The sequence below is a fragment of the Dipteris shenzhenensis genome, chromosome 22 (assembly GCF_047967505.1).
Source record: "Dipteris shenzhenensis isolate YYH24624 ecotype China chromosome 22, Dip_SZ_1.0, whole genome shotgun sequence".
Lineage (NCBI taxonomy): Eukaryota > Viridiplantae > Streptophyta > Polypodiopsida > Gleicheniales > Dipteridaceae > Dipteris > Dipteris shenzhenensis.
This window is the reverse complement of record NC_141617.1, coordinates 52,784,765-52,928,943: the sequence shown is the minus strand read 5'-3', so window position 1 is coordinate 52,928,943 and position 144,179 is coordinate 52,784,765. Positions and strand designations below refer to the sequence as shown.

At 42.6% G+C, this 144,179-nt stretch overlaps 1 protein-coding gene across 1 annotated transcript; it reads right to left on the bottom strand.

Annotated features, from left to right (window-relative positions):
* Positions 1 to 24,751: 24,751 nt before the first annotated feature.
* LOC147888279 (diacylglycerol kinase 5-like) lies at positions 24,752 to 127,190 on the bottom strand. The gene is made up of 12 exons (XM_087393195.1): positions 126,450 to 127,190; positions 102,033 to 102,155; positions 101,466 to 101,594; positions 101,253 to 101,338; positions 99,613 to 99,727; positions 88,624 to 88,672; positions 67,610 to 67,692; positions 62,077 to 62,144; positions 61,857 to 61,931; positions 61,682 to 61,769; positions 61,003 to 61,119; positions 24,752 to 25,286 (listed from the first exon to the last, which is right to left on the bottom strand). The coding sequence occupies exons 1-12, from the start codon at positions 126,645 to 126,647 to the stop codon at positions 24,972 to 24,974; spliced, it is 1,446 nt and encodes a 481-aa protein (XP_087249321.1). The 5' UTR covers positions 126,648 to 127,190; the 3' UTR covers positions 24,752 to 24,971.
* Positions 127,191 to 144,179: the final 16,989 nt, after the last annotated feature.

Sequence of the window (144,179 nt, the reverse complement as noted above, 5' to 3'; positions counted from 1 at the left end):
GGGATTTAGTGGATATGAAAGTAAGGCAAAACCTTCTAGACACATGGATGATGTATGTATGCATTCTTTATAGTTGTTGCTATGATTTGGTAATGGTTTCTCCATAATGGATTCTCTTTTAGTTGGGATAATATTAAAGGGTTGTCTCACGTTGTCTTTATAATTTACATGTTCCATGTGCAACATGTAATGACAATTTCTCAATGTGGTATAAGCATTTTAAGGGTTAGCAAAAGTAGTAGTGGAGTGACGAGCCTATACCCTACATGGTGGGAAGGTTACAATTTTACCCAATGTTTTGACATACAATACATTTGTTGATGGTCCAATAACCTTAATATATATAAAAATAAGAGGAAATGTATCTCTTGAGGTTTTAATTAAAGGCTTGGGTATTCAACGTATGGGGTTGATGTTTCCAAATCAAATGTGCCATGGCTAAGAAACAAAGAATGAAGGTTTAACAAATTCATGGGGAAGTAAGAAAAGATAGGCCTTGTATGCATATGTTGAGTTTTTAGGAATGAGCTCATGCCTTTGGCTATGAATGAATCCTTATAGACCCAACAAGAAGCATGAGCAAAGAGCCATTGAAGAGAATGTAGGCTAAAGCATTTTGTTTCCTTCTTTCGAATCTTGATTAATCTCTTGAGTTGTCCATTGTCCTCCTTTAAATCATGCTTGTAATTGATATAGTTTTATACATAGAAAGACATTTATGCTAATTAAATGCATGATGATAAGGTGCACTGCAAATTGATAAAACTCGCGAGCTTATTTTTTGGTGTGTCTTCAAGATGCAAAAGCTAAGACAAAATTGTACTTAACAAAACTTTCTCATGATATTACATTTGTGTTGCACATTTGGAGACAATAAGGGTTCATGACTGCAATAATATTAATAATTGGGTTAAAATTTTTGGCTCAAGCAAATATTGCCTTACTCCTTTTCATTCACAAAGAACTACATATTATGATTCAACACACCAAAAAACTAAACAATATATTAAAAAATTATTGACAATGCCCACGAGTAAAATGATTGGTTTAAAATGTTTGGCTCCTAAGCTCATTACATCCTTCTTTTCTTCATAAAAGTCTATATAAACATTAATTAATACATTAAAATTTCCTTAGATATAGACCATCACTCAAATAATTGGGTGAAAATGTAGGATTTTTTGTTTCAAACATCCCTACCCTAGCACCAAACTTGGATTTTAGAATTATATGGATGTCTTACTATTAATTTAGCTTGGATCTTAGGAATATATGGGTGTCCTACTATTCATATATCTTGAATTCATGTAAACCCAAGGTCGAAAAGCTAAGGGAAAAGGCGTACAATGATGAATGAAGTTAATTTTCTCCACATAATCTGGATTGAACTTGATGAAGCCCATAATCTTTTCAAACATTTTAAATCAATTAAAACATTGTATTAAATTTCTTAATGCATCTTGTGAATCCATGAGGAATTATGAATTATTATAGCTATGGCAATTATCTTTACTTGATGTATAGAAAACATACTTGATTGCTTTGGATAATGGCTAGCAATCTCATAATTAAATATGCATTGAATCAAATAGACACATAGATCTACAAGCATGTTTAGTGTTGATTATATTAAACATTTTTATATTAGGGACATACTTGCATGTAGATGCAAATGTATGCACAAACATGCATGTGTGCACAGACACACACGCACACACACATTGTATGCATTTATTAACCTAAGCAACCAATGACAACAAAATAGACAACAAAGACAATGCTTCAAGCAATTACATTGGAAGCAACTAGATCAAGGTAAACAAAAATGAAAAACAAAGCATGCACCAACAAGAAAATCACTCTAGCAACTTTAATAAGCAAGCATACAAAAGAGATGTGCTTTGCACAGCCGACTATAGAAGACATAACAAACGCGACTCTATTGTTTAAAAAATGACAAAAGAGCAAACAAAAGCTTACTTAGATGATTGGTCATGTCAAAGTAACAATGATGGAATATCTTGAAAGGTCACCTTTAAAAGACTGCCATGTGTCATCACATATGGTAGATATAGAGCTACATAGGTATTGACACATGGATAAGGGTGGCCTAGTAGATAAGGATTACTACATGGAAAATAAGGTCAAGAAATTATCACGTGGAACATCTACTACTTTGAAGGTAAGGATAGCTTAGTAGCGACGTGGCAAATTTATTTTTATTTTTTTCGGCTAGAAAAATAGAGTGACTTTATTGCTTTAAAACATTTAGTACATCAAAAGATTTCCCTTGGACTATCAGTTCTAATTACATCAGCACTGACATCATGGAGTAACACAAAATTAACATCTTCAAAAATAACTAAGAGGGGCTTCTCAAAGATGGAAGGAGAAGCTAGAGGTTTCCTCTTTGGAATCTGAAGCAACAGTAGCAATAGTATTTGTAGAGTTACCATGAACAACAACAAGGCCCTAAAAAGGGTCAATAGACATAGATACCAAATCATGCCCTAAAATAGGTAGAGCCACTGCAAGACCCTGGGTCTGATAAGGAAGTTTGGAAGGGAACTGAGTAGAGAAACCAGCACAAGGGAACTGAATGTTGGATCTAGGAGAGGCAGCATGTGGCTGATCTGTTGTGTCCACGGTCAAGGGGGGGGATGTGCTAGAGAGGCTAACCCAATAGGATAGAAGGGAGGGACAACATCGTCAGTAGAGCTTTGCTTGAAGAGCCATCAAGAGGTGGAGAGGTTGATCCTGGAGAAGTGGGTATCTGTAAGGGAGCACCAATTGCTGTAGATTTCCTTTGTAAGAAGGGGGGTAGTTTGGCATGTTCATCTGATATGAAGCAAGAATGTTTATGTCTGGAAATGTCTGAACTTAGTCTCTGGTGTTCAAGATTGTATGCACTAATAAAGAAGTCAAGTCTTCTCTTTTCCTGTCCCACCATGAAGCAAACATAGCATCAGTACAAGCATCTTTATGATTAAATTGAAAGTTATTTCTAGAGACCTAGATGAACTAGAGAGCATGGGCCCTTATTAGAAACCAAGGCTCATGCCTTACTTTGCAAGCATCCCCTAGCAATATGGCTTTCCAGTTTATAGGTTCACCACACTCCATTTGAATGAACTTCCATACTTTTCTGGCATGAGGGCAAGCAATAAATAAATGAAACACATCCTCCACAGAGTTTAGGCATCTCATACATTTGCCATCACCTTTACTAATGCTGAGCCCTCTAGAGTTAGACCACATTGCTTTGTGAAGAATTAACCAAGCAAGCCAAGACATTTTCTTAGGCACATTCCAATTCCATATTCTATGAAATCCGAAATACCATTTAGATCTGTCATCATTCAATTTCCACCTATTGTTAAGGGTTCTAAAAAGATCCTCCATATCTGCAGTGGGAGTTGGAATAGGTAGTGAAGAGGAGCACCCTAACTAGCTGAACTCTTTGTGTATGCATAGTACTAATCCTCCCTTCCAACTCACTTCTTCTTTACATAATTCAAGTTTTTCCATGATCAATCTTTGATGTTGGTTGGTTAGGGAGAACTCCCTTCTGATTTCAAGCCAAGATTTCCACCTGAAAAGCTCTTTATTCCACAGCTGGCCCCAAGATTGGAAACCTTTCTTGAATAAGATAGCTGCTACTAAAAATTGCTCATCCATTAGAGTGTCAGATTTAAATATTGAGGACACCCAAATAGAGTCAATGGCCATAAATGTTCCTTTGCTAGAGAAAAGGAGGTAAGCTTTTATTTCTTCAAAAGCCCCCCAAATAGACTTCCACAAGGGACTCCCCTTGGATTTACAAGGTTCAGGGTTAAAAAGAGTAGAGATAAAAGGATAACTTTTCCAATTTGGGGCCCTACAGGGTCTAATATACCTCATATTTCTCAAAAGCAGCTATGCCCAATCCTCCTCTAGATGAAGTGTTGCTTTGATAATCCAAGTAGCAGAAAGCTTTTTAGCAGCAGAAGAAATATCTATCACCCCTAGTCCCCCTTCTTCCTTGGGCTTGATAAAATATTCCCATCTCACTTTGGAAATTTTGTTGAACCCTCGCCATAGAAATGATCTGCATAGTCTGATGAATCTATCTAGACCTATTTTATAAGGAGACCAACAAGAAAGATAAAAAATAACAATGGGGTAGAGGCAATGGTTAAGAATCAATTTTCTTCCAGCTAGGCTGCCTTGAAAACTTCTTCATTTATCCACCTTCTTCTAAAATCTATCCATTACCTAGTCCCACCTCTGCTTCATTGCAACCTCGAAGCCCATTGGAATCCCAAAAGTCTAAAAATTGTCCCTTTTTGAATTTTAAGGCATCCTACCTATTGGAGAACCCCTTGCTCCTTGCCAATGAGTGTGTCATACCCTATTTTGGAGTCCATACCCATGTCTTGCAGAGATTGAATTATAAAATCCCACTCCAGCCTGTCATAAGCCTTATCAAAATCAACTTTAAGAAAGCAAATATCATGTTTAGTTTCTTTAGAATACTCACATCCTTACCATATATTAATAATGGATTCAAGAAGGTGACATCCCTTGATAAACCCATTTTGCTCTGGGAGAATCCAATCTTTCATTTTGCCTTGAATCCTTAGAGCTAAGACTTTTGTAAAAATTTTGTAGCTATAGTTTAACATTGTTAAAGGCCTCCAATTCTTAATCTCATCTTTGGGGCCCTCTTTAGGGATCAGTTTGATAATGCCACCATTCATGTGAAGAGGAAGAAAACCTTTCACTGAACTTTCTTGCCATAACAATAATAAACATGGGCCAAGTAGTTCCTAGAAAACCTTGTAGGACTCAATAGGTAACCCATCTTCCCCAGGTGTCTTACCATTTGCCATGACTGTCACACCTTCTATCAACTCTTCCAAACTGAAGGGTCTCTCTAAGTAGAGTAGATAAAAAATTTTAATAGCCTTCTCCCTTATAATTTTACAAAGTTGTCTGGCTCTTTGAGTATCATCATTAAGGGAACATGTGCTAGAGAGTAGTTACTAAAAATGATGCTGGATGTATTCAATATTCTCCTCAGTGTTATTTAAGTGGAAGCCATTTGGTCTTTTAAGGAGAGGAATCTCCTCTTGACACCTTTTTCTTCTGATTATTTTGAATGTTTCCTTAGTGGGTCTATCAATCTTGCCAGCCCATCAATCTCTATAATAAACTTTGGAATCATTTAACCTGATCTGTTCTTGTTTTCTGAGAACTTTTTTTGCACTATTCAATTTTGCATGGGCCTCCAAATCTCCAGCTCTGGCTTTTTGCTCTAATGTTTTGATATTATCTTGAATGCAATCCATTCTTTGTGCTCTAATCTGTGCCCTTTTCTTTCTAGTTGTTCTTAGAATGTTTTGAGTATCCTTGATAGCAAGTGCCCATGCATCTGAGGCTAAGGTGTGCTTAGAGAAAGCACTATGCCAAGCCTTGTTTATTAGAGTTTGCACACTCTTTAGGTGGAAGAGTTTAGGGTTAGCTTTAAACCAGGAGGGACTTCCCTCACTAGAGCCAAAATCACATCTAAAAAAGACAGGTTTGTGATCTGACAAGCTTAAAGAGGAGTATGTTTCCACTCTCAAAGATAAATGACTGTTTAATAAACTTTGGGAGACATAGAACATGTCTAACCTAGCCTCCCTTCTATTATCCCCAACTTGACTGTTGCACCATGTAAAATCCCTATTTGTGCTCACATCAATCAGCTGCCAGTGTTCTTTGCACTCTTCTAAGAAAGTAGTTCAGAACCTTTTATGCATGTGCCCTTTTCCATCCATATGTCTGTCTTGCTCTCTGCCATGTTGAAATCTCCCATTAGAATGCAATTGCCATTTGCATACTGTAGAGATTCCTATAAAGCCCTCCTTTCTAAAGCTAAATTAGGAGCATAAAGAGTGATAACTGAGAGATTAATTTCCTTAACACAACATTGCAGCATTAACCATCTATAGTGACTTGTGTGATGCTATGTTTGTAGTGGGATAAAATTCCAATAGGTGTGCCCCCGTTGCCCTCCTCAAGTGAAGTGTAGTACCAAAATCTTCTTCTATCTATCGATTTAAGTCTATCCTCAAGAGTATTTCTACAAGCCTTGGCTTCTTGTTGCAATGCTAAAAAAAGAGGTGATAAAGAGCTAGCTCTCAACCAGAAATCTAGCTCTTCACTTCTGCCAGGGTCAATAAGCCCTCTAACATTGAGAGTCAAGAAGATCAACACTTTATCTAACATTCTTCTTTTGCCCCCTTTTTAGCCCTGGGGTTGGGACTGTTCACTTATACTGTAGTAGCCTTGGATTGTTTTATCTTGTGTTGCACCACTGTGAATGCCTTGCCTTGACTAGTGTCCTCTTGAGATGGTGCCATGACTAGTGTCCTCTTGATATGGTGCCATGATTTGAGTACCCTTCCCTTGATCATCCTCTGACTCTTCCTCACTACCTTCTACCTCTTCCATGGCATCTTCTCTATTGACATCTTCCTCAAAATCTTTGGACGATCCAACCTCTATAACCATGTTATCATCCTAGTTGACATTGTGTCTATTCTCCAGACTCTCTTCTTGATCCTTGAGAGGTTCAAAAAAGTTTTTACTGTTGTTGGTGGCTGTTTAAGATCCTCGTCTTTATCTCACTAACTCTAGTGATATTCTAAGTAGTGGGCTGGCTTTTAATAGGAGGATTCTGAACTTTACGTACCCATTTTCAATAGGAGAAGACTGTTTAGCAGCAGTGGATTTTGGTTCTTTGGCTTTGAATCTCTTTAAAGGGCAGTTTTTAACGACATGAGTGGATAGCCCACATAAAAAATAGGAGAGGAAGATTTTTATAGGTCACGGAATGTTCTGTGAAAACACTACCATTTCTGTTGAGGATAGTGAGAGTCTTAAGCATCTCCTCAGCTATGTCCATCTTAATGCAAATCTGAGGATTGCCTCTAGGATTAATAAAGTTTCTTGCTCTACACCTAGTACTTCTCCCAGACCACAACATAAAAAAGGAAGTTGATTGCATAGATAAAGAGGTAGATCAGGGAGCTCCACCCAAACAAGGATCTTGGTTGACCTAGGGGCATTAGGGGAAAAGTCCTTAGACCACCATTCTAAGTACAAGGGTTGGTTTCTAATAGTCTAAAGGCCATACTGCATTGCTCTAGAAGCCATCTCAAGTTTCTCAAACAGAAAGACAAAAAAGCCTTTCTTTAGGAATCTTACATTCAACACATTTATCCCTTTCCTAATCCAATTTATCCTAATCCAAGACTCAATGAGGGTAAGAACCACTAAGGCATGGGTTCTTAGCCATACTAGAGAGTCATGAAGCAGATTGTCATCTAAGAAAGACATTATAGCTTACCTTCTACATCTGTTTGATCCTCTCCATTAGACTATTGTGCTCCATAAGCATTTGGTTGTGAAGCATGCTTGGATTCTGTGATGCTCGGTGGCGAGAGGTCCTCAGCTTCTTCCTCACAGGTCATGGGAAGCCTCGACTCTCCCAGAGTCTTCCTAGTATCGCGTTTATCTCCTCATTGGTCTTTACTTGAAGGGCCTCCACTGGCTGAGGGCAGACTGTCTCCATTTTTATTTGCTCCATCTCCACTCGTTCTATCTTTATCAATTTGTAAGGTTCCTCCTTCGCCACCTAGATTGTGTGTCTGTTTGGAGGTAGGGCTAGTAGAGGCTCCTACAGCTTGTCCTTCACCGATTCCAATCATGTCTCTACGCTGGGGAGTCTAGGCTTTGTGTAGTTCTTTGGAAACTAGGGACCCATCTAGATTGGGAGTGCTAATAGAAGCATGCGTTCTTGGGGGAAGACTGAAGAAGCCACCCCGTGGTCTCTATTGTCTTATAAATTTTCCGAGCTATTGCTCTTTTGGGAATCTTTTAGCAATGCTTGATCTTCTTCCTCAACCTTCTTTGTACGTATGTCTATTTGATAATGTGACTATATCTTATATTTTTTATGACTTCATAGTGATTCTTTGTCAACATCTGTAAAGATCATGACCTTGCAATTAATGGGATTACACAACTTGTATGCTTTAAACAGTGAGTCATGAAAAACAATGACAAGTCATGAGTTGTCATTTGCAATAGGCTATTATGATTTTTCAATAGTCTTAAATATTGATCAATTTGACAATCTTTTGGAGATATTAATGAGAACTATTTTCATAACTTTTAAAAAATAAGCATAGTTTCAAACTTCTTTTCAAAATTTTACATATTGCTAATTGAAAGATGGAAAAGTTTCTACTTTTCACATCAAATGACAAATTGAAAAGAACAAGATCAATGATACGATCTAATATTCTTTGAAACTACTGGTAATTCATGCATGTCTACTATATTATCTACTTAGAATTACAAAAATGTGCTTTTCTTCTACGAAAACTTCATCCTAATCATTGAAGGTCATCCTTATCATCATTGAATTAGAGAATATATGTGGTGTTAAGATAAGTAGGTATATGTCATCCATAGACGAAGAAGAGGCTTGATGAAAGAAAATATTTGGATAGATATAACAAGAAAATCAATTATCTGAACGATCAAATTTTAGACGATTGTGAATAGTACAATTTAGTAGTTTACTTTATTTTGATCTAAATATGAATCATTAACTTGAAAACAATTGTCCTTTTTAAAAATGATGTAAATCTAGAATTTGGAATCCACTTTGTTGTGATAAAGTTGAATGAATAAAAATTTTCGTCAATGAAACTAAATTTTCATCCAAAAAAAGGAAAGCTTCTAACATGAATGAATGCAAATGTCATTCTAGTAGAAGGAAAAAAATTTCATCACGTACAACTTTCATCGACGAAAAATTTTCGTCAACGGATTTTTTTTCTCGTCAATGGAAATTTCAATCCGTCGATGGGATATTATTTTCACAGATGGAAATTTTTCGTCGATGAAAGCTTTAAGTGACAAAGTTTTTTGAACGATATTTTTGTTCATTCATAAATCAAAATTCATCTTTTTTAATATGAAAATTTGGTTCTATTGACAAAAATTTTCTTTTTCTCAGACAAAAAAATCATTATGTTCTCGCTTGTCAACATAGTGGTTTCTAGAATCCAAAAACTTCATAAATTTTTCAAAAAGACAATTGCTAGCATACTCATGCTTCTAAATCTAGTCTTTTTAAACTTAAAGTTATATTTTGGCAAAGGCTTGAGCTCTCAATCAAACCAATAGATTGAAACACAGTAAATGATAAATTGGACTAATTAAGACCATTTACAATTTGACCATTTGAGTGGTTGGGATTCTATCTAAATCTAGAGACATGCTTGCTTTGAATAAACCTCTTCTATGGTCGTGGACTCCATATATACCTACCCATCTTAATGTCAAAATATATTAAAATTCAACCATTTGATCAATAGTGTATAAAAAAGAAAAGTTGTTTTGTTAGACAATGCACTAAAAGTGTTTCATCAAATTGTATTAGATCTTAAAGTAACATCATTTTACGAATTATCAATTTGTGGATAGCATGCTATGTACAACAAGTATTCTAGAAATGTGTACTTATCCATGAGGGCAATGTTGTTACTTATGTGGAAGTCAATTCATAAAAAATTCTTTCAACCAATGGACTTCAGCGAACATATCATCTAGAGGTGCTTAATAACGAATAAAAGGAAAAAATTTGGAATTCATTGATGTGTGGACATGCTTGATTTATAGGATGTAGAAATCCTTGTATATGTATTTGAGTTAAAAATATATGGGCACTTGCACGAAAAACAATTGGTATTTTAAAACAAAAGCTCTAATGACTCTCACAATTGAATGAATAAGTTTCTTCTTTTTTGTAATTTGTCGTGTTTTCCAAATCAAAGAAGAGAACACTTTTTTCAATTGATAATATTAGACATTTTTGGGTTCTGGAGTAAAATGTAAGTAATATTTTATGCATTCTTTTTTCATAAAAGTACTAGCTTTAAAAATGTTTGACATGAAGTGTATATTTCGTCCCTCTAATTTTGACAAAATGCACATTTTTTGGGCTTTTTTCCAAAAATGGAGTTGACTTGTCTTTGCATGATTTTGTTGTTATTTTTTATGACTTGGTGTTTTTACTGTCATTACTATAGCCAACCATGATGCATTTAAGGGTAACATGACTTAACATCCAACTTTATGTGATGATTGTCATGTATAAGGGCATATGTTATGCATCCACATCTGCATAGATGCCCAATGTATGGCTTGTATGTAGTGAATGCATCATAAGGGCCATACCTTGCATTGGTTTAGTCAGAAGCCAATTAAGTAAGTAGTTGGCAGCTTGGCTTTCTTTTGCCCAATATTGATTTAGAAGACGCTCCTCATGAAACATTATTCCAGTACTGTTTGCCAAATTCTTGTTCTTCCTTTTAGCTACTAATTTTGTTGACGAGTATTTGCACATTTTGGATTCCATTACTCTTGAAAAAGTTCATGAATGGGGAAGACATACATTCACCTCCTATATTCAGTATGAGAACTTTGATCCTTTTGCCCATTTTGTTCTATACCATGACTTTGAGCTCTTGAACATGGAAACAACTTCATTCTCTCTTGAGAAAATAGACCCAACAATATCTATTGTAGTCATCAAAGAAAGTCAAGTCAAACCATTTATGTTGTGGGTGTGTGCATAACTCCAAAGTCATGTATGAAGTAAAAAGTATGTATGCTCTAGAGTTGCTTCTTCCAAAGTTGGGCATACATTGTTTACCAAAGCAATGTGCTTTGCAAACTTTTCCAACGAATTGGTTTCTAAATGCAAAAGAGCATAATTTGATTTCTCAATTGCATCAAACTTCTAAATTTGACATGTCCATATCTTATGTGCCATATTGCAAAAAGTGGTATCAATTATTGTGAGGTTGATGTTCAACATACATGCATGCAAGTCCAACACTGAAGCCAACATTCTAAATATGTGTCCTTCTTCCACTTTTTTACAACTACCTTGATTTCATATGGCTTTGTCTTGTATTGTACTTCATCTCTAACAAAGGCTAGTGGTGATCTGGGATGAAGAAGTGCCGATGATCAACGTCAAAATTTGAAAACATATGGTAAAGAGTGCTCATTGATGGAGGCTTAGGAGTAAACATCATCTCAAAAAAAGCCTAGAAGAGGCTTAAGTTGAGAATTTTGAATCCTTTGTCATTCAATATTTGTATAATACGTTAGAGATAGGTGATGTCAGTAGGCATGCTCAAGGACATCTACATCAAGATCAATGGAGCCTACTTCACCATCATGTTCATAGTGGTTAAAATGGAGAGTGAACAAGGGTACCCCATGCTGTTGGGATGACCATGAGTGCCAAGGTCCTACACAATTGGGGAGGGGAGACCCAGGAAAGATGTGAAAAGAAAGAAATTTCAAGCCCAAATGCCTTGAGATGAAAGAGTCCTATGCCATAGACATTGCCCAAAAGATGTTCTTTCTCAACCTTGTGCCAATTGCAATGACTGACACAATGTGGGTGGCAACAAAAGGTTGGTGGAAGACAAAGAGCTCCACATGGCCTTCCCAAAAGGCTTCACTAAAGATTCAAAATGACAAAGAGAAGTATAATAGGAAACATCAAACCAAATCAACTAAATTAGTGGTAGTGCATGAATTATTGAAGGCCACGTAATCAAAGAAATCAATATGGGTCCACCTAGAGCACTAAAGTTGATCCAAATCAACAAAGAAATCCTTGACAAATTTCTCAAGGAATTTGAAGCAATCTTCATGGTGTACAAGGGAGTGTTTTGGTAGTAGAGATACTTATAACAAATCCTAGCTACGCCAAGTTGGTGAGGTTGCAATCCACCATGACAAGTTTCATCTACTAAGTTGACCAAAACAATTGGCTATTTTTAATTGTTTTTCATACCAAGAAGAATGGCAAGTTGCAAGTTTGTGTCAACTACTGAAAACTCCATGGACACCATCTTCAACAAGGTAGTGGGGCATGAGATTAGTTGTTCATGGGGTAGATACAGTGGGTATAGTTGGATAACACTAGCTAAGGAGAGGATGAAGAAAAGATGATGTTAATTAGCAAGTGGGGCACATATTCAAGTAGAGTGATGCCATTTGGGTTAAAGAATGTGCCGGCCATGTTTCAATGCTTCATGGTGGAAGAGTACATTGAAAAATTTCATTTCAATGTTCTTAGATGATTTCTCAACATACAACAAGAAGCAAACACACTTGGAACAAAAGGTGTTCCAGAAATGCAGGAAGACACAAATTTCCCTCGATCCATACAAGTGTGTTTTGTGTGTTCTCACTGGCATTGCTAGGACACACAAATTTTGGCAACAGAATCATGAACAAAAATAAAAAATCATGCCATTCAAAAATGGAGCCAAACAATATCAAGCAAGTATGCTCACTCGTTAGTTTCCTTAGCTTCTACAAATGCCTTATTGAGAAGTTTGCATGAGTAGCCAAACCACTTTATTAGGTAACAAGATTGAATACAAAGTGTGAATGGAGTGAATCTAGAGCTAAAGCATTCCAGATCTTATGAGCGATGGCCATAAAGGCTCAAATCATAAGAAAGTTTGACTCAAATTTGATCTCCCATGTGCATGAGAATGCATGTGGGATGGTGATTAGGTACATCTTGGCTCACTCCAAAGGGGACTTGAATTTCCCTATTGACTATGCAAGCTAAATGTTCCCATTGGTAGAGATGAACTACTCAAAACCATACAGGGAGTCCTATAGGTGGTGTTTACTATCTAGGAGTTTGGCACTAACGGAGGAACGATGTTACATCCCAAACCAACCCTAGCTTTTTACCCAACTTGGATGACATATCTTACCTAGGCATAATAGATACTAGCAAGGAGAAATAACCCACAATAGGCATAATATCTTGGATGACATATCTTACCTAGGCATAATAGGCATAATAGGTACTAGCAAGGAGAAATAACCCATATGGCTAAGGACATGGTAGCTAGCATCTTAGGAGAGGTCTAGGGTGAGCAATTAAAGCCCTACCTTATATAGCTATAGGGATTGTGGCTACATAAAGGTGGCTTTGCTCTCAATATTCAAGTATCAGTCATTGTAGGGTACTGGACTCCTCAATGACAACCCTTACATTCTAGTAGTGGCATGACACCATCAAGGTGGGTTATGGCAACATGGGAAATCATGGCTTCCTGTTGCCAGTGAAGGCTAGAGAGTAGTATTATAGACCTTCAGCTCATGGGCCATCCTTCATATCCTTGGATCTATGGTGGGAGCTTGGCTAGCTTGGCTATAATTTGTCATCCTTGCATCTTTTAGATGGGTGCTTTCCTAGAGTTGACTACGTGGATGGGGGGCAGAGGGGAGATGCATGTCTTGTGCTCATGAATATTTTATTGAATTACTCATCTTTTGCTCAATTCAATCGAGTGGTAAAGTGTTCACTAAGTCCATAGGAACCCCTCCCAAACCAAAATTAAATTGCCTTAAATTGATAACCCCTGGGTCTTTGCTCCTAAATCAAATTAAGATAACTAGCAAGACTAGTTTGTGGTCAAATAAAACACATCTGACGGACTTCTACCATTGTAATTGCACTCCCACCTCCATTCCTATAAAATTGCACCCACCTCCATTCTTCTTCCCCTTCATTTGGATTCCCTCCTCTTCTCAATTCTCAAGCCAAGACCTTCCTCCCACTGCACTCCCTTTGCATTTAACACCACCTTACTCCTATCCTCATTCGTTGAGCTATACATCAAGCCCTTCTTATAGCACAATGACCTAGCCATCCACCCACTGTCCAATTTCTTCCACAACCATCCTGAAACATTCAAAAAGTTTTTGGAAGGCAATTGAAGGTGTTCCTTCTCTAATTCTGTCAAGATTTCCATCAAGTTTTGTTTTTATTTCCATCACCCCCCTTTTTTCCATCCATTTCCCTCTCCTTCCTCCTCCCCTCTTTCCATTCCACCCCCTTGCTTTTTTGTTACTCTCTCGATCCCATCTTCTTCCCCCACTCATTCTATCACTCCTTCCTCTCTCCACTTCCTCTCTACCCGTTTCCATTCCCCCTCCATTTCCTCCCATCCCCCCCCTCCTCTCTCTCTCTCTCTCTCTCTCTCTCTCTCCCTCCTTGACCCTCTCACCTCTATCACTCCCCCTTCGTGGATGCATCATTTTTATCGGCAAAAACCTATGAGCATGTTTTTCAAGAGATTTCTAAAATGGTATTTCTTTAGGACACAAGGTTTTACACTTTTATTTTCACTAGAACTAGATCCATTTATCATAAAAGTATACAGAATAGTCACTCATTCATTTTACATAACATAAATTTTCTTACTCATAGACATCCTTGGTATCCCTGTTATTACCTAGAAAAAGTGTTGAAAAATAAGAAACATCCCTCATAATCACTCTCAATGTAATAATATTATACATATATAATTACTTATCAAACACATTTATATCAATATGACAAGAGCTTTCTAGTATTTTTATAGCATAAATAACAAGATATTTATGGATATGTTTCTAAAGAAGTTTAAATTCCTATAAATAAGTATTAACTTGGGCTTATATATCACTCTCATAAAATAGGTGTAATATTTAATACTATATATGCAATATTTTACAAAATATAACCCCATATATGTGCTCAAATGTGTTTTTTGGTCAATTTGAGTGGTTGAATGACTATATTCAGACGTTGGATGTGAAAATTATGTCACTTTTAAAAGTGCTGTACACGGTAGTTTTGCCAACAAAACTACCTTGGAAGACCTTCTTCAAAGGGGTTTCGCTTGCGAAACTACCTTGATGGCTTGCTTCAATGAGGTTTCTTTGGAGAAACCCTTTCATGAAGATAGGTTGAGAGAGGGTTTTCAATGTCACCCCCTATTAAGTAAAACTTGTAAGAAGGATCATAAGGGAATTTTCATAGAGAAATCTACTCTACATGTGGGTTTCTTCAAAAGCCATGCCATTATGTTACTCACAATTCCCTAAGATTCATGTAAAGTTTTGTGTATAGAATAGGCATTGCTATAATACTTTGCATATTTCTAAGTGACTATGTTTTCTTCCGATCCATTTTTGCCATATTTTTACATAGTTGGAAGCTTTTTGTTTCCTTCACTTGAATGCTCGAAAAATGGTCGCCCCCCCTTTCTCCCTCTCACTTGCTCGCTCAATGGCGGGTTGCATGATCAATGCGATTGGACGGCCACGATGGCATGCCTAGTGGCTGCCCATAGAGCGACGACACCCATGAAAGCTTGCCCAACCCCTCCAACCATGGTGGTCAACTGCCTTCCTCATGTTCCACATTGTTTTCGTGTATTTGAGTTGCCTAAAATTTATGCTATCACGTCTATATGAGAATCTACAAGAGGGTTGTTTCTTCTCTCCCTTTTTCGTCATGCTTCATAACTCTCCTCCTTCCATATAATCTTCATCACATTGATGTTGTCTCATAGCATTCATAATGCGAATTTCATTGCAATAAGTCATTCCACCTAGCATTGGCCTAAGTATCTAGATTCACTTGTGCTGCCACATTTCATCTTCTTATTTGTCATATCATCCTTATCTCCATTCTCACCATTTCTTAGTGCCGAGGCTTGGTGCCTCATAAATTTTTAGGTATGCTTTCATTTTTGTAATTAGAATCCTCATCTTCTAAGGTTGCTCCCCCTCTTTGTTATTTCTCCCTTAATTGTAGAGGCTCATCTCCATAAGTATATAGCTTCCTACCCCTCGCTACATCGTACTTCAAGGTGGAGGCAATCCATAATTGAGCAAAATTGTGTGCTTCACCACAGTTTCCCATGAGGTCCATCCTCTACCTTCATCATGCCATCTTCCCTAAGCTACCCTGATGCACCAATTTAGATGCATCTTGCTCATTTACCATGCATCAAATCCAATCTTGGAAGATAATTATTACCCAAAGTTTCTTCTATCCGATTCCACATGTGAAGTTTGAGATTTAGTCTTGGGATCTCAAGAGCCAATATCAGTCAAAAAAGGACCCAAGCATATGCAGCTATTGCATTGGACAATAAGTAAAAAGAGTAGGTTGCTAGAGGAAAATTAAAGACCTAGCACATTATAACAATGGTTTATTAATAAGACATTTTATTGTCTAATCTTAAAACATAGTCCCATTTTAACACTAGCTCGGTAAAAAATTTCTTAGGACACTAGCTGGATAAAAATGTCTAGAAATTTGTGTCCTTTGAAATAAGCAATTTCGTAGGTTATATTGTCACATAAAATATGTTTTTTGCATGCATCTCATTTGTATCATAAGTGTGGGATACTTTTAAAAACTCATAAAACTTTATCAAGCACAATTGATGCCTGTATTATGCACAAATTGAATGCCAAATTCAAAATCAAATCTTTGAACCCACTTGTCAATTCCAAATAGGGATAAAAAGTTTGATGTATGATTTGTTTTTTGTTCCCATGATTTCTTAGTCATGTAGATTAAGCATGGTCAAGGGAGTTTTTTGAGTAAATTTTTTCTAAGAGAATGAAAATTATCCACAAATGGTAACTTTTTTGATTCATCAAACACTATTGATTGTGTTGTAACCATGATGTACTATTTTTACCCATGTCAATACTTTTATCGTAATATTAGGATAATGTAGATTGAGCATGGATACTAAAATTATCAAATATTGGTTCTTGTGTTCCCAAATCTTCAAAAGTAAACTTTCTATCATGTTAGATCACCAAATAAGTGTCAAACAATGGCTATTTAGTTTGGCAATGAGTAGAAACAAGACAATAGTTTAAAGCTACACTTAGCACATGAACACAAAGAGAAGTAAGAAAACACATACTAAGCCTTACACCAAATATTATAGTTTATGATAGTTTGGTGAAGAGTAACAAATATTCATAAAGCTAAATTCTAGAAAAGTGCCAAAACAAAAATATTACAAGTACAATACACATAGCATAGTAACTCATGTGGAGAAGGCATTTATATATACACATGGCTTCATTTATATGTGGAGAAGGCACTTATATCTACACATGTCTTCTTTTAATAAATGCATGCACAAATGCATGAAAATAATGCTCTTTCAAATAAGCTTTTTCAAATTACACTCAAGAATACGTGTTTGAGGATATGTGACATTACACTCATGTGAAATTAATAATTCAAAAATCACCATTCACTCATTTGCATCTCTTTATTCACTCTCTATATACAATTATTTCATTTCCCCTCATAAATATTGATGCTCAACTAGAGATATCATTTGGGTGCCTAGATTTTCGGCTACCTTCCCTATGATGAATGCACACAGAATGGAATATGAATTTTGAAAATAGGTTAAGGAGGCACTTTGCAACATGATGGATCTAATATTGCATGATGTTAAGGATTCTCCTCTTTCAAGGTGTATCTGTAGGCTTCCCCCCCCCCCCGTTGTGCATTAACACATTACCAAAGATCTAATGTTGTTAATTTTTGTGGTAGTTCATTCTACTTACCAACCACCACCATATGCCATGCCTTATTCCACCCAATCCCTCTTAGCCCTAATGCCCTACTCCCCACAATATTTCCAGCCATTTTGCAATCTATACTAGAGAATACATAATTTGATGCATGTATCTCAAAGGATATCTTTTGTTTTTAAGGTTTTCCTTGTGTCGTTTCAGGTGATGGGAGGCCACTTGGTCTCTTTGGCGGCTACCCTAGGATCTAGAGCCACCCTCGAAAGGTGAGAGCATTTTTGCAAGGCCTGGCCTAGCAAAAAAACATGTAGAAGATTCTTGTAGGCCAGGCCTTGCAAAAATGCTCTCGTATTTCGGAAGTGGCTCTCGATCTGAGGGTAGCCATGCCAGAGAGATCAACTGGCCTCCCATCACCTTAATACACCAGGTGACCCATACGTTCCAAGCAACGATGTTAGACACTATCTCCCAAACACTATCCTCTGGTGAAGGCAATCGGCATATGGATATCTATTTGAGAGACCTGTTGTCCATGAATCCTATGCATCGATGAGACTAGATCGATCAAGAAGGCATGTCCTCCCTTTGTGAGCCACGTTGCCATCCCCAAAGTGAAGTATCTCTACATTTGCTACGTGTAGGCCAAGATCCTAAGGGATTCCAACCAAATCTTTTGTGCAACTAGGCATCCCCAAAGGTAGTGGGGGATCATCTATAGAACTCCCTCCATGTAATAGATACATCTGCCACCTATCCGCATTCATTCTAGCCAAGGGCCAATGGGAAGACCCCCATGAGCCAGCAACCAAAAGAAATACAAGATCTTGCATTGTCATAGACTAGTCTAGAGTCAAGCCAAAAGTAGGAGATGACCTCTCTAGGGACATCCTGTCGAATCCAATGCTGTTACCTCGAGGGGGTCCAAGCTGTTGCTTCAAGCTACAAGTGACACCACCTGATGCAAGTTCTATATGATAGAAAAGAGACCTTTGCCACCCTATCTGAGTGCCCTACTCGGGCTATCCAAAACCACTCTCTCAGGTCCCTCTCGATGTCAAAGAGAGGTTTACCCTCCTAGAGCCACATGCGCCACATTGCTCCCTCTTAGGTTGATAAGACTATGACGTTGCCTATGCACCAAGTCTTGTCCAAGTGGCCCACTATCCTGAACCTCTGGCGCTCCAACCCCTCAAAGACCACCTCTACCTCATCATTTGATGGTCCCACCAAGAAGACAGGAGGCACCCCTGTCCATGAAAACTACCCCAACAAGGAGTGTGGGGTCGAAGAATTTTGTAATCCCTCCCACCATGAATTAGGGATTGTAGCATCAATCTCTACCCTCCAGATGCCTGTCACCCCATCAACTAAGATAGGGCTTGCATTCTGGCCTTTGCATCCCTGAGGAGCTACCTCTAGGCCCTAAGGATCTGGCTGAGCCACTATCCCACTGTGCCCATCCAATGTGTGTCCTCTAACCTAGCATGCATCCCCCTGAGTCTTGGACCTCTAGGTGCCCAATGAGTGCTTGTCTCTCAAACTCCTCCTTGCAAGATGGGATGGCTTGAATTAGACCCCTCGCTAATCTCTGCCAGACTCTTAAAAGGCACCTCATCAATGGAGAGCCCTTACCTGTCAAGCAAGCCTCATAAAAGATCCACCTATGGGACTATTGCCACTGATCTCATGTGCAAGGAGTGCTCCCAAGAATCCTTTTCTAAAGAAGGAGCTTCCAGAGTTACACTTCTGGGGTGAGGCCATGTACCACCAACTTGCCCAACAGGGCTTTGCTCTGCACCTCTAAATCAATGATGCCCACTCCACCTCATGCTTGTGGCATGATCAATGTCCTCCAAGCTACTTTAGCTCTGGTGTTGCGTATGCCATCTAGACATATCCATAGAAACTTACACAGCAAGCATCTCAATTGCCCCATTTAACCTCGACGAAAACACCAATAGGAGGTCCAAGCCATGGGTGAGGACTTGGTTAACCACCAGCACTCTACCTGCTGCTAGGGGACCTGCTGCCAGGGGGGAGTTTGGCCAGTATAAGAGCTTGTGCCAAAAACTCTCTACAACTGGGACAAACTACTGCTCTACCAAGATATCAATACTAGCTTGGCAATCTGAGTATCTCGCCATCTGTCCTCTCGGGATCCTGAAAAAGCCAAAATCATCCCCCCAGCCTCTGACCTCCTAGGCCTCCCCTATGCTTGTGAATAAACCAACAGATTTGGTCTAGTTGATGTGAGCTTAGGAAGCCTCACAATAGATAAATATGGCCCCTTTGACCCTCTCCAAACTGGATGATGAACCCTCTACAAACAAGTCTGTATCATTCACAAACTTTGAGTCCAATAGCTCCTGCTCCTATCAGATTGGGAACCTCATCCCTGTGAGACCTAACACCTGAGAGCAAAAAAAGTAACCTAGTGCCTCCACTATGATAAGAAAGAGATAGGGGGCAAGAGTGTAGCCTTGCCTCACCGAATGACAAAGAGGAAAGGCCTCTCCTGTGTGTGCCCTATGGAGTTGCCTGCATAAAGGTGACCCCTCTGAACCATCTCTCTGAGAAGACCAACCTCTGCATGGTGCCCTCCAAAAAGGACCACTCCACTCTGTCATACCCCTTCTCAAAATCCAAGAGGAGGATTGCTAGGGGCTACGACTCCTCCCTAGCCTAGTCCATTGCTTCCAAGGCAATGAAGATGTTGTCTAAGATGTTGTGTTCCTAAACAAAACCTATCTGCATGTCGTGGATGATATCCCCGGTAAGTGGTGTCTCAACCATAGGCTCAAGACCTTGGCCAAGATCTTGTAAGCCATGTCAAGTAATGTGATTGGTCTCCACTCGTGAATATTTGATTTATCCCCTCCCTTTAGGACTAGGCAGATCCAACCTCTATTCAAAGATTGTAGAAGTAGATTTCATCATGGATGGTGCTCATGAGGTAAGATTTTATGGTTGTAACAAGTATACTGGCTAAGTTGAGTCCGAGCTATGGGTATGGGTTGTCTTGTCTTTGCAATTGGTGTCCTGAACATCGCCTTCAGGATATCAACGCCGAATATGCGAACCTGATGATAACCGCTCTTAAGGTCTATCTTAGAAAATACTTGACACCGTTTAAGCGCTATAAGAGTCGTGCCGTCTTATCCTTTTCTCAAACAAATAGAATTGGAGCTACAAAAGGTGATGAGGATGACCTGATAAACCTAGCACGTAAAAACTGAGTGAGATGTTGTTCTAACTTTGCCTCCATAGACTTAGATAATCTATAGGGAAACTTACAGGGAGGCATCAAGTCTGGGAATACTTCACTCCTATGGTCCTCGGGTCTGTGAGGCGAAAGTTGTGGTAGTAGATCGTCCCGGAGAATAATATCGTGAAACTCTTGGATTAGATCGGCCATGTCTTGCCCCAAAGGAGGAGGTGGCTGCACTGAATTAAGCTGACAGAGGACATACACCAATGCAAATACTACACCTTTGCAAACAGCAGGAGCTGTTTTGATTTAGGAGATCAGAGGGATGCCAAGAATGCTTCTATCCCTGCAGATAATGACTTGCTCATGCAGTCCTTCGACAATTGTGAAGGAATCCTATCACCAATTGGGCATAGATGAATATTCTCTTAACCCCTGGATCCCTTGTATCATGTTGCATCCTAATAGTGTGTAAACAATGTGGATGTAAGTGTGGGTGGCATAGTTCTTGGTAGTTTGCGGGCTGCAAGTAATAGGGTGATGACAAGTTAGTGAAGGATGGGTGACACAAAGCTATGGATGTTGGCAATGCAAGTTTCATGCAAACCCTTTGGTTTCAAAAATTGGTGGCATGGCAAGGATGCCGTGTGGTGCAATTATGTAATTATATTTGCAAGTCCTTACATTGACACATGGCTTAGGTATTGTTTTTAAAAGAGATCAATTTGTTTAATAAAAAATTGCCTTTATTTTTTTCTTTCTATATACTCAAGATGAATATTTCCCCTCCATTAACTCATCCCCTAAGACCATAGTGCTAATATGTTCTTATTAAAGTAATAAGGTAGTGATAAAGCTTATCTTTTCATTTTTCTAGGTAAAACTTCAAATGCCTACAATTCTCAATGGAAAAGGAAATCAACCATGCTCTAGAAAGAAAGCCTTTGATTTTCCTTCTTTTGTCTGCTTGGGATGTAAAAATTAGGGATAAAGGTTGATTTTCATGCGGAGTCACCTCAAAACTATTCAAAGTGATCATGGGGATATAAGGGCAAATACTTCTTCAAGCTTTTAATTTTTTGAAGCAGACATCAACATTTGATGCTCTTCTTGCTAATATATGTGGCTCAAGGAGTATCAATTAATTTGATATTTTAGAAAGGTCTAGAATGGAATATCCTATCATTTTTAAATATTGATAACTTGAAAATGATTATGTGAAATAACGTGTGTTTTTAAATTATCTAGAAAAGGTTGTTTGATTTGAATGGGTAAAATGAAAACGTGACAAAATTTGGCAGAGTATGCCATTTTTTCTTATGCGTTGGCTACTTGAAAATGATATTGTAATGGATCATAACTTTTGATGGGAAGTATTAGATAATGCCATTTTTTCTTATGGATTGGCTACTTGAAAATGATATTGTATCTTTAAATGTTAGTCCTACATGGATTAAAACCATGGAGTGAAATTTTTAATATGTCAAGGAACTATGATGAGAAAATTAAGGGATTGTTATGAGAAAAATCATTCTTGACTATATTTTACCTTGATAGGTGTCATATGGTGAACATACAAAATGCAAGTCTATGGAAGCTTACTCTTTGCATGGTTCTGATGTTATCGAGAATAAGAGTGCTTGGTGCATGGACACTTTGAGCATTTCCATCTTTATTTTGCCTTGAAAGGTACATTGGTTGAATGCCATTGACATGTGAACATTTTAAAATGGTGTGAGAAAGAGAGCATGATTGGATGTCCCAAATGGTGTTGAAGGTTGTTTATCTCTTGGAAATTGAATCAAATGCATGGACAAGGAAAAGGACCTGTGTGATGGATATATACGATGTTGTAGAGAATGAGATTGGTTGACACATGGATGATTTAGACATTTCCATCTTTATTTTACCTTGAAAGTATATTGGTTGAAAGCCATTGACATGTGAATATTCTAAAATGGTGTGAAATGCTTAAAGGGAGGTCGTGATTGGAAGCGCCTAATGGCGTTGAAGGTTGTTTATCTTTCGAAAATTTGAATCATATACGCATGGACAAGAAGAAGACTTGTGTGATGGATATATAGGATGCCATTTGGGTCTTGTGTGTGAATGAGGTTTAGGATTGTTAGGGAATACACAATAAGATGGCTTTGCATGGATTGCGATCAAGGTGACATTTCAAGTTAAGGTAGTATACTATGATGATAAGGATAGTATTTGAGTTTGGAACTACATCGATATACTTGTACAATGTAGTTCCCTCGATCAATTCATGTGGTTGAATCTCAAGACGATACAGTAGGCAATAATGATAGAGGTCATAATAAAATCAGAAGGGTGATTGAGGTTGATGGAGCGATTGCCTCTTGTTTATGTTTGAATTTAAAAGTATCATGTTAAAAATTTGAATATATCATGCCCTTTGTGTGAGTTCTTTAATCATCTTGCAAATGTTTTTTTTGCCATTAGTGGTTTTGAAAACTGTCAGATGAATAAAACTCATAGTTTACCTTCCATGCAAAGGGTTCAATGGTTTAATGTTCTTTTACCTACATGAGTCTTAACATCAATGGATCATGAATTATGTTTGTTTATAAAAGGGAGAGGCATGTGTTTTCCCACTATACTTTGGCAATTTACAAGACTGCATGCATGCATGTGTGCGCACGTTGCATTTGCACGTGCATGCACAACGTACACATGTGCCTACTGCGCGAGTGCACATACACATTTGTGCATGCATGCGTATATATGCGCGTGTGCATCCAAGTGTAAAACACGTCTAAGAAATGGGTAGCAATGGACATTGGTCTTTAAAAACATATGTTTCTGCATTGGATGATGCAATTGAATAAATAGGCAGGGCAATGATATACATAGAGAGCAAAAAACTTAAAATGTATCATCAAAGTCATTGAGAAGCCGAAAGTTTTTAACCATATGGTCAAGAAAACTAGTGGAAGCAAAGAATTCTCTTAGAAAATGGGGGGTAGAACATTAACAAGAAGCTTATAGGACCATCAATTAAAAAGGAAACTTACAAATTCAAAAATAGAATATCTATATACATAACATGGGTAAACAATTATGTAAAGATTATACAATTAAAAATATAGGGGCATTTTTTACATTGATGCATACCTAAAGTTGAAAGTGTGTTAGAATTGAAAAATAACCTAGGCTTTCCACTGTGAAGCAAGATAGAAATCTAACAATCGTTTCAATATGTGTGAATAATCTTAATCATAGCAAGCAACACCATGGCCATGATTGCTCAAATCAGTGTCAAAAGCTTGATTTCAGAGATCTACGAGAAATATTCAAAATATATTTTCTTTGAGCATAATTGCCAAGTGCTATCACAAATCTTTTAAGAGGTTTGTATATTGACAATGTGGTAAATGACATGATGTTTACATTGGCATGATAATCGACCTACTTGTGTGATTACACATCTATACGGTTGAGGGATTTCTTGTGGAGTTTATCCCCACCTTTGGTGGTGAGGACACAATGACTTCAAGGCATACGCGTGAGGATAGCTTGAAGAACATGATCACACACCATTAATGGAGTAGGTCTACCAATTCCACCACAAGGCACTGATTATGAATGGGTTTGACTGCTAAATATGTCAATGTACTATCCAAAGGCATCAGTTCTGTAGTTTTGAAATGGGAGAATATGATATGTAAAAGGGAAGATTTCTTGAGCGATCAAGCATCAATTATATGAACCTCCAGTCCACATTGGACTCTAAAGTTAGCACAGGAATTAGCAAGGAAGATGGTTTCTGTTCATGAAGATTTCTAAGATGTTCATGAGTTCAATGGGAGGCATAACCAGCATGCACTTGCATAGCACAAACACGTGTAGAGAAGTGAGGTTCTTGGTTACATGGAAGGTACATTATACATGTTAATGTACATGTGCATTTCTAATTGATTACATACAAATTTTATGGACTGTTTCAAGCATGCAAGACATGACTTATGGCGAAAAATTTTACGACTTGATCTGTAATAGACAAAAATGATTGAAACATTCTACAAAACTTAAAATCTATGGCTGCTAAGCCAGCTGCCAGACCTGGATTACTTTTTTCTGTCATTGGCAGACAACAATTCACTCTATCAAAGATGAGATTGACAGACAGGCTAACATTCGATGAAGCTCATTTTTCTTATACAAATTGTTTTATTCACATTTTCAAATGTAATCATACGTAGGGGTATGAAATGTTAAAATGTTTCCCATCTATTACTTATTACATTACTGATTTGATGTCATCAAAATTGTTGTTCTGGTCCAAGCCATTGCCATTTGAACTGGATCCCTCTGTGACCAAATCTATCTTCACAGAATCATAGGGCTTAAGTTTTACTTCCCCATGCTCATTTTCCTGTGTATTTGTGGTTTCTGCAATACAGTTCTCTGTTGCGAGTATCAAAGCTTGACCTTGATGACTAATTTCTATAACAGTGGATGATTCATCAGCTGGTAACGGCTGTACCCAAGGTTCTCCATCCATTCTTAAGTATGTGTGATTCACAGCATCCAGCTCAATTTTAACCTTGTGCGCCTGCATCAGAATAAGCTCAGACAAACATGTTTATGTCTCATATTTGACATTTTTATCTTTTGCAAATGCTCTGCCTTCAGAAGAACTAACAATAAAAAGTCTCATCCCAAACTTCTCCTGCTGCTATATGCATATAGAGCTCTCAACATGCCGAAGAGAAAACGAGCTTTTCAACAGTGGAAGAAGGGATTTCTTAAGTTTAATGACTCGGAAACAAGATTACCATGTCTATAACTGATATATTTGAGCCTGTAAAGGAAAGATAGGACACTATTACACTTGATGACGAGGCGCACAAGCAATTCCACAGTTTATAAAAGGAGCACATACATTTTCTATCTTAAGACCCAGTCTTGGACAAGGTGAAATTTTGTTCCTATAGAGAAGTTATCAATCATTTGCAGCACTTAATGACACACACAAAGAATAGACCACAATAACAAATTTAAAACCTAAAGTTCGATGGATCTATGAGACAGAGGAGCACTTCCTATTACGTACCAAGTCTACTATGAGATTCGAGTACCATACCACTGTCTCTTTCAAGAGATGCCCCTGGAGGCCTGTCTGATTGGGTCGGGAGCACAATAGGGGTGAAGCAAAGATGCCCCCTCTCAGCGGCACTATTTGGGCTCTATATTGATGAGATCACGACTTTCTTTGACAGCCTACGAGGTGAGGGATCGTTGCTTGCTGATTTGATGAACACTATTTGGGCTCTATATTGATGAGATCATGACTTTCTTTGACCGCCTCGGAGGTGAGGGTTCAATGCTAGCTGATTTGATGATACCGATTCTGTTGTATGCCGATGACACAGTCCCTCTATCCCCTTCAGCAACAGGCTTACAGAGACACCTAGAGGCCCTAGAGGAGAGCGAGACCTGACAGTCAATCTTGGCAAAACCAAGGTTATGATTTTCAACACCTCACAGGCGTACTACATCAGCACATCTTCACTTATCAAGGGGAGTCAATGGAAATTGTATGGTCATACACTTATCTAGGGGCAGTCTTTGCAGGGCCATTCTTCACGATGACCCACACAGCCAGGGCACGAGTTACATGAGGACAAGGAGCTCTAACTCCACTAGAGCGGTTTGCTTTTAGGGAAGGGATGGCTATTTGACACACTAGTTGCAGGTGATTATGGGATCCAGGATGATTCGGAGCAAGCCCTTAGTCCCCACCAGATCATTTAGGCAGAGTTCACTATATTGATGCCATCTTCCAGATGGTCACTTATCTTCACAGGGTATCGGCCTTACCTAGAGGGAGAGTACCAAGGTTGGCACTAGAGTGGTATGTACGACTAGGTGAGAGTGGGGTTAGCATGGCTTGGTACACACACATATCCAGATGGTTTCACAGCCAAGGTATTGAGATGGACCGTCTCCCCCCCCCCTTTCAGTAGAGTTTAGATGCCCATGATCCCTTGCTCCCACGGGTTGAGACCAGCCATATTATATGGTTGGACCTACTCCAGCTCTGTCACAGACTTGGGGGGGGACCAGGAATTCCCCACTAAAATCCGATTCTACCATGATCACTTCTTGAGAGTAGCAGAGGACGGAGTGATTATCAGACCCTAGTACCTAGAGGATAGGTGAGTCTCACACGCCTTGAGGATCGCATTAGATAGATGCGGGTCTCATCCCATCAGCTGAGGATCGAGAAAAGGAGAGCCACATCTACACCTAGAGAGCAGTGGATATGCAGACTATGCACGCTGGATTAGGTGGAGACAGAGAAGCATTGCCAATGTTCAAGTTTACTATGAGATACGAGGACGATACCATTGTCTCTTTCAGAAAGGGCATGGTTTTGGGCCTCTCCCCTACCTGATTCACTTCCAGGACTAGGTTTACATTGGCCTCTATCTATGGAAATGTGACGACATAGAGAGACCCTACTGCGTCAGATCAGATAGTAAGAGGAGACAGTACCATGGGAGATAGAGATGGATTGAGTCCAGCAACACATCATAGATTTCAAAGCATTTGAGTCTGCCCTGTCCAAGGGTTGAGTAGAGAAGGAGATAGATGATATGAGGTCTGCATGAGTCTGTCGGATGAGATGATGACGAGGAGAGATGCAGCCAAGGATGCAGGGACCACACATGATGCACAGACAGACCAGGGTACGCACGATGGAGGTTCATCCCATCACAGCTCTACTCGGAGGGATTGCTTGAGGCCCACCGGATACAGAGATCACGGAGACACCACACCCTGCCACATAGGTCCACTTTTATAAGAGCAGCTTTAGATGATGACCTCACGCTTTTACGGCAAGAACATCGCAAAGAAGGGATCGTTCAAGTTATGGCAGCAAGACAAGAAGGGAAATGGGCTGTTTATAGAGATGATAAGGGAGAGGGCAGAAAGGGACGAAAGAAAGATAGGGATGCTGGCAGCACATGACGGTGTTGGACTGATAGGATTGTGCCACAAAGCAAAGTAAAGATAGCTGTGTGGAATTGTAATGATACTCTTTGGTCTGATCTGGTAGGCTTTTCGGAGACATACACTCATAGAGATATCATTTTTTACACAGACACACGAGAGTCTAGAGAGAGGGCTGCCTACAGTACATGGGAGCAGCATATAGGAAGAAAGTGAGGAGAGACACTGGAGTCCGAGGTTCGGGGGAGGGGAGGGGGGTAGCTGTCCTCTTCAAATTACACATGTGGGTCCAGCTACAGCCACAAGAAGCAAGGGCAATTTTCATTGCGGTATACTACTTCCCTCCAGATACATCATCATATGCCCGTGAGGTCAACACAAAAGGGCACAGCCCATATGAGATGATATATAATGACATCACAGAGTTCTCTAGGCAAGGAGAGATCCTCCTATTACGCGACTTCCTATCATGTGACTTCAATGCATGAACAGGGAGGAAACAAGTCAACCTGCTTAAAGTGCCGGAGATTGACCCAAGAGAGCTCGGGATAGTGAGGCATTCAGAGGATGCACAAGTCACAGGATATGGCCGACACCTACTGGAGATGGGAGCAATGCACGACCGTTATATATGATCCGGCCTTCTCAACCATCATCACTTGCTTACCACATGGAGGGGGACGAGCACAATAGACTACCTGATGGGCTCCCCAACCTTTGTGACACATATACATGAGCTCATGGTCCCTCCTTCCCCAATTGGTGCAGACCACTCCTATTTGGCATCCACCCGCCAGTAGAAAGATGAGACCAGATACACTTTGACCATGCCATGGATGCAATGTATATGGGCCAGTTGTCACGTGAGCTACCGACCCATCTAGGAGATGACGCAGACCTTGCACATATTTTAGACACTTTGGTCCCAGTGGTCCACGATGCCACCACCAGGTTTTTTCCCACAACTCGCTCTACAACCCGCTCCCCATCTGGGAAGATGCCCCAGAATCCATGGTTTGATGATGCGTGGTGAGAGATGAGATCTCACCTCATACAAGAGCAAAATTTGGGACACCTGACGAGACCAGAGACACAATTGATCTACCAGCGCTTGACACGACGTAAGAGGCAGGCTTTCCTATCACATAGGATGGATGAGGTGATTCAATCTTTTCAAAGAGGGGATCCCATCTTTTCCTGGGAGCTTCTACATGAGGGAAAATCACCTATTCCCATCACAGATCTATGTATGGCACATTTTATCCCTCTATGACGCCCCATCTCAGACACCACCTAATATGTTTGCCCCTACCCAAACAGACCCACCACATGCGAGTTGTTCACAACATAGAATGTGCGAGCCCAATTACCTCGGCACCACAACCGAAGAGCCCAAGATCGAGGGGTTATGCACTAAGCACTTTGCATATGGATAGGAGGTCCTAGTCCCAATCCTAGCACATAAGTTCAATCACGCTATATACCACAGTTTCCCCCCTGCTTGGAGTACCTCCACCATTGTGCCGATACACAAAGCAAGAGACCCCATGGTACTGGAAAGTACGCACTCTCATGATTTGTCATACACTCGCCAAGATATATGGGTTAGTACTAGAGAGAGAAAGCTCCTGGGCACTGGGACAGGCTGGGTTTCGGAGATAGCATTCCACCCATGATCACATTTTCACCATGCGGATAGTCATTGAGGAGGCGAGGTCAAGATCCCAGAAAGTCTATGCATGTTTTGTAGGCTTTCAGAAGGCTTCAATACAGTGCCATGATTTCGCATGATAGAGCAACTTCAGGAGATGTGGATCCCAGGGGACATGATATGGGAGGTGATGAGCTTGTATGAGTCAGTCAAAGGGTGAGTACGTGCTCCTAGAAGTTCGTCAGACTTGATCAGAGCATGATAGGAGGAAAGTAGGGATGCCCTCTCTTGCCGACATTATTTGGGTTATACATTGATGAGATCACGATCTTCATTGACTGTCTAGGGGGCTAGGGATCATTGTTGGCTGATCTGATGATACAAATATTACTGTATGCAGATGACATAGTCCTCCTATCTTCCTCAGCAGCAAGCCTACAAAGACACCTAGAGGTCCTAGAGGTGTTTTGCAGAGAGAGACACCTGACAGTCAACCTTGGCAAGACCAAGGTTATGATCTTCAACACCTCGCGAGTAGTACTTCACCGACACAACTTCACTTACCTAGGGGAGCCAATGGAGATCGTACAATCGTGCACTTTCCTAGGGGAGATTGTACAGTCGTACACTTACCTAGGGGCAATCTTTGCAAGTCCAATCTTCACAATGACCCACACAGCCAAGGTGCGACTTGCACGAGGGCAGGGTGCTTTGGCTCGGCTAGAGAGACTATGCTTTCAGGTACACTTCTAGGACCCCCTGACGTAGGGATGGCTGTTCAACACATTAGTGAGATCGATGGCCATGTACGCAACACCCTTCTAGGGAGGCAATCTATCAGCAACTAAGTGGCGCCACTTTGAGAGGCTGCAGGTGACTATGGAATCCATGATTATTCGGAGCAAGCCCTCAGTCCCCCACAAGATCATACAAGCAGAGTTCGGCATGACACCACTCTAGGTTGATGCCATCTTCCAGACGGTCAATTACCTCCATAGGGTCTAGGCCTTACCTAGAGGGAGATTATGGAGATTGAAACTAGAGTCGTCTATACGACTAGCTGAGAGTGGGGTTAGCGTGGCGGCTTAGTATGCACGCATATTCTTACCATGACCACCTCCTAAGGGTGTCGGTGGATGGATTGATTATCAAACCCTAGTATTTGGAGGAAAAACAAATCTCGCATGCTTCAAGGATTGTCATCAGACAAATGTGGGTCTCATCCCATCAACTGAGGATTGAGGCAAGGAGACCCACAGGTATACCCTGAGAGCAACGGATCTGCAGATTATCCACTTTCGAGGAGGTGAAGACAGAGGAGCACTTCTTGTGTACTTGCCTTATATACTATGAGATCCAAGGACGATATCACTACTTATTTCAAGAGGGACGCGAGTTTGAGCCTCTCTCTCAACTGCTTCACTTCTCGGACCAGGTTTGTTTTGGTCTCTATCTGATGGAGATACGACGGCATAGAGGGACCTTGTTGCGCAGTATCAGAGACCAGGAGGAGGCAGTACCAAGCTAGATCGAGCCCAAGGACATGTCACTGGTTTTTACACATTTGCATCTGCCCCTGGACATAGCGGAGTGGAGGAGGAGATAGATGATATGAGGGCCGATTGGATCAGTGGAATGAGGCGACGATAATCTCGCTCGCTTTTTTTTGTTCGCTCACTTTTTCTCGCTTGCTTTTTGGTAATCCTCTACTTATTTCAAGAGGGACGCGAGTTTGAGCCTCTCTCTCGACTGCTTCACTTCTCGGACCAGGTTTGTTTTGGTCTCTATCTGATGGAGATACGACGGCATAGAGGGACCTTGTTGCGCAGTATCAGAGACCAGGAGGAGGCAGTACCAAGCTAGATCGAGCCCAAGGACATGTCACTGGTTTTTACACATTTGCATCTGCCCCTGGACATAGCGGAGTGGAGGAGGAGGAGATAGATGATATGAGGGCCGATTGGATCAGTGGAATGAGGCGACGATAATCTCGCTCGCTTTTTTTGGTTCGCTCACTTTTCCTCGCTTGCTTTTTGGTAATCCTCCTGATATTTCTTTTCTTCAAATCGGCCACCAGGTCTTTAGACAATTACATGGCATTCCCATATGTTTCTCTTGTTCTCCTCTCTAGTCCAACCTCTACTTTTCTTGGGCTCTTGATAACTCGCTTTCAAATTGGCCACCATGTCTTAAGATAATTACATGGCATTTCCATGGGTTTCTCTTGTTCTCCTCTCTAGTGCAATATGTACTTAGCTTGATATGAATTTGAGTTCATTATCAAGATTAGCTTCCTTAGGTCAAATAGACCCCCTTCCCTTGTTCAACTTTGCTTTTAAGTACATTGATGACATCTACATTATTAAAAATCCATATCCCATACCTTTTTGACACTTTCCAACCTAGATTCATGACCAATCTCACTAGATTTAACCATTTGGAATTTGTAGTAGTAGTCCAAGAAGGCCTAAAACATCTTTTCCTTGAATCAAGACTCTCCTCACCTATCCTCTCGCTTTGCCGCTGTCACACGTCTTTGTCCGAACCCCGTCATCCTCTATGGTTATAAATACTCTCATATACCGTGGAAATGCTATCCTTAATACCATTGGTTGCTATCCTATCCCCTTCATCAAACCACTTGCTCCTTACTATCTTGCAAATTCCCTTGTTATGCCAAAAGACTTCGGGTTCCATCTTTGAATGAGGATCTAAGTAAGTGTCACAACCGCCTTTACTCCACCACATAGTGCTCCATATGCCTCTCGAAATGACTAGCTCTATGATTCTCTGTCAGGTTCTAGGTGGAGTTCACGTGCCTCCATGTACTTGGACATCATGGGCCTCTGTGTCTTCCATGCTCAAACTCCACGTGGCCTCATGTGGACTTTGTGGTTGCCCAAGTTCAAGTCTTGGACTGGCCTTCACGCTCACCAAAGTCCTCATCAATCGATAGAAAATTTGGACGTGGCACTTATACAACACTTGATGATCAATAGAAAATTATTTATGACACATGGCATTGATAAGATGTGGCAATAACAAGACATTACATATGTTGCTTTATAAATCCTAACTCAACTAAATGTAACCAAATCTCAAATGGGTTGTCACCACTAAGACATAATTTCCTTTACGCATTTTTTGGGTAAAGAATTTTAATTACCCTACTGTTGTGCTGCACTTCCCTCGTTGCTATCACTACACCATCCTAATGTATATGGTTACGATGTGTGTCAGCTTACTCTTGGTCCCATCATGATTGCCAACTATGTTTGATGAAGTAGTTGCTTTTGCTCTCCTAGATGGACCAAGGGCCACTTGAGCAAGGAGCACCTTAGAAGTTGAAGTCTTTGTGTGTAAGAGAAGAAGAAGAAGAAATAAAACAACATGGACAATAGATCACACCAACCCAATGTATAACACAATACAATATACATCAAGAACTTACATTACACCATTGATGGCTTACATATCCCTTGAACATGGCATAGAGAAAGTCATCCCCTCAAGTCATGAGTACACTATGAGTGCCCCTCAACCCCAAGCATTGTCTTCAATTTTCTTTCATACATTATGGGAAATCCATGGATATGACACTTCAAAGTGTGTATCTCAAAGGGCTGAGGACGCTTCTTCTAGAACTTCCAATAGGAGAACCTCTTATAGCAATTGTCGTATTACTACCATGGCCACATCCTTACCTTCCACCTTCACTCTTATTGACACATCCAAGCCAACTCTAGTCCTTGTTGTTCCTTCACTTCTATTATGGACAGCATATGATTGGAGCAATGCTTGGGGGAGTGGATGTGGGTGCCGGTGTGGGAAGGGGGTTTGGTGGTGGTGACGGTTTTTTTTATGTTTTTTTGGGCGGGTGCATGGTTGACTGCGCGCAAGATGAAGAGGGGGCGGCTGCACATGCACGAAAAGGCGAGGGGTATCCGCATACGTGCAAGGTGCAGGGGCTCTGCATGTTCTCCAAGGGGTGCACGGGGGGAGAAGATGAGGTGTTGCCACACATTTGCGCAAAGAGAGGGGAGCAGGACGCACAAAGGGGGGGGCATGCGCCAGTGAGACAGAGGTTGCGAGGTCAAGGCCCAATAGATGTCTTACATAAGTAGCTTGGAGGAATCCTGTGCTCCCACCTCGAAGAGGATGTCGTGCCCCACACATTGTTTCAAGAATCAGCTCAATCCGAGTTCATCTATGAATGTTAATCCTTAACGTCGGTTGTTGGCAGATCAAGGGGTCGAAGGTCTAGGCGTGCTGCAGTCTTGAGGCATCGGGAAAGCAAAGCCAAGGCCAACCTCACTTTCACCTTAGAGGGTGCTTTCATGGAGAGAAGCAATCCTTGTCCACAATGACTCCCCAAGAGGCTTAGACCATACCTTTCACACGCTGTAGTCTCGAGGCATTGGGACAGCAAAGCCAAGGCCTTCACCTTAGAGGGTGCTTTCATGGAGAGAAGCAATCCTTCCACAATGACTTCCCAAGAGGCTTAGACCATGCCTTTCACTTCCAAACTATGGCTAAGTAATCACAATCAGTTCTTGATAAAACAGAAGGACTCCACAACTTTCCTCCTCAATCTAAATAGTGAGCCGTGCACTCAATTCAAATAATACTAACGAAAATGGAGGGAGAAGGAACAAAGGTGCATGGGTAAGAACTTCAAGTATCCCATGGCAAGTAGACAGTGTAGATGTAGGAGAAGAGCGGACTTTATAGAAAGGAAAGGAGACTACTGTAATTACTGCAAATGAGCGCTTCAATTAGTTTGGATCCAAGAGTGGAAGCTAGGGCTACCGGGTCATAGAAGACCATGCAACCTTATTCCTTGATGGCAAATTTCAAGGAAAACTTGGCCCCAATATTACCCGGATGCAACTCTGCTAGTTGTCTCCATAAATCAACATAAATCGAGGAACAAGCAATAGCATTCTTAAAGGGGATGCTAGGAGGTCAACAAAAGACACACATTCAATATGAGAAATTTGATAATAGGCCAATGCTCATATATGCCACCTTTACAAACATTCTTCCCAGATGGTGAAACAAATATTAACATAATGCCCAAAAGACCATGCTTGAACTTGGATTGAATCTACCACATTCAGTGAGCTTTAAAGTCTAAAGAGAGTCTTCCTACATGGTTGGGCAAACATAACATAGTGCAGAAAAGACCATGCTTCAACATGGGTAGTCTATCACTACACTTATGGGCAGGTATGGCTTGTCACTGTAAGGTTATGTAGGGATGGCTTTTCAATGGAAGGTTATGTCCCTCAAAGCTATCAAGAGAATCCAATGCAAGTTGGAGGGATCACGTTCCTCTCCAACTTGGTAGTCATGCACATGCTCATAGAAGACCTCACCTATCCTCCCTTTTGGACCAAGTCTCTGTCAAGATTGTTCATGCTTGATCTAATGATGTTCTCAATGCACCTCTTGGGGTCTATATCCTTGGCACTTGAAATGGTTATGGGAACTCCACCACAAGCAAATAGAAATGATGCAGGAGACCTTTAAAGAGGAAGCTAGTGTAGAGGAGAGATGATGGCACTTGGAGATTCGCCTACTCATGGGAAAAACTACCTTATAGAAAAGACACTCCTTTCCATGTATTCTTTTGGAGTTCCATTGAAAGGACATACTTCTTTGCACAAAAAAGTGAAAACTATGAAGTATGATCAAAATACATACACATGATAAAATCTTCTAAAAGCCTCATATGAAGTCATGCAAAAACAAAATAAGGTTTCCATAACCAATCTGGAGAGTGAAAGTTCCACGAAGATCATGTGGTCATATATGTGATGAATAAACCATGGTCCCATTCTCCCATGAAGAAAGCTCTCTTGGCCACTATCGCACATGAGGAACCCTGAATCATGCCTTAAGTGGCCATGAGGGGTGTAAGAGTGACCGAGAGATAGAAGTCCTAAGTCCCATCTAAGAACCTTGTGCATCTAGATATTCAAATGTGCCATGCCGTAAGATTAGCAATTATCTTCCAAGCCAAATATATAAAAGAAGGCTGAGGTAATGCAAGGAATGAACACTACACCAAGAGAGATAAGATGAGGGACTCCTTTGACAATGAGAATGGCCCTATCCAAATATACATTCTCATAAAAAATACAAGGACCTAACTATGTGATTCAGGCCATAGATCCCTGAGTGATGTAGCAAGTGTCTCTCCTTATTGAAGAGACTGAAGAGACAGAGTAGCTACCTAGGAACAGAATGGAAATATGGAAAGCATAATGAAAGGCAAAATGGAAAGGAAAGAGAGTACAAGTACAAGGCAATAACCAAAATACTCACAATGTATTGATAGCTTGATGTTGACAACTGTGATAGACAATAGACAAGTACAACACTGTATAGTGTGCCACTAGACTCTAGAAAGTCACAATGTCTATGGGATATCTCCCAATATGACACGTGGCATGTCTCGGACTCACTAGACTATAAAACCACACCCAGAACACTCATTTTAGACTCACTTTGGCTTCATATTCCAACACCCCCCCAAGAAGGCAAGGTGAGAGACTACTGGAATGGAACCAAGAACAGAACATGACAATGATGGTCTAAGGTGAGGGACTATTGGAATGGAGCCAAGAACAAAACATGACAATGACGGTCATCAAACTGTGCACCCTATGTAACTGAGAGGCTAATGTCTAAGCGTGCTCAGAGGTTGATCCAAGCACTCTAATGGCTTGAGACTCAACATGCTTGGAGGCTCACGTTATAGCATGGCTACATGACCAACTCATAGGTCTAGGAATACACCAACATCCTGAAACTCAGCCAGGCCTGATAACGAGACCTATCAAAGCCAATACATGGCTCCCACAATGCATCCCCCTCTAAACCAATCAAAGCCAATACATGGCTCCCACAGTACATTCCCCCTTGGCTTGATAATTGGACATGTTAGGAAGCCACACACCAAAGAAATAGGAAAACCAATACATCTTTTTAGGAGGACTATCCAAGGCAGAGGACCTTTAGACTCAATGAAAAACAAACACTGAATACATATCATTTTAAGTTGACTACCTAGGGCAGAGAATCCCAAAATACATCAAGTTGTAGGAATAATAAAAATAGATCTCTTAAGAGTAAGAGATGTCCTCCAAGTAGCTAATGCACATGTGTGCACATCCCTGCGAGACGATGACGATGTCAATGAAGCGCTAGGTAGGAATGCCCCAAAATATGTGTCGGTGAAGTCCATGGGGTAGCTACATGGAGCACTCACATGATGACTCTCAAAATGCCGGAAGGAGAGTCACTAATGTCGAAGTAGAAGCCTCAGGTACCACAACCAATTGGGAAGTCAATCAATGCGAAGTACCTCAGGCACCGATCAAATAAGCAATGTTGAAGAAGTCACTTGTTGATGTAGAGTGGTCTACATCAAGCTCGAGGTAATAAGAAAGATCACTGTAGTGGAGTGTGTCGGAGTAGTATCAAAGAACTCACATCTAGCTTGGGAAGTTTTGACCAATGTTGGAGTAGTCACATGAAGGAGTCACCGCAATGTAATGTCAAGAGCTCACATCAAGGTTGGAGAAGGGGACGTGGGCGTTAGCATTGGCGATGGAGGTGGCAAGCCAGTCGATGAACGGAGCCTTTTGCTTCCTGCGTGGTCGTTGGAGCGAGCCCGGCCGGTTCTGTAATGATGGAAACTTGATGGAGTTTGGTGATCAGGCAGCAGGAGCTGCGTGGGCAGCAGCAGCAGCTAGAGCTAAAGCTGCGTGGGCAGCAAGAGGTGCGTGGGCACAGCAGCAGCAGCTAGGAGCTAATGTGGGCTGTTGCTGGCCAGCGGAGGGGAGCTGAGCAGATCATACGGCAGAGAATGGCGGGCAGATAAGCAGCATGACGGGCAGAATGACGAGCAGAGGAGCAGCAGGATGGCGGGCAGAGAGGCGGGCAGAAGAGCAGCAGGATGGCGGGCAGAGAGACCTGGCTTGAGAGGCGAAAAAATGGAGCTCAGTTGGATGAGCAATGGCGGGCACTGCAGCTCCACGCGGACCTTCCTTGCTGAGGCTTGGGTGGAAGAGGGAGTGCTTCGGGTGATGGTACGATCTTCTATGACATCACTCAGACAGGAGGCATCTTGATGGATGCACGAGGGAAGGACATCATGGCCTTCATGCGCTCTGTAATTGCTAACAATTACAGAGATTGCTTTATCCACTACAAAGACCATCCAAAGAGGTTGGCTGATGAGACCCTCGCTGCTGTTCGCTCTAGGTATCCTAACCCCCCCAATGTTCAGTTCACAGACAAACAAAAATAATACAAACATTGATCCTTTAAAGAAAAATGTCCATTGACCCTTCCGAGGTCATGTTACCTCAACTTGAGCGTAACATTCCTTCCCTCTTCAGGCATCCGCGTCCTCGATGATTAAGTTTGGGAACATTCTCTGTAACTGGTATACGGATTCCCAGGTAGCTTCTGATAGAGGTAAACCATGCCATGCAACCAACACCATGGGTATCTTCCGATTGCGTACTTGCATTGTTCCTCGGTCCAAGATTCTTGTTGGTTTGCGTCCTGCATTATCCTCTATCTCCTGAAACAAAACAACACCCTCGATTAGTGAGTCACATGTATGCAAACATTTCTTTAAACGAGAAACATGAAACACTGGGTGCACCTTACAACCTTGTGGTAATTCTAATTTATAGGCCACCTTGCCTATTCTTTTTAGAATTAACCATGGCCCACAATATCAGGGTGATAAATTAGCACACTCTCCTGTAGTCAAAGACTTTGAGTGCGAAGGAACTCTGAGAAAAACTTTTTCTCCTTCTTTAAATTCTCTAACAGATTTGTTTTCATCCGCATACGCCTTAGCTCTATCCATAGCTTGGCGGATGTTAGCTCTCACAAGTGCTAGCATCTCCCGCATCTGAACCACAAAGTTTGCAGCACTAGGCACTTTCTGAGGTACTCCAACTATAGTTGGATTCGCTGGTCTATAACCATAGTTTAGCTCAAACGGACTGAACCCTGTAGAGGAATGTTCATTGTAGGCAAATTCTAACAGTGGCAACCACTTGTCCCATGTATGTTGCCTTGATGACACATATGCTCTAAGCATATTCTCTAAAATTTGGTTGACTCTTTCCGTTTGACCATGCGTTTCTGGATGATCCCCACTACTCATTCCCAACTTAATCCTTAGTGTCTCAAACACTGCAGCCCAAAAATGACTGGTAAATTTGACATCCCTGTCTGACACTATGGATTTGGTAATCCATGCAAATGAAATATATGTTTAATAAACAAATCCGCCACTTGCGGGGCAGTAACAGACTCTCTAGTTGGAATGAAGTGAGCCATATTGGTAAGACGATAAACTACCACAAGGATAGAATCATATCCACCTTGTGTCGTAAGCAGACCTACAATAAAGTCCATGGAAATGCTCTCCCACCTACCTAGTGGTATTTCCAAAGGTTGTAAAAGTCCGGGTGGCTTCACCCGCTCTGCCTTACTTACCTGACACGAAAAACAACGTGTCACATATTCATGAATATGCTTTTTCATTTTTGGCCAAAAGAAATCTCGCTTCATGAGATCATATGTTTTCTCGACTCCTGGATGTCACGCACATGGGCTATCATGGCATTGTTGAATGACTCTCTACCTGAGATCATTCTAATCAGGTACTACTACCTTGCCATTTCTTTTTAGCATACCATCTCTTATGGTATATCTTGCATAAGTTTGGCCTTTTTGGGATGCCAGGTCACCCTTTTCCCCGGGTTTAAATACATGAGCCTTAGGCCTAAGGCTCTGGACGAACTCATCCACCGTTTCAGTTTTTCTAATCTCGGTCATTAGAGCACTCTCTAATACCGTGAAACTCATATTATGCATAATGCGTGACAACGCATCAACAACTTTATTATCTTTCCCTCTTCAGTACCGCATCGTCAAGTTAAACTCCTGCATGAGTTCTGTCCACCTAGCCTGGCGGCCTCTCAAGTCAGGTTGTTTACAAAAATATTTCAGAGTATCATGATCAACATCAACATAAAACTCTGATCCATACAAATAATGTCTCCATGTTTTCAGAGCATGGACAATAGCATACAACTCTAATTCATGAGTTGGCCAATTTTGTTGAGAGGGGGAAAGTTTCTTGCTTTCAAAGACTACTGGCCTTCCCTCTTGGAGAACTACTCCTACCGCAATGCCACTTGCGTCGATTTCAAGGAAAAATGGTTTCTGGGGATCAACTATTTTTAACACTGGACCTGAGACCACAGCTTGTTTTATGGTGTTAAAACTCTTCTATTGATTCTGTCTCCATATAAAAGGTACTTTATCTGAGGTCAGATCAGTCAATGGCGATACTAGTTCAGAATATCCTTTGATATGCCTTCGATACAATTGGAAATCCCAAGAATGATCGCAAAGCGATCAAAATCTGAGGGATAGGCCAAGTCAGTATCGCAGCCACTTTCTTTGGATCCATTTCCACCCCCTCAGGAGTAATAATGAATCCTCAAAAAACAAGTCTTACCATACACAGTATAGTTTTCTTTTTATTTACATAAAGATTGGCTTTCCTCAAAGTATTGAACACTATTCTTAAGTGTTCGTGATGCTCAGCAATACTTTTACTGAACACAAGAATATCATCAATAAAATGTACTACAAACTTCCCGATATACAGACGTGGTAAATCGTTCATAAGCATGACGAATGTAGCTGGAGTATTGGTAAGTCCAAATGGCATTACCAAAAACTCATTATGTCCAAACCGACTTCTAAAAGCGGTTTTATGCACATCCTCGGCTCTAATACGGATCTGATGGTAGCCACATTTAAGATCTATCTTACTGAAAATTACGGCCCCATTTAACGCATCTAGCAAATCATCAATCCGAGCCATGGGATACTTGTGCTTAATAGTGATATTATTCAATGCTCTGTAATCTATACAGAGGCGAAAAGTGCTTAATAGTGATATTATTCAATGCTCTGTAATCTATACAGAGGCGAAAAGTATCATATTTCTTTTTTTTAAATGTCACTGGCGAAGCAAAAGGTGAGAAACTGGGTTGAATCTGCCCAGCTTGAGGTATTCTTCCAGTTGTCTTCGTATCTCCGCTTCTTCGGTAAAACTTAATCTATAGCGAGGTCTATTTACAGGTTCTGCCCCCGGGATTAGTTCAATCTTATGCTGAACATTCCGCCCTGGAGGTAACCCATAAGGTAACTCATCCCTAAAACAATCAAAGAACTCTTTTGCTATTTGATCAATCAGCTTGGCCATCTCTCCATTTTGGGTAACATCAGTGCTAGCCGAAGAACCATCAATCGGCTCTACCGATGCTGTACAAAGAAACAAAAACTCTTCTTGAGCTTTTCGAACTTCCATTACAGAAACCAACGGTCTTCACCTCGTAAGACATACAACACATCATTCATTTTGAATTGATAAATGTGCTTTTTCCAATCTATGGTTGGATTCTTCCTAGAATGCCAACCCTTATCTAGGGCTATATCTGCGTGAGCAAGCTTTGTCATTTCAAAATTAAGCTTCTTTGTATAGTCTTGAATTCGAAGTTCCAACTGGGTAACCCTTTGGTCCCATACTTCAATTGAACTTCCGTCCGCCATTTTGACTGTATATGCATAGTCAAATGGACTAGTCTTTAATTTCAGCCTTTTTACAAGCTTGGAGTTAATTACATTATGCGTTGACGCTGAGTCAAACAACACAATGACATCATGATTGGCTACTTGCCCTTTCATCTTAATTCACTCCGTATCGTTAAAGGCTGTATACCCCGTTGCTGCGGGCTTCGATAGGACATTCTCACACTGGTTACTAGCTTAGCAACAGACACACATAACAAAACATGTACTGACCTTTGAGAAGATCCCGCTAGCTGAATCTGCATCTATTCTGCTTTGGGACTTTCCTCCATTTCCACGTCGCATTGTGAGATCCGACGATCCTTGTTTCGTGGACAATCTTTCCACTGATGAGGCTGAAGGAATCCAAAACACAAGCCTTCTCTCCTCGCTTTTTCTCTTTGCTTTGGGTTCAAAGAAGACTTCGACCAAGCCCGCATTGCCATTGCTGTTACTTTTCTTTTCACTCCAATGGTGGTACTTGGTTTAGGAGTCTCAACTGGCTTCGTCTACTTGGCTTGACCACTAGGCTGTGAGGCACTCCCTTTGCTAATCCACTTCTTCTTAAACCCAGTTTTCTTCGGGTACTCATACCGAGTCCCAACCTGCACAAACCCACTTGGTCTGTTCCCTTTGGCATCCTCATAGTTCAGGGCTATGGCAATGGCTTCATCTAGCGTGTTCGCATCCTTAGCCCGTGCATACTTAGCCCGAACTTCCATCTTGATCCGATCATTCAGTCCAATCTTTTACCTAGACTGACTGAGGTAGAGGTTCATAAACTTTCATTACACTTTCTCTGAACTTATCAGTGTATTCCGCCACTCATAAATTTCTCTAACAAAGGTTTCAATATTGATCCCAAGCTCGGGATGCTTCATCAGGAGGTAAGAAGTGTTTTCTAAATTCTTTTTTAAATCCCTCCCAAGTAGTGGATGCCACTCCATCTTTTTGCTGTTTTATCCACCACCTATCCGCTGCCTCATTAAACATATGGGTGGCCTCGCAGATCTTCATATCATTCCTCATTTCATAAATGGCGAAGGCCTCGTCCCATTTGTGTAACCAGGTCTCTATGATATCGGAACTACGGTCAAACATCCGACCAGAATACTTTTCTGGCCTATAATTGGCAATATTAGGCACCTTAGCCCTCCTAGGCTCGACCGTATGAACACTAGTTTCAGGCTCCATTAGAGATTTACCTTTCTCCTCACGAGATGGTCTAGTAGACATACTAAAACCATTTTCCTGAGCTCGGATTGCCCTACATTTGCTTGCAATTGTTGAGTTAAAATCTGTTGCAAGGCATCCTCCAATAATACAATTCTACCAGACAGTGTATGGCTTCCTGGGCGCGACACCTGCGGGGTTGGCCGGACTCCCGATTCTACGAGATCCACTCTTGAAGCTTCTTCTTCCACTTCCATTTAAGTCGATTGGGTTTTTTTTTTTAAATAAATAAAAATAGCACTCTATATAAACTGTAAGTACAAAACTGTCACAACTTCCCTATGCTAGAGAATGCCTGCAATCCAGACAACTACAACTTCGCAATTCAAAGAACCACGTCTTCCCTATACTAGGGAGATATCAGCAATCTTTAGTAATGGGAGATAACCAAGCCCACAATAAAATTTCGAAACTCAAACAACTCCAAGGCATAAAGAAATAGAAAGCTCCCTGGTCCAAACTTCAGTGTTCAAGCTCCTGATCGACTCTATTCGACACCACGCCACTTCAATACATCCAAATCCACTCAAAAGCGCCTCTAAACTGATTTTCCGTCAAGTTCCGTCAAGTTCTGTCAATATTCGGACGGAAAAAAACGGGATTCCGCCAGTGATCGATGGAAATTTCTTAATCAAAATTTTTTTAATCCTCTTGGGCAAACTGTATTGCAACCAAGCTCCCCATGCATGTAGCTCCGCTTGATTGCCAGATCCCGATCCCACAACTAGCAAAGCCAGCCACTATCATAACGCAGAAACTTTGCAAAGCACAGCCTTTCGACAGCTTCTTTCACATACGATACAATAGCTCCAGCTTTTGCCGATGTTGAAAGATGACGCCTAGTTGTGCCAAGTCGGTTGACGTGCACTGGTAAAAAGGAATTGTATGGATGAATATTACCTTCACGTCACTTCCTAAAACTCCGGTTCGTCGACCATGATCAGCAACAGACCTTTCTTCATAATATCACCCACGTTCAGACGAAGGCATGAATCCGGATATTAACTACCTGTCGCGTAATGCATCGATGCCCTCTGATACCAACTATTACGATCACTAACATATAACGTGAAAGCTCTTGCTTGCATATTCCACCAAGCCCCAATTCCCTGTACGTGATAGCTCTGTGCACTTTTCCAATAGAATTATGGCAGCAGCAAGAACGCTTCACCACAATCTTGGATTGACGATCACCTTGACAGCTGTAATACCAAATGAAACGACTAAACCATCAATGCCAAACTTTTCCTGCACATCACGAGCGTAGGCACAACTATGTTCCACCCAACCAACCCCTACTGTAGCAAGCTCCTAAAAGATACGTAAGTAGGAAAAAAACCTACATGTTACACATAGAGCCCACATATCCCTAGATGGATCTGGTCCGCCAAATGTCATCATTTGAGGGCATCTCCTAAATGCATTATTTACCCCTCTCTTGGGATATCATTGAAATCATTTGCCCCTTGGCACCTTTAATGCATTTAGATCCCTTAGCCTTAGATTAACCTAGTCTTGTGCCATGTCACCCTCACCAAGGACCTTGACCTTGATTCCTTTTGATCATTTACGTGAAACCCAAACAAATATAATACAAACATTGATCCTTTAAAGGAAAATGTCCACTGACCCTTTCGAGGTCATGTTACCTCAACTTGAGCGTAACACCTGGTCCCAAATAAGGCAAATGGCTTATAAGGGAACACATGTGCCTACCTCCCTGGTCCCCAATAATGCAAATGCCCTATTAGTAAACACTTGCTATGTAGTCTAACTAATCTCCAACCCTCTGCAAACTTGTAGAGAACTCTCTCCTCCTTGGTCCCAAATAATGCAAATGCCTTATAAGGAAACACATGTGCCTGAGAAGACGCTCAGTCACTAAATCTGTATACCCTATAAATCTGATATGCTCCCTAAAGCCAATCAAAGGGTATAGTATATCAATTTGCAAGGTGTCTCTCCAAGTGCCTCCCAAGTACTAAGGGGCTTAGCACATGGGAAGAAATAGGATGGGAATGGAAAAAGGTGGTCCCAAGTAGTCCCATGCATATTTCTATCCTATTCCCATCCCACCATGTGCTAACAAAAAAAGAACTAGGTATGGGTTTAGGAGGAAAAGGACACATGGCATCATTTCATGTGTTTAAGAGGTGGGGACAAGGACACATGTCATCCTTCCATGTTTTTGCATCATTTCATGTGTTTAAGAGGTGATGACAAGGACACATGTCATCCTTCCATGTGTTTAAGAGGTGGGGACAAGGACACATGTCATCCTTCCATGTTTTTGGTGTAAGATGGGAGTAATGATGACAAATATATTCCCATCCTAAACCCATGCTAGCCCCATCCATGTGCTAAGGCCCCAAGTGATCATGGGACATGCAACTCCCTGAAAATTCCACAAGCGCCCACAATTGAGTCACATCCCCTCTTCCATCTAAACCATTGCATGTATCTCGAGTAGCCCAGTGGACATCCTAAGTCGTCAACAAAAAATTAATTCCACATGATGGGTTGTCTGTCTATCTCATCATGAGTCTGAGAAGAAACCTGTGAGAGGGCTGGTCTAATCTACTGCCAAGCTCTAATGATCCCTACCACAAGGGCAGGAGAAGGGGATCCGATGTGGGCACCTATATAAACATCGTGCTTGACATCCAATGAACCCTTTGTGGGGAGTGGTCCCCCTCATGCAAGGGCAAGATGATAGTGCTGAAGACCACTCTATTCCTTGTGTCATGTGCGCCATTAGATCTGGACTAGAGATAACTCCATACCAAATCTCCTAGGCTAGCCAATACAAGAGCACAAAAAGCACCAACAAGATGTAATGTACAATGGAGAAGCTAATTACACTTGATTCCCCACAAGGGATCTCGCAACTATGTCTAGACTAGTGGAGCTCCGATTTCCTCTTAATGTTTGCCAAAACTGGACAGCTACATGGGGGTAACATCCATGCCAGCCTGGCATCCTAGAGCATGTATCGTTGATCAAGTTAGTGCAGTTAAGGAAGAGTGTGTCATATTGGATTGGATGAGAGCTCTAAATTCCTTGCCAATAGCAAACATGGTAGAACTCTCTACCCTTGAAGAGTCTAACGATCATCTTGAAGGCACTTGATGGAGCAAAAGGCACATAATCCATTAACAAGGTACTTTACCATAGGAGGAAGTACCACCAAAATTTGCATATGCCCTGCACCAATACAAGGCATCTTATCAAATGATGCACTTTGGCCTCTACAATGCCCCGACCATGTTCCAAAAGAGGTTTTCTACACTCACCGAGATGAATAAAGGAGAAGAATCAAAGATAGATGAAGATAAGAATGGCTCCCAAGATATCACAAAGACAAAAGACCTCCAAAAAGACACAAAAGGTAGACATGAAGGACGTTGACGATAGAGGCGAAACACTACATATATAAATAGAAGTGGTGGACGGATGTGAATTCCTATAATAAATATATAGGAATGGCTCATGCAAAGGACCTGGACTTAAATTCAATAGCTTGAATGAAACAAATATAGCACATGCTAAAGAAGATGGAGATCCTACAAACACAAGATAAAGTCCCTTATGGAGGCATACTAAAGCTACATTAAAGAAAAAGCCATGACTCATTCAAACCTCCCAAGTACTTCACTTGGAAGGAGAAGAGTAGTTTCCTACATACTTGTAGGAAATTTCCCTTTGGAAACCGCTCCCACCCATGTACGAGAAAGTAGCTCTTCCTAGCCTAACACCCTTGAGGTTGATGAAGCAAAAGATTGGAGATATTTCGATAGTGGAAAAAAAAAACAACCTAAGCATGTGAAAATGGCAAGTTGGTTTTGGAGCAAGAGGACCCGATGGTTGCAATTGCAATAAAAGTCTTTCCATGGTCGTACAAAGATCTAGAAAAAGTTATCATGCCCATCATCAAGCTTATACCTTGACTCGAATCCCATGGTTACACGCCCTTATTTAAACCATGGTAAGGTTGTACAGGTTGACTTTCAGAAAATGGAGCAATTAGGACTGATTTACCTAGTAGATTACTCAGATTGAGTGAGTGGTACTATCATTTTTAAAAAGAGAGATAAACAAGCGTCATCTTTATGCAGACTATGTGAGTTTGAATGCTGCTATCTAATAAGATAAATTGCCTCTTCCTCAAGTTAGGCCAAGACTGCGCCAATTGCCATTTGCATTAACGTGGAAGAGTTGGGTGTGTAGGATTTGTGCTCTTACTAGTCTTCTCTTCATGCCCTATGATGAGAGTTGTTGAACGTCAATTTTGATTCCCTAATGATATATGTTGTACCCAATGTAATCATTTATGAAAGGATTGTCTTGTCTCAAATTTCAACACTAACTTCAAGATCTTCGGCAACCTTTTGCATCTTCAAAAGAGGCCGCCACAAGTGTGGATGATGGTTTGCAAGATGATAACCTATTCTCGGTAACTTCAATCCTAGATGCATGTTTGTCCATTACTTCATTGAGTGGAATGCAAATGGAAGGAAAGAAGCTCAAGTATACTTGCAGGACCCAAGTTTGAGGCTTTTTGGCAAGCTTTACACTTGGTACCTTTTGTTACGTGATTCTACTATCCCTATACTATCATAGGTTGCTATATACATGATGGATGTACACGTTGCAAACATTTCCAGGTAACCTTTCTAGGATACTTCAGCCATACCATGAGGGGGGTTTGTTGCCACATTTTTCCGTGGTATAAGCCTTGTATGCTAGATTTAGCCCTTTTAGGATAGTTAGTTCAGTTTATACTACTACTATCTAGGGTTAGGATACTTAGGATAGTTAGTTGTAGGTAAGGCCCTATAGTATATGGCTAGACTTGTACTTTCAATCCATTCTCATTCTTGGCAGTAGAAGATGTCTGGACGACATCAAGATCTGCAAGTAGCGTACTAAGACAGACACACTCCACAGTAGCTATAAAGGCTGCCCTTTACTCAGCCTCACAACTAGAGGTAACAATTGTAGGCTGCTTCTTGCTGAACCAAGATATGCATGAAGCCCCAAGCATAAAACAATTGCTACTGTGCGACACCCTAGTGTTGTACCAATCACTGTCCACAAAAGCATGCATGGCAAGTGAAGACTTATCATCATAAAGAAGCCCCAAATGCTATGTGCCCTTCAAATAACAGAAGACATGTTTCACTACCTGCCAATGCAATGTACTACTGTTTAACTGGGAAACTACATACTGCAGTAAAGCCGAAAATGACACAAATAAAATCCTCTGAGGAAAAACTGAAGCCAGGCTCCAAAGGTGTCAAAACTGGCTTACAATCATCAAACTGAAAGCAATGCAAGAGTTGTCCAGTATACTTAGACTGGCTCATCATAATGGCCCCCTCAAAACGAGCAAACTGGGTGCCAAGATAATAGTGCAACTGACCCATATCTGTCATGGAAAAAGATGTTGCAAATCAGCCTTAAAGGTTGCAAATTTGCTGAGTAGATGGTCCAGTGATAAGCATGTCATCCACAAAGAATAAGAAGGAGCATATCTGCTCCACACTTCTGGGCATAATATGTTAGAAGGGCTGTTCCGAAAACCAAGGCATATCAAATTCGCATGAAACTTGGCATACCACGCCGGGGGTGCCTGCTTCAATCCATATAAGGCTTTACGCAGCCGGCATCAGATCCCTGAACCTCAAAGACATAAAATTGGCTGACATAGACTTCCTCAAGCAAAGAAGCAGTCTTGATGTTTAATTGATGCACTTCCTCCTGTGAGCTGCAATAGCGATGACACAACGGATGGGAGTGATGTGTGAAGTAGGGGCAAATGTTTCTTCAAAGTCAATCCCCTGCTGCTAAGAATAGCCCTTTTGCATCTAGTACGGGCAGCCTAAGATTCAGCCTGCTTGCTGTCCTTAAGTGTATCCAACAGTTGCTGGGAACTGTTTTGTGCTGTCTGAAGATAGCCGTTTCTAACTGCTCAATAGCATGTCAACTTGTGGAGGCAAATCAAACTGAGCATGTGCATCATGATGAGGCTGAGAACTGCTAGCAGCGGGGGGAAATTAACTCTCTAATGGCTGATATGCGGACGAAAAAAGGGGCAGCAGTGTGTCTAAGACATCTAGGCATTAACAAAAGGCTGTTTTTAACAGTCCAGCCAAGGCAAAGCTGCTTGCTCAGCAACAATAGCATCTCTACTGACAATTCCCTTTCCCATGTGACGCTGGTACAATCTATACTTTGTGAGCTGTAGAGCATGAAAATAAACTGCACTGCCTTATCCTCCAACCTGCGCTGCAGCTTAGATGGTACCATGTGCCAAACAACCAAAGACCCACATATGGCCCATCCATGCATCATAGGGAGTAATAATCTTCAATGCCCTGATTGCTGCTCTATTCAGAACATAGTTTGCACACCGATGGCATCATAGGGAGCAATGGTCTTCCATGCCCTGGTTGCTGCTCTATTGAGCACATAGGTTGCACACATGATGGCATCCAACCAAAATTTGTTGGGCAAAGGCTTACTCTTTAGCATACCCCTGGTCACTTCCATTACAGTCCGGTTTTTCCACTCTGCTACTCCATTTTGATGTGTTGTGTATGGCACTATGCACCAATGTATGAAGCCCCAAGCTGCTAAGAAATCAGCAAACCCATGGGACATGTACTCACCCGTCAACTAGGATTTCAAAGGGTAAATACAAGTGTGGCTGATAAAGTGGCCCACAAAAATTACAAAGTAAGAGTAGCCTCCAAGAAACGCTGTCCACAACATCACTATGAACCCAAGTGCAACTTACGGGATGCACCAACAGTCCCATCCTTGGAAGAGGAGGACCGATGCACAAACATGCTTTGAAAGTGCATGCATTTTTGGAAGATCCAACACAAAAACCTTTGAATGCATCTTAACAAAGCTACCATAGTTGCCCAAGTCTTTTATGCCAAAGGTGAGTATCAGCAATAATTGAATTAGCTGCGATTATACAACCCTCTGGTAAGTGTTCCAGTGAGTACAATGTTGTTGTCATGCCGAAAGTTGTATACGACACAATGATAACAATCAACTCTCACTCTATAGCCATTTGTAGCAATGGTTGAAATAGAAATCAGATTTTTCTTGATACCTGAAACATACAAGACCTCTGAGACTAATGTGACTTCCACTTGTCCAATGCCTCTAAATAGATAAGAAGCATTTGTTGGCATACGTAACTATAGCCCCCTCATAAATAGTTTCTTGCAAAAGGTTGTTAGAATTATTATCATATTCTAGGCAGTGGCCAATGTATTGTAATAAGTAGGTTAGGGGCAATTTTCCCTCTACGAGGTTTTCCCCCCTAACCATAGTCTAATCCCTAACTACGGTCAGTGGATAAGATAGGGTTTTGTCACTTAGACAAAACCCCTCACTTCTCTTTTGTACTCACTTAATTTCAGTCCACTATTCAGTACACTTACGTTCAGCTCACTCTCTCTCTCACTCTTGTTCTCTTTTTGTTCACATTTGGTATCAGAGCGGGTTCTTCTTGCTCTTGCTCCTGCTACCCAACTGTCAGCTCTCCTGCTCCAGCTCGCCATTCTGTTCCAACCTCCATTCCGTACAGTCCGTACGACTGTAAGGATTCCGTACTAGCTGACTGCTTTGTATCTCCGCATTTCAGCACCACCATCTATCTGCTCGACGTCCGTACAATGGTATGGCCAACCGTACTGTTCTGCGACATCATACTTCCGTACTGTTTCCGTACAACTGCGTCATATCCATATAGTTGCGCCGCACGTGCGAACTGCTTCAGCACCATACATTCGTACTGCATTCCGTAGGTAGTCGTCCGTACTGCGTGCCGCCATTCCATACCAGACTGTTTGGCATCCGTACTCCGTATAGCAGGTCGTCCGTACAACAGTTCTCATGGGCCATACACTGTCTCGTTGGCCGTACACTGTCCGTACCTTGTACGGAATCCGTACTGATAGTTCCATACTATCAATTCTGTAGTTGAAGGTGTCCGTCTTTTTTTGTTTTTTGTAGGGTCCATTTGCAGACATTTGTGCATTGAGCCATTGTTTGGCATTTCTTTGTAGCAGGTGGAAATTTGGGGTTTTTTGCAGGAGACTTGAAATTTGAGTGACATTTGCTCAATTTCACCCCAGAATTTGGGGCTTTTGGTTTTGAACTACAATTTCAGGCATTTTTTGGGGTTTCAGCTAATTACCCTCTTTTGGATGCAATTTTCCTGTAGAAATTGGGGCTTTTGGCATTACGATGCAATTTGGTAGTTGAAAGACCATTTGGGAGGTTTGCAAGAAGTTTTGGACTCAATGTGAGTCAATTTGCAGACTTTTGCCACTTTTTGCAGATTTTCTTTGCAGATTTTTTGGGCATTTACAGAGCATTGTAGTGCATTTCAAGCCTTTGATAGGTTGTGACAGTATTTGTCACTGTGGGCAGATTTTCTTTGGCAGATTCTGGTTGTGCATTTTACATCCCAGGAAGGGATTTTACTTGTCCAGTTTGCTGTGTTTTTTTAGTTTATCTGGCAAAAATGGCCAGAACAACCCCAATGAGGTGTTTGGAGTCCTCACACAGGAGGATAAGTTGGATGGCACCAACTACTACTTGTGGAGTTTTATGGTTCGCAACATCTTGGTTGGCAGGCATCTTTGGGATTATGTTAGTGGAGATGAAGCAAGGCCAGATTCTGTGGCTACACCTATCACTCCTACAACTGGAGGCACGGGTAGAGATCAAAATATAGCACAAGTAATTGGAGCTGCTGCTCTAGTGGCTTCCACAGTAGAGCAGAAAAGATGGGATTCTAGGGATGCACAAGCTCTATAAGTGATTTCTCTTTCTGTCAAGAGGTTCATTATTCCTTACATTCGGTCATGCAAGACCTCAAAGGCAGATTAGGAGATATTAGAGAGTATGTTTGCAGCAAGAAATGATCCCATAGTTTCCTTCCTGAAAAGAGAGCTATCTCATACACATATGGATGAGGGAGATTCCATGAATACTCACCTCACAAAGCTTCAAAGTTTGAGGGAGCAATTGCTGAATATTGATGACATTATTCCGGATTCAGAGATAATTACCACCACTCTGAATTCTCTTCTTGAGTCCTATCTTGGTTTCCATACCTCGCTGAATTTGTCATTGAGGGGGGGAAGCAATCCTCTCTCTTTTCACGAGTTGGTAGGACTTCTGTTGTTTGCAAGAAGAGCAGACACGAAGAAATATGGCAACACGGGCTGGCAAGCATGCCATGCTTTCTAAGTTTAAGCCCAAGGGAAAAGGGCAGCAAAAGCAACATGCCAATCAGGCCGCACATCAGCATAAAGCTAATTTAGGACAGCTCTCTTATAAGGCTAAAGGTGATGAAGATAAGCCTAAAAGGAATGACATTTGTCACTACTGCAAAAAACCAGGTCATTATATCGGTGAATGCAAGAAGCGCATAGCTAAAGAAAAGAAAAGGGATTTAGGTATGGCTGTGTCAGATGCATCAACTCCTCATGCACATGATGGGGGAGATGTTATAACCAACTTTGTGGAAGAGCACTATGCCTTTTTGTCTTGCATTTCAGATTCTTCAATGGGTAGTTCACATGCTACAGCCACTATTGAGGATGATCCTTATCCTTTCTTGACTTGCAGTTATGATCCTTCAAAGGATGCATGCTCTCTCAGTGTCAATGAGACATTGAATACTTGGTATTTTGATAGTGGTGCTTCCAAGCACATCACTTTTAAGAAGAGCCTTTTTGCATCTCTGCATCCTCCACCTACTAAAAAGAAGGTGACTTGTGCAAATAATTCTTCTTGTTCAGTGTGTGGAGTATGGAACATCATCCTTACATCCATTGATGGCACAAATTTCAGAATTTAAGGTGTTCTTTATGTGCCCGGTATAAAGAAGAATTTGCTTTCAGTGTCCTCTCTCAATCGAGGAGGATTTTAGGTTATATTCAATGACGCTAAGTGTGCAGTCAGAGACAAAGAGAATGATTATGCTTTAATGTTATCTGGCACTTTGTATCAGGGTCTTTTTCAGCTAGACATAAATGAGAAAAGATCCGATCTTGCACTTTCAGTGAGCACTCCCACTGCTGCGATGCAGAATGCGGAGTTATGGCATGCCACGTATGGGCACATGAGCTATGGTAGCTTAATGACACTTCAGAAGCATGCTATGGTTGATGCATTGCCTCCTTTGGAGTCACCTCCTCCTCATGCATGTGAGGGTTGCATCCTTGGCAAGATGCATAGATTTCCTTTAAAGAAGGATGGTGCAGTGAGAGCTACACTTAAATTACAGCTCATTCACAGTGATATCTACGGTCCCATGAGGACACCTGCTTTTGGTGGTTATCTCTATTATGTTACATTCATAGATGACTTCACCAATTACACTTGGGTCTATGGTCTTAAGGCAAAATCAGAAGTGTTTATGTCTCATAAGTTTGAGGCATTTTTTAAGAAGAAAGGCATCACGCATCAGCTTACAGTGAGGCTTACACCTCAGAAAAATGGCAAAGCTGAGCGCAAGAATCACACTCTTATGGAGATGGATAGATGCATGCTTACCAGTAAAAAGTTGCCTCACAGGTTTTGGCTCGAAGGCCTCATGTGTGCAAACTATGTTTTGAATCGGGCTCCCACAAAGGCTTTGAAGACAATCACTCCCTATGAGGCATGGCATGGGAGAAAGCCTTCAGTGGATCACTTCAGAGTTTTTGGTTGTGTTACATATGGCCACGTGCCTGTGGAGTTTCAACACAAGTTGTCAAATAAGGCACTTAAATGCATTTTTGTTGGGTACAGTGCACAAACCAAAGGCTATCGTCTCTACAATCCTGCTTCTCGCAAGAATTTTGTGAGTAGAGATGTTATATTTTCAGAAGATTCAGCACATACACATGCTGAATTTACAATTCCAGCTTCTTCAGATGATGTTTTTTAGGGGATGCTTCCTATAGCATTTGGTTCCCCACCTGAGGCTCATGCTGAAAATCAGAATTTACAGCAACCTCCTCCTCATCCACATTCCCTGATTCAGCCACATGCTAATTTTGTACCTCCACAGGGTGTGGATGAAGTTGTCAAGCAAGAGATTCAAGAGATACATGCAACCAAAACAGTCCCGAATTGGTTGCTACATACTCTCAGGGAGAGTAGGCTTGAGGCCCTATTGCCTGGCAGGACTCGTAGTGCAGTAAGGCACGCACAGGGGGCTCTTTCAGTTGAGATGGCTTATGCAGGTACTCTTCTTGATGAAGAAGAACCTGACTCTTTTGAAGAAGCCAAGGATAATGTGCATTGGATGCATGCCATGCACAATGAATTGCAGTCCATTGAGAAAAATCAGACTTGGGATGTTGTGGATTTGCCACCAGGTAAGCATGCCATTGGTACCAAGTGGGTTTTTAAAGTGAAAAGGAAGCGAGATGGGTCCATTGACAGGTACAAGGCAAGGCTGGTTGCTAAAGGCTATGCACAAAAGAAGGGCATAGATTATGAGGAGACTTTTGTTCCTACATCCCGGATGACCACTATAAGGTCAATTATTGCCATGGATGCAAATTTTGTTTGGAATATCCATCAGTTGGACATAACAACAGCTGTCATTAATGGGGACTTGCAAGAAGAGGTTTATGTCAAACCATCTCCTGGATTTGAATTTTCTGGCAATGCACTTCAGGTTTGCAAGCTAAACAAAGCTTTATATGGGCTGAAACAAGCCCCACGTGCATGGTATGCCAAGATTGATGCATTCCTGGCAAGTAAGGGGTTACATAATATTCCCACGGAAAGCACCCTCTACATCAAGAAGGATGGGGGGGATATTTTGGTCATCATTCTTTATGTAGATGACATGTTGCTCACAGGGTCAAATGAGGAAATAATTGCATATTTCAAAGCTGAGTTGAAAGCTGAATTTGACATGACAGATTTGGGCAAGTTAAATTTTTATTTGGGGATCCAATTTATACAAGACAAGCGTGGCATCGTTATGTCTCAATCAAAGTATGTGCAGAAGCTCTTGGATAGGTTCAACATGCATGATTGCAAGCCTATAGCCACTCCCATGGAGCCAGGGCTGAAGCTTATTATGATGATGCAGGTGAATCAGTGGACGTCACACTTTACAGCTAGGCTGTTGGATGTCTCATTTATTTATGCAATACTAGGCTCAATATTCAATATGCAGTATCTCAGGTGAGCAGGTATATGCACAGCCCAAAGACAACACATTGGTAGGCTGTAAAACGCATCTTTCGTTATTTGCAAGGCACAAAGTCTTAAGGCTTGATGTTTCCCAGGGGGAGTGACTTGCAGATGCATGCTTACAGTGATTCAGATTGGGCTGGAGACTATGATACCGGACAGTCCACTAGTGGTAATTGTTTCTTTTTGGGCAAAGCTTGCATTTCTTGGCTGAGCAAGAAGCAATCTACAATGGCTATTTCCTCATGTGAAGCTGAGGACATGGCAACTTTCACAGCGACAGTTGAATGTGTTTGGCTGCGACGTTTGTTTGCTGATCTTCGTCTCTTATTGGAGGGTCCTTCTCCAATTCTCCCTGATAGTTAGAGTGCTATAGCAGTGGCAAAGAATCATGTGTTTCATGCTCGCACGAAGCACATTGAGGTTCATTATCATTATGTCAGAGAGAAGTTACATGTAGGGGAGATCAGTATGATCTATGTGTCAACACATGACAATGTTGCAGACCTCTTCACCAAAGAACTTCCACGTGAGAAGTTTGAGGCATTTCACAGTGGCCTAAACTTATCTCCTTTTGGTGATTGATCACTACCTTGTACACCACATTGGCACTGCAGGGGGGTGTTAGAATTATTATCATATTCTAGGCAGTGGCCAATGTATTGTAATAAGTAGGTTAGGGGCACTTTTCCCTCTATGAGGTTTTTCCCCCTAACAACAGTCTAATCCCTAACTACGGTTAGTGGATAAGATAGGGTTTGTCACTTAGACAAAACCCCTCACTTCTCTTTTGTACTCACTTCATTTCAGTCCACTATTCAGTACACTTACGTTCAGCTCACTCTCTCTCTCACTCTTGCTCTCTTTTTGTTCACAAAGGTGATGTTCTTGGAAGCACCACTATCAAAGTAACATTGGGACATAGATTCAGTTATAGATAAAGCTGCATCATGCTTGGAAGGACTGTAGTGGCATGTGACAACAAATGCCCAATCATCAAGAGCAGTATTTTCTGCCTAATGGATGTAGAGATTCCGGTGCTCAAGAAGAGATTTCTGCCAGTGCTCAAGAAGAGATTTCTGACACAGATTTCGGATGTAGAGCACTTTTTTCACACAGTCTAGAGCAGCTGTTTGATTCCGTACAGTCGTCCAGACTGTATGGACTGCCCGTACAGTCTGGAATATACAGACAGAGCTGCTGTAGGGGACTGGTGGTGAACAATAGGCACTCAGGCTGGCGACGTTTCATGAGAAATCCCCTGCAAAATGAGCTGGAGTTGATCACAGCTGCAGAGTGGAAGTGCAGCACAGCAATGATCAGTGACGCTTGCTCCAAGGTGGCGGCAAGGTGTATCCAATATGGTGGTGAGATGCAGAAGCAAATCCAAGATGGCATGTGCTGAAGCCACTCCCACCAAGCGGCACCAAAATGCAGAAGGGGCAACAACCTTTAGAAGACCCATGCAACAGGACTGGAAGGAACGAGCTGGTCACAGGGCTGAGTCGCAAGAGGCAGCAATTGCTAGTTGCGGCTGACTTGAACTGGAGCTCCACACAGGAGCAGGATGCAAAGCTCTGATACCAAGGTTGAGGGGAATGCAAATAGAAGGAAACAAGCTCAAGTGAGAATGGATAGAAAGTACAAGTCTAGCCATATACTACTATATGACTAAGTGTCCTAACCCTAGAGAGGACTAGCACTAACTGTCCTAAGAGGGCCAAATATAGCTTACCAGGGAAAACGTGGCAACATACTTTCTACCATGGTATGAAGTGCATATGTTTTCCACTGCAGAACTTGCCTTCAAGTTGTCCCTAGCTGAGAAGCGGATGAGGGTTATCTAAGCCATCATTCAACATAATGTGGGGCTGCTCTTCAAGTTGTGAAGAGATCACATCATGACTAGGTTATTGCTTCTACATGAAACCCAAGCGCCATACTTTAGGAAACACATGCTACCTTGGGTGGACATGTATCTCTTGAAGCAGCTACCCAAAAAATCATGATAGCAGGATTTCATGATTGTTATTTCAATGTGTAAAAAGTGTGATGCATGTCAATGTGGGGCCCTTAAACCTAGCAGGCTGGAGTTCTTGCCCCTCGAATCCTTCAGCCTGGTTCCATCCATTTCATCATTTGGGTCTGGAATTTATGGGACCAATAAGTCCGACTACAAAAAAAAACAGATACATTCTCATGGCTACAAACTATGCTTCAAAATTGGGTAGAAGCCTGGACAATTTCAACACATTGCCACTACTTTCTTATATGATCAAATATCTCAAGGTTTGAATGTCTAGTAGAGCTGCTGACTGACAGAGGCAATGATTTCTTGAACTAAGTAATTGAGAATTGATTCAACAGTTACAAATTGTAGTTTCAGGAAGGTTATCAATGCACTAGTCCATCAGGACTCATTGAGCATGGATTAAGATCTTTATCCTTCTTCACTATGATTCAATAATTCATGGATACTCTCCCTCATCTTCTCATCATTAATATATGATTTAGTCAAGTAAGTACGTTCAATTCTCTCTGAATACTTTCTGCGAAATTTATCAAGATTCTAGCTTTTTAGCCATGAAGACTTTATACTGATAGTATTGAACGTTTTAATTCTTTCAACTATAGCTTCAATTTTCAGTAGTAGAGCCATATTTGTATTAATGGATCTGACAGGGAGCATATATCAAAATGCATCTAGCAAAACCATCTGGATTGACACTTCCAATTTCCTTAATCATTTCAAAGTCTTTCTTGCTTTGAAACTCTTATAATGATGATATTGAGTTCTTTGCCATCCACCTATGACTTTATTCCGAGCTAGAAGAAACAATGTCCAAGTAAGGTCAGTATGCCTCAAATAACTAATTTTGAATTCTGGTCATGACCTTGATTAACCTTGCTTATCCATTTGGCATACAACCATATTTCCAAGAAAGTATCAGGATTGTTAGTCCAACAGACAGTTTTAATATTCCCTCGAGTCTACTAAGAAAGTCCACTAACGAGAAATCCAACAGAAGCAGCTAATCTTTGGTTTAGGTCTTATTCTATAGTTATATAATTGGATGTCAATGTTGATAGTGTAAGATTTATCATTTCCAATCTCTACCATTGATATCACTGGATCCACAATTTACAAATTCAGTTCGTTGGGTAGCATCTCACTACATTTGCTTTGAAGTGTTGATAGAATCATCATCTCTAGGCTACTCCTGTGCTTGGACTTCATACAGAAATTGAACCTATAAAGGAATTGACAGTATCAGTTCACAGACATATCTTGTTCATAAAAAGCCTTAGCATTTACGTCTTTCTTGACTTTCTTGCAAACGAATCTTTTTGTTTAAGGGCTCCTTGAGAAATGGAGTCTCACTCCTTTCCTGAGGTCGCAAAGGAAACTCAAGATATTGCTCTCACTACATTTGCTTTGAAGTGTTGATGGAATCATTATCTCTAGGCTACTCCTTTGCTTGGACTTCATACAGAAATTGAACCTATAAAGGAATTGACAGTATCAGTTCACAAACATATCTTGTTCATAAAAAGCCTTACAAAGCATTTACGTCTTTCTTGACTTTCTTGCAAACAAATCTTTTTGTTTAAGGGCTCCTTGAGAAATGGAGTCTCGCTCCTTTCCTGAGGTCGCAAAGGACACTCAAGATATTGCTCCACCAGGAGACGTTAACATGCCAATATTCCTGACTCATCATAGGTAGCACATGCTATAATATACCTTTCAGGAAAGGCAAGGTTTTGGTGGAATTTCTTTGGAGGAAAAAAACGTTAGTGGATGCACTTTGTTCTACCAGTAAGATAGTTTTTTTCAGGATTTTGAATCTCTTTAAGGATTTCATGAACTTTCTCATGCAGTCATCACACAAACATGAGCCTGTGGTTCAAGCTACCCAAAGTTAGTTCCAACACTGCAACAATGCAGTTCATTCTTGGCTTCTCCTATGCTTATAGGCAGGAATACTTTCATAAGCAACCCACTAACTTTGATCAAGGTTGTGAGGGATTATGATTGTATAGTCTTAGCCATGCAACAAAGATTCTTTATATTTCTGCTGATAAATATATAGTAAATTTAACCTTGTTCCTATCCCACAAATTTTGAGGTGATTTCAAAGACCCTTTGTAGTTCATTTCTTCGTTCTTTAAACTTAAAAAATCTTCAGTTTTCAAAAGATTTCAATAATTGCTACATGTATGCTGCAGCTGAAAGTTATACTTACAAACTATTTGATATTGCGACAAGTCATCAAACCTTTTAATTGGAGGCTAGGCCTGCCGAAAATTTCTGAATCATTAAATTGTTTTTTTTTGCCTCTGATCTGGAAACTCCTCAGTAAGATAAGTAGATCTTGTTTGAGTACGATTGTGATAAAGTGTTTCTACCCAGCTTGTTAAAGATTAAAGGTCTAGAAATATTACATTCCTTTGTTGTTGAGCATAAACCCAATATACTTTTGTAGTGGGTATGAGTTGGGAAGAATCCAACAACTGGCTAAAACATGCACCAACATGAAAGCTTTGAAGATGTCCTTTTTTGACATATTGGATTTGCATTAAGGACTAGACTGATCTATAATCTCAAGAATGAGACTAATTTCTTATATCACAGATTGAAAATAATAGTAGATTTCTAAGATGAGGTCCCCCATAATTTATCATGATAAAAGATGAGATCAAGGCAATTCTTAATTGGGATACATGACATTTATGAAATTGATGGACCATTACAACGGAATGTACCAAATGAATTGCTGAGCTTTTATGCATTGACTTTGTGACATTGATTGCTCTAGCTTGATGGCACACCCTTTGTTGATGGTCTACGGTGGTATGGGACACCACATACTTTCTAGAGAGACGTCTGGATGGTTCACTGGAAATCATCAATCTTGCACTAATCAAACATTAATCAATCTAGATGACAATCATGTCCTAACATGAGTCAAAGGTACATCAAAAGCTAAGTCGCCCAAGCTGCATCAAATGAGGACATCAAAAGAGGCATCCAGCTCTGTTGGATGTGTCCAAAGCCCATCAGCTACCTCTGGTTAGAACCTGATTACACCCATTGGGGACATAACACTTATAGGAGGACATCAGGCTAACACCATCTATGTAAAGCAAAGTCAGCACCACTACCCAAGTCAAGGGTGACACTTGACCCTCTACAGTATCAAAATACTTGGGAGAGCTTATTGATGTAGAGGCCAAACAAAGTTGGTGACAAAATCAACCTTGTTTGACCCTTATGGTGTTAATAATCTCCGTTAAATTTGACTGCAGAACTAAGTCACAGACGCAATGGCCCAAACGGTCTCCCTTGGTATTGTAAGTCATGTCTCAAATAAGCAGCGCAAAGCACAATGTCAAATGCTTTCTCAAAAACAAAAAAGCAACAATATGTCCTCTCATGTCTTGCATTGCGCTTATCAATGATCACACTAAGGGTGAAAATGTGGTCTAGTTTAAAGTAGTTGCAGCAGGAACCTACCTGCCCACAAGTTTTCTAGCCAATTAAAAAAATCAGTTCTTCAAGTGTATACTCAAGATCAGATCCACAATCGGTTAGTATGCCTATCAGCATGAGTAAAGCAGCTAATTATATTGGCTTGTTCAACAGCAATAGAGCACACATTAGCATCAAAAATTAATTTCTTTTTCTTGAGGCATTTCAATCCATATAGATACCTCTATGTAAACCCTTCTTTTCCAAGTTACGAGTGCAAGGCATCTTCTTTCAATGTAGGCCATTTGTCGATCAATATTTGTAGGCCCTTAGCATCCACAATTGCTTGGGGTGGTGCTTTATGGGAGGCAGTGCCCACTCCTTGAGGCTCAACCAGATAATTGTGCATTCTCTTTTGTAGAACAACAAGTTTCAACAGTCAGTTTACGTCAATGTGTTGGTGGCAGCTTCAAATGCATGTCTTGACATGAACAACCATTTCTCCCTCAGGCATCCATAAAGGGATCGTTATGGGCTAGAATCAATTTTGTAGAATGTCATGTGCCCGATGCAGAAGTGCCTTTGGCATAGTTTGCTCAATGACAAGGAGACCTTGTGACAAGATAGTCGGATATCACACACCTTACAAACCTAGTCAGGTAGATTCTCGCATCATTCCAATGCTGCCAAAAGTTTAAATGTCCTCAATGAGTGAGATAGCATCTTATTTAGTTCACACTGTACACCATGAGATGCCATTACATGCCACGACACTCCATCCTTATAAATTGTGCTTGACAAAGAGACCCACCTGTACTAGTGCTTCTACATAATACATTTTTTCATATCCATTTCATTTCTCATTTTTTGCTATATTTCACCTTGAACTCCTCCATGAGGCCAAGGCTTTTCCATAATTGATCCTCCAATCCATTGTTTTTTATTTTTCTGAGAGGTAATAAATCAGATTGTGCCTATCATTCTTTTCAAACTTGTTCCCAATGAATCTGAAAAAGTGATACATAGTATTCCTTTGCAACTGACCTGTGCAAGACGTGTGCCATGACCATCAGGACAAAGCAGGGCAAGACCATGCCAACCATCTCGAAATCCCACAATCTCTAAAAGTCCATCATTAACATATGGCCGGGTTAAACCTCTCTGCTTGAACACAAGATCCAACAAAACAGACGAAAGGATCCAATCTTATATGAGAACATATGTAAGAAAGAGCAATCAGAAATAAAAGAAATAGAACCAAAAAATGATCAACAAACTGGGCAAAGCAAAGGTAAAACACCTTTTACATTGTCAGAAAGATATGGTGTTTTTTATTTGTACAAAAATTGGAAGCATTTATCATATTTTCCTTCAGAGACAATTGAAATTTCTTGAGAACAATCGGGACTGGATTGAAAAGTTTGGCGCCTTGCACTCTTCTCTCTTTCTTAAAACAACATAATTGATGTCAGTTTAGCCCTTGACATAAAATACCACCACCCGCCCGCGCCCCGTCCAAAATGAGATGCTCAGGAAAACAAATGAAAGATATTGAACTCAATGAAGAGAATGTATGGGGGACGCCATAATTATCTGAGCAAAGTTCAAGGAAGGAATATGGTCCTATGTATAATTTAATAAGTCTCTTAAACTTGAGGCACTTCAGGAGTACAAGTATGATTAATTCAAGATTAATAGAAGCATATGAAAATAATAAAACAACCTTTTTGGATTTTTTGTCACTAGGGTCTCCCCAAGGATTCAGCCCTCCTGAAAAGCTTGGTAGATTCAGCATTACGATTGACCTTATACTGCACATTGGCAAAATTTCAATCAGACTAGCTTTTCGTGTGATAAGGATGAAAGTAAGGTTGTACACGTAAGCTTGAAGAATGAACCTTGGAGAAATATCCAGCTCTTGCCAATCACCTTCATGTTTCGCAACTTTAATCTTTCCAAGATGCCTTATATTTCTGCATTTGCAGAGCACATGCAGAGAACAATGCAAAAGTAGAGGTGAGACCAGTCCATGTTTGCTATGACAGATTTATTTGGACCATAACAACTGCTTTTATATATGATTTACTGAAAACAGCATACTAACGGAGCAAAGCCTACCTTGATGAATGGTGAAAACAACTCACACAAAACCAGCCCTGTACGCAACCTAGCATTGCATAAGTTCCCTGTATAAATGGACAAAAGCCATATCAGTATAATAAGTAGATGGCAGGTGCTCTAAAGCACATTACTCAACACACTCATGCCTTTGATTATCCTTAGGGCTAACAGTTCTCCTAGACCAATTTGAGTACCAGTGCTTAGGTTATGGTTGATTATAAAGTTAGAGTTATGTTATTGTGTTCTTTACCCATTTATTGTCGGAGAGCTGTCATTGATGTCTGGGTTGATGAGCCATTTGTGGGTTGTCACCTTGGAAGGCTCAAGGTCCATAATTTTTTCGACTTCTATGCAAGAATCCTATGTCAACCATTATTTCAAATTGACATTCATATTTTCTTTCAAGTACCATTGGCTGGCGCAGTTATGCTACCTTTGGAAAGGGAACATATAAAACCCTCCACATGGCTGGTGAAATAAGTCCAAGTAGACTCCCACATAAAGCTATGGAAGTGACCAAGCATAGCAGTGGTACAACACATGGGTTGAATGGATGGAACTTTGGGAGATAGATAAATTGAATCTTCCCCACATCGAGTTGAGACCTTGTATGCAAAAACTGTTGGAAAAGCTATGGCATGAGCCGTACAAGAGTGGAAGCAACCCCAAATTCATGCATGGGGTACAAGACCACCTCAAATCACAACACCCTATACGGAAGATGAGGACCATCTCACATGACATAGAAGTCGAAGAAGGTGGATGGCAGACATTCCAAAGGAGAAGAAAGGTTGTAGATTACGGTGAGCCAGTGAAATAGAGGATAATGCTCAAACACTCCTCCAAAACCGTGTCTAGCAGCACATTAGAGAGGGAAACAAGCACCACACCTTAATACCTTGGGACTTCCAAGCCCAACCTCTTTAACCAGTCACCCAAACAAATATCTAAAGGAGGTCCTGGGGTATCATCAGGTCTTTGCTATAGCACGTAACCAGGCCAATGCAGCCCTAAACTTGTCAATGTGCACATCTTCTGTCCACTTTCTGATTGAGATTTTGAAGGGATTCAGAGCATCTATCATAGGGCTGTAGTTCTAATGTAGATTCAACCAAAATACTTTAATGGCTCCTAAATCCTATTGGGTCTGAAGTGGAAATAAATACTCTCTCTCTCTCTCTCTCTCTCTCTCTCTCTCTCTCTCTCTCCTTGGGAGCTGCCATGTGCCCTCCCTAAAGCAGATGTACTAGAGGGTTTCTTGTGGTCCCATAGACCTTTTGGTCTCCAATGGATGTTAATAGACTTTCTTTCTTTCTTTCTTTCTCTCATAAACCCTTCAATTTCTCTGATCGATTGCGACCTGCTTGTTGGGTGCGAGGACAAATGGAATGCGAGAGAGCAAACAACAGCTGAAGGAACAGAGAGTACTAGCAAATGGATAATGAAGAAAGTACAAGAGTAGCCAAGGGCCCAAAAGTCAATTGGTTGACTAGGACTAGTCCTAACTAGCCTACAAGGCCATACCATGGCTAAGTACTAATAAACCCCCCTCCATGGTATGGCTGAAGTATCCTGGATACATCTTAGGTATACCTGGAAACTATCTCATGGTTGTACATATTCATCCATGATGAATATACCAACCTATGATAGTATAGGGAAGCAAAATCACATAACAAATGGTACCAAAGGCCTTTGTCTGAGCAGGGTTCTCTTTAATCCGGACTGCCAACGTCAAGGCGAGATCACATTGGTCCGTTCCCCGTTGGCCCAGGGGAAGCGTGAGGTACTTCCACTCAGATAGCATGGGGAGGTCGAATGACTGTTGCCACCTCAATCTACCGCTAGAACTGTATAAAGCTTGCTAAAAAGCTTTAAACTTGGGTTGTGGTAGAGCCTTTTTGAAGAAATCTGCTAGGTTATCCTCCGTGGGAACATAGAACAACTATATATCTCCAACTAACAGTTGTTCTTGAAGGAACATGATAAAGAGAGGGAGAGAGAGGGTAGGCTAGGGAGAGAGAAAGTGATACTCAAAAGGAGACATAATGAAATGGAAATGAAATTGACAAGTAATGAACAAAAATGAGAGTACTCACATGTAGACCAAAGAGCTTGTACTAGATTGATTTGACACTAGACAAGTCAACTCTTATATAAGAGCACACACACACATATGAACACCTATGCATATGGGATAACTCCCAATATGACACGTGGCATCCATAGGACACACTAGACTAGAACTCACACTAGAACACACATTTTTGACTCACTTTGGCTTCATATTCCAATACCCCCCCATGAAGGCAAGGTGAGAGACTACTGGAATGGAACCATGAACAGAACATGACAATGATGGTCTAAGGTGAGGGACTATTGGAATGGAACCAAGAACAGAACATGACAATGACGGTCATCAAACTGTGCACCCTATGTAACTCAGAGGCTAAAGTCTGACCGTGTTCAGAGGTTGATCCAAGCATTCTCATGGCTTGAAAGCCAATACATGGCTCCCACAGTACATCCCCTCCTAGCTCCAAGGGCTAATGAGAGACATGGAGCCACACACCAAAACAAAATAGGAAAATACATCTTTTTAGGAGGACTATCCAAGGCAGAGAACCTTTGACTCAACACACACGATATATTTGCATTCATTTTGGCAGACAACCTAGGACAGAGTACCCTTGACTCAAACAAGAAAGTAGTAAAGATATATTTCATTCATTTTATGCATAGCAAGGGCAGAGAACCCATGTGCCTGAAGTAGCTACCGCACAAGAGTGTGCACATCCTAATGCAAAGAGGTATGTCGGTGAAGAACCAGGCGAGAATGCCCTCGAATGATGTGTCGATGAAGGCCATAGGAGCAGCTACCAAGGGCGATCACGTCACGACTCTCAATGTGCCGATCGGAGAGTCACTGAATGCGTAGAGGAGGCTCAAAAAAATGAGCGAAAGTGCTCAAGGGAGTTGCCCAAATCACTGCTGGAGGTCATGGGAGTCCAAATCTGAGCAAAAAATGCCAAAAAATAGCCTAAAACTGCTCGGAATCGCCTTTTGACAAGTTGTACGGACTCCTGGCATTGTCGCGCATCCGCCTGCAAAGGTCCGTACGTCCGTACAGACAAAAAAGACAAAAAATTTTATATTTTATTTTTTTGTCGAAAAGGTGCGAGACAAGGTTGTTTATGTTTGGGACGTGCCAAAATTTCAAAAAACATAGAAATCGGACCTCAAAAGGTCAAAAAACAGCCATTAGACTGCTCCAAAACAAGTTTCTGGTGACCAACTGATGAGGAATGTCTGCCAATGCTGAGGGAGAACCACGAACTGATGCGGGAGTCAGCTGAACTCACAAACGAGGACCGTGGAGTACTTGGTGGCGAGGAACCATGGCAAGGCTAAGGGAAGGGAGGCTCTACCTTAGAGGAGAGGGGAGCTTCCATTTGCGGGCTTCTCTCATCCTCTAGATAGAGCAAGAAGAAGGGGAAGGTAGGAAGGGAGGCTTTGACACCACATGAAGGAACATGGTAGAGAGAGGGAGAGAGAGAGGGTAGGCTAGGGAGAGAGGAAGTGATACTCAAAAGGAGACATAATGAAATGGAAATGAAATGACGAGCAATGAACAAAAATGAGAGTACTCACATGTAGACCAAAGAGCTTGTAGCTTGATACTTGATTGATTTGAAACAAGACAAGTACAGCTCTTATATAAGAGCACACAGACACATATGAACACCTATGCATATGGGGTAACTCCCAATATGACACGTGGCATCCATAGGACACACTAGAACACACTAGAACACGCATTTTTGACTCACTTTGGCTTCATATTCCAACAGTTCTTTAGCATAATGATGGTGCGCATCAATGTGCTTGGTACACACATGAACGACAGGATTACGCACGGTGGCCAAAGCACTTTGGTTGTTAGTGTAGATCATGGTAGAAGATGTCTGGCTGACATCAAGATCTGCAAGTAACTTGTGAAGCCAAATACACTCTACAGTGGTTGTGAAGGCTGCCCTGAATCCAACATATTTTGTGATTTTGGCATTTGCTGGTCTGGGTTTTCGTGCACCTCAGATTCTTGTATTTTCTGTTCGAATTTCTTGTCAATGTCATTGACCTTTGCATATCCCAAATCCACTTTGCTTTCCATTTCCTTCATCCTCTTGGATATCTCCTTCATTTTATCCACTAGTTCATTTACAACATTGTTTAGCCTGATTTTTCATTTTGCAGCTGGATCATTGCTTCATACATCTGGGCTTTTGTGGTTCCGTAACATTTAGAGTACAGGATCATTATACTCTTGTAGGTACTCTTGGGGGTAAATATCCTGCTGTTTCTTTCTAGCTGTTTTTTGGGGATCCTTGCCTACTGCATACTATCTTTGTTGATTTGTCATTGACGCAGATTTGACTCTGGTGCAGTACCTTGGAGCCTATTGCAATCCTATCGGTCTACTGCTGTCTGGAGCAGTGCGCTGCCCTAAAGCACTGCCTGGGAAATTAGATTTTCTCTGATACTTTAGATCTTGGCATGGATATGTTAGATGGGCAGTCTCGCAACGCTGGCTAGTGTTACGTGCGTCATCTGCATGTCATCCTAACGTGAACCGTGATCCCTGACGTGAGCCCGTGGTTGGCGTGAGCCCTGATATGTACCCGTGATCTGATGTGAGCTCATTGCATGATACCTTGGCATGAGCCCTGCGCAGGTCCGTGACCTGTGGCTTACGTGAACTTGTGGCTTAATGAGAGAGAGAGAGAGAGAGAGAGAGAGAGCTAACTGATTAATGATAACCAAGCTTTTGTCAGTCGTGCCCCTACCAAGCATTTAAATTCTGCACCAATCGTTTGAAAAAATGCTGACTAACAATTTGTTTCACTCAAGGTGATACTTTTACTCATGCATGCTATCCAAACAATGTTAACCTACAATTCCCCGTGTTATGTCCTCTTGCAGGTCCCCCATATCCCAATTTCCTTATTTTTAGACCTACCTCAAGGTTGGAGAGCTATTGGCCAAACACCCCCTTTCCTGCTCTCTTTGCTAGGATGTGGGTTCCTGAGAAATCTTTGATGGGATGACACCTGCTAAGGTCACTTCCAAATCTCTCATCCATCAACTTGGCCCTGGATTCTAGGACTCCAAACTTGGAGGAGAAAAGTTGATCTAAGAAGGATCTGTAAATTATCCATATTCACATGATGGATGAGATGATTCATAAATGTACACTTGGAAACACGTTGCAATCAGGATGGAAAGTGGATGAAGGCTTCAACCTCCCAAGTAAAACTTCAATCTAGAACCACCATGCCTGTTCAATAATATATAATAGTCAACATTTTGTGACAGAGGTTATTATATTGACATAGAATGAGTTTGTGACGAATTGACATAGAATGACAGAGGTTACTGACCTGTTGGCGCAGTTATTTAAGCCATTTACTACCAGAAATCTAAGTTCAGTGTTTCCAACTTATCACAACATATCCAAGCAGAGTATACTTGCCTGATTTCTCAACTGGTTCTTGAACTTTTCTGGATGTTCTTGCCGCCTATTATGAAAAGCATAAGCTACTTGTGCATCCATACCTGCATCTCATGCAAACCAACAAGATATGGCACATTTCCTTGTAGCTCGAAACTGAAGAGAAAGATGCCATAAAATACAAGCACATCTTTAAAAACTGCATTCATCATCCATTGCACCATAAGCACACTGAGTTAAAGCATGTAAAGGCTCTTTACAGCCTTTCTTGAATCTCTTGGCATCTCAGGATTCAAATATTGTCAACTTTGTTTGAAACATCCATTAATATAGATAAAAAATTTGTTGAAATACTAATTAAAACTTCCAAGAGGATGGATATCTAACAATCCAAGGGGGCTTATATTCTTTCAGCGTAGGGTTCTTACAGCTGTGCAACTTCCTACGCACGACCTGTCTTAAACAATCTCCTACCCTCGACAAGCTTTTGGGTAGACCCAACAGGACCTCTCCCAAATCTTCAAAAGGTAGACTTGTCGATTCCTCGCAGTAGAACCTAGTTGATTCCTCGAAACAAAGCCTTGTTTAAACATAAGGGTTTTGCAAGTACCTCAAACTTCAATTGGTTCAGCGGCACACTATGTCATTCTTAGTCAAGCATCCATGAAAAAAACCAAGTCTTTGGACAATCCTCTACCCTTGATAAGCCTTTGGACAGACTCCAACAAGACTTCTCCCGAAACTCAAAAGGTAGACTTGATTCCTCACAGCAGAACCTACTTGATTCCTCGTAACAAGCCTTGTTTAACATAAGACTTTGCAAGTTACATCAAACTTAAATTAGTACATGTGAGAGAACAGTCATACATGAAGCAGAATTATATTGTTTCTGCAAGTGAGAACCAAAGGAAACACTATAATTCAACTTCAAACAATATGCGTGCACAAGCAGATGTACATAACATTTCAGATCCAGAAGATAAGACATTGTAGAACAGCCAAAATCGATAAATGAATCAAGCACAAAACCTGCACTTCAGCAAGCCACTACTTGCCGTTTGGTACAGCCAAATATGGTACTCCCTTGTGCACGGTAATTGCTCCTAGTCCTACATAATACCTCTGGAGCACCACGTGCCTCTTTGATAGGCTTCAGTAGCTCTAGGCTGAGTTCTTCAGGTTTCTCCCTTTGGTTGGGGATGGTTACACTACCTGGTAGGGGTAGTGGGTCATGTACTCCTCGACCACACCAGCTGAATGCTGCCAGATCTTCTCATGCAATTGCTCTAAGGGAAGCCATGCCATTGCTCTCAAGGGAATGCTGCCGGATCTTCTCATGTACTCCTCGACCACACCAGCTGAATACTGCCGGATCTTCTCATGCAATTGCTCTAAGGAAATCCATGCCAATGGCGGAGTGATAGAGACCACTAAGGAGGCAGTGGAGTGGAAAGAATAGAGGCCATCAGATAGGTGATCGAACAAATAGATGTGGGGCAGAAGACTATCATGAGGGTGTGATTTCTGGCGCATGCATGTTGGCCAAGACCCTAGGAAAGCAAGGAGCAAGAACGTGGGTTGTTTGCTGTGCTAGGACCCCTAGCAATTAATGCCTTGGGGGTAAAAATGGTGGTGTGGACCAAGAAGGGGGCAAAGTACCCTTAGTTTTCAAGTTGGGCCATTGGAATGGACCCCCTAGAGGGGGGCAAGCGGCAAATTAAAGACCAAGGGGTAAAGTAAAGAAATCGTGGGCTGCCACATGGCTAGCCCATGCAAACCAATTTCGTAAGGTTGCCCATAGAAGCTCCCGGGAAGAACCACGAAGAAATGAAGACGAGGGGCGAGGGAGATAGCACACGCGAGAGCACATCGCGGGCTGGCTGGACATTGCATGGCGAACACAATTGCTTCGGGGCTGAGGGTTGAGGCGTTTGGCTTCGCGGGTCCTATGAGCTAGCTGATGAGATCTCGGCTGTTGCAGAACACTCAGGATGGCAACCTGCTACGCGGGAGCTTGCTAGGTGTAGGCATTGCCTGTTGAAGCCTTAGTCGAAGAAATTGTAGGTGCTATGGGACCCGTACGTAGCTGTAGTATGTGACATAAGACTAGAGGTCGAGCTGTCCGTTTGGCTGCACCTACAGGCTGCGAGTGCTTTTGGAAGAGGCAGCTGGGCGTACAGGCCAGCACCCTGCTCATAGGTTGGCTGAGCAAGGCTGCTCTTGTGTGGGTGTCATCATCTATTGTACGTGCATGGCCAGCTCTCAGCTGATGCCTTTGTGACTTGTCTTGGAAGAGAGACCCCTGGTTGGTCATAAGGCTTATGTGGCCTAGATGAATCCAGGAACATTCCCAAACTCATCCTCTACTAAAAACACAACATAGTGCAATTTCAATCTCACGATAGTCACTCATAAGATTGAAAACCATAAACTCCATCATGCATAGCAAGGACTAGCTACTATGACATCCCCACTGACGTCATCAGCGCTCAACAGTGGGTGAAGACCATAGTATAAAAATATGCTCTCACACATACAAATCCGCACACCCACACATACTTGAGCATCCATTTATACAAAGTCTTCGTACTGAGTTTCTGTCGGCACTCCGGAGGTGAAGGGCAGACTCAGCCATGACGAAGGCTAGCACTAAAGGAGAAGGCCAATCAAAAAGTAGTCCAAAATCGCTTCATTCAAGCTACAACTGCTTGTGAAGTCTAAACAATGTCATTTTAGTCTCCCCCAAACAAGCATCTAAATCTAGCTGATAGGGCAACGCACCATTTAAGATAGAAAGAATTATTGCAATACCAACAGGCCGCAACTTGGACGAAAACTTCACAAGGTGAAATTTGCATGTCCACTAATACGGCAGAAGCATATACCTAGATGAATCCAAGAACATTCCCAAACTCATCCTCTACTAAAAACACAACATAGTGCAATTTCAATCTCACGATAATCACTCATAAGATTGAAAACCATCATGCATAGCAGGGACTAGCTACTATGACAAGGCTTATGTGGCATATAGCAAAGTAGCCTTGGGACCTGGGCTGGTCTCGATGAGCTACTCCGGTAACTGTGAATCTTCTTGGAGAACAAGCTGCGCACGTAGGGTATCTCAACTTATTTGTGGGCTGAATTTCAAGAGCTGGTTAGACATTTTAATGCATTTGCTGAGCAGAAGAACTCTCATGTGAAGTCCTTCTCTCACAAAAAGACTTAGAGACCTCCACGCATCCACTACTGGGCTTGTTATGGAGGTTTACAACTGTAAGCAACAAGCCACAAAGGCTTACACAATCATAGGCTCGCAAAGAGCACAAACGACCTCCACACAAAGTAGCTATCAACCTCTCAACCCTGTGTGACAAAACAAGAGCTTATATCTACGCCTGATGAAGAGATGGTACCGACTCAAGTAGAGATAGCGAGAAGTCGCGCCACAGCTCCACAACGACCTTCATAGCTACCAACAGTCAAGCACTCCGACTCTCATGGAGGAGTTCCAAACCGACAGAGCTGAGACCTCCAAATGAGCTCAAAGAGTCGAGACAAGGCCGCCTTTGAAGATCCACGCAGAAGCATGCATGAAATAGTGTCACATGGCACTGGCCTTTTTACCCCTCCATCAACCTTGGAGTCGAATCTTCTCCCCATGAGGATGAGAAACTAACTATATCCTCCATACCCCCCCTCGGCCAAAATGGGGAGAACATGTATTAACTATAACATACTGTTAAACAACAAATAACTAGAACCATCTACAAAAGATAATTGCCATGTACTTGCTCACAAAGAGCTTACAAACCCAAAACATCCACAAAGGAAATAGCTAGCAAAGCTCACAAAGAGCATTTCGTAAACTAAAACCTTTTGGTTACAAAGAACCTTGAAGAGTATCTCATCACGTTCACAAAGAACAATGTGTTTGCTCACAAAGAGCTCGATTCTGCCTCCTTAAAAAACCCAATCCTAATCCTTGACGAACTCAGATTCTACCAACATACTAGATTCTTCTTTACTATCCACTGTCATTGCTTTTTCCTTATTTTTCTCAAGCTCATCCCGTTTCTTTGTATAGCAAAACCTTTCAATATGACCTTCTTTACCACAGTACAAACACTTACGAGTATTACGTCCTTTCCTCTTATTGGAGATTGCATAAGCTCTTGAATCATAGATGAGTGTGTTTGATCTTTTCTCCTCACTGAGAAACATACCTACACAATCAAGAAAGTCCATGCTGTCATCTAGACGAAGTATCTTGACTGTATCTCCATATTGTTCGACTGGTAGACTCTTTAATAATATAGCTCTTTTATCTTCATCTTCTACTTTAGCTCCCAAGTCGTTAAGCTGGCGCAACAAAGCTTGCATGCGATTGAGGAAGACTCCAAGAGACTCTGATTCCTCCATCTATAGATCAAAAAGGTCTTGTTTTAGATTGGCCTTTGAATGCTTCATATGTGCTCCGAACAAGGATTCCAAGATCTGCCAATTTTGTGCCGCTGTCAGCTTGACATCGAGGTGGTGGAAATATTCGTAACCCAGAGCTCTGCCCATATAGCCGATGGCCTTTTCATTATTTGTATCCCACGCTGGAATTTTATCAGCATCATGTGATCTCTCCTTTGGTCTTTTCTCTGTCCCAGCAACAACGCTCCATAGACCTTTCTGCATGAACAACAGCCGGGTCGCCAACTGCCATGAAGGAAAGTTCTTGCCGTTAAATGTAACAAGTACCCCACCAGCCTTTTCGTTCTTAGGCATATCCATGATTACTAATTCAAAATTTCAAGAAAACATGCCTCTACTAATAGAACTAATGGTGAACATCGTCTAGTTGCACTACGGTTGGTCTGTGGTGTTCTCAGCTCCCTTGGCACGACAGGTAATGGACACACACATGAGCGACTGCGCAACACTCTTTTGGACATAGACTTTCACCTCAGAACCCTCACAGTGGAACCCGCTCTGATACCAATTGTTGGACTTAAAGTGATAGTACAAAGTGCATGCAAGATAGACCACAACTAAGAAGATATGAAAGACTATAAACCATCTGATAAAGAAGTTCACATAAAGTGTAAGAACAGTGATAGTCTAATTCTTCATTAGTCTCACAAAAAGACTTAGAGACCTCCACGCATCCACTATTGGGCTTGTTGTGGAGGTTTACAACTGTAAGCAACGAGCCACAAAGGATTACACAACCATAGGCTCGCAAAGAGCACAAACGACCTCTACACAAAGTAGCTATCAACCTCTCAACCCTGTGTGACAAAACAAGAGCTTATATCTACGCCTGGTGGAGAGACGGTACCGACTCAAGTAGAGAGAGCAAGAAGTTGCACCACAGCTCCACAACGACCTCTTCATAGCTGCCAACAATCAAGCGCTCCGACTCTCATGGAGGAGTTACAAACTGACAAAGCAGAGACCTTCAAATGAGCTCGAAGAGTCGAGACAAGGCTGCCTTTGAAGATCCACGTAAAAGCATGCATGAAATAGCGCCACATGGCACTAGCCTTTTTACCCCTACATCAACCTTGGAGTCGAATCTTCTCCCCATGAGGACAAAAAACTAACTATATCTTGCATGTGTGACCAAGTATTGGTTGCTAGGAACAGTCCTAGGTTGAGTACAAGCCATCTAGAATAGACATGGATGCCTGTTTGCCACGTTTGTGGGAGTCATTCTCAACAGAGAACATACATTGGTTATGGATGCATTAGCGGGCTGTATAATGCACTTCATGCCAAAGAGTGGTTGGTTGCTCACTCAGAGTTTGTGCCGTGTTGTGGGCTGTGTTTGGGGGAGCCTAGTTGGCAAAGTGATCCACAATGGATGTTTGCAGTTCAAGTTCATGTTCCCAAGGTTGCAGGCAAACTAGCTATGCTCTCATCCATTGTTTGGGTATTTCAGTGAATCAGTTGACACCTGTGGTAGTCTGGGGAGTTGTGTGATCCCGTTTGGGCTACTAGCAACAACTCCAATGTTTTATGTAGGTATTTTCACTGAGATGGATGCCTGTTTGTTGGAAATGGGGGTGAGAGCCAATGGGAGCTTGAACAGAGTGAGAGCAATGGAAAACGTATGTTGAATAGAGTCAGACAGAGTACAACATACAAGAGAGTAAAGGTTTGTCTAAGTGACAAAACCTTATCCTAACCACAAACTGTAGTTAGGGAACCTAACTGCGGTTAGGGAAAAAAAAGCTCTAATGAGGGAAATGTGTCCCTAACCCACTTATTTACATTACATTGGTCACTGCCTAGAATATGGCAATAATTATTACACCCCCCTACAGTGCCAATGTGACGATGTACAAGGAAATGATCAATCACCAAAAAAAGATAAGTTCAGGGCACTACAAAATGCCTCAAACTTCTCACGTGCAAGTGCTTTGGTGAAGATGTCTGCAACATTGTCATGCGTTGACACATAGATCATACTGATCTCCCCTGCATGCAACTGCTCTCTGACATAGTGATAATGAACCTCAATGTGCTTCATGCGAGCATTAACACAGGATTCTTTGCAATTGATATAGCACTCTGACTATCAGTGAGAATTTGAGGACCCTCCAATGAAAGATGAAGATCAGCAAATAAAAGGCGCAGCCAAACACAATCAATTGTTGCTGTGAAAGCTTCCCTGTACTCAGCTTCACATGAGAAAGTAGCCACAATAGATTGTTTCTCGCTTAGCCAAGAAATACAAGCATGACCCAAAAAGAGACAATTACCAATTGTGGACTACCTATTGTCATAATCTCCAACCCAATCGGAGTCACTGTAAGCACACATTTGCAAGTCAACCCCCCGAGAAACATCAAGCCATAAGACTTAGTGCCTTGCAAGTAACGGAAAATGTGTTTTACAGCCTGCCAATGCGAAATCTTCGGGCTATGCATATATCTGCTCACTTGTGAAACTGCAATGGAATCCCTTTTTTGGATACAACATGGCCTAAGATCACCTTGTCTTTAACCCAAAACTAGCACTTAGAGGATGGGAGCTCCTATAAGCATGTTTGGTATGCAGAATCGGTCTGGTATAGAAAACCGTACTATGGGTAATGGCAATGTTGGTCAGGCTTTTATTGTCCATAGTGATGTATGTGGGAATAGCATTGGTGCAATTCTCATGCGGAATGGAAGGGTTGTTGCCAAACGAGCGTAAAATGTTGCAGGATGTTGAAAGAAATTTGCAAGTATATGAGAAAGAGTTGTTGGCTGTGGCTCATGCTCTTTCAGCATGGGAGCATTACTTGCCGGGGGCTGATTTCACTGTGCAAACACATCACCAGACCTTGAGATATTTTCCTCACTCATACTAGATTGTCCAAGAAGCATATGCACTGAGTCCTAAGTTGGATGCAATGAAGGACTAGTATGCAAAGGATGGGGATTCCTCCGAGCGGCAAAGTTGGTCTCAATTACTGCTGCAATTCAGTTTTGCTGATCTTTGGAAGGAATCACATCCTTTGCTGCCAGGCTTTACTTTCCATCGTAATGCACAGTCTTTGTATCAGGCTCGATTGGATCATTGGTACACAATCAACCCGCAGCATTGTGACATTATCACTACTAATTTGTGGGTAGATTATGCCTTTACGCATTCTAACCATGCTCCTCTTTGGTTGCGGATCTCTTTTCATGAAATACCACATGATACGCTATCACATATAAGACTCCTTATTGTGAATAACAGCTATCTGGAGCATGATCAATATAAGGAAATGGTTTATGATGCCTGTCAACCTCTCTCACATCAGAGCAATATTGATATGGATTATGCCTGGGATGCCTTTGTTACTCAAATGCAAGCAATTATTCGGGATTATGGTAAAGAATACAGACATACTATTGCTCAGGCAAGTCAACTTTGCTGCATATGATTAACTATACATGGGAAAAGCAGTACATGCGGGATTCATGGAAAAAAGGGCTTGTAAAACTTCTTCTTAAGAAGCAAATATGTGAATCCTTGGCTGATTGGAGGCCCATTACCCTTATGCCTGTCATTTATAAGATCATCACTAAAATGGTTGTGGATTGCATTAAAGGGTATTTACATGATGGCCTTCATCCTATGCAATATGGTTTTGTTCCTCGCAGGTACATTACTGATAATATTGCAAACGCAGCCTACCTTGGAATAGAATATGCCAAATAGGATGTTTTGCTACTGCAAGTTGACATTGCCAAGGCATTTGACACGGTCCAATGGGATTTATTTCGCAGACTATGCATGCGTTGGGATTTGGGCAGAAATTGCAGCATACTATTTATTGGCTTTACAGTGATAGCAAAGCTGCTTGCATAATGTTTGGAGATATTTATGAAGCATGGACCCTTCGTTGTTCGGTCCATCAAGGCTGTCCGCTTAGTGCACTCCTATATGTCATAGCCACACATCCCATGCTTCGATACATGGATCATCTCATAGCATTTGATGTGCTTCATGGTTTGGAAATTCAAGGGAGTAGTACTTTGATTGCTCAAGCTTATACAAATGATTTCTTTTTTACCCCTCAGAATATAGAGCAGGATCTATCTTGCTTGATGTAGGCTTTATCTTTATATGGGTTGGCAGCTGGTCTTCATGTGAATTTCCAAAAATCTTATTGTCATTGCATTCAAAAGAGTGGCATACTCTTTTATGGCCAGGGGAAATTGTTCCACCTAATTAGATGGTTCGTCATTTGGGCTATCCTTTGGATTGGTGGATTACTCGTCGCCAACAAACTGACTGGATCTTAGCAAAACTGAAAAAAACGCTTGAATATTGGAAGCTGGCAACATGGTCTCTACATGTCAAGTTACGAATTGTAAAATCGATTCTGGTGGCTTATATTCAGTTTTACTTGCCTCTAATAATGTTCAGCAAGGCAGAACTTCCTGCTTTTATGTCCACCATTCTGGAAAGTTTGGCATTCAAAACATAGCAAGAAGAGTTTGAAAATTGAGATTAGTCTCCCTACAGCGTCTCTATTCGTCAAAAATGCACAAGGGGTTGAACATCCTTAACATTCAAGTGCATATTCTGTGTGTGTGTGTGTGTGTGTGTGTGTGTGTGTGAGGTGTGAGAGAGTGGGAGCTTCACCATGGCGTATCCTTGCTGCTGTAGGCCTGCCTTGGGTCTCGTGCCCTCTTGAGATCCTCATCTTCAGTCATGCGCCTTCCCTCCAGCCCAATCTAGGGTCTTGTGCCCTCTATGGAGCCCCGTTCAACGTCTCCCATCTTCTTAGGAGTCCCGCCTATGGTCGCGTCATCTCTAGAGTCACATTTTGGGGTCTTTGCATTTTCGCCTAGGGTTTCATGCCCTTCAACAGCTCCTGCATCATCCTTTCTCGTTTCCGTACCTGCTGTACAAGCTGTTTTGGCGTACTGAAGGTCGTGCTCAGGGCTGGTCGCTAGTGTTTCTCTCTCTCGCCTCTTTTTTCTGTCCTATGTGTGACGTTTTGAGATAAAGCCCTTTTCCTCTTTCTTAGACCTTGTTGTCCCTCCTTATCCTGTACATATGCTTCTTGTTTTCTGGGCCCTTTTTCTTTTTTCTTTTCCTCTGTCAAAAGTCTTTTTGGCCTGCCATATATATGGAGGCCTAAGTAAAGCCGATGGGCATTTCAAAAGCTCATTTTTTTAGGGGATTCTCGCCGGGTGGAGCCACATCAACGCTTCAAATCCTCTCTCTCTTTCTCCCTCTCTCTTTCTCCCTCTCTCATTACTAATTTCTTCCCTTCAAATCCTCTCTCTCTCTCTCTTTCTCCGTCTCTTTGTCTCACTTTCTCCCTCTCTCCCTCTCTCTCACTCTCTCTCAGCTTTCTGCCCCCTTTCCCATGCTGCACATTCAATTCGTCTTCTTTTTCGATCTCGGGCAGGCCTTACATTTGCTCATACTAAATTAGTTTTTCAACTACTAACATGAAGAGTTTGAATGTGCATCTGTCTATGCTAAATTTTGCAAAGCTACTTCTAAGTGGTACGTTGTTTGGTTTTCTCAGTAAGTCACAAATACCAAAGATTCATGTAGTGTGATATGGAAGGAGAAAATAATATACAAGATTATGTTTTTCCAATGTAGTGTGGATATATAAGATAAAGATGAGGGAATTGGGTGAATACCGATGGAGATTCCTGTCTGACCATCCGTTTCCGGATGATCCCCACTACTCATTCCCAACTCAGTCCTTAGTATCTCGAACACTGCGGTCCAAAAATGACTGGTAAATTTAACATCCATGTCCAACACTATGGATTTGGATAATCCATGCGAACGAAATATATGTTTAATAAACAAATCCGCCACTTGCGAGGCACTGACAGACTCTCTAGTTGGAATGAAGTAAGCCCTCTTGATAAGACAATCAACTACTGTTAAACACAATCATACAACTATTCCTACTACAGATCACGGGAGCAGCACCGGAGTTAATCCACCCAGCCAACCCTGCTGAAGCTTTCAAGCAGACAAAGAATTACGAATCAAAACATACGTGAAAAATCACTCTTCTCTTCTCTCTCAAGCTTCAACAAGCCCCATCTCCCTAGATAGATCTAGATGCCACATGTCATCCATATAGGGTCTTTCTAATGCAACATTTCACCCCTCTCTTGGGATGCATTAAAATCCTTTGCCCCTAGGCACATTCCTTGCATTAGGCCCCTAGCCTTAGATCCACCTAGTCTGGTGCTATCAACCCTCACCTAGGACCTTGACATTAATTCCCTCCCGATCATTTACATGAAGCGCAAACAAATAATTACAAACATAGATCCTTTAAGGGAAATGTCGACTGATTCTTCCGAAATCATGCTACCTCGGCTGGAGCGTAACATTCCTTCCCTCTTCAGACATCAGCGTCCTCGATGATAAAATCTGGGAACACTCTCCGCAACTGGTATACGGATTTCCAGGTAGCTTCGGATAGAGGCTGACCATGCCATGCAACCAACACCATGGGTATCTTCCGATTTCGTATTTGCATTGTTCCTCGGTCCAGGATTCTTGTTGGTTTGCGTCTCGCATTATCCTCTATCTCCTGATACAAAACCACACCTTCGATTAGTGAGTCACCTACATGTAAAAATTTCTTTAAGCGCGAAACATGAAAAACCGAGTGCACCTTACACCCCTGTGGTAATTCTAATTTATGGAGCCCACCTTGCCTATTCTCTTTAGAATTAACCATGGCTCACAGTATCGAGGTGATAACTTAGCACACTCTCCTGAAGTCAACGACTTCGAGTGCGAAGGAACTCTGAGAAAAACTTTTTCTCCTTCCTTAAATACTCTTATAGACCGGTTTTCATCCGCATATACCTTGGCTCTATCCATAGCCTGGCGGATATTAGCTCTCGCAAGTGCTAGCATCTCCCGCATCTGAACCACAAAGCTCGCGGCACTAGGCACTTTCTGAGGTACTCCAACTATAGTTGCATTTGCTGGTCTATAACCATAGTTCAGCTCAAACGGACTGAACCCTGTAGAGGAATGTTTTCTATCATTGTAGGCAAACTCCAACAATGGCAACCACTTGTCCCATGTATGTTGCCTCAATGACACATACGCCCTCAGCATATCCTCTAAAGTCTGGTTGACTCTCTCCGTCTGACCATCCGTCTCCGGATGATCCCCACTACTCATTCCCAACTCACTCCTTAGTGTCTCAAATACCGCTGTCCAAAAAGGACCGGTAAATCTGACATCTCTGTCTGACACTATGGATCTAGGCAATCCATGCAGACGAAATATATGTCTAATAAACAAATCCGCCACTTGCGGGGCACTAACAGACTCTCTAGTTGGAATGAAGTGAGCCATCTTGGTTAGACGATCAACCACCACAAGGATAGAATCATACCCTCCTTGTGTCATAGGCAGCCCTACAAAAAAGTCCATGGAAATGCTCTCCCACTTACTTAGTGGTACTTCCAAGGGCTGTAAAAGTCCGGGTGGCTTCACCCGCTTGGCCTTACTTACCTGACATGAGAAACACCGTGTCACATATTCATGAATATGCTTTTTCATCTTTGGCCAAAAGAAATCTCGCTTCACGAGATCATATGTCGCTTCACGAGATCATATGTCTTCTCGACCCCTGGATGTCCCGCACACGGGCTATCATGGCACTGTCGAATGACTCTCTGCCTGAGATCATTCTGACTAGGTACTACAACCTTGCCATTTCTTTCTAGCATACCATCCCTTATGGTATATCTTGCATATGTTTGGCCTTCTCTGGATGTCAGGTCATCCTTTTCATTTTCCCCGGGTTTTAACACATGAGCCTTAGGCCATAAGCTCTGGACAAACTCGTCCACTTTTTGAGTTTCTCTAATTTCGGTCATTAGAGCACTCTCTAATACCGTCAAACTCAGGTTCTGCATAATGCGAGACAACGCATCAGCCACCTTATTATCTTTTCCTCTTCGATACCGAATCATTAAATTAAACTCATGCATGAGCTCTGCCCACCTAGCTTGGCGGCCCCTCAAGTCAGGCTGTTTATAAAAAATGTTTCAGAGTATCATGATCCACATCCACATAAAACTCTGAACCATACAAATAATGCCTCCATGTTTTCAAAGCATGGATAACAGCATACAACTCCAATTCATGAGTTGGTCAATTCCTTTGAGAGGGAGAAAGCTTCTTGCTTTCAAAGGCTACTGGCCTTCCCTCTTGAAGGAGGACTACTCCTACCGCAATGCCACTTGCATCGGTTTCCAGGAACAACGGTTTCTGGGGATCAACTATTTTTAACACCGGTCCTGTGACCACAGCTTGTTTTATGGTGTTAAAACTTTCTTGTTGATTCTGTCCCCATATAAAAGGTACTTTATCTGAGGTCAGATCAGTCAATGGCGATACTATCTCGAAATATCCTTTGATATGCCTTCTATAAAACTGGACAAACCCCAAGAATGATTGCAGCGCGGTCAGACTCTGAGGGATTGGCCAAGTTAGTATCGCAACCACTTTCTTTGGATCCATTTCTACCCCCTCTGGAGTAATTATGAATCCTAAATATTCAAGCCTAACCATACACAGTATAGTTTTCTTTTTATTTACATAAAGATTGGCTTTCCTCAAAGTATTGAACACTACTCTTAAGTGTTCACGATGCTCAGTAATACTTTTACTGAATATCAGGATATCGTCAATAAAATGTACCACGAACTTTCCGATATACGGACGTAGTAAATCGTTCATAAGCATGACGAAGGTCGCTGGAGCATTGGCAAGTCCGAAGGGCATTACCAAAAACTCATAATGACCAAACCTGCTTCTGAAAGCGGTTTTATGCACATCCTCGGCTCTAATCCGGATCTGATGGTAGCCACACTTAAGATCTATCTTGCTGAAAATCACGGCTCCATGTAATGCATCTAGCAAATCATCAATCCAAGCCATCGGATACCTGTGCTTAACAGTGATATTATTCAATGCTCTGTAATCTATACAGAGGCAAAACGTATCATCCTTTTTCTTCTTTAATATCACTGGCGAAGCAAAAGGTGAGAAACTTGGTTGAATCTGTCCCAACTTGAGGTATTCTTCCAGTTGTCTACGCACCTCCGCCTCTTCAGTAAAACTCATTCTATAGGGAGGTCTATTTACAGGTTCTGCCCCCGGGATCAGTTCAATCTTATGCTGAACTTTCCGCTCTGGAGGTAACCCATAAGATAGTTCATCCCTAAAACATTCAGAGAACTCCTCTGTTATAAGATTAGCCAGCTTGGCCATCTCACCACTTTGCGTAACATCAGTGCTAGCCGAAGAATCATCAACCGGCTCTACCGATGCTGTGCAAAGGAATAAAAACTCTTCTTGAGCTTTTCGGATTTCCATCACGGAAACCAACGGTCCTTGAGGTACATCTTTCTCACCTCGCAAGACATAAAGCACATCATTCATCTTGAATTGATATACGGGCTTTTTCCAATCAATGGCTGGATTCTTCCTAGAATGCCACGCCATACCCAGGGCTATATCTGCATGAGCAAGCTTGGTCATTTCAAAATCAAGCTTCTCAGCATAGTCATGAATCCGAAGCTCCAACTGGGTAACCCTTTGGTCCCATACTTCAGTTGAACTTCCATCTGCCATCCTGACGGTATACGCATAGTCAGATGGACTTGTCTTTAATTTCAGCCTCTTCACGAGCTTGGAGTTAATCATATTGTGAGTTGACGCCGAGTCACACAACACAATGACATCATGATTGGCCACTTGCCCTTTCATTTTAATTAACTCCGTATCATTAAAGGCTGTATACCCCGTTGCTGCGGGCTTAGATAGGATGTTATCAGGTGCACTCGTCACTAGCTTAGCAACAGACAACACACATAACAAACAAGGTACTAACCTCTGAGAAGATCCCGCTAGCTGAATCTGCATCTCTTCCGCTCTGGGACTTTCCTCCATCTCCACGTCGCATTCTGAGATCACCATCTCAGCCATCCGACAATCTTTGTTACGTGGACAATCCTTCCACTGATGAGGCTGAAGGCAACCAAAACATAAGCCTTCTCTCCTCGCTTTTTCCCTTTGTTCTCGGTTTAAGGGAGACTTAGACCAAGCCCGGGCTGCCATGGGGGTTACTTTCCTCTTCACTCCAATGGTGGTACTTGGTTTAGGAGTTTCAGCCGGTTTCGCCTACTTGGCTTGACCACTCGGCTGAGAACCACTCCCTCTACTAGTCCATTTCTTCTTAAACCCAGATTTCTTCGGATACCCATACTGGGTTCAAACCTGTGCAAACCCACTTGGCCTGCTGCCCTTGGCATCTTCATAGTTCAGGGCTATAGCTATTGCATCATCTAAAGTGTTCGCGTACTTAGCCTGAACTTCCATTTTTATTCGATCATTCAATCCAAATATGAAATCTTGCACTTGGATTGATTGAGGCAGGGGTTCATCAACCTTCATTACACTCTCTCGAAACTTATCAGTGTATTCTGCCACCGATAAATTTCTCTGACGAAGGTTCCTATATTGATCCCAAGCTCGGGATGCTTCGTCAGGAGGTAAGAAGTGTTTCCTGAACTCTCTTTTAAAACCCTCCCAGGTAGTGGATGCTATACCATCTTTTTGTTGTTTAATCCACCACCGATCCGCTGCCTCACTAAACATGTGGGTGGCCTCACGGATCTTCTTGATGTCATTTTTGATTTTACAAATGGCAAACGCCTCGTCCCATTTGTGTAACCAGGTCTCAATGACATCGGAGCTACGGTCGTTCATCCGACCAGAATACTTTTCTGGCCTATAATTGGCAATATTTGGCACTTTAGCCTTCCTAGGCTCGACCGTATGGACACTAGACTCTGGTTCCATTGGAGCCTTTCCCTTCTCTTCTCGAGAAGGTCTGGCAGACATACTGTGTATCGCTCTCCTAAGTTCAGACTGCCCTGCATTGACCTATAACTGCTGCGCTAATAACTGTTGCAAGGCATCCTCAAGCAATGCAATCCTGCCAGATAAAGTATGAGCTACTGGGCCCGACACCTACTGGGTCGGCCAGACTCTTGATTCACCAGGGTCCCTCCTGGAAGCTCCCTCTTCTGCTTCCATTCAGTTCAATGAGTGTTTTGTTCTGGTTTGTTTTGTTTTGTTTTTTTTTTTTAAACACCTCTAGAAAACTATGTTTACAAACTGACGCAATTCAGTGTACTGACACTCTGACACAATTCCCTATACTAGGGAATTCCTGCAATCCCAGATTCACACTGATTAGGCATTTAACACAGGCATATATCTCAAACTGTGGCACATAGGCATAATTTCAAGTATAATCTGTCCCTACAGCATCCAAGCTTCATACAGGCTGATCACTCACGAGATCCTGTCTATGAAAGTAGAGCATCAACCGACTAAATCAGGAAGAAAACAAAAACACGAAACTGATGGAGGTCAAAGAGAGCTCCCTAGTCATCAACGATTTCGTCACAGCCTTCTTCGATTGCGTGGCCTCTTCCTTTGTCTGCCAAGGTGTAGCTGTCTGATCGATATGTTCTCTAGCTACGGGTTGCCCATCCCCAAATCTTCTCGAAGATGCTGACAAGCCACCACGCTATCCTGTGTCAACTCTACGCTCCTAGCCTGTCCTCCATTTCAGATTTCAGCAATCGCGCATCGCGTTCTAGGCCTCCACGTACACGACCCACCACTCGTGCGTCCATCTACCCTGTGTTTCGTTACCGCCTTACGGTGTTGGGCTGATGGTTTGACGTTCGTCCATCTTCGTGGTGGCAGTGCGGGATGACCACCGCTCGAAATCCGTCCGTCAAGGTCGATGAGCGCAGAACCTGCCCGTCAACCCACGAACTTTTATGCCCAACACACCGCAATTCTTGCTCGCCAGTGCCAGAGGACCACCGCGCTGTTCTGCCTGGAATCAATGTCCTCGTCGTCACGTACCACCACCCATTAAACAAGATCAGCGTCGATCCCGTCAGGTACTAGCCGTACGTCATCAGCCCACCACGAAGGTCGTCGTCACGTCGCAGCGTCAATACAGTCTGTCCGTCGCATGGACTCTCCGTTAATTTGGCGCTCTGGTCCTTCGACGACCCAGATCGTCTCTCTTGATCTCCTCCCTTGCGCTCTGATACCAAATGTTAAACACAATCATACAACTATTCCTACTACAGATCACGGGAGCAGCACCGGAGTTAATCCACCCAGCCAACCCTGCTGAAGCTTTCAAGCAGACAGAGAATTACGAATCAAAACATACGTGAAAAATCACTATTCTCTTCTCTCTCAAGCTTCAACAAGCCCCATCTCCCTAGATAGATCTAGATGCCACATGTCATCCATATAGAGTCTTCCTAATGCAACATTTCACCCCTCTCTTGGGATGCATTGAAATCCTTTGCCCCTAGGCACATTCCTTGCATTAGGCCCCTAGCCTTAGATCCACCTAGTCTGGTGCTATCAACCCTCACCTAGGACCTTGACATTAATTCCCTCCCAATCATTTACATGAAGCGCAAACAAATAATTACAAACATAGACCCTTTAAGGGAAATGTCCACTGATTCTTCCGAGGTCATGCTACCTCGGCTAGAGCGTAACAACTACCACAAGGATAAAATCATATCCACCTTGTGTTATAGGCAGACCTACAATAAAGTCCATGGAAATGCTCTCCCACCTACCTAGTGGTACTTCCAAGGACTATAAAAGTCCGGATGGCTTCATCCGCTCTGCCTTCCTTACTATACACGAAAAACAACGTGTCACATATTCATGAATATGTTTTTTCATTTTTTGCCAAAAGAAATCTCGTTTCACGAGATCATACGTTTTCTCAACTCATGGATGTCCCACACATGGGCTATCATGGCATTGTTGAACGACTCTCTGCCTGAGATCATTCTGATTAGGTACTACTACCTTGCCATTTCTTTTCAGCATACCATCTCTTATGGTATATCTTGCATAAGTTTGGCCTTTTTGGGATGCCAGGTCACCCTTTTCCTCGGGTTTAAATACATGAGCCTTAGGCCTAAGGCTCTGGACGAACTCATCCACCTTTTCAGTTTTTCTAATCTCGGTCATTAGAGCACTCTCTAAAACCGTGAAACTCATATTATGCATAATGCGTGACAACGCATCAACAACTTTATTATCTTTCCCTCTTCAGTACTGCATCGTCAAGTTAAACTCCTGCATGAGTTCTGTCCACCTAGCCTGGCGGCCTCTCAAGTCAGGTTGTTTACAAAAATGTTTCAGAGTATCATGATCAACATCAACATAAAACTCTGATCCATACAAATAATGTCTCCATGTTTTCAAAGCATGGACAATAGCATACAACTCTAATTCATGAGTTGGCCAATTTTGTTGAGAGGGGGAAAGTTTCTTGCTTTCAAAGACTACTGGCCTTCCCTCTTGGAGAACTACTCCTACCGCAATGCCACTTGCGTCGATTTCAAGGAAAAACGGTTTCTGGGGATCAACTATTTTTAACACTGGACCTGAGACCACAGCTTGTTTTATGGTGTTAAAACTCTTCTATTGATTCTGTCCCCATATAAAAGGTACTTTATCTGAGGTCAGATCAGTCAATGGCGATACTAGTTCGGAATATCCTTTGATATGCCTTCGATACAATTGGAAATCCCAAGAATGATCGCAAAGCGATCAAAATTTGAGGGATAGGCCAAGTCAGTATCGCAGCCACTTTCTTTGAATCCATTTCCACCCCCTCAGGAGTAATAATGAATCCTCAATATTCAAGTCTTACCATACACAGTATAGTTTTCTTTTTATTTACATAAAGATTGGCTTTCCTCAAAGTATTGAACACTATTCTTAAGTGTTCGTGATGCTCAGCAATACTTTTACTGAACACAAGAATATCGTCAATAAAATGTACTACAAACTTCCCGATATACAAACTTTTCTAGATGCCAGGTCACCCTATTCCCCGGGTTTAAGCACATGAGCCTTAGGCCAAAGACTCTATATGAACTCGTCCACCTTTTGAGTTTTCCTAATCTCGGTCATTAGAGCACTCTCTAATACCGTGAAACTCATATTATGCATAATGCATGACAACACATTCGCAACTTTATTATCCTTCCCTCTTCAGTACCAAATCGTCAAGTTAAAATCCTACATGAGTTCTGCCCACCTAGCTTGGCGGCCTCTCAAGTCAGGTTGTTTACAAAAATGTTTCAGAGTATCACGATCAACATCAGTATAAAACTCTGACCCATATAAATAATGTGTCCATGTTTTCAAAGCATGGACAACAGCATACAACTCTAATTCATGAGTTCGCCAATTTCGTTGAGAGGGAGAAAGCTTCTTGCTTTCAAAGGCTACTGGCCTTCCGTCTTGGAGGAGAACTGCTCCTTCCGCAATGCCACTTGCATCGGTTTCAATGAAAAACGGTTTCTAGGGATCAGCTATTTTTAACACCGGTCCTGAGACCACAGCATGTTTTATGGTGTTAAAACGTTCATGTTGATTCTGTCTCCATATAAAGGGTACTTTATCTAAGGTCAGATCAATCAATGGCGATACTATTCCGGAATACCCTTTGATATGTCTTCGATAAAATTAGACAAATCCCAAGAATGATTGCAAAGCGGTCAAACTCTGAGAGATAGGCCAAGTCAGTTTCGTAGCCACTTTCTTTGGATCCAGTTCCACCCCCTCAGGAGTAATAATGAATCCTAAATATTCAAGTCTTACCATACACAGTACAGTTTTCTTTTTATTTACATACAGACTAGCTTTTCTCAAAGTACTGAACACTATTCTCAAGTGTTCACAATGCTCAGCAATACTTTTGCTGAAAACAAGAATGTCGTCAATAAAAATGTACTACAAACTTCCCGATATAAGAACGTAGTAAATTGTTCATAAGCATGACGAATGTAGCGGGAGCATTGGTAAGTCCAAACGGCATTACCAAAAACTCCATAATGTCCAAACCTGCTTCTAAAAGCGGTTTTATGCATATCCTCGGCTCTAATAAGGATCTGATGGTAGCCACACTTAGGATCAATCTTGCTGAAGATTATGTCCCCATGCAATGCATCTAGCAAATCATCGATCCGAGCCATTGGATACCTGTGCTTAACAGTGATATTATTCAACGCTCTATAATCTATGCATAGGTGCAAAGTATCGTCTTTCTTTTTCTACATAAGGGGAAGCTCTATAAGCAGGACTGCATGAAAAAGAGGCTACAAGGGGAGCTGCTTCAGTAAGAGGCTGCTGCAGGAGGAGTACTCCTGCAGGAGCAGCTGCTGTAAAAAAGGAGGCTGCTGTAGGAGAGCTATTGCATGAAGAGTTGCTGTAGGAGGCTGCTGCTGCTGCTGCTGCAGTAGGTGTGGGCCCAAAATGGCATGAAAGGAATGGAAAGGAATGGAAAGGCCTCAGATAGAATGAGACTCTTTCCTCCCGTGTAAAAGGTGCTGGTGGCTTCTCCGGAATGTGGTGGGCTGCATGGAAACTAAGCCCATGCTGTGAAAAGTGGCCATCGGTCATGGGCAGCCCTGCCACATGTCCTATGCCATCTCACAGGCTGCCATGTGTCCTATGACACCTCACAGGCTGCCACATGTCATGGCTGCCACATCAGCATGCCACATGTCACATGCTATACTTATGGACTTAGGTTGTTTCAACCACTCTTACTTGCCTAACTATTAAATTCAGTTTGGGTGGTCAATGCTCATCCAATTTAACTTCTATTTTCATCCATGGGTTTATGGCAGTTAGCTCCATTGAAAGGGCTAGTGTAGGATTAGCTGAGTTCAGTTGGCCTTCTCACATAACCTATTAGGTATATTTAGATTGTCGTCTGATCTGGTATCTCTTTGCTCTTTCATGTTCATAGACGCACACCCAAGGCTACTGTAAACTTTCTATTTAATAGTTACTGGATCGGTACGCATTCTATGCATTTGATTGGTCCTGTGTTTGGGTATTGGTCTTTATGTTTCTGATACAGAGATACGTCTCGACTTGTGGGACACTAATGCCCATAACCCCTGCATTGTGGGTCCCTCCAAATGCTAGACCCTAGCCAACTAGTACCTAACTGAACTATAGGAAAACCTATGCATTTCTTTTGGCAAACATGCTAATTTAAAGAACTTGAAATTTCAGAAAATGAAGATATGCAATAAATGAATTACCAAGCAAGTGGATATGTGCTTTGTGATGAGAAGTGACAAGCAAAGACTCGAAGAGAAGGAGAAGAGAGAAAAACAACTCGTTCATTCTCGTTTGACTTGTTAGTTTGCTCTTGTTCAAAATGGGGTTGGGGGAAGACCAGGTATGTTAATTTTCAAAAATATTTGCTTCATTATGATAAGGCATGTGACATAAATGAATAATCCAATCAAAGGTCCAACAATCAACATAGTAGAAGACAGAACTTAATTTTAAAAACTCAATAAGGAAATTTCACTCTTCTCCATTAAAATCCCAAGAGACATTTTACAATCTTTGTTTCAAATCACAAAAAAGAAAGGTTTTAGGAATCTCACCTATACTCAAATAGTTCCAGAAGCCTCCGCAAAAGGTCAAACGATCATCCTATAATCAAATATACTTAGCTATATTGATTGAAAAAGAGAGATTTCATAATCAAAAATGTATTGTTAGATTTTCAACCATTGATTTGGAAATGTAACCAACAAATTTTTTATTTTTTATTGCAAAAAGAGACTTCTATTGAGTATTAAAGAAAACCATTAGAGCAAGCTCCATACAAGATACCCATGCAATGCATGAAAAGCTCAAAAGCCAAAAAGAAAGGATTGGGGCTGATAGTGCCATCTCATTCCTGTAGAACCCTCCGAGAAAAAGGGAGAACCCCTCCAAACGCGTAGGAATACAGTCCTCCTAGAAGAGGCTGCCGATGAAGGGCCCTACATGCTAGCCCAAATGGCTATCAAAGTATGAACTGTGTTAGTCCAAATACCCGTGAACACCTGTGAAGGGTGTATCTGGATGCCATCCAAGGCCTCTGTACATCTGACTCTCTAGATGTGCCAAGAGGAAATGCTAGCCAAAATCTCCCAGGAAGTGTCCACTGAAGCATGAGAAGCTCTGAAGGGAGTAAATGGTACATCCTAAAGAGAGCAGGTCTCTATCACCTGCCTGCGGACCGAGAGTGCCCAAGAAGAAGGCTCACCCTCATAAAACATATGGGGCCCAGTAAGGGATAACCAGGCGACCGAGCCCCAAGTCATGAAGAAAGGGGAGGTATGAAAAATGTTGAGTATCCAAGCAACCCCTTTCCAAACAGTCTTCACCTAACTACAGTCCCAAAGGCAATGTCGCACTAACTCCTCTACAGAATGACAACGAGGGCAAGTAGGGTCAACCCCAAATCGTGATCTCCACAGGTTCACCGCAATCCCCCCATGAATAGAAAGCCAAAAGAAAAAAGTGATCTTTCTACTTCTGAGGGATTTCCAGAGCCTCCTCCAGAAGTTCCTGTGCAAATCTGCGGTGATGAACAAGCTGTCCCAATGGGGAGCTCTGGAGGGAATCCAACCCCTACTGCTCAACTAAAATCTCTTGGCATTACCAACTGTGAAACAAAAGAAGGGAATCCCCCTCTCTCGGTGCCCATGTAACCAACAAATTTTGAGTTCAAAGCCTATGTTTTTCCTTTCATCATTTGCTTGTCCCTCAACTAGACTCATTGCATATAAATTGAGCACTCTTGAAGAGGTAGCCTCATGATTACTTAGATAGGAATGGAATGATTTGATTGATCAAGAAAAAGACGTTCAATGCAAATCCGGTCCTCCATTTCTTTGCTCAAGTGAGCTAAGACAAAATACCCAAGTTGCAAGGCTGGCTAAATAGAGTGCAGAAAATATACCATTAAAGAGAACCAATTGGTAAAAGAGTCGAAGGCTGAAGCACAAATCCAAGATGAGAGGCAAATGTCTCTACAATTGAAGTTTAGATGCCTCCCAACATAACCATGCTGCCAGAGTCATGCTTACACGAAAGCGTGATTTCCAGTCGAATAACTTAATAAACTTAGAATTTTAGAACTTTCATAATTTCACATAAAAATACCACAACTTTAAATGCATTCATACAACATACATCCGCATAGCAACAAACGATAAAAGAGGGGAGACAAGTACACCGACACCCAACTAGGTGAGAGAATGGGTAAACCCAGTTGTATTTTTTTATATTCAATGATGCTTAGCCTCACTACAATGGTAGTACAGATCTTTGGACATAACCCCCTTTGGGAAATCTAGAGTTCTAGACCAAGACCTAAATATAGGACTATTACAATAATCTTCCTTTTCAAACTGGGCCTGAGATGTACATATCACTGAGAATCATCCAAGAAAGTAACCACTAGAAGCCCTTGGCTAGGTACCAGGTGGAGAAAGCCACAGAAACGGTCTTCGACCTCCTTCTTATCCCTTAAACACAGGAAACTCAGATTCTACATGTTAGGAGTTAGTATAGAAAATTAGACTCTAGAAATATCAATCGTTTCAACACAGCAAAACCCTAACTGTCTAAAAAAAAATTTTAAAAATCTTAGAGATAAATTCAAACACCTTCAAGATCAATCAAAAGTGAAGAACGATTTTGAAACAACAAAAAAAGAAATAGCTCAACCATCAATCGCACCTTATAAACTAAAGCTTGGCTGCTAAAGAGAGAGAAGGTGCTGGGGGAGAGAGAGAGAGAGAGAGAGAGAGAGAGAGAGAGAGAGAAGGTGTCTAGAGAGAGAAAATATCTTCTAGAGAGAGAAAATAAAACCTGAAAACAAAGAAGCAATCGGTTGAAATCGAATACCCCATTTGATCAAGATTTATGCGCAATAGAGAGGCTAAAACAGGGTGCTCAAGTCTGCAGCAATAGGGTCAAGAAACAGCATGAAAAATCAACAAGAGAATGCCTAGAAATAGTGTGATGAACAACAACAAGAGAGGCGGGAGGAATAGGTGAGGTGCAACAACGGGAGGCACGGGTGAAATAGGCGATGGATGGGTAGCACGAGTAGGTAGAGAGATAGGCATGGACAACGTGAGAGAAGCACGAAAGGTAGGGATGGATGGGTAGCAAGAGAAGGCTAAGAGATAGGCGATGGACAGCAGGAGAGGCTGAAGTTGAAGGCTAGGGAGGACTAGTAGCTCAAGCTTTGAATGAATATCAAAAGAAGGCTGGCCCTTAATTTATACAAGAGCTAGGGGAGAAAAAGCAAACTCAAAAGCTAGGGTCAAGAATAGGAAAAGCTTTTACAAGAATAGGGAAAGCTTGGAGAAAAAGCCAAAGCTAAAAAGCTAGACTCTAACAAGAATAACGCTTAAATCCTAGAAAAGCAAGAAAAAGAAAATAACTTTTAATAATTTAACTTTTTATTGTATACCACTCTACCCATAAACAATAATTAATTAATCTAAGGGCCTAAGACTCAATTAACCCTAGAACTTAAATGGCTTAGATCTAGCTCTAGACAACTCAAAATTCTACCAAACTGGAACCATCTTTTAGCTCTCAGAAAGCCCTAGAAACTAGATACTCATGGACTAGGTTTTGAGATCACTTCCAACTCACAAGACTATGTGATCTACATCTATCCTCATTGACTAAGCATCATAGCCTAACACACCAAGGCTCACCCCCAAGGCCATTGAAGGTGTTAGAAGTAGAACAATGGGTATGGAGAACCCTTGTGGATGTGTGAACTGTCATCAGTCTCGTATGGCATGTTGGTAATTCAATACCAGGTGGAGGGTGATCCAGTAAGATAGTCATTCGACTCATAACTTCACTGGTGTCAAGTCCACCCCATGCACTAGCTTCCGACATCCTGTCACTGGATGTGACTATCATGGATATTAAAGATCCATGGCCATGCTAAAGATGGCAAAGAGAGAGACCGTGCTGAAGACGGTCACAAAAGACCATACTGAAGATGGTAAACATAGGCTGGAGATGGCAAACCAAGACTGTACTAAAGATAGTAGATCACATTGAAGGTGATAGAGCCATGTTGAAGGTGACTGGTCGCGCTGAAGGCGACAGAGCGCACTGAAGGCAATAAGAGCTCTGATGTCCAAAAGGGTCACACTGAAGGTGACAAGTGCTATACTGGAGATAGCAATGCATGGTGATCAGCTGTGTAAAGAGAGTGCTCTAAACTGCTGATGAAGATATGCACACGGTAGCAAAAGATGCCCGTACGGGATGTGAACTCCTGTCACAAGAACTCACATAGAAGAATACACACATGTGGTCAGTTTAAAAAAAGAAAGAGATCTCAAGAAAGCAAAAATAATGATCCAAAACTATAGCAGTGAGAAAGAGCCATGTTACACATGCATTGATGAAGCTCCCTTGTATAGAGTGGCATAGAGGGGTGGTTTAAAGTGCAGTACCGACAGCAACATATCGTTGTGATTATCAAAGAACTCAATGAAGAAGACAGAGGGGACTGGAAAGAAATCGTTTGGCCAAAGCCATGGTAAGTTAGCAAAGAGTATGTACGGAACGTAAAAGTTAGCAAAGTAAAAAGGAGAGCATTCTGAGGAGTAGTGCCGTTGAATAACCACCTTATGTAAAGATTCGAGAGATTTGAATATCGTGAATACTGCGTTGGACTTGACTCTTGCTCTTGTGGCAAGTTGCCTCTTTTCTCATTACTTCCTAATCCTATATGATTTCTTTGCCTTAATCGTTGTGCATGTGCTATGTAAACCTCTATGTTTGAACTTTATTTTATCGCTTTGATACATCCATTAAACCATTACAAAGTCAACGTTTAACACATTGTTGCTTACAAGCTCAGAGATTTACTCTAGAACGAATGGAATCCAAACACAAATTTAAAAAGTGAAGAGCATTATCAGGATAGAAAAAATGGACCCCCTCTCCTATAGGACTCTGGACATATGATGGAAGACACAAAGCAACTCTAGGTGACAACAAAGAAAATCCAAATAACCTAGCAAAATGTGGGACAGATCACTTAGCCATTGACTATAGCCTCTATAATTCATTTTTCAAAATATTCGGACTTTGAAATTACAAGAGGTGGGAGAGTAAGAAATCTCTCTATCACCTCTACAATATAATAGAAAGCCCAAGGGGGCATCTATAGTGCCACAACATCTTTCTCTCTCTTTTGCAAAGAAAGGAACCTTCTATTAATGCTTCAAAAACTTCACACAAAACAGCAGCCCCGAAGGTGCTGAGTATGGAAAAAACCGGATCAAGATGAAAGAAGAAAAGCCAGCCTATTCCAAAGAAACCAAGCTCTACCTAGGAAATCTCTGGTACAAGGGCTAATAGCCAGGTGGGAGTTATTGTGTTTGGAATCGATTCCTTGCGGGGAAGGTGGATTTATGCACTGGTTTGTGGCCAAGAAGGCTCCAGGTTGATTTCGACCTGTTTTGGGATAGCGATTTGGATTTTATTCCCTGTAAATGAAGAGCACACTGTTCCCCCTTTGGAAAAGCAAAGGATTGTTTTTCTAACTGAAATTTTAGATTGCTTTTCTACTGAGTTGCCTAGTGAGCTTCCACCAGAAAGGCCAGAGGTCCATGGGATTGACATCATACCTGGCATTAGTCCACCCAATAAACCACCTTACAGAGTTAGTACGGCAGCAGGAGGAGATCATGAGTCAGGTAAATGAACTTTTGGAGAAGGGGCTGATTCAGCCAAGTTCATCACCTTATTGCTCTCCAGTTCTGTTGGTTCAGAAGAAGAATGGTTCTTGGCGCATGTGTATTGATTACCGCGCCTTGAATAAGATCACCATTAAGAATCGCTTCGCTTTACCCAAGATAGATGACATTCATGATAGGTTGAAGGGGGGAGCTCTTTTCAATCGCATTGGTTTGAAGAGTGGGTATCATCAGGTTCTCATACGTCCATAAAATGTGCATAAGACAGCGTTCAAGACTTCTTTTGGGTTGTATGAGTTTTTGGTCATGCCTTTTGGACTCACTAATGCTCCTGCCACCTTCAATCGCACAATGGATAGGATCTTTCGAGACCACAGAGCCTTCATGGGTACATTCTTTGATGACACGATTGTGTTTTCGAAAGATGAGAAGGAGCATCTCGCGATTGTATTCGCTGAGCTCAAGAAGCAGAGGCTGTTTATAAACCCCAAAAAGAGTGAATTTTTCATGGCTGAGGTTCATTCTTTGGGGCATATTGTTTCCAAGGATGGGGTGCATATGGATCCAGCTAAAGTGGAAGCAATACGGAGTTGGCCACAACCAAAGAATTTGCATGAGGTTCATAGTTTCTTGGGTTTGTGTTCCTACTACCGTCGTTTTATCCGTCACTTTGCAGAAATTGCAGCCCCTATGCATGCACTTTCCAAGAAGGAAAGGCCTTTCCAATGGACACAAGTGGAGAATGACTCTTTTGAGGAGCTAAAGCGCAAGCTTACAACAGATCCGGTGCTGATTTTGCCTGACTTGAGAAAGTCTTTTCATGTGTATGCGGATGCTTGTAGTAAAAATGGTATTGGAGCTGTACTCACGCAAGATGGACATCCTGTAGCTTATGAGAGTCGCATTTTATAGGCAGCTGAGTTACATTTATAGATTTATGAGAAGGAGATGTTGGCTGTACTTCATGTTTTATCCACTTGGAAACATTATCTATTGGGAGCTGATTTTACAGTACAGACGGATCATCAATCTTTGCGCTACTTTCTAATGCAATCTAAGCTGTCCGAAAAGCACATGAGGTGGGTAAACTTCTTGGCAATGTTTCATTTTCAGATTGTACATGTTGAAGGCAAGAAGAATGTGGTTGCAAATGCTTTGTCCAGGAAGCCACAAGTTTCAATTGTGACAATTGCTTATCATAATGAGTTGAATGTAATGAAGGATTACTATGCGGAAGATGAGCAATTTGCTGAAATATATGACCAGCTTAATAATGGACAGAGGCATGAGCATTATGTGCTTAAGGATGGGTTTATGATGATGCATGGCAGGCTGTGTGTAACTAAGCAGCTAAGGCAGAAAGCTATGAGTGAATGTCATGATTCACCATATGCAAGACATCGTGGTATTGATGCCACAATCAAGGTAGTAAAGCATTTCTTTTATTGAACTACGATGTGTCGCGATGTTGAGGAGTATGTTCGCACATGCATAACCTGTCAAAAGGTGAAGTATGATCGCAAGAAGACTCCTACACTGTTACGTCGTTTGCCCATACCCGATGGACCATCGGAGAGCATAGCCATGGATTTTATTTTTGATTTATGCAGAACATCTTCAAGTATCATGGTATGCCAAAGTCCGTTGTGAGTGATAGAGACCTACGCATGACCAACTTGTTTTGGCAGGGACTTTTTGAGAGTACGGCCACTACTCTCCTATTTTCTTCTACTTTTCATCCACAGACCAATGGGCAATCGGAGGAGGCTAATTCCACAGTTCTAGATTTATTGAAATGCTATGTTTGGGAGCACTAGTCACAGTGGGAGAAGTTTTTACCATTGGTGGAGTATGCATATAATAACACAATACATTCTTCCACCCATAAAGCTCCATTTGAGATAGTGGAAGGCCAACGTAAGATTCCATCCATCTTGCAAACGAAAGATAAAATTTTTGAGGCTGATAAGTATGTGGAGAGCTTGGACATAGCTTATCAAAGGATGAAACAAGCATTGCAGAAGTCACAGGAGAAGCAGAAAAAGGTAGCAGACAAGCACAGGCATGACGTTGTCATCAAGGAAGGTGATTATGTCTTGCTGCGTTTTCAAAAAGCAAGGCTGAAAAGTACACGGGATTGTACTCGGCTATTCCCTAAGCTAAGTATGAGGTACTATGGGCCTTTCAAGGTAACTGAGCGAATTAATGATGTAGCATTTCGCTTACAGTTGCCTGACCATTGGAGGATTCGTTTCAAGTTGATGTGCCTATGGATCTGCCTTGGGAGATGCAGCCAGAGGTGGAAAACATGGATGAGATCCTTGTACCCGAGCAGATTCTAGCACATAGGGAAAGGAAGGTAAGAGGTAAAGTTGCACGACGCTACTTGGTGAAACTTTGTAATTATTCATCATTGCATGCGAAGTAGTTGGACGAGGACGAGTTAGCAGATACTCCTCAGGTGTTACAGCTTTACCTTGAGGCTTTCTAGTTGGAGCCCACTTTGGGTGGCACTCGTTCAAGTTCAGCACAGCGCCAAGTGTCTATACATTACCTGATGCACAGGGGGAGAGTTAGCACTTCCATTCCTTTTGTACACACCTGCTCATGTATCTAAAGGACACTTGGTGTTGCATTTTGTTTCACCCGAGATACTAGTTGCTGACAGTATCTTCGCCGTGAGGGCCTCTATGATTGGTGTACTAGTCACTTGGTTATGATGCATCTTATGTGCAATGTATTTTGTATTTGTTACCAAGTCTCTACAGATACATATTCATTGTTGGTTGACCTGTTGGCGGCATCAGTACGCTGTCCTTTCAAGTTTGGTTGGTCTATTGGGTCGCTCCCATTTCACACTTGGTTGATCTATTGGCTGTCTTTCAAATTTGGTTATTTGCTTATTTTTCTATTTCAGCTTTGGTTATTTCACTTGCTTTCGATTTTTCCATTGCTATTATTTCTTTTTGTTTGGTTTGCAAGCAATCGAGGACGTTTGTCTTCTTTCAATAGGGGGGTCTGTCACGAGGATGTGAAATTATGGGACTTTTGATTTGCGACTCGTCCGGCGATGTGTGCGGGACTTGCTTAGAAATTGTGAATGTGCACCCAGTTACTAGGCAATTAATTCCTAGGACCAAAGTGTGCAACAGGGGACCAAAAGAGTGGTGTTATTAAAAATTGCTTTTTTAGCACAGGGGCCTTCTTTTTTTTTTTTTTCCAAGAAGGAGACTTCTATTAAGTAAGAGAAAAAACCCCCGAGAGCAAGCTCAAAGCAGAATACATCATGAAATCAATCATGAGGTTAAAGGAACCACCTCAAAGTGAGGTGAAAAACAATCAAGGCCGAGGCTGAAAGCGCCACCTCAACCCTGTAGGAGTCTCAGAGAAGAAAGGAGAATCCTTCCATTCCCTGAAGACTGAGGCTGCACGGGAGTCTCCCTGCATACTCGTCCATACGGCCATCAAGGTATGTATGGTGTCTGTCCAGATACTAGCCAATGTGTGCGAGGGATGAACCTGAGTTCCCTCCAATGCCTCTCTGCATCTGGCTCTCCAGATATGCCAAGCTGCTATGCTCGCTAGAATCTCCCAAGAGGTATCCACAGAGGCATGTACAGCTGCAAAAGGAAGGTGTGGTATTACATCCAAAGAACAGGACTCAACCTGATGATGTCGACTCGAAATGGCCCGAGAGGAGTCAAGTCTCTCATAGAATACCTGAGGCCCTGTAAGAGAAAGCCAAGCCACTGAGCCCCATGTCAAAGAATGGGGAGTGGGCAAAGTAACTGAAAATCCTGGCTACCCCCATCCAAATCATCCTCGCCTGTCTGCAATCCCATAAGCAATGCTGAATAGTCTCCAAAGCACAGAGGCAACAAGGGCAAGTAGGGTCGGCTCCGAACCTGGATCTCCAAAGATTCACTGTAATCCCACCATGGATAGAAAGCCAAAAGAAAAGAGTGATATTTCTATTCCTGTGGGATTTCCAGAGTCTCTTCCAGAAGCACCTCTGCAAATCCGCAGTGATATCAAATGTCTCCCAATGAGGAACTCTGGAAGGTCCCTTAGGGGATGTGTAGATGGCTGTGTGCCACATCATCCCCATGGACAGCCTTGAGCTATCTTGGACAGGCAAGAACTGTCCTCAACATGCAACCCCTCCCATCACAGTGATGGATGGCTGCTCAATGATGCGTTTGCATTTCTTCACCTATGCTATTATGCTCATGGGCCATGGCTTTTCTCCTCACAGATAAGCAACTATGCTACCATGAAGGCTTATAAAGTGTGAAGCATTGACCTCGAACAATGTGGTTGCATTAATTGTACTATATTAAAAGTTTATGTTAAGTAGGCCATTTACTATTGAGTTTATCCTGAGGCCTAGAGTTTTACTTATCCCTAGACCCTAAAATTACAAATCACGACATGAGATAGTAGGGCCTAGGAAGCATCCAGGCCTAGGCCTTCTCGATTACATACAGTATCCAAGTGATTTATGCAATGGTTTCAGAAGAGTGGAAGGTCTGGAATAGAGTAAAATCTCGGTTTGTGTGTCAGCACTCTATTATCAATTCTTAGATTCTCTCGCTGACTGTGTGTCAGTCCTCCCTCTCCTGACTGTGAGTCAGTTCCCTGTGTGACTTCTCCAGCTTGTTGAAAAATGTCCCACCTATAAAGCCCCCATATGAGGAGAGCACAGGGACATGGTACCAGTATAGGAATAGGTTTGGATGCCACATATGAGGAGAGCACAGGGGCATGGTACCAACATAGGAATAGGTTTGGATGCCACATGGGTGGAGAAAGATATCCACAAGGCAAGCATGTGGGCAGCACCGTAGGCTGTTACACAGTCCACGGTCAGAGATGGGCAGGAACCCTGGATTAGGGCAAACCTGTGAGCAGTGTGCAGGAAATATGGATGGTACAGCCACATGTGCGGATGCCAGAAAGGTGTCTCTGGTACAACAGCAAGTACAAAACTTCAGTCAAGCATGTACAAGCAATATAGAGGTCTTCCTGGAACATCCGCAAGGGGCATGGATCTGTTGCAGAGATACAGTCATGGTGGCTGCGGTGCAGGACTGAGCAGATGCTGCCATAGGCTATGGACGTCATGTTGGTGGGCTGTTGCAGGGCCAGAATAAGGCCAGGATATTGTGCAGGTACGTGGCCTATTATAGGCCAGGAAAGCTGACTGTTCAGATGGCTGATTATAGGCCAGGAAAGGTGACTGGTCGACAGTCTTACAGACTGGCAGTTGGCAGTCCTGGCAAGGGTCAAGTACAGGTGGGACGATTATGGCCTAGGTCAGGTCGACCCAACCCTAAACAGGTTGGGCTGACAGACTCGCAAGTCTGCCAGTCCAGGAGGGGTTGCTTCCCCTATAAAGGCCTCATTGTGGAGGCTATCTAGTTCAGTTCAGAGGCATCCCTCACCCACTCTGGAGCAACACTTGGTGCATACCTACAGCTAGTAGAACAGCACGTGTGTAAGATAGTGCTGTCTAAGGAACTCGCACTACAGATGGTGACTGAAGCTCAATGAGGAGCATGCAACCTGAGGAGTGCAAGGGCAGCAGTATGAGCAGGACAGGTGCTCACCATAGAGCATCTAGGGCCACCAGCGGATTGGTGCATGTTTTGGGATCTTTGTGAGGGTTAAGTGTTTGGCTCAGTTTTTGCAATATACTTTGAGATGTTTTGGACTGTTCTATTGTTGTTTATTATCAAGAATTGGTGCTTGTTTAACCACATCCAAGGCTTCACATGACCGTACTAGTAGTGTAGCAAAGCAACTTTTAAAAGGCATACAACATAATAGCAGATTGAAGCCTCCATCAAGTACCTCAGGCTTCGAATTCGGTGAAGACGTGTGCTTCAAAGCATGCATTGAGTGTGGTAATGCAATAGACTCCAAATGACCATCAACCATAGCTGACATTTTCATAGCAACAAGCCAACTGCCAAAACAAATGATGCAAGTATGAGAATCACACCTACTTTCTCAAAACATTAAAAGCAAGTAATAGAAGTGTTACCAATGTGATTACACTATCACTAGTTCTTGCTAGCAGTATATAGAATAGGAGATTCCCTATGTTCAGTGTGTTTCTATGTGCATGCCCATGCTATGGTTCACACTCAGCATATAAACAATACATACATGTTCATGACATAATGATTAACTCAAGTCTTCATATGCACATGCACCCTTGCATGCATGGTAATAATTGCCACAGGCAGCTATGAGTTTTGGGTTGGTTGCCGTGGCAAAATATGGAACAATTTATTACTTGGAGCATGCCCAAAAAGACACGGCATGGAAACCATCAAGAGAATAAGCTGTGACCATTATGGCTTTCTTCGAAATCCATGGATGTTGCATTCAAACCTTATGTCTTCCTGAAACCTCAAAATCATTTGAAATTTTCACAAGGACCTGCATTTCCAATGAAACTCAAGCCATCATAAAATACCAAAGCTCTTGCTCTAGCATAGCAAACAAAAAGATCCAAGCTTTTTGATAAACTTGGAATAAAGAAAAGGAGCTAGTATGAGATTCAAAGACAGAATTGGATTCATAAGTTGCTCTTTCTTTTTTGGGCTATTACGTAAAGATCTCGTTTTTGAAGACCTACAGTTAAGAGAAGGGAAGGCTCACTACAAACTGCTCTAAATTCTATGAAAGAAAACACTCCTTCTCGATTCAAAATATCATTTTAGCCCCTTTTTCCTTTCCATCTATCTAGACAGCTGAACTCCTTGCCCAAGCTCTACTTCTCTGCCACCCTTGTCTAGGATAGCAGAGCCCAACCTTGTTACAAAACCATAAATATACGTTTTAGAAGAATGATAAAGGCTCCTGCTATGTATCAATAAGTAACTTGCACTGAATAATATGAGCTCAGTAGGTTTTCAGCAACTTCCTAAAACTAATGGACCATTTTATAAATCCAAGCCTATTTTCGTGATAGGGAAAATGCATTACAGGAAATGCCTCCAAGAACAAGCATAATTAAAACTCTATTGAATATAAGCATGGGATCCAATGTCCAATTCAGCCTAGTCCCTTCATGGATAGAACCAATTTCTTTAAAGCAAGTGGAAAGCTCATCTCCTTAGGCACCAGATCATGGCTGATGAAAGAAGGCCATCAGAAGTACTTTTCCCTTGCCCTCAAACCCAACAAAAGAGGTGCCACAAATCGAAAGCCCCACAGATGATTCAAGATGATACTGGTTCAACTACCTCCTACTGTTGGGCATTCACATGGTTGCTATTGCTGTAATTCACATGCATTCAGGAAACCTAAAGAGTTGGCAGACTTCGTCCACGGTAGCTTGTATACCCCTCCTTCATATGTTGAACAAACTAGAAAAAACTTTTAAAAAGACCCATTAATACGTCATGGGCAGAGAATCAAATACTAAAAATGAGCCCAAGTGTCCCTCGATGTGCAAAAATGTGTAAATGCAAGGAGATAACCTATCAATATTCATGGCCTTCGCTTTTGCCACATTACGCAAAAGAGTTTTGACTGAATTTAAATCTGTTCCAAGATTCTTCCTGCCCTGCAAACAGCAACCAAAAAGGTCTACACTATAAGGTCTACAAACTCTATCGATCACTCAAATACAATGCACCAGGAGATTGATTAACTGTGAATCGAATGTCCAGCTTGGAATTGAAATTTCCTACCCATCCAAAGGAGTATGGTAAATTGTTGCCTGTGCCAAGAGGAACTGGCGCAAGAGGGGGTGGATGGGATAGCTTCATTTCTCCAATAATTCCCAACAGCCACCCTGCAGTTCCATCTCCTCCTGCCACCTGCATCATGATTCCTTCCCTCTCACTAAGATGCAAAGCAAAGGTCACTTTTGACTCTCCTTTTTTTTTTTAAAGTTCAACCTACCCAGTCACATTGTGTGCATGAACATGAGTTTTTTGTACACATCTATATTGGAAACATAATAATATATTTAGAAAGATTGGCATTGCCATAGACAACAGTGGCTCATGATGTACCCTTAGATCATGTAAGTAACATTTAACAAAACTCTGAAAATAGAGGAGAGCTTCAATCTATCTCATCTTCTTGGACAGCTCCCATTTAGATCATCATCGTCATCATCTGATTCTTCTGCTATTTCAAATATGTGACGTGCATAATTTTCATTTGTTCCCTTACATAAGCTGACTTGATTTTTCTATACCATACAAGAGATATACAAAGTCATGGAGAGGGGGCAGTGATTAAAGTCTCACAATGATTCTCAAATTTTCTCGAACAGCAATGCCAATATCATCACCTTCTTTGGTTAGTTTCTCTAAGTGAATTACAACTTTGTGCAGCACCTTCTCTGGCTGAACTTCATGTAGATCAAATACCTGCATGTATAAACTGCCAATTAATAGTATCCTTCAATTATCCTGCACATTTGCATCATATGTCACCAGAATAGTTATTTATTCCAAACTCTTTGATCATAACACCTCAACCTATGTGAAACAATACTCTCAGTGCCCAAACACTTGTGTAATAAGCAAGAACTCTGGGGACAGGAATTTCAAAGCTTACAGACCATCAAACTTGTAAACATGCACTCGTTCTGAAGCACCTTTTTGCAGTATCACAGACTATGTGCACGTAACATTCTGCATTTTTTCTTTTGGGGGGTGTGTGTGTGTGCGCGCGTGCGCGTATATTTTGGTGTGTGTGTGTGTGTGTGTGTACATATGAATAATTAACATATGTATGTACAAAAACTTTTTTTTGGGGGTAAGAAGCAGTATTCATTTAGAAAAAATATGGATCATAGTGGTCCCAGAATGAGACAGCTACTCCTCAAAACTAAAAGTAGTTAAAAACTTCTAACTGGCCAGAGGAACGTCTCCAAGAGAATGTGCATCTCGGAGATACACACACACACACACACACACACAATTTTATTTTTTTTGGGTGAAATCCATGATTTTAATATTACAAGAGGCAGTCCCCAAAGTGGAGACCAGCAATTACAATATCAGAATATTTCATTGTATGGCAAGTAAACAGTGTAATCTATCCAGCGAACAGATAGACAATCATAAAAAGATTGCCTGAGCGACATGCGGATATAGTAGAACACACTCTTTCTTTTTTTTGGGGTCCCACTCGATCTCTCTCTCTCTCTCATGATTGGAAGCTAGAGCCACATCTAGAGGGGGCAGATCGGACCCATGTAAGTCACTTTCTTCTCTCTCCCTAGTCTCCTTTGATTCTTTTATACATGGTTTCCATGTTCTTGAATTTGTGGTATGGTTAATCTTTTTTGTTTTCATTACATCTACAAAGCTTCAAGGTCAAGATGCAATCTAGGAAATTTGTATGCATTGTGGTTATCCTGTTGCGTGGGTTGGAGAAGTTTGGGTTTTCATGGGCACATTCGAACATGAAGGTGAGGCATTTGGGGCTCCCTATAGGGGTGCACATTCGAACATGAAGGTGAGGCATTTGGGGTTCCCTATTGTTGGAGAAGTCACCTACCCATTTGTAAGCCCCCATATGAGGACATCATGGCGGAGGTAGACTTGAGTATGTTGGGGTTGCCACATGGGCAGCACACTGGTGCCATGTGGGCAGCATACAAGCAGAGAAAAGCAAAGCATGGGGCTGAGCACAGAGGCTGCCGTGTGGGAAGAACACAGAAGAAGATACCTGGCTCCCCTAGAAGTCGTCTAGGTCCCGAGACCATGCAAGAACAGTATGAAGCCTGGCGCCTCTGTACGGATGTGTACGGGTGCTTCCAGCAGGCTGTACGGATCCAGAACAGGAGGTTCAGGGCAGGTACAAGTCCAAGGAGGAGGCAGAATACCAGGAGCTGTTAGGCAACAGGTTTGCAGCGATCATAGTACAGAAATGGGCCTGGCATACGGTCGGGACAGAGGCAGGAGAGCCTGCGTCAGTGGCTAGGCGTGACCTGCAAGGCAGCAAATAAGGTGTCCCACAAGTCGGTTCTACAGACTGAATCCGTGGTTGGCTGGGTCAGCTGATGTGGCTGATCCAGTCGTCTATTTTGGGGGGGCCTATGGCCCTATAAAAGGAGCCCCTCCAGGGCTCATAGATCATCCAAGGCGCACTCCAGGAGCAGTTTGGAGCAGCAGAACAGCAAGTCTTGGGCCAACATCCAGCAGGACCAAAAGAGGCTGATTGCTGCAGACATAGCTAAGAGGGAGACTTCGCCCTTGGCTATCTTCCAAGGCAATAAGGTGTACGGATCAAAGGGGCAAGCACTGCCTTGTGTTTTGGCTGTCTTGGAGGACAGCATGAAGCTGTGTTTGCGGGCACAATAACGAGGTCAACCCAAGGTCTACAGGAGCACACAGGTCGGGTGTTCTAGAAGTGCCACGGAGGTAGTAGAACAGTGTATTTTGTAAGTACAGGGGTTCACACATTGGTGGGACACTGGAATTGTCTTTTGTATTGTGTCTATCTCTGGGACGGAAATATATTCTACTGGTTCTACCTCTCTCTCATGAGCATTGTCTATTTACTTGCTTGCACGTGTCTATTGAGCACAATAAGGAAAGAAGTTTTGAATTCCACCTTAGCACCACTGTGTCAGTTCTTGGGCCACACATTCTCTATCTTCCACTGCATATATCCTCTATTGTGGTTTGGGACACAGAATAGACTCCCACATGACAGTCACACCCCTAAATGTGTGCTTATGGGTCCCACATCCACTTGATTGATCTTGAGCAAAACAAATAGGATAGTCACATGTGCAAGACTCCCATGGAGTGAATACAATTTATTGCATCTTTATAGAACATCATCTCCACGTGATAGATGCAACAACACACAATTCTATCTTTTAGTTTCCTGACAAAGAATGGTTTCAAGTTTTTGAATGAACGCTGACCAATTTGTGCATCCAAAAACATTGACTTGAACCTTAACTATAGCTCCACCTACAGTTTTAAAATCCACAAGTGAGCATTGTATCCCTTCAACATTTGGCAAGTGAATTTCTAGCATGGTATGAGAGCCCAGACGGAAGTTCACAAGTGGTGGAGCTTTGAGGCAAGGACCTTGCTGAAGGACAACCTTGCTTCAAAGCTTGGGAATCATCTTCTACGTCTGAAGGATTGTGCCCTTGTGAGAAGGAGGTTGACGCAGGTTCAGGCTGGTGTGTGCAAAGTCTGTTTGGTTGCTACAGAAAGTTTCTTGTTGATTGCTCGGTGATTTCCAGAAGCTATGTCTGCAAAGGAGGGTACCAGTGTGCAACTGGTTCAAGGGCTCCCAGTGGGGGGAGGGGGGATCGGTAGAGGTGCTCCTGCACCTGTTACTGTTAATACAACAACCACACCCTCTGAAAATTCCGAATGCCGGAGTGACTGGGAAGCTTCATGGGACAAACAGTTGGAGTTGAGTGCATCTCATAGTGAGTAGGGCTATGTTGTGGGTGTGCCCGCTCCTATTTAGGGATAGGATAGAGTGTGGACAAAGGCCTTTTCCAAGGCTGCTGGGGGGCTGTATGGCCCAGCCCCTAGGGCTGGTTGGCCACGCCCTGACCCTGGTCGAGTTACACCCACTTGGAGGTCGAGTCAACCGACGAGCCTGGTCGGTTGACTGACCCTGGGGTTGGCCTGTGGGCTGCCCCTGGGTTGGCCTATGTGGCAGGCTATTCATAGCCATGCCCTCTCCATTGGTTTGCACTCCTTCTGGAGCATTCTACCACTACTCTTCTGGTGTATTCCCCTGCTAGCAGTATATACAGTTGCCATTGCCTCTATCTGTGTCGATTCTCTCTCCCTCTTATGTATGCTTCCACACTGCATACCACACTCACATGGTATCAGATTACTAGGTCAGCTACGGACCAAGGGAGGGAAGGGTTGACGTATGCTTCCACACTGCACACCACTCACAAACTTTCAGATGACTAGATCAGCAGGATCCGAGGGAGGGAAGAGCTGAGGCACCATTTCTGAAGCGATTGCCAAGCTTTGAAGGCTGCTTCTGTGTGCTGTGCAGCCTGTTTGTATTACGGCTGCTTGGGAGAAGCAGTTCTAAGTGAAGTTCGGGGCAGTCTGCCCACTTCAAGGACAGCCAGCAAGGTCGGCTCTTAGTCCCAAAGGCAGAAATACGTGGCGCCTGTTTGCAGCATCCCACTGAGGATCATGGACTTCGAAAGAAGCGTGTGTTGCAGACACCATCAAGTGAAACGTCGACTAAACAAGAGAGCTCCCAAAGCTTTTCACCACCCAGCCATGGTTACGTAGAGTGCCCCTCTGTTTTCTTACATGAACTCCTTCTGAGTTCCCTCCTCTCTTTCCTGTTGGGGCTCACTCTCTAGAAACCTCCCTCCTAGCCCAGTGCCTACACGTGGCGCCATGTGTCCTTCTTGGACTTTTCACTTTTAGCCCTCTCTTGGGCCTACTAGTGAACCCTTCATTTAATGCCTAAACATAGGAACCCCCTAGGTCTTGGCCTTCGAATCTGCAAGCATTGTCAAGCCCTTTTCCACACCATAATCACGCTGACGTAACATTCCCTTCCCCTTAAGAATGGTTTACATCCTCGAAAACAAAATTGGGAAACCTCCTCTGGAGATTGCTTACCCTTTCCCATGTTGAACTCTCTTCAGGTCTATCTTTCCACTTTTTTCCCGAGAAAGAGGTAAAATTCTATTAATGCTTGAAACCCATACAACCAACTTCCAAAAGGAGCTGTCGATGAAAAACAAAGAAAATAGGTTGCCACCTATAAGAACAAACACCCGTTTCCGGATCTCATGGCTCACCGCCTCTAGAGATTCCGAAACAGGAGCTAGCAACCATGATGGTGGTCTATACATCCAGCGAATACCTCTCGTGGAAAGGGTGTAGAATACTCCGCTGCCAGCCATGTCTGGCGGAAGTGCTCCCGCCTCTCGGTAGTCGCTTTCAAGCCTGGAGTACCGTGCTCCCCAATGGTGCGCAAGGTGAAGATGATATCCTGCCAAATGGCTACTAGGCCTCCCATCACCCAACTGCATTGAGCCACCCAGACGCTCTAGGCAGTGATGCCCCAAACAGTCTCCCAAACACTATCCTCCGGGAGAGGTGGTGGGTGGGAACGGGAGGGCTGAACTGCATCATGGGTCTCAATCCGGGAGACCTGTTGTCCATGTATCCTATAAGCCGGCATGACAAGGTCGATCGCAAAGGCATGGCCTCCCTGCGTGAGCCAGGCCACCATCCTACGCGTAATCCCTGCTCATCCTCTGTGCGCTAGCAACAATCTTGAAAGTTGCCAGCCATATCCGTTGTGCAACAGAGCAGCCCCATAGACAATGCGGGATCGTCTCCAAAACTCCATCCACACCACCAATACATTTGCCATCTATCCGCATCTGCTCTAGCCAAGGGCCGATGGGCAGGCCCCCATGCACCAACAACCAAAAGAAATAAGAAATCTTTCACGGGCGCAAACTCATCCAAGGCGGGGCCAAAAGTGGCCTATGACTTGACCTCTCTCGAGACATCTTGCTCCACTCCCTTGTGAGGGGGCCATGCTACTGCCTCAAGCTATAAACGATGCCCGATGTGAGTAGTATACGACAGGAAGGAGACCTCCACCCGGTCTGAATGCCCCATGCGAGTGGGCCAAAACCACTCCCTAGATCACACTGAATGTCACATCAGGGTCTGCCCTCCCAAATCCATAGGTGCCACACTGCTCCCTCCGGGGTTGATAAGACTATGGAGGGATCGATGTACCAAGTCCTACCCAAGCGGCCCACAATCCTGACCCTCTGCCACTCCAGGTCCTCTAAGCCCACCTCTGTCTCCTCCATTTCTGACTCATCTTGCAGTGAGCCTCCAAGTCCCACCCTGTAGAAACGAGACTGAGGGAGCTGAGAGATTCCCAAACGAAGCGTATACAGAGCGGTACCCTTGTCCGTAAGAACTATCCTGACCAGCAATGGGGGGTCCAAGGGCTCCATAATCCCTCCCACCAAGAGTCTGGGATCGCCTCCTCAATCTCCTGCATCCTGGTGCCTGCTCCCCGGAGGTAAGAGAGGGCCTAACTGCGAGCCTTTGTCTCTCTAGGAAGTCGTCTCCGTGTCCCAAAGGATCTGGCCGGTCCCCTATCCCATTGTGCCCATCCGATATGAGTCCACTGCGCACCTTTGGATCTTTGACCTTCGGATGCAAGATGAGCGGCTGCCTCTCAAACTTGTCTCTGCAAGACTGCCTAGCCCATACGAGTCCTCTTGCCACACTCTGTAGAGGCTCCGCATCAACGTAGAATGGCACTGGTGCCATTCTCCATCAGAGTGGCACTGGTGCCACTCTCATTCTATGTCTATGTCTATGTCAATGTCGAGTAGATTGGCAGTAGTGCCATGCTGTTGGGGAAGACATTGGCACAGTGCCACTATCCACAAACTCTCATGGATTAGAATGGCACTCTCTATCAGAATGGCACTAGTGCCAATCTCATTTGTGTCAGTCACAAAGAGAATTAGATCAGTGCCCTATGAAGTTAGATTGTAGAGAATTCTCCATGTTAGTTTGTCAGAATGGCACTTGTGCCAATCTCATGCAATTCATGTTTGCCAATGTCTTCCCCAACAGCATGGCTCTGCTACCAATCCACTTAACACTGACATAGACATAGCATGAGAATAGCACCAGTGCCACTCTGATAGAGAATGGCACCAGTGCCATTCTTATTCCATGTCTATGTGTATGTCAGTGTTAAGTAGATTGGCAGCAGTGCCATGCTGTTAGGGGAGATGGAAACAGATGTGGGACATTTATGCATAACATTTTTGAGACATTGGCACAGTGCCACTATCCACAAACTCTCATGGAATAGAATGGCACTCGTGCCAATCTCATTTGTGTCAGTCACACAGAGAATCAGATCAATGCCCACTGAAGTTAGATTGTAGAGAATTCTCCATGTAAGTTTGTATTGAATGGCATTTCTTATTTTGTACAAAATGGCACTTCTTATTCATGTACCTCCATCTTATTTTGTCACTACTCCGGACCTTTGTTTTAGGATTTGTAACATAACTACTAGACCTTGAGCTTTGGTAAAGGAATGCATAGGAATTATTTAACCTTGGACCCTGGGAGCCATCCTACTCCATGAGAGTTTGTGGAGAATGGCACTGGTGCCAATCTCCACAATCTCAATTAGTTTGCCACTCTCATTCTATGTTTATGTCAATGTCAAGTAGATTGGTAGAGCAGTGACATGCTAACAGGGAATATGGAAACAGATGTGGAACATTTATGCATAATATTTTTGAGACATTGGCACTCTTGATCAGAATTAGCACTCTCTATCAGGATGGCACTCTCTATCAGAATGCCACTCTCATTCTATGTCTATGTCAGTGTTAAGTAGATTGGCAGCAGTGCCATGCTCTTGGGGAAGACATTGGCACAATGCCACTATCCACAAACTCTCATGGATTAGAATGTCACTCTCTATCAAAATGGCACTGGTGCCAATCTCATTTGGATCAGTCACACCGAGAATCAGATTAGTGCCCACTAAAGTTAGATTGTAGAGAATTCTCCATGTGAGTTTGTACAGAATGACACTTATGCCAATCTCATGCAATTCATGTACCTCCTTATTTTGTCACTAGTCCAGTCCTTTGTTTTAGGATTTATAACATAACTACTAGACCTTGAGCTTTGATAATGTGATGCATAGGAATTATTTTACCTTGGACCATAGGAGCCACCCTAATTCATGAGAGTTTGTCAAAAATGGCACTGGTGCCAATCTCCACAATCTCAATTATGTTGCCACTCTCATTCTATGTCTATGTTAGTGTCAAGTAGATTGGTAGCAGTGCCATGCTAACAGGGAAGATGGAAACTGATGTGGGAACATTTATGCATTAATTGTTTGAGACATTGGCACTCCCTACCAGGATAGCACTGTCTATCAAGATGGCATTCTCCATCAGAATGGCACTGGTGCCATTCTCTATCAGAATGACCTTGAGCTTTGGTAATGGAATGCATAGGAATTATTTTACCTTGGACCCTGGGAGCCATTCTAATCCATGAGAGTTTGTCGAGAATGGCACTGGTGCAATCTTCACAATCTCAATTAGTTTGCCACTCTCATTCTATGTCTATGTCAGTGTCAAGTAGATTGGCGGCAGTGCCATGCTAACAGGGAACATGGAAACAGATATGGAAACATTTATGCACTCTCTACCAGGATAGTACTTTCTATCAAAATGGCACTCTCTATCACAATGGCACTGTGCCATTCTTTATCAGAATGACCTTGAGCTTTGGTAATTTTACCTTGGACCTTGGGAGCCATCATAATCCATTAGAGTTTGTGGAGAATGGCACTGGTGCCAATCCTACAATTCAATTAGTTTGCCACTCTCATTCTATGTGTATGTCAGTGTCAAGTAGATTGGCAGCAGTGCCATGCTAACAGGGGAGATGGAAACAGATGTGGGACATTGGCACAGTGCCACTATCCACAAACTCTCCTAGATTAGAATGTTTGTCTCTATCAGAATGGCACTGGTGCCAATCTCATTTGTGCCAATCACAAAGAGAATAAGATCAGTGCCACTGAAGTTTGATTGTAGAGAATTCTCCAGGTGAGTTTGTGCAGAATGGCACTTGTGCCAATCTCATGCAATTCATGTGCCTCCTCCTTATTGTGTCACTAGTCTAGTCCTTTGTTTTAGGATTTATAACATAACTACTAGACCTTGAGCTTTGGTAAAGGAATGCATAGAAATTATTTTACCTTAGACCCTGGGAGCCATCCTAATCCATGAGAGTTTGTGAAAAATGGCACTGGTGCCAATCTCCACAATCTCAATTAGTTTCGGAGAAGATCCACCTATAGGACTGTTGCCACTGCCAATCGGTGCGAGACATATTCCCAAGAAGCCCCCGCTATGAGAGATGGAGAGGGAGATAGAGTAGGGAGTAGGAGTTGACTCACTGCACACACACAATAGTGGGGATAATCACAATGAGTAAGTGGTACCTCCCCAAGCACACACTTTATATATTATGGATAAGGTAGTAACCCTTAAGTACAGCTAAGTACAAATGTGTACTTAGCGTACTTAAGTGTGTACGACGCTAAGTGTCCTACACCAAAGTACAACATAAAGTACTGTTTACATAGGGTGGCCAGTGCCTTTACCCCAACAACCTCCCACTTAAAGGCAATGTGCCCTCAAGGAGAGAAAGAATAAAAAACAGCAAATGTATACAATGTACAAGACCAATATGCTGGCCTCAACCAATACCCATAAGAGATCTGCAGTGTGCAAACCTCTCTGCAGCTAACCCTTTGGTTAACAGATCTGCCGGATTGTCATCTGTATGCACCTTAACAAGCTGAATTTGCTTGTTCTCAAGCACCTCCCTGATGAAGTGATATTTCACATCTATGTGCTTCGTCTTTGCATGAAAGACAGGATTACGTGCCAACTGTATGGCACTCTGACTGTCACAATGCAACAATGGAATCTCCAATGGATAACCCAAATCTGCCACTAGTCGAGATAGCCATATAGCTTCCTTGCATGCCTCAGTGGCTGCAATATATTCAGCTTCTGTAGTAGACAGAGCAATGCACTGCTGCATTCTAGATACCCACGACACTGCACCTCCAGTGAAAGTGAAAACATATCCGGTAGTAGACTTCCGGGTATCAGGGTGACCGGCATAATCAGAGTCTGTATAACCCTGCACTTTTGCATCTTGATTGCCGAAACATATACACAGGTCCTGTGTACCCTTCAGGTATCTCATGACACCTTTCACTGCATCCCAATGCTTCCTGCCAGGTTTAGCCATGTATCTACTAACCACTCCCACTGCAAACGCAATATCAGGCCTGGTTGCAACCATAGCATACATGAGACTGCCACACACTGATGCATACGGAATCTTTGACATCTCAGCCCTCTCGGCATCTGTCTGAGGGCTGTCCAAAGCACTGATTTTCACATAAGGAGGCAATGGAGTACCAATACTCTTCCCCCCCTCCATGTGAAATCTCTGCAAGACCTTGCCAATGTATTCTTTCTGAGACGAGTATAGCAACCGCTTTTCCCTATCCCGAAGTATCCGCATGCCCAGTATATGGTTGGCATCACCAAGATCCTTCATATCAAAGGTTTGGTGCAATCTTTTCTTCAAGGCATTGATCTCCTTATGAGATTTTCCAGCAATCAACATATCATCCACATACAAAATGAGGATCAGTAAACTGCCATCTGAAGCTTTCTTGGTATACAAGCAGTGATCAATGTCACTTCTCCTATAACCTTGGATTCGCATGAATGTATCAAACTTATGATACCATTCTCTGGGTGCCTGCTTAAGACCATAAAGACTTTTCTTCAGTCTGCACACAAGCTTCTCCTTTCCCTTCACTGTAAAACCTTCTGGCTGCTGCATAAAAATCTCTTCATGTAAATCACCATGAAGAAATGCCGTCTTGACATCCATTTGGACCAAGTCCATATCTGCATGTGCAACCAATGCTAATATAGTTCTGAGAGTTGTCATCTTAACGACAGGAGAGAATATCTCATCAAAGTCAACACCATATTCCTGCTTGAACCCCTTGGCAACCAGTCTGGCTTTATGCCTTGGCTTTTCACCAGGTGTGACCTTAAGTCGATAAACCCATTTGCATGGCAGTACCTTCTTACCAGTAGGCAAGGATACCAATTCCCAAGTGCCATTCTTGTGAAGACTGTCCATTTCAGACTTCATAGCAAGATCCCATTGAACCTTGTCTGCCCTCTGCCTAGCCTCTCTGTAGCATGAAGGCTCTCCACAATCAAATAATCAATGCCTGGAACAAATCTTTCTGGCTGCCGCGTCGGTCTGGTTGACCTTCTAACCCAATGACCATCGTCTTGAGCTGGCTGTCCAGCCTGTTCATCACCCAGATAAGGTGGCTGTCCCATGTCTCCTGGCTGCATTTGCATGTCAGGAAGATCACCTAACTGTGCCTCATCCATTGGGATGTCTTCTGCCATACCTGGCTGTCCATTAGGACCTGCTGCAGCATCATTTAATGGCTGGTTATGCTGCTGTTGTGGCTGATTTACAGCTTGTCTGTGTTGCCCATGATGCCTGTCATCATCAATAGTTACTTTTAAAGGTCCCTGCTGTACAACAGGTTCCTTGAACATGATGGTTTCATCAAACACGACATCATTGCTGCGTATAAGCTTTCTGTTCTTGGGATCCCAAATCCTGTAGCCCATCTCACCTTTGTCACCGTAACCTAGGAATATGCATTTAAGAGACTTTGGATCCAGTTTAGTTCTGTCCTCCCTGCGTACATGCACATACGCGACACAACCAAAGACCCGTAGGTGTTTGTAAGACGGAGGCTTACCCGTCCATGCCTGTTCAGGCACACCGCCACATAGTCTCTTGTTTGGTGACCTATTAATAAGGTGCACAGCTGTCTTTACAGCTTCAGCCCAAAATGTGTGTGTGCAGTGAGTCAACTCCTACTCCCTACTCTATCTCCCTCTCCATCTCTCAACTGGTATCAGAGCTAAGGCTCTCTTACTCCTCCCCTCATCCCCTCCATCCTCATGGGCTCTCCTCTCATGTGACTTCCGTCGCGAGTTCTCTCTCACTCAGCCAACGGGCTGTTGCTGGAAATCAACTCGAGGCGGCTGCACGCAACACTTTCATCGCGATGGCAAAGGCATGTGAGTAAGGTGTGCGAGCAGCAGGCGAGAAGGCACGAGCTGTGTGCGAGCATTGAGCAGCTGCACACAAGCGGGAGCGGCTGCAAGCAAGGCGGGAGTGGCTGCAAGCGAGGCGGGCATCTGCGCGCGGCTGCGCGCGCGACGACCAGCAGGCCGGCCTAACCAGGCTGACACAGGTCGGCCGACAGGGCCGACACAGGTCGGCCAAGCCGGCCGACAGGGGTCGGCCATACTACCGAGCCCCGCCAGCCTCTTCCTTCTCTGCCCCGCGTGCCCCCGACCTCTTCTACGTTGCTCTTCGACAGAAATAGCAGCATAGGCTGCATTCAGCGCGTGTCTCCCCGTGGCTGCTCTCTGATAAAGAAAGCTGCACATATGTGTGGTTCTACGAGCTCTCCGGGCAGCGTGCACGTAAATCGAGAAAGGTACATCGCGTGATCGAAAGAGTACAGCAGGCAGCCAACGGGCAGACGCTTGTAGCGCGGGTACGTGCACAAGGGTACAAACGCAGCGGTGCAAGGGCATCGAGTGTCTAAGGGCACGCTTTCCTGTGTTTCTCGAGCGCACGTCTTTTTCTGCGTTTTCTTGTTCTTCGTGGAGGATCTTTGAGTCCCATCTGGGCTCATACACCGAGGAGGGATTTTCCTGTTTATTCGTTGTCTACGGGACAACATTGTATTTTGCCATTGGCATTTGAGCCAGGTACTTTGTGATTTACATCGTACTTTCATTTTCTGCCATTTCCTTTACGTACCTTGTACTGCACATATGCACGTACAGGTGTTCTACTTGGGGCAGGGCTTACACTCGCACTGAGGCTTAGCTTATGCCGCAAACAGTGTTGAGACAGGTCTTATCACTTGGCCAGTGATTGTACACAGTGTTGGCACTGGTATATGCATTGGTCAGATCTGTGTTGACATATGCAGCGTATGCTTTTTTGAATGCAAGTCAATGGACGTGCAGTCACATGCCTTGTGAGCAGTAGCACTTGATGCCATATACTGTGTTAATGCACGGAATGTGCCGTCAATTCAAGGGGCTTTTGATGCTATTGTGCGTGGGACATATGCTTTAACTTGTTGCTGAAAGTACAACCACATTTGGTACAGATTTGGTCGATTTTGACCAAGTTTGACTTTCGTCAAATTTGGGGCTTTTGTTGCCTGACCGGCAATCTGTCAAGTGGGAGCACTCTACATGCATCAGACTATCTCGTGGAGCACTACTATGCTTTGAAAGTGCAAATTTGACTTACAGTGTTTGGTCAAAGGTCAATCTTTTCCAGATTGGAGGTCAAATCTCTGATTTTCTTCATGCATTCAAAGGGCTTTTGAGCCACCTCACTTCCAAACTGTAAATTCAGTTGGGGGGGAAGTTTCTGGAGCATATGGAGGTCTAAAATCAGGGATTTTCATCAAAAAAATCAGAGATTTACTGTTTTTTGACAGTCCGGGACTGTCAAACAGCAGGTTTGATCATATTTGAATATCAAAAAAGTCAAAAAAAAAAAAAAGTACTGCTGTTTTTTTTTTAAATATCAGTTCTGGGATTTTTCTGGAGCGATTTGACGCAGCCGTACCGCACTTTCGCCAGCGAAAAAGACAGGAACAGCTTGCTGTACTGTTTCTGCAGCAAGTGGGAGAAAGACTTTCAGTTGGTTTTATGCCACTGAAACAGTACCAAGTTCACTTTTGATCGTACTTCCGCTGCGGGAGAATTTTCTTGGAGTGACTGGTGCTTAATTGCACGCCTACAGGGAGTCAGGCGGTTCCATTGAGGAACAAACTCTACTTTCTTTACCATGAGTTCCGGCAGCGACGTGTCGTCCTTGTTCCAGATAAAGAAGCTCGAAGGAGCTAAAAACTACGACATATGGAGGACACAATGCTACAATGTGCTGATGCAGAAGGACCAGTACAAGCCTATAAAGGAGAAGGGTGTTAAGCCCTCCAACGTTACTGATGAGCAGTGGGAGAAGATGGACAACTTGGCCATGTCGACCATTATGCTTACAGTTGTTGATTCACTGGTTGTAGGCATCAGGGATGAACCTACTGCGTGGAGGATGTGGAAACGTCTTGAGGATACTTATGCCAAGAAAAGTGCCACGGGAAAAGCTTACTGGCTGAAAAAGCTTGTTGGTCTTGACTCTTCAAATGAAGGAGGGGACACCTATGTCCACTCATATTATTGAGTTTAACAGCATATTCAGCCAGGTGATCAACCAGGGGTTGAAGCTCGATGATGAGCTGAAAGCTACACTCATCCTATGTTCTCTACCTGAGTCATGGGACACATTCAGGACTTCTACCAGCAACTCAAATGCCATTCTGTTATTTGCAGATGTGGAGAGTGCTCTTCTACAGGAAGAGATGAACAGAAAGAACAATGCTGTTGGGAAGTCGAATGCTTTGAATGCACGCAGCAGGTCCAAGACACGTGGAAACTACAAAGAAAGAGAGAGGAGCAAGTCCCGCTCTAAAAGTGATCTTGTATGCAACTATTGCGGCAAGAAGGGACATATTGAGAAAAAGTGTTTTCAAAAGAAGAACGACCTGAGAGCCAAAGAAGGCAAGATTCAAGGCAAGTCTAAGGGCAAGGAAAAAGAGGAGCTGCATGTTACTTATGTTAGTGACAGTGACAGTGGACGTGAGATATGTTTCACCTCTTCACTGGAGGCTCATACACTTCATGCTGGTGATGGATCAGATATGCTTTCCTGGATCATAGATTCAGGTGCTTCCTTTCATGTTACACCCTACAGAGATCTGTTTGTCAGATATGCAGGAGGGCAGAAGGGAGTTGTCTTTCTTGGTGATAACCATGCATGTTCGATCATTGGCATAGGTGATGTCAGGCTTGTTCTTGAAAATGGCCAACAGTTAATGCTCAAAGGAGTCAGGCATGTCCCTGAAGTGAAGAAGAACTTGATTTCCACAGGTTTATTGGATGACGATGGTTATCAGACCACCTTTGGCAGTCAGAAATGGAAAATCAGCAAAGGGGCAATGGCTATTGCCAGGGGTCCTAAGGTTGATACTTTGTATTCACTTCATGCTGGACATTGTCCGCATTCCGATGTAAATGCCGCCGATCTGCCAAAGATTTCATTGTGGCATAGCCGGCTTGGCCATATGAGTATTAAGGGAATGGAGCAATTGGCTCATTTTGGTTACTTGCCGAGTCTAAAATTTTCAGATTTAAAGAAATGTGAATTTTGTCTCTACGGTCGTCAAGTACAAATACCTCATAAGAGAAGGTCAGATCAGAAATTACAGCTCTTGGAGCTTGTACATACAGATGTGTGTGAGATGCCTACACTCTCTTTAGGAGGTTCTTAGTACATACTGTCATTCATAGATGACGCCACCCGCAAAGTGTGGGTTTACACTCTCAAAAAGAAGAGTGATACGTTCAAGGCTTTCACTAAGTTTGTTGCACTGGTCGAAAATGAGACAGGCAATAAACTGAAAGCTTTACGATCTGACAATGGTGGAGAGTATTTGCCTCACAGAATTCTTGAGCTGGCTGTCCAGCCTGTTCATCACCCAGATAAGGTGGCTGTCCCATGTCTCCTGGCTGCATTTGCATGTCAGGAAGATCACCTAACTGTGCCTCATCCATTGGGATGTCTTCTGCCATACCTGGCTGTCCATTAGGACCTGCTGCAGCATCATTTAATGGCTGGTTATGCTGCTGTTGTGGCTGATTTACAGCTTGTCTGTGTTGCCCATGATGCCTGTCATCATCAATAGTTACTTTTAAAGGTCCCTGCTGTACAACAGGTTCCTTGAACATGATGGTTTCATCAAACACGACATCATTGCTGCGTATAAGCTTTCTGTTCTTGGGATCCCAAATCCTGTAGCCCATCTCACCTTTGTCACCGTAACCTAGGAATATGCATTTAAGAGACTTTGGATCCAGTTTAGTTCTGTCCTCCCTGCGTACATGCACATACGCGACACAACCAAAGACCCGTAGGTGTTTGTAAGACGGAGGCTTACCCGTCCATGCCTGTTCAGGCACACTGCCACATAGTCTCTTGTTTGGTGACCTATTAATAAGGTGCACAGCTGTCTTTACAGCTTCAGCCCAAAATGTGTGGGGCAGTGCAGCATGTGACAACACGCTAGAGTAGGAGCTTTCACGGTTCCGCACCTGGGGTGAGGCCTCTACTAGCTTGCCCAAGAGGGCTCTGCTCTGCATCTCTGGATCAATAATGCCAAGTCGACCATGCGCCTGGCGCAAAATCAATGTCTGCCAAGCCACCTTGGCTCTGGTGTTGCGTGTGCTATCTGATCCCGTGCCAGAGGAAGTTTTGTACTAAGCGTCGGAACTGCCCCATGCAGCCCCGACGAAAACACCAACACAAGGCGATGTACTAGGCTGTGGCTAAGAGTACATGGTTTACCACGACTGTTCGTTCCGCAAGCGAGAGTTTGGCAAAGCTCCAGTATAAGAGCTTCCGCCTAACACTCTCAAGGACCGAGTTGGATTGCTCCTCTGCCGAAACGTCAATGCCTACCTGGCAGCCCAAGTATCTCGCCGTCTCCCCTTCGGGATCCAACGAAAGCCAAAATTAGCTCCCCAATCTCGAACCTCCTGGATCTCCTCCGTGCTTGTGAAGAAACCGACGGATTTGGTCCAATTTGTGCAAGCTCCGAAAGCCTCGTAATAAATGGATAATGCTCCTCTGACCCTCTCCAAGCTGGCCACAGAGCCGTCCATGTAGAGCGATGTATCATCTGCGAAGTCGGAGTCAAGGAGCTCCTCTTCCTACCTGATCAAAAACCGCATCCCTCTGAGGCCAAGTGTCTGGGAGCGCAAAAATATTATAAGGCCTCTGCCACAAAGAGGAAGAGATAAGGGGCCAACAGGCAGCCCTGCCTCACTAAGTAGGAAAGAAGGAAGGCCTCGCCTATGTGGCCCCAAATAATCATCTGGATGGTGCTGCCCGCATAAAGAGCTGATACCCCTCTTATCCATCTCTCCGAGAAATCGAGTCTTTGCATGGTCCCCTCCAAGAAGTACCACTCCACCCATATGCCTTCTCGAAATCGTGAAGAATGGCGAGCGGTTGCACCTCCTCCCTTGCCCAGTCCACTGCCTCCCAGAAAGTGAAGATGTTATCCAGGATGCTATGCTCCTGAACAAACCCGGTTTGCATCTCATGAATGATATCTGGAAGGTCGGCGGGTCTCAGACACAGGCTCAAGACGTTTGCCAAGATCTTGTAAGCTGTGTCTAGAAGGGTGATCATCCTCCACCGCTGAATGTCTAATCTATCGCCCCCCTTCAAAATCGGGCATATCCAACCTCTGCACAAGGAGTGAAGGGTAGATCCAGAGTCGAAGATCTCCTCGCAAGCCAATCTGAGTGGAGTGGAGATATGTTCCTAGAAGCATCGAAAAAAGGTCAAGGTTAGGCCATCCTCTCATGGGCACTTCTGGGCTCAAATGGCCTGTAGGGCCTCCCACAACTCCTCATCAGTGAAAAGAGCCTCTAGCCGTCTGCTAAGGCCCTGAAAAACTACTAAGGGGACCTTCTCCCAAACCATGCTCTCTAGCCATAAGAGTGATGTGTGTGATGCCTCCTCTGACTGCCTGAGCCATGGAATCCCAGATCTTGCTCCCTCAGTCTCTCGATAGATGCAAGGTCTCAGCGAAGGGCTCTCTTCCGCTCCTGACAAGCCACTCTCCGTCTAAGGGCCTGACTCTAGAGCTCCTGACTGCTACGTTGAATCCTCTTTGCCGCCCAAGTTGCCCACCCCTCCTTGGGTCTGGCTATCTCCAGAGATCTGCTATCAACTACTAGACGTACGGCTCCTGGAAAAGAACATCCGGTATGCGGACCCCCTTTTGGCGAAGTCCGCAACGGGGCTGCTCCGAGTGCTGAAGAGGTCGGCGCACTGTTGAAGTGTCCAGTAGTGAGGCTATGAGAGAACCATCTCCGATGGCAAGCGGATCACTGCTACAACCAAGCCTAACCCTGGCTTTGCTAGAGAAAGGCCAAGCCGGAAGTACGCATAACCACTGTGAGCGAGCCAAAGGTCCATGCCCTGAGGTCCCATCCACTCATCCATCATCTGGTATACCTGGTGCTCCATCATCACGTCAAAGAGCTCTAGTGTCCACTTCTTCATCCCTATGGAGGCAAAATGGAGGATCCGAACTAGATGGATGCGAGATCCTACCACGCTGATGCCCCCTTTACGGGTCAAAATGGTCAACTCCAAGGGCATGGGATCAGAATCTGGGATCTCCAAATAGTTCCCCGGTCCCAACCATCAGAACTCTCATGGCAGCGGCCTCCCAACCCCACATACGGAGGCCTACGGACTCAGAATTGGAACCCCTCTTCCCGAAAATGTGAGAAGAAGCTGATTCCTGCCTGCCCAGAGTGCTAACCTTCTACTGTGGAGAGGTCGGCGGGAAACCTTTGTCTTGCCCTTGCTCATCGCGGAAGTGGGGTCAGCTGTTAAGCCTACCGGGGTGCTCAAGGAAGAGGCCCCAGGCGAGGCTGCGGCTAACTGAGGGGAAAGAGAGGGAGCTGGAGGGGGAGGGGGAGGGGGAGGGGGAGGGCACGTGGTGAGGGTAATCACCGGGGGAGGAGCGAACGGCGGCAACGAGGGTGGGAGAGGCGCAAAAGGGAGTTGCGGAGAGAAGGTTGGCGGGTCCAAGGGGGGAGGCGAATATGGTTGTGCGGAGTCTATTGCTGTCCCAATGGAAGGGTGCTACAGTGGAGGCACTTGCATCCTCTAAGGCTGCTCCTCCAAACTCTGAGGGAGGTGAGTCAGAGAGGCTGTGGGCACTAGTGCTCTAGGGGTCTCTGGTGCCTACTCCTGCTGCAATGGAGGATCTTGTGGTAGGCGATAAGTCTCCCCTCCGAAGGGGTCTGAAAGATGTCATGCGGTTGATGGCTCCCTCTCCGGATCAAGTGATACCCGTGGGCCTCCAATCTGATCTCCTTGTGGGGCACTGGAGGTGCAAGCTCGCAAGTAGAGGCGTTCAACGAGCTGGTCTATCTTTCCACTGAACCATACATTTTTGCCATATTGTATGTCGTGTTCTTTTGTCTTGCCTATCTAAATTTTTTTCTAGTTTATGAGATAAAATAGCAGGTTCAATGAAAAGACTTCATTTCCAATGAGATTATCATCCTCCTAATTTCCTTTTTGGCCTACTTACATGAAAAACTAGATAAACCCTTTATCCCTCTGATAAGGCTAATTTGTAAGCAAGTTCTCAAATTCTCTTGAGTATGTGAATGGTTCACAATACCTAGGAGACAACTTAGGACATTTACCTGTCTTTAGAGATCCTGAAGATTCAGGTACCTGAGGTAGACTTTCTCATTTACTTCAAACTCCAACCTTCTACTGTGGAGGTTCGCATAACTTCTTGCTCTATCCTGAGCCCTTCTGATGCTATCTTTAGCTATCTTAAGCATTCCTCCAGAAAGTCTTTCGCCACTTGAACCTTCTCTTTTTCAAGTCCCACAGCAACTAGGGCTCTAGGTTGAAATCCACACATCATCATGAATGGACTAAAACCTGTAGCTGAATGTTTGGCACTATTATATGGAAACTTTAATATGAGCAAATATTGTTCCCAAAGTTGATGATGTGATCTGGCATTCCCGTTCCCATTCCCCCTTTCACTTTCCCCTATCCTGAAACACTCCCATTCTTGCCATCGGATGTGACGTCCCTGTTCCTTGGTAGCTATGCTTCTCTTTAGCAGAGAAGGGGTTTAAGAAATGCCATTCTGTTCTCTGGAAGGGAATAGTTGCCCCGAAGTTGCAAGAAAGGCTTGGAGTTCTATATCAGTGCAGTTGTGCTGATAAGAAAATGGTTGCCAAAGCTCTATGCAGTGCACGCTCCTTAGGTGGTGATGTTGACGTGGTTTGTTAATACACTAGATGGTGGAAAATATTATAGATGGCAGAATCTGAGTTGGAGTCAAAAGGCAATTTCCGGTCTGATTTGGCAAAGGCTACAATGGTTTCTTGAAAGAAGGTGGTTCCCTTGATGAGGTGGAAGGTATAACAAGGCTGAGGGAGGATGCCAGTCTCTCACAAAGTACATGGCAGTCTAGAGTTAAGGACACAAGAGGGGAGCATATGGCTTTCATGTAGTTTTTAGGAAGTCATGGCTGCAACTTTGGGACAACAATATGGCCGATTAGAGAAATATCTAATGGATAACGCATCAACCAATACATTAGTGGATCCTTTTCTGTATCGGATTTCAAAAGGAGTGGTCACAGCCCACCATGGGAAGGTTCAATTTCTACACTATTCACGTATCAATAAAGTTGTGAAAACTAGCATTATAAAAAAGAACATTCACATGATGACCATTAATGTGAACACATGAGTAAAAGATCATGCAGACCAAAATTAAACAATAAATGTCACAACTCGCACCAATAGTATATAAGTCAACGCCAAAATTTCCAGTAGACACACCTCGCATGGAGACTTCCACTACGTGCACTGATTTACCTTTCCCCTTATCAATATACCTTTGTAAGAGACTAGAATATATCCAATCATACAACTTTAGATTTTTTCCCCCCTTATCAATGTTCTTTTTTGGAGCCACCAGCTTTTTTGGCGATCTTGTTGGACAATGGATGTAATGGAGTGGAAGACAACAAGCTCAGAATGCAACGGATTGTTCTTGCAAATGGATGATGAGAAAGTATACGGGGTCATATAGACCCAAGGACAACCTCATGTCCTAGGTAGACCAAGAGTCCTACCTAAATATCCTAGGTGTCCTGAGTGGACCAAATCTCATAACTAGTTCATAACTGGCCTACTAGGTCATAACTGGCCTACAAGGCCATACCAGGGCTTAAAGGGATTATATGGCTTAAGTATCCTTGAAACTAAATCATGGTTGCACATGTTCATCTGTAATGGATATAGATATGCACTACAGGGAGAGTAGAATCACGTAACAAAAGGTACCAAGTGTAAAGCTTGGCAAAAGCTTAAACTTGGGTCGCTGTAAAGCCTTCATCGGGACATAGGACAATATACAGAGGCAAACATACTACACAGTAGCTGTAAAGGCTACCTTATACTCAGCCTCATAACTAGAAGTAGCAACTGTCAAGTGCCAAAAAGGCCAAATTATGCATAATAAAAAGTTTTGTTTTTATTGCAAGGGATCTAGAGTAAGAGCTTTCTTTTAGTGGAATAGTTTTTGCATATCATTGCTAGTGATTCTGTACCTACAATGCACTGTCAAACCAAAATGTTTAGTAGAGCTTTCTTTTAGTGGAAGAGAATTTGCAGATTGTTGTGCGAGTGATTTCATACCTAGGATGCACTATCAATCCTAAATGTATCTTTCCTAAACACAATGTAAAGTAAGCATCTTTCAATGCTTTTGGGTGAATATTTTTAACTTGGAGCTTTCTTCCATTGTTAAACATGTGCTTGTCCATGCTCTAGCAATGCATGGGAATATTTTTTGTCTTTTATTAGTTATCATGAAACAAATTTAGATAGACATTTTTCATTGCCCAGTTGCTCGATTTAGACTTTGGCTCGTTTCCAATCGCTCGTGAAATGGACATCCTCCCAAAAAGGGAATTCTCTAATACTCACAAGACACCACTTAATAAATTGAATGAAATGACCAAAGCACAAAGAGACAGTGGCAAACGATTGGATACAATCTCCCCCACCTAGACAGGTGGCTCACAATTCCTCATCTAGGGTATTTATAATATTTCATTTAAGGCATAAGGAGCAAAAAATTATCGCTATTTTTCAAAAGTAAGGGATTGTGTTGATTGCCTTTTTACAAAATCACTTTGGGCTCATGTTATCCAAAATGATTTACATCCCTTACTTTTTACAAAGCCGCTTTATCCAAACATGGTTTATGTCTTTTACCACAAATATTGCCCAAGGTTTTAAAATATCAATGAAATAAAAAATTGGCCCATGGCCATACAATATGCATTGTGCGACACCTCAATTGGTTTTCTCGCACTAACTCCAATCCTCGTCCTTAGTTTCATCACCTGTACTCAAGCCGCAATTATATTAGTTGTTAACAATCGATTGAACGAATCATTGAATCAATCAATCCCAATATAATTGCGTTGAAAGTACATGTCAAGGGCATCCACAAGGGTCATGTGGACAAGAGCTAGAAGGGATTGAGTGATAAGATGGGGCTGCCACATGGACAGCATCTTGGCTGTCGTGTGGGCAGCACATCTAGAGCTGTTGGAGATGGAGGGTACCTAGAGCTAGGATGGATCTGCAGCAGCAAAAGGCGAAGCAGTAGCCAGCACAAGGAACCCGGAATAAAAAGCGATCACATGGCGCTGACATCTACAGGGTGTACGGCTCTGTATGGAACTGGAAAAGGACCTGGCAGAGGCACAGTTATGGCAGGATGTGCAGGCGCAGATGTGGAGCAGCAAATACGGCTGCTAGGGGGCAGTGGCATGCTTTATATAGGGCTGGGCCCTTGCCTAGATTGGAGGGCCAAAGGCCCTAGAAGTGTGAGGCCAAAAGCCCTGGGTTGTGAGCCCTTATAGGGCTGGACCAGCCACAGACTGGTCGGCCAGTTTGCTGCAGGCTGGTCGGTATTTTTGCCAGCCCTTGGGGCCCTATAAAAGGAGGTCCTTGAGGCCTCACTTATCATCACTTGGAGCAGCAGTTCAGGGAGCAGAAGGAGCAGCAGATCAGCCACTTGTTGGTCTCTATCCAGAAGGAGACAAGAGAGCTGTAGAGCTGCAGACCTAGCTCAGAGTGCTACCCACCTAGGCTGGTGCAAAGACAGCAAGGTGGAAGGGATCTGGACGGAAAGTTTGCAGAAGCTCGAGGTGGAGCACGCGGGCTCGAGTCTAGAGATAACCAGCTGATAGGAGGAGGACCTTGTGGTAAGATCAGAGGACCACATCATTGGTGGGACTCTGGATCTGTCTCTTTTGTATTGTGTCCATAGTTGTGGACGGAAATATATATTTTGGTGGTTTCTCTATCTGGTTGGTTCATTGTCTATTGATGAGTCTGCACATCTCTTGAATGCACATAAGTAAAGAAGTTTGTGATTCCACACCCACACCGCACACTGTGTGAGCTCCTGGGCATTACTATAAGTCTTCCGCTGCGTGTACCGTCTGTTGGGTATTTTTCTAGGGCTCGAGTCTAGAGATAACCAGCTGATAGGAGAAGGACCTTGTGGTAAGATCAGAGGACCACATCATTGGTGGGACTCTGGATCTGTCTCTTTTGTATTGTGTCCATAGTTGTGGACGGAAATATATATTTTGGTGGTTTCTCTATCTGGTTGGTTCATTGTCTATTGATGAGTCTGCACATCTATTGAATGCACATAAGTAAAGAAATTTGTGATTCCACACCCACACCACACTGTGTGAGCTCCTGGGCATTACTATAAGTCTTCCGCTGCGTGTACCCTCTGTTGGGTATTTTTCTAACACACACCTCGTGACCATGGATGCTCATTGATCTAAGTTGCGGCATACTAGATTGGCCCGGACGCCTCCAAGGGGGTTGATGAGCTCAATGATGTAGAGGCGTTAGCCAGCAAGTTTTCGAAATGGATCTTCCGACAAGAGCAGCATCCGTTGGATTGTCACCTGATTGTAGAGTTGCAGACATGAGGAGATTGCAATCAGCCTGTTGTACCCAAAGCCTGGAAGCGTGTGGTACAGAATTTAAAGCAATCTTTTAAATGCAGTTTCGAGCCAAGAGAGAGCTTCTACTCATGCTCCTGCAGAGATTCCGACGGAACACCAACTCCGTGGGTTGATCCGACATCCAGGAGCTTAGAGGGGGTGTTAGAGTTGGTCATCTCATGTCTGTCTATTAGGGAAAGAGGGCTTCTATGTCGGTGTGCCCGCCTAAAGAGTGGTGTAGCATTTTTGTCCTTTCTCAGTGTTCTCTCTGTAGGTTAGGAGGGGGTCTAGCCACGGCACATTGCCAAGGTTAGAGGTTGAGTCACACGGCTAGTTTGGGCCTGGTTTGAGGTCATTCTGAGGCATGTTCAGGGCTGGTTTGGGACCCTGCCCAAGATCGGGTCAATGGACTTGACCAGGTTGGTTGGGTCGGCCATGTCAATAGCCCACCCAGCCCCTATATATACAAGTGATGTTCTAGACCTAGTTGGCCATCTCAAGGGCAGAAGACGGGGGGCAGGCAAACAGCCCCCCCCCCCCCTTCCTCGTAAATAGAGGGCCTTCAGGCTTCATTCCTGGTTCTCATGGTAGGTGAGTACAGAAAGAAGTGGTGGCATCAGGTTGAATGCAACTTCAATATGGATATGTATCTACTTTTGCTAGTCTTTCTGCTCCTTAGATGTCCTGAAATATGGGAGCAATTACAAGCGCGCACTATCAAATGGGCTAATCCAGTTTGGCTATAGGAGCCACTTCATGGGGGGTCATGGGGGGTCATGGCCGGTTGATATAAGGTCGTGTCTTGGTACCGATAATATGTCTTCTCTACTCTACATAACCTTCTCTTCCAGCTAGAGATGTCATCTCAAATTCCTGTCTGTCTCCCCCCCGAGTAATGAAAAAATCAGGGCCACGATTCCTGTAACCTTCGGTTGCCGGTCAGTTTTTCTGCAGGAACGCAACAGCCCTACATAATAGCAGCTGGTGCTTTTGAAGCATTTCTACCACGTCCGCAATAAGTGCACAAGGATGTTCTGCCTTAGAGTTCCATGCCAAGTGGCTGCTCAGTGCTTACCTATAAACGCTGCCTTCACTATTTGCGCAAAGCTGCAAGTTAGGTGTAGCTGAGGTTCATTGCTGGGACCGGATGACAGAGCGCACGAACTTGACGCATTCGACTTTCTCAATGCGGTCACTCCGGCGGCATGAAATGGATATGTGTCTGTTGTGACAAACAAAAAAAATCGACTGGAATTAAATTCAGGAATCACCTGGATCGGATTAAGTAGTGTACGACAAGATGCAAGCAGGTGGCGTCCCAGCTGGCCCCCGCTCTTCGAGTTGACGAATACTAGAACCGGAAATTTTGGCGCTTGGATCTCTACGTCGCCCGGGCGATTGTGTCCTATCAAAATATAGTCTGGAATCACCATGTTCGCCATCTCCGTTTCATCTTCGCGGGAGACCATGGTACTCGCACAACGCTCGAACAGCAAAGGAGCTATAATTTCCCTTGGCTGCAAAGACCCAATAGTTACTCTTCGACTGTTTTGCTAAGATCATCCCTCGAGCTAGCCGCCGCTAAGCTACGCCCTTGACGCCCGATCACTCGATCGATTCACATCAATTGTACCAATGAGGAGGAGGGGCTGGAAACTAGCTATAATGAAGCAACTCCACAGAGATGAAGAGACGATCTAGAGCGGAGCAAAGCCCGACCCAAAACGTGAATTCATCGCCAGAATGTAGTAGCAGTGGAGAAGGCGGGAAAGAGTGTAGGCGGTGGAATATACAGACGCGCTAGCGATGGTACGAAGGAGGAATCTAACGACTGGCAAGACGTGTCTGAATTTGGTCTCGGATTCCTGCGACTTTGGAGCTCGACTTTGTGCAGAGGCTTTCCATGTCAACCAACAAAAAGATGCAAAACAAAACCCAAAAAGATGGTGAGCTCCCTGCCTCGGATACTACGCTTGCGATTTCTCATCATGCTCCCTCCACTAAACAAAATGTGTATGAATTTCCACACGCAAATGTGGAAAAAAGATTGCATGCATGCATCATGTGTTCATGTACAACCCTGCAATCTATATATACATTGAACCTGCAACATTTCATTTTCACCTATAAATATATTCTCTCGATTTTACAAAATCTAGCCATTTTAGTTATATTTTTTATTTAAAAATCCTTTAAATTCTTAAAACCCCCAGTTTTGTGATTTGTTGAGAAAATGTTCTCTTTGAACACTGCCATGCATCCATCCATGTACTCGTGTATGCACGTATGTGTGTATGTGTATGTATGTATATGAGGGCCTTATAGGCGTGAGGGTCTGAATCAATGTTTATAGATATATGCATGTATGCATCTACGGATGTCCTTATGTGTGTGAACATACTTCTGCACTCCGCACTTGCTAAGCCTCTAAGGCAACATAATGCTCAAATGCCCCTAGCAAGGTTTAAGCCCCCTTCGATGTCCAAATGGTGGGACAGGATCCTACATATAGTTATAATATATAAATGAATCACACTTTTTGGCTAGCCACTCTGTAAAGGCGATTATCAAGATTGGGAGCTGGGTGTATCTTGAAAAATGTAAAAAACTTATCTTAAAAAGAGCCTATAAAGGAAGTTGCTTATAAACAATTCTCCATCTCAATTTGTAATCAAGGCAGAAACTTTAGGGACTTGCATAAATGTTGAATTTAGTTTTTAAATAAGCATGTTGCTTGTATCCAAATTGGTGAACCTACTATTGATCTACCAATCAAATACACAATCAGTCACTGTTGGACAATCCTTAGTCACAATCAGTCACTACTATTTAGCCATGTGACCCCTTAAGTATAAAAGGGAAACGATGATATGAAGCTACATCTATTTCTAAAGATTGTTGGTAATGTCATTATCATTGCTAGTATTGATGTGTTATGGTGGTGGTGGGGTTGGTAATGTTATTCTTGTTGTCGTTGTCAACGTTAGTGAAGATTGTTATTGTTGTTGTCGTTATATAAACTATTTGATTCTTTGATAATGCTTTGTAAATTGTGTTTTGACTTTTTAGAATACTAAAATGAGTTGAACTAACTAGTCTAAATGCATATGAACTTCTTAGAACCGAGGGGCTACTCTCCAAGCTAAGTGACTTCCAACCACCCTTCTCTTACAATACATGAGCTCTATAAGCTTTCATTTGTAAAGTTATCCAAGCCATGATCCTTGCCACACTCCAAGCCATGATCTTGATGAATGGATGCTTTGGTCTTACATCTCCCTTGCCTTTACTTACAACATTTGCCTTTCGATAGCAATATATGCCTATTCAAATTCAAGAAGACTAAGATTAAACTAGTCATTTTCATTCAATTGAGAGACCATAAATGCAAGACTGGCAAAGACTTATCAAACTAGGTATAAATCTTTGATGTTCAAGTCTACATTCATCTATCTTTTAATCTCATTCAAAATGCCAAGAACCATCTAAACTTATTACCTATTAATTTTAGAACCTATGCAATCAGTATACTCTTGAAGCTATGCTCCTCCCATTGTTCGGCCATCAATGATGACCACAATGTCTTTGTAAAGTTTGATGACCATTACAAGATCAAGTTATGACAAAAAGATGATGCATGCAGTAGTAGCAAAAGTATCACTAAGCACAAAATTATTGCCATCCTATTCCATGTTTATCAAGTGTCATGAAATGTTCAAGGAATCAACCTATTGCACACATGTCAAGTGTCATGGATTATCAGAGGATCAGGCTTATAATTAGGATGCTAATTGAGCAAAGAGGGAGCTTACATCTTTTTGTGGTCAATGATTAAGAGTTGAGACCTGATCAACTCTTGGATGCACAATGGAAGCTATGTACCCGAGGGTTTTGACCGCTCTCTAGTGCAACAATGGACTACTATCATCTCAAGCACAATGCACACAGCTACTAAGGTGCTTCCCACATTTTTGACCTAGCTAAAATATACTACAACTCCCAAAGTTGCAAGCATGAAGGGATGATGGTGGGGATCCCGTGTGCCTCCTTAGAGTGCTTTAGTGAAATTGTATGTGTGCTTGTTCAAGCTCACCTGCGTTGTTGTTGCAATGCGACTCCTAGCATGTTGCTCATGCTTAGCACCTAAATTGGTTGATCTTAGAAGATGGACTTGCCAGTGCATCATGTTGCTAAGTCTCATCGTATTCAACAAAGAATCCAACTACTTGTTACTAGACAGGTTTGTTGTCTTACTAGACAGGTTTGCTGTCTTATCAAGGCAAGCACCCTTATTTGGATGAAAATCTAGAAGGGAATGGGGAATCATCAGTACTTGGACAATGATTCCTACTAGAGGCATGGTTGTACTTGACATGTTGCTAAGTCTTATCATATTCAACAAAGAGTCCAGCCACTTCTTACTAGACAGGTCTATTGTCTTATCAAGGCAAGTGCCCTTATCCACCATTGAGCTACCTCCTCTTACATCCCTCAGCTATCTATTGGTTGTACCCGACAAGCTAGGTGATGCATGCCTCATAGGTGGGGCTTCCATGGTAGGGGATGTAGAGGTCTATTCACCTAGTATCAAGCTGTGTGTTCTCCCTAACACCAATCCATGGGGTTGAGCATTGTCACACTAATAGCTCCGGGGTCGATAGAACTCTCATGGGGTCAATTTACCATGTCCACCGAGGCGGCCCACTACCCTAATCCTCTGCCACTTTAGCTCCTCCAAGTCCACCCCTGGCTCATCCTCTAACTCTATTCTATCTGTAGCAAGCCTCCAGGCCCCACCCTATAAAACTGAGACTAATAGAATCTGACGGTCTCATGAAAGAAGAGAATCTTGGCCTGGGCAGCAGTGGGGGGTCAAAGGACTCCATAAACCCTCCCACCACAAATTCACGATTGCTGCCTTGGCCTCCAGCATCTTGGTACATGCCCCTCATAGGTGAGAGAGTATGAGTACTTTCTTTGTCATAGTTCTCTTTGAGAAATATTGCAATAGTGTCAGAGGATATATTCATCAAAAAAATGTAGTGGAATGAAGATTCCATTGATCCACGAGTGCTTGTGTTTCTTGGTCATAGTTCTCTTTGATAAATTTTAATGGTGTCTTTTGGTTTCTCCTTCTTGGTAGAGGGAGGAAATTCTATTGTGTAAGGTAGAGGGAAAGCTGAGAAGAAGGAAAAGCTATGAACATCGCTTTTCTAATCTTTAATGGGAAAGCTAAGGCATCTTCAAATCTTTGCATAAAGCTAAGGAGAGCTTTATGGAAGACAAATTGCTTAAAAGAGAACACAATCTAAGATTGTAATATGTAGACCTAAACAGATGGAGGCTACATGTGATAGGAGTTATTAGAGTCTTAAACTTCGTGCTAACAGATGGTGACTGTGAAAGGTAAGTCATTTTAGGTGCTTGCACCTTCGAGGAATGTTGTCGTTAGAGATATCACATGATCTATTCATGCTTATCTTCATGCACCAACACTAGGAATAGATTGGTGTTGGGAAGACTTCCATCTATCTCTTCATTGGATTTCTTATCTTTAGTACAAGACATGTAATTGGCTCCATAGTTTGACGAGCTGGGTTACTGTGGATAATCTTGAAGTTGAACACTTGAAGTAACAGCATCCACCGAATCAATTGTGGCCTTCGTGATTGTTTTATTGATAAGGTAGAGTAACGCCTAATGTCCCTGTAGAAGGACTGGGGGGAGGAAATTTTGTCGTGAATTTCATCTTGGATTCCTGCAACTTTGGAGATCGCCTTTGTGTAGAGGTTGTTCTTGTCCATTTCAAAGAAAAAGATGCAAAATAAAACAAAGGAGATAGTGAGCACTGCCTCGAATAGCATATTTGCAAATTTATAAAGATTGGGTCCATCATGCTCCTATACTACACAAAATGTGCAAATTTCCATGCAAATGTGGACAATTTTTTGCATGCATGCATCTATTAATCTGCTTGTGCATGCATGTATATGAATAAGGTGTGATACACATATCAATATTTACAAGATATATGCACGTATACATCCGCGGATGTATGCCCTTATGTGTGAAAATGTATGCACCAAAGAGGTTTTAGCTTAGTCTTAGGGTGTTTATAGACTAGCACACCATGAGCACAACTCAAGGATCATGGATGGGCAATGGATACCCACGTCTAGCCCATGGTCCAAATGCATTCAATGCAACATGGGTGGGCATGGGTGGCTCGTCTATAAACACCCTTAGATTCATTGGTTGAATTTCCCTACCAAGATTTAAGCCCCCTTGCGTGCCCAAAGGGTGGGATAGGAGTTTATAGATATATATATCAAGATGAATCACACTTTTTGGCTAGCCACTCTCTTTAGACAATTATTGACATAGGGATCTGGGTGTCTTGAAATAGGTTAAAAGCTTATTTTAAGAAGAGCCTCTAAAGGAAGTTGGTTATAAACAAATTTCCATCTCAATTTCCAATCAAGACAGAAACTGTAGGGAGTTGCATGTATGGAAAAATGTTTAGTTTTTGTCTCTGTTGTGGAGCAAGCGATCAAAGACGTGTCTAGCTACATTAGTTAATAAGCTTGCATCTTGTTGCATTTATTTATTGTTTGAATTTGATGTCCTATATGTTTGACTTGTTATGGAGCATATAATCACTAATTAATTTGAAATATAATCATTTTTTTGCGATGTATTGGAAAGATGCTTAATTTTTTATTTTTAAATGAGCTTATAAAGGAGTTGTTTGTATCCTTGTTGGTAAAGCTACCATTGATCTACAAAATCAAATATACAATCACGTAATTTATAGGGATAATCCTTAGTCACATGCACCATTCTTGTAATACATATTTGGCCCTGTGATGTTGAATGCGTTGTGACCTGTGAAGTATAAAAGGGAAACAAGGATATTAGGCCACATCTACTTCTAAATATTGTTAGTACTATCGTTATCAGTGCTAGTACTGATGTACTGCGATGATGGTGGTGGTGGTAATGTTATTCTTGTTATCGTTGTCAACATTGGTGAAGATTTTTGTTGTCATTGTTATTATACAAACTATTTGATTCTTTGTAATTAGATCATAAACTTTTTTTTAATAAATTGTTTGTTGCCTTTTTGGAATACTAAAATGACTTGAACTAACCCACAAGAAATGCATATGAGTTTCTTAGAGTTGAGGGGCTCCTAGCTTTAGTGACTTCCAACCACCCTTCTGTTTCAATACATTAGCTCTCGAAGCTACATTTATAGTCCAAGCCATGCTCTTAATAACATTGTAAAGTTGAGCTTACCACACTCCAAGCCTTGATCTTGACCAATGGATGATTTGACCTTGCATCTCCCTTGCCTTTTACTATAGCATTCACCTATGCATAGCAAGATACACCGATTCAAATTCAAGAAGTTTGAGAATATACTAGTCATAGCTTTACTTGTCATTCAATCTAGATAGCATACATGCAAGACTCACAAAGAGTTGTCAAACTAGGTACTATGCAAGTCTTCGATGTTCAAGTCTATACTCATCTATCTTTTAACGTCATTTACAAATGCAAACCCATCTAGACTTATTACCTTCCAATTTTAGAACCTATGCATGGTATACTCTTATTCAGACATCAATGATGACCTCAAAGTCTTTGCAAAGTTTCATGACCATGAAACACATTGCAAGATCAAGTTATGACACAATGACGATGTATATAGTAACAAAAGTATCATCAAGCATGGGATTCTAGCCAGCCTAGTGCACGTGTGCCAAGTATCATGAAAGGTAAGAGGATCAACCTATTGCACACGTGTCAAGTTCAATGAAATGTCAGAGGATCAACCTATCACACACGTGTCATGAAATGGCAAAGGATCAACCTCTTGCACTTGTGTCAAGTGTAACGAAATCTCAAAAAATTAGTCTTACAATAAGCATGCTAATTGAGCAAGGAGGTAGGTAGGTTGCCAACAATTGAGAACTAACCAACACTTGGATGCACAATGGAAGCTATTTACCCGAGGGCCTTAACCTTGAAAGACTTCTCTCTGGTGCTACAATTCATAGATACCACAAACAAACTCTCAAGCACACTGCACATATGGAAAACAAGTCAAGCGCCCTATCCATGGAGAGCTATCTCCTCTTACATCCTTCGATTAGCTCATGACTCACCTTGGGTCAGAAGAGACTTGGGTGGGTGGATTCAAGAGGTTAGGATGAGTAATCTTAACTAGAACATTATATCTAGATGGAGGCCTATATGCTAAATATAGCCATGAATCTTCACCAATGTCGACAACGATAACAAGAATACCGTTACCACCCCCATCACCATCGTAACATGCTAATACTAACAATGAGAGAGGTTTGCTTTTGGTATGGGGATCTAGGAGGGAGGAAAGCACATGTATAGGCAAAGAGACACTCCACAAACACAAATATAGGAGACAGAAAACATGGAATAGAGGTCCTAGGTGCACATTTTGTTTTTAGTGAGAACACACACTCACGCACGCGCGCACACACACACAACCCTAGGGCAAGGTTTATTTTTTAAGTCGGGTGGGATGTAGGAGAGAGGAAAGGGCAAGATTGCGAAGAGAGTGGGGAATGGGGTGGGGGGTGATTGATATACATGCATGTGTGGGTCTCTCTCTCTCTCTCTCTCTCTCTCTCTCTCTCTCTCTCTCTCTCTCTCTCTCTCTCTCTCTCTCTCTCTCTCTCTCTCTCTCTCTCTCTCTCGCTCTCGCTCTATATATTTTTATTTATTTATTTATGTATATATATACATATATATGTATATATTTATTTAAAAAATTAAACATTAATAAATATACAAACATATATATATATATATATATATATATATATATATATATATGTACGTACATACATACGTACGTATGTATGTATGTATGCATGTATGTATGTATGCAAAGATATGTATGTATAAATGTGTGTGTGTGTGTGTGTGTGTGTATACATGTATGTATGTATGTATGTATGTTTTAATATTTATTGTTTTGTTTGTGTGTGTATGTGTGTGCACACGTGCACATGCATGTTGGTGTGTATGTATATGTTTTTTGCAAATTTTCTTAAAATTCCTTTAAGTTTGAGATTTATACAGGTCAAGTTACTCATTGCTCTTGAAACCATTTAAAAGCGCACTGCCATTGTCTTCAATGTCCATTGAACACTCCACACCAGACAACTATGCCACCTACAACATCTACAGCTCAAAATGAGCTCTTTGGAGCTCATTAGTCATATCCCTCCGCTCCCTGCAACTCGTTAGATGGCCTCATCAAGTTCTTATTATTTTTGTTCACACAGATTAAGTCCAAATGTGACTTCATTATTGCACAATAGGGCCGTGTGCACTAAGCTTGGGCAGCCATTTGGCATGTGAACTATCACGTACGCTTGTGCACTTAGTGCAGACATGGTAGAATTGCTTCAAAAGCACCAGCTGCTATTTTGTAAGGCTGTTGCATTCTTGCAAGTCGTCAAGGGCCGTGGTTAGTGGAAGAGAGATCTCCACCTTCCGATCATGGACCCTTCTAAATCAACATAAGGGTGAAAATGCAATCGGAGCATGGTAAAATAAACTTAAACGCAATTCGAAAAGGACACATCAGCCATTCCCAAATCGGATAACGAATCCGTAACTAAATTACGCATCAACAAGTGGCAAGCATGACACATGCATAACAATCGCACCAAGTTTGCAAGCCTTGGGCCACCAGACCTTGCCACAAGTCAACAATTTGCTCGCTCAAATTCTACCTCTGGTTATTCCGCTCACTGTTTGGCTATTCGGCAGTGACTGTGGCTAGTCTGATCCATGCCTACCATTGCACGACATCATACTCCTGCTCTGCTCCAATCTACGTGTCATGTTTATAAAATTCACCACTGACATGTAACATGATTGCGTCGCCCGTTAGTAAATCCCCTTTAATTACCACATTACCATTGGTAAAAACTCCTCCCGCCAACCCTCGATGGCTGGGAAAGGGTCTTAGTCACCCTTTCCTAGTCAAAAAGCTATTAGAAAAGGTGACTCACGGCCTACCGGTTGTTAGTCGCCTTCCCGAGGCTTCCCTACCAGGAAAGGGCTCCCAAGGCCCTTTCCATCCAATAAAAAAAAACTGACTAGCAACAAGAGGTCACAAGAACTGTGGCCCCATTCCTCGGTGGGGAGACAGACAGAAATGTGAAATGACAAAAGCATATGTAGAAATTAGGCTTTTAAAAAATTTCCTCTTCTTTTAAAGAAGACACACCATCGATTCCAAGACATGACCTAAGACCCATGCACCATGCCCATGAACTGGATCAGCCCTCTTCGACCAGTGCATGCTTGTTAGCGCTCCCATATACACTGTGCATATTGTAGGACATCTAAGTAGCAAAAAGACTAGCAGAAGAAGCCACATAATCCATAACATCCATATTGAAGCAAAAGTAGCCACATTATCCATAACGTTCATATTGAAGTTGCATTTAAACTGATGCCGATTCTCTCCGTACGCCTACCTTTGCCTTGCAAAGAAGGTTTCACTGGGAATCATGGATGAAGGCCAAAGGCCTCTACTTCTAAGAAAGGCAAGGGGAGGGGGGTGTTTGCCTAGCACCTATTTGCCCTTGAAATGGCCAACGAGGTCTAGAATATGATTGATCAGTAGGCTAGAAGGGCGGACTAGCATTCAGCCAAATGGCCAACTAGGTCAGCTAGATTTGGGGCAAGTCTATCCTACACTTGACCTACTATCCTACACTTGACCTACTACCAAACCCACCAATATGAAGCCCTACCTAGCAATCTTATCTAGTCGTATATGGGCTCCGAAAAGGTAGTACTATGTGATCTCCTCAGCCCGTAAGTCGACTCCTTGTGCATAATGACGTGCACAATCCTAGATGGGCATTTGCTCCCTTCCTTCAAACCTTGACAAGGATACACGCAGTCCATGCATCATATGAGATGCTACATCTGCTCTTTAAGAAAAGAGCCCTTGTGAGCATGTTGAAGGCATTGTTCATTGCTAGGCACTAGACCTGCCGATCCTGCATGTCTTGAATCTGCTCCCTCATGAAGTGGCTCTGCTATCACAATGCAAACCCTATCACATTGGATCACCATTGTACCATCTACATATTTCCCAACCTAAAGAGACATAGGGTGATTTTGCATCTAATGAAGAAAGTGGGTGTTAGTTGCTTTTTATTGAGCCACGAGATGGCCCTTAATCCCAACAAGAAACTGTATCCATAGTAGACCATTTTGAATGTCACCTTGTAGACTAGTTTGAATCACAATACCCACATAAGGTGATACATGTATGTTTGTTGATAAGTGAGATATCTGATATATCTATGACTCACCTAGGTGTGATTACCAATGATGTTGAAGTTATTTATAGACATAATGATGACCATTCTCCTTGTTATGACTCCAAGGTCATACAATGACCTAGCATTAATCATGGGGTCAAGTCCAAACAATACAACCTTTTAAAGGGCCCAATTTATACTATTGGATTGATTCCTAGTGTACAGCTTCAGTTCCTGAAGTCGTTTAGATAGTCCCTTTTGTCTAGAAGTTAGGACCATCTTTTCATGTCGAAGACATGGGTTCACATTCTAGATAAATTAAATGGAGAGGGAAGGGCGAAGGGTGAAGGGCAAAAGCAAAGGAGCCTGCATCCTTGAGCCCCATCCAAAGGGCTTTATCCCCTTACGGGAGATTCGATGGGCTCCCTTTCATTAGGGACACACTTAGGGAAGTCTATAAGTATGAGTTGAGGTGGGTTCATTTGTAAGGGGTCCCTTGGGATGGGGACTCCATGGAATACGGGATCTAGAGCATGCCTATGGCTTAACACATGGATTGATGGAGTCCCATGGTTGGGATGTGGGGGTTGTCGCCATGGATACATCATAGTGCTTAGCAAACTTTAGCGAAGGTCTTCAGCATGTGGTTGTGGCCCCACCTAGCTGACATCATCCACAACATGTAGATAGGTTCCATTTATGGACACAGCATCTTGGACAACATCTTTACCTTTTGGGAGGCCATTTATTGGGCTTGAGAGGAGTGTCGGCCTATCATGATCCTTCATTTGGATTTTGAGAAGGCTTGTGACAGGGTTGAGTGGTCCTTTCTTGAGGGCACCATGCACAATATGGGTCTTTTAGATAGGTGGATTTGGGGGTCCTTAGCCATGTATGTAGGGAGTACTAGCTTGATTAGAGTTCACATGGGAGAGGCCTTTGCTCTTTCTCCTTAGTCTGATAGGGCTACCCCCTCGCTCCCTTCCTCAATCTATTTTGGTAGAGGCTATGGGCTACTTTTTGCAGTCTCATGTAGCAGGCCTTGCTGGTTTCATCTTTCGATCCATCAGAAGAAGGAGCTATTAGACTCAAAGTTTACTGATGCCACACACTCTATGGAGGGCATCATCGCAAGGAGTGTGGGGAGCCATTGAGAGTTACTAGTTGGCTGTCAAGGCTAAGATAACTTGACCAAAAATTGGCTTCCTCATAGTAGCTAGGTAGGTTTAGGAGATTTTGGATTGGGGGGCTACGCTTGGTTCCTAGTGGATTTCATGTGGACATATAGTGAGATACCTAGGTTTCCATGTGGGCATTGATATTTCTACAAAAAGAGTGGACTACCCCTATGCTCGAAGTGTGTGGTGCAATATTTTGTACTGGGGCTTGCCAAACTCTCACTTGTAGGCAAGCTCTTCATGGCCAACTAGGTCCTCCTATCTATGGCATGATACATATCCTCATGCTAGTGCCTTCACAAAGGTTGCATGGGATAGCTCGAGTGCTAGTGTGCAACTTCTTATAGGTATGTTCGGATGGCATGAGGGACACTAGAACCACAATGGCTTGGCAGATGGTGACTCTGCTCATGAAGAGGCAGGATTTGGCATCATTGATCCCCAAATGCAGAGCAGATCCCTATATGGCAAGTTGATGGTACACAATCTTAATATCATCTTATCCTAGGCTCTGAGACCTTAAAGCTCTTACTTTATTGGAGATCTTCTTAGGAGCACACCTTGGCCAAGAGGACAATGGCAACAATTTCACAAGTGGATCTTTTCAAAGGTTTCCTTCCCTCATAGGAATGTGTGTCCCCTTGATGAGAAGTTGTGACAAGGTATGGCAGCGTCTGTTTGGAGGGCTCACCCCAGCCATCTTGTGGTGCTAGGAGGAGTTTGATTGGAGCCCCTTATTTGGCATTCATAGATTCATTAGAAGGGTCTCATATCAGGGCAAAGGATGCATATCAGATGGGCATGGTGGAGTAGTGTCCCAGCTAGTTCTTTCAAGGTATGGAGACACATTCCCATAGATGTAGAGGCACTTTATCATGTTTGGGGGAAGGCACGTGTGATGGAGATTGATGCTGAGATCATAGAGTCTTGTTTGAGGGGGCTGCACAAGGCTTTGGCCCCTCCATGCTAGTATAGGCGATTTTCAAGGATCAAGGTGTCCCTCAAGATCTAGTTTTCCCACAGATCCCTTGGCTCTTGTTGTTCCAAACTGTATAAAGTGGAGCCTAAATGCCTTCTTTAGCATGAGACGATAGGAGACCTAGATGTTGATGCACCAATGGACTTGCTTGAGTAGTAAAGAATCCGAGTAGTTGGTTGCTTGGGCAAGGTGGCCCAATTCCAATCTCAATAAGACAAAGGGGGCACAGTGGCATTTTTGGTTATGTGAGGGCCAACCTCTTGCACAGATATAGTGGAGGAGATGCCAATTCTTCTCATACATAGTACACATGGATAGGAGTAGGAGCTTTTGATAGGGTGGAGGAGATGCCAATTCTTCTCATACATAGTACACATGGGTAGGCACCTATAGTTGGGGGGACAACTTGGAATTCATTAGGTTTAGTAGGCTCCCCAAGTTATCTCTAGATTTTGGTCATGACTTTGGACCATCCACAAAACCATACTTCTTTTAAATGTTGGCAAATGGAGGTTTACCTATTGGTCCATTTTTGGAGCATATGCCTGTAGATGTTAGATGCCACCACTAAATAGATACACATTGACTTTAGGGCTGCCCCATAGTGTAGAGGATTTGGATGGGTTCCCTTTCGATTGTTACTAGGAGGCAAAGGGTACAATACAAGTTCACTTGAGTTATGGTAGCTTGGTTGACAAGGGGGGGGTCATTTCTTCTCCATTGATCCAGCCTCCCCATCCTATAGGATCTAGGGCCAACATGTCATCAAGATAGAGGACACCTTCTGCCTTATCACAACCTAGGCCACGATGGTGTATGGGAGATGGTGTTGATCATCATTGATTGGGAATATCTAGGTTGCCCATTGTAGTTTTGTGGTAGGAGGCAAATAGGTTCCCGGGAAACCACCTTAGTTGCCATATGGCAAGACATCATCTAAACCCTGTGTGCCATTGGGGAGTGCAGCATGTTAGGAGCCACTAGGTTCCTTGTTAGCCACATTAGTTGCCATATGGCAGGACATCATCTACACCCTACGTGCCATCTGGGAGTGCGGGATGTCAAGATCTTAGGCAATAAGGAAGTGTCTTTGTTGGTTATTTCCTTTGGGGGGAAGAAAGGATCATAGGTTTTTATGGCCATATAATCAAGCCCAAAAGCTTTAGAGTGTTGTGCAAACATGATTGAGACCCGTGCTTCACATTTAAAGCCTCATATTTGATGAAAATTATAGGAGTCTCTCTCTTGAGAAGAAAACAATACGGAAGAGGTAGAGCGATTCCTTCTGTTCTACAATAAAGAACTATCACTAGCTCAACTTCCATAGTCCAACAAAGATTGTTGTGCCAACAAAGAACTATCACTAGCTCAACTTCAATGGTACCCTTCTCCTTGCTTTGTTGCTCATCATGATCCTCTCCAAAAGCATTGGAAAACTTAGCACAAGTTGTCCTAAAATGAGCCCTTTGCGACTGTGGTATGCCGACACATGCACATGGGCTACTCTCCCTACAAACCTCCTTTAAAGTCACAGAAATATGGTTTCCTAGAGCAGGCTCCAATGAATAGGAGAGCCTTTTTCTCTACTACCCCACCCTCATGATCTAGACATGGTGAGTTGGAACATGCATGGGCTTCACGACCTTGCACGTAGTTAGCCGCAATATCTGAAACTTTGACAGGAGCTACAGCGAGCATTGGTAGGAAAGGTAGTTGACTTTCTCTTGATTTAGCAGCATGCCATCCTCCCTGGGAGGCTCTCCAATAACTTATCTTGATGGGACTCCCGAATGTTCATGGCTGTAGCTTCAGTCGACTACAAGCTACAACCACTAGTAACGATGCCTCCACAGCCCAACACGGCTAACGCCTACCTTTAATGCCAAATGGCTCTTCAACGGGTGACAAGCAACATCATCAAGAAAAGGAGAAGTCAACAAATAATATCTTGATGGAATCTTTAAGAGATTTCATTAGCATAAACATCTTTTTGAAGATTCTAGTGAGGCCACAAGGCGACACGTGGCCTTATCCCCATCTATGGAGGCTTGGCTCAAAAATTAACACGTGGCACCACTGAAGGTAACCTTATCTCCATGTGGCATAACTACCATGCCAATTAGCTAGACCACGGGTGCCACATCACCCTACCTCATTGTCCACATGGCAAGTCTTTATGCCACATCAACAGGGCTGCCCTTGTTGACACATCATCAATGACATGTCATCTTGTTGACCACCTGCCACATCATCCTTCAAAGGCCACATCATCAGGGCCACATCACTTTACCACCTCATCTACCACCTCAGCAGTGCCACCTCAGCACTACCACACGACAGTCCCTTATGAAGCACAATAACCTCTCCACAGGCACCCTTGGCTTCTTTCATGTGATCACATGTGCCACCTAAGCACAGTGCTTCAAAGGCACAGCCCCTCACAAGCACAATTTTTTCATGTGACTTTGAGTGCCATATCATCACTAGTGCCCTTTTTGCCCCTCCACCTAGATCAAGTTGTATCTCTTGATCGAGGAAGATTTTGAAGGCGCTCCAAAAAGGAAAAACACTCAATTTTTATGCTGTATGTGCTCATCACATCACGTGCACATTTCGGCACAAGCATCACACTTTTTTGATCCTCAACGGGGGCGATCGACAAATCCTCTTCTTGCACGCTGCTGCTTTTTCATCACTTGATGGTTGGTTTAGATCTAGATCATCCTTACAAGAGATAATCCAGAAAAGCCAATCGCTCGATGGTTGCTTTTTCATCGCTCGACGGTTGGTCTAGATCTAGATCATCCTTACAAGAGATAATCTAGAAAAGCCAATCGAAGCCATGCCTAAAAAAATTCCTATGCTCACATGCGGTTTCACATCATTATATCTCCTGAAACTGGACTTTCCATAGTTTAGTGAGCGGACTTCAGAGTGTTTAGAGGCATTAACCAATTGATTAGAAGGCAGATTGTATATGATATGACTTTACACACACATGCCATCATTGTAAAGCTTATTTGGCTATTTTCCAACATTGTGCACATCATTTAAGCCTTGTAAAGCCTCTTGGCTATTCCTGGCATCATTTGCCACAAGCCTTGTAATAGATTAGATTATATAATATAGTTCTATCTTCAGCAATAGTTCAGATTGCATTTGATATAGACAGTGTTTTGCAATTGATTCAGACAATAAATTCACATACACTTTGAGTACATTTCTTGCACCATGTCTACAACCAGCAACTTGAATTTGGAGGCATCTGCTAAGCTACACAATTCCAACTATAGCATAGGGAAATACCGAATGGAGACCATTCTTATACTTCAAGACAAATGGGAGTATGTCGATGGGTCTACACCTAGACCATTGGACAATCTAGCCAGCAGTAGCTCCACTCCCCCTATTGTCGCAACACCAGTAGATTAGGATCTACAGCTGCACCACCAGTGTTCACACCTATAGTAGTAGATCCTGCCATTGCCCAAGCACAGGTAGAATGGGATAAGAAAGACAAATATGCATATCATTTGATCAAGCAGAATGTGCAAGATGTCATGCTAGGACAGGTCAACACAACCAAGACATCAAAAGAAGTATGGGATATGTTCGTAGCTCTTTATGAGTCTAAGAACACTTCTAGGATTCTCACACGGAGAAACCAGATAAACCAGAGTTTTCACAACAGTAGTGAAACCGGTCATGCTTATTTCCAAGGTAATATCCCTAAGTCTCTAGTAGTCTTCTGGTAACCCAACGGTATTGTACCTTCCTTTTTGGATGACATCGTTTGGTTCTTTGATGTTGGGGTTTGTTGTTTGCATGATGGGGTGGTTCTTGATGTCAAGGTTTTGCTAGACCCAAATATACGATTCACCTTCAAAGTACCCTTGGGTCTCTAGTAGATCCTTTCGGACCCACACTTGCTTAGTTTCTCTTCTTCTTTATTGTCTTTGCTAGTGAGGCTCTTACGGAGGCTGAGAGATGGAAGTAGTCATTGATGCTAGTGTTTGAATGTTGGTAGTGATCAGCACATCTTGGTGGGTGGATTCATCACCAAACAACCCTTTGTAAGTGTCTTGCATCTAGCTTTTACCAAGAATTGCGGCTTTCATTAAGGTTCCTGCAAGAGTTACAAAAACCTTGCAAGGCACAACGTAATTGTCCATGGAAACATTCGGTATTAAAGAGCCAACAACCTTAATTGAGGTACCTCCTATGAATTGAATTTCAAAATCACAAACTTGAAGGAGTAATTGGCTAAGATGTTTTAATGTTTCCCAAGAGATGAGGTTATTGCTTGCTCACCCTGTATTCGACATGTTCCACCTGTTGATGTCAGCTCTACCCACAGTTGAGATGGAGTCATATCCATCTCATTAGGATCAATAACATTATCAATTGCAGGTTCAACTTTATGGTGTAAAGAGGTGTAATGGTAGTAGGTTTATCCTTGTCAAGGTGCATTGTCTGAGTGCCTTTAGTAGTTGGTAGATCAATTGTTGCCAGTGTATTCATACCATTTAGTGAGTCTTCTAGCTTGGATAAAGGAGCATACAAAGAGTCATCAAGACCAAAGTATTAGCCCAGTTTTTTAACCGGCGCCCTTGGAAGGTCTTGAACTTGATTGGGAGATTCAACATTTTTGGGATTAGTGGACTGGGGTGTCACTATTTGCCCATTCATCTGATCCCATAGGTCTCTCCATAGAGTAGGATTAACCCATAATAGTGTTGCGCTGGACATCTTGACCTCAGTGGATAGGAACGAGGGTAATCCTTCGATGTTTCGAGGACCAGTGATAGATTCCTTGCTGATCGATTCTGACTCCTCTAAGCCATATAAGTATATGTTGTCATCCTCCTTTAGTTGTTGCAAGGCAGGGTATTCTTCAAATATTAAGGAGGATCCCTCCATTGAAGGGCATGGCACACCTTCTTCATCTACCCTTTCAGGTATTTGCAAGGCTTTTGAGGCTCAAGTGGCTATCTCATGTCTTGGATGAATTGTATCAGGACTCTTGCTTGCCTTTTGCCTTGAGCCTTTGCTCACATTCCTCTTGGCACTTGCGTACCAATTTCTGTGCCTCGGCGAGACATTGTTTCCCCACCTATGGGTTGGGATATTCATCATGACCCTTGGGTGTTGTGGCTTGGCCATGGGCTAAGGCCCTTATCGTTTCCTCCTTTGCCTCATGCAGGTGCTTGTTGTTGCTACCGTTTGAGAAAGTACCACCAGAGGAAGATGATATTGCTAGGGAGGCCGTGTCTTCATCCGACCCATCTTGGATAATGACCTTACTATGTCCCTTCCCAATCTTCATTGCACCCTTAGTATGTACTTGTACTGATTTAGTTGCCTCCTTAGGCTGTGATGTGCTAGCTTTATCCCTTTTATCTTGTTTGCAAAGCTCTTTATTAAGGGATTTAGCCTGCAACCTTGTGATTACATTAAAGGATACTGATGACACTTGGCCTCTCTCAATGCTTAACAAGTTAAGGC

Excerpts from the sequence above, each read along its gene's own strand:
- LOC147888279 (XM_087393195.1), bottom strand. The coding sequence starts at position 126,647 with ATGGTCTCCCGCGAAGATGAAACGGAGATGGCGAACATGGTGATTCCA. Across the intron at positions 88,673-99,612 it reads CACCGAATTCGAAGCCTGAG|GATGATCGTTTGACCTTTTG; the intron begins GTACTTGATGGA and ends ATTTGATTATAG. Across the intron at positions 25,287-61,002 it reads ATGGCACACGTCTTGCACAG|GCGCACAAGGTTAAAATTGA; the intron begins GTCAGTTGCAAA and ends ATTCTGATGCAG.